Source organism: Oncorhynchus masou, chromosome 25 (genome assembly GCF_036934945.1).
Source record: "Oncorhynchus masou masou isolate Uvic2021 chromosome 25, UVic_Omas_1.1, whole genome shotgun sequence".
NCBI classification, from domain to species: Eukaryota; Metazoa; Chordata; class Actinopteri; order Salmoniformes; family Salmonidae; genus Oncorhynchus; species Oncorhynchus masou.
Genome location: NC_088236.1, coordinates 8,882,495 through 9,026,673, shown reverse-complemented (window position 1 = coordinate 9,026,673; position 144,179 = coordinate 8,882,495). Strand labels below are relative to the sequence as shown.

The window sequence follows — 144,179 nt, the reverse complement described above, 5'->3', positions numbered from 1 at the left end:
GGACAGAGTTTTTAGAGCATAGTTTTCACTGTTAACTTCAGCTTGTTTGCATAGAGCACAATATTGAGTGTTTAGCCTGTAGTTTGTATAGTGCACAGTATTAGCTTTAGCCTGTAGTTTGTATAGAGCTCAGTGTTCAGTGTTAGCTTTAGCCTGTAGTTTGTATAGAGCTCAGTGTTCTGTGTTAGCTTTAGCCTGTAGTTTGTATAGAGCTCAGTGTTCTGTGTTAGCTTCAGCCTGTAGTTTGTATAGAGCTCAGTGTTCAGTGTTAGCTTTAGCCTGTAGTTTGTATAGAGCTCAGTGTTCTGTGTTAGCTTTAGCCTGTAGTTTGTATAGAGCTCAGTGTTCAGTGTTAGCTTTAGCCTGTAGTTTGTATAGAGCTCAGTGTTCTGTGTTAGCTTTAGCCTGTAGTTTGTATAGAGCTCAGTGTTCTGTGTTAGCTTCAGCCTGTAGTTTGTATAGAGCTCAGTGTTCTGTGTTAGCTTTAGCCTGTAGTTTGTATAGAGAACAGTGTTCTGGGTTAGCTTTAGCCTGTAGTTTGTATAGAGAACAGTGTTCAGTGTTAGCTTTAGCCTGTCGTTTATATAGAGCTCAGTGTTCAGTGTTAGCATTAGCCTGTAGTTTGTATAAAGCACAGTGTTAGCTTTAGCCTGCAGTTTGTATAGAGTTCAGTGTTCTGTGTTAGCTTTAGCCTGTAGTTTGTATAGAGCTCAGTGTTCAGTGTTAGCTTTAGCCTGTAGTTTGTATAGAGCTCAGTGTTCTGTGTTAGCATTAGCCTGTAGTTTGTATAGAGCTCAGTGTTCAGTGTTAGCATTAGCCTGTAGTTTGTATAGAGCTCAGTGTTCAGTGTTAGCATTAGCCTGTAGTTTGTATAGAGCTCAGTGTTAGCATTAGCCTGTAGTTTGTATAGAGCTCAGTGTTCTGTGTTAGCATTAGCCTGTAGTTTGTATAGAGCTCAGTGTTCTGTGTTAGCATTAGCCTGTAGTTTGTATAGAGCTCAGTGTTCTGTGTTAGCCTGCCGTTTTTTTTACCGTGATCAGAGTTTACCCACCTATTTTATTTACCACTACATCACTGGTCAGATTGTCAACAATCCCCTCCCCTACAGATACATATTAAACCTTCTTCTTTTTATTTTCATTATTTCTGGGATTTTCGTTTGGCTGCTAGTCGGAGGTAAGAGGAGATACTGGACTTAACTGGACTGCTTGATCTAATAGTGTTGTATAACTTGGTCACTGATACCAGAGTTAAACTGACAGTTGTCTAGTTGGTATCAATAGGGTTAAGGTATATATGTACAGTGGGGCAAAAAAGTATTTAGTCAGCCACCAATTGTGCAAGTTCTCCCACTTAAAAGGATGAGAGAGGCCTGTAATTTTCATCATAGGTCTACTTCAACTATGACAGACAAAATTAGAATGTTTTTCTCCAGAAAATCACATTGTAGGATTTTTAATGAATTTATTTGCAAATTATGGTGGCAAATAAGTATTTCTGTAAGTCTTCACAAGGTTTTCACACACTTGCTGGTATTTTGGCCCATTCCTCCATGCAGATCTCCTCTAGAGCAATGATGTTTTGGGGATGTTGCTGGGCAACACGGACTTTCAACTCCAAAGATTTTCAATGGGGTTGAGATCTGGAGCCTGGCTAGGCCACTCCAGGACCTTGAAATGCTTCTTACGAAGCCACTCCTTCTTTTCCCGGGCGGTGTGTTTGGGATCATTGTCATGCTGAAAGACCCAGCCACGTTTCATCTTCAATGCCCTTGCTGATGGAAGGAGGTTTTCACTCAAAATCTCACGATACATGGCCCCATTCATTCTTTCCTTTACACGGATCAGTCGTCCTGGTCTCTTTGCAGAAAAACAGCCCCAAAGCATGATGTTTCCACCCCCATGCTTCACAGTAGGTATGGTGTTCTTTGGATCCAACTCAGCATTCTTTGTCCTCCAAACACGACGAGTTGATATTTTAACAAAATGTTCTATTTTGGTTTCATCTGACCATATGACATTCTCCCAATCTTCTTCTGGATCATCCAAATGCTCTCTAGCAAACTTCAGACGGGCCTGGACATGTACTGGCTTAAGCAGGGGGACACGTCTGGCACTGCAGGATTTGAGTCTCTGGCGGCGTAGTGTGTTACTGATGGTAGGCTTTGTTACTTTGGTCACAGCTCTCTGCAGGTCATTCACTAGGTCCCCCCATGTGGTTCTGGGATTTTTGCTGACCGTTCTTGTGATCATTTTGACCCCACGGTGTGAGATCTTGCGTGGAGCCCCAGATCGAGGGAGATTATCAGTGGTCTTGTATGTCTTCCATTTCCTAATAATTGCTCCCACAGTTGATTTCTTCAAACCAAGCTGCTTACCTATTGCAGATAGTCTTTGTCTTCCCAGCCTGGTGCAGGTCTACAATTTTGTTTCTGGTGTCCTTTGACAGCTCTTTGGTCTTGGCCATAGTGGAGTTTGGAGTGTGACTGTTTGAGGTTGTGGACAGGTGTCTTTTATACTGATAACAAGTTCAAACAGGTGCCATTAATACAGGTAACGAGTGGCGGACAGAGGAGCCTCTTAAAGAAGAAGTTACAGGTCTGTGAGAGCCAGAAATCTTGCTTGTTTGTAGGTGACCAAATACTTATTTTCCACCATAATTTGCAAATAAATTCATAAAAAAATCCTACAATGTGATTTTCTGGATTTTTTTTCTCATTTTGTCTGTCATAGTTGAAGTGTACCTATGATGAACATTACAGGCCTCTCTCATCTTTTTACGTGGGAGAACTTGCCCAATTGGTGGCTGACTAAATACTTTTTTCCCCCACTGTATATACATACTGTATGTATAAAATAATCCTGAGCAACCTGCAATATAACCTAGACTTGACCTCATACTCACATTGCTGTTGTAAACTCTTTACATACAGAAGAAAAATACTTTGTTGGTTTAAGGCAGGAAATCAACATCTCATTATGGGTCATGGGGGTAAGGTCTTTTTCACCTCTTTGTCTCCTTTTCCTTGTCTCAGTCTGGTTGCTCGGACTCGGACGCTGGCTCAGAGGTGAGGGGGGTTCTAGGGGAAAGATGGCTGTGTATACCGATCCCTTTAAACCCTTCTGTCTCCATGTAAACACTCAAAATGTTGCTCGTCGTCTTGTGGTAGTCGTTAGCAGTCGAATGGCCACTCTCACAGCTTCTCACAGCCTCACTTAGCTCCACGAAGCCATTTAAGAGATTTACAACTTCTCCTCAGCATGGCGTCTTCCCTTCCTCCTCTAGAGTGCGATGTTAATAGACTAGTGACTAGCAGGGAGCCAGCAGATAATTGAATGTGTTATGTCTCTCCACATGGGAGGTGGGCTGGTAAAATGGGTTGCTCTTATTTCCTCGCTGGGGGACGATTCCAACTTCTAAAAACTTTATTCAGATTCAAGAAAAGGGAAAGAAAAATGGTTGGATAATGGAAGATATTAGCATTGGAGATAACAGTGTGGGATAGCTGGATGCTAGTTGGATAATGGTAGATATTAGCATTGGAGATAACAGTGTGGGATAGCTGGATGCTAGTGGGATAATGGCAGATATTAGCATTGGAGATAACAGTGTGGGATAGCTGGATGCTAGTGGGATAATGGTAGATATTAGCATTGGAAATAACAGTGTGGGATAGTTGGATGCTAGTGGGATAATGGTAGATATTAGCATTGGAGAGAACAGGGAGGGATAGCATCATAGCAGCAATGCTAACAGAAGGGGTTAGCAGGATGCTGGTGTGATAATGTTAGATATCTAACATTCAACATATCTACCATTATCATACCTGCTCTGAGAGGTTGAAAAGGTAATGGCCATAGACTGACTACTTGAGGCTCAAACAAATTAAAAAGTTTGTCAATTACTGTTTGGTTGATGCTAGATAGGTCTGTTTGTAAATGGTTACTCCCAACCTGCCCTGGGTGTGTTATGTGTTCCTCTGCCCTACTCCTTGGTACTTTGTTTGTGTGTGTGTGTGTGTGAGAGAGAAAGAGTGTGTGTGCTTATGGGTCTGGGGGGGGGGGGCTGGCACTTTAAGCATCTGAGGACAGTATCTCTCTCTCTTTCTCTCTCGCTCTCGTCTTCTCCTCTTCAGATTGACAACAAGGATAAGGAGCAAAGAAAGGTTTGTTGGCTCGGGACAAAAAGGACAATGGTTCTGGACGGTATTAAACAACTTCCAGTGTCCAATATAGACTGTGTATGTGGTGTGTTGTTTCAGTGTATTTGTACTAGTCTCAGCTGATATATCCATCTCCTCATTGGTGTATAACCAACCAGTTTGAAGATGATGTTGTAGATTTGCATTTTAAAATCTAAAATATTAGAAGTTAAGTGTATTGGAGCTGCATTTTCAGTCGTGCTGAAGTTGTTCAGGTTATGGTATAGGTTGTGTGTAGGTTATATGTAGGTTGTGCCTAGTCTTGAATGTGGTTGTCTCCCTTGGCCTCCTGTAGGGTGATGACAGTGATGTGGACAGTGAGAAAGACAAGGTTTGGTTGTGTTGAGATTATTTATGTATATCACTCCTCTGTCCATTCATGTTGTGAAATGGTTGGCTCTAAGATCAAGTGTGTGTGTTTTTGAGCTTATATCACATCCTCACTCCCCTCCAACCTCTCCCGTCTCACTCCCCTCCAACCTCTCCTGTCTCACTCCCCTCCAACCTCTCCTGTCTCACTCCCCTCCAACCACCCCTGTCTCACTCCCCTCCAACCTCTACCGTCTCACTCCCCTCCAACCTCTACCGTCTCACTCCCCTCCAACCTCTCCCGTCTCACTCCCCTCCCACCTCTCCCATCTCACTCCCCTCCAACCTCTACCGTCTCACTCCCCTCCAACCTCTCCCGTCTCACTCCCCTCCAACCTCTACCGTCTCACTCCCCTCCAACCTCTCCCGTCTCACTCCCCTCCCACCTCTCCCATCTCACTCCCCTCCAACCTCTCCCGTCTCACTCCCCTCCAACCTCTACCGTCTCACTCCCCTCCAACCTTTACCGTCTCACTCCCCTCCAACCTCTCCCGTCTCACTCCCCTCCCACCTCTCCCATCTCACTCCCCTCCAACCTCTCCCGTCTCACTCCCCTCCAACCTCTACCGTCTCACTCCCCTCCAACCTCTCCCGTCTCACTCCCCTCCAACCTCTCCCGTCTCACTCCCCTCCAACCTCTCCCGTCTCACTCCCCTCCAACCTCTCCCGTCTCACTCCCCTCCAACCTCTCCCGTCTCACTCCCCTCCAACCTCTACCGTCTCACTCCCCTCCAACCTCTCCCGTCTCACTCCCCTCCAACCTCTACCGTCTCACTCCCCTCCAACCTCTACCGTCTCACTCCCCTCCAACCTCTCCCATCTCACTCTTCTTGATTTGATTTAGTAGTTATGTTGTTCTGTCATCTCTCGTCATCATGTTTACCTCATTTGTTTTATTTTTCCTAAAGTTTGACAAGAAGAAGGAAAAGGTGTGTCCCTCTGGTGTGTGTGTGTGTGTGTGTGTGTGTGTGTGTGTGTGTGTGTGTGTGTGTGTGTGTGTGTGTGTGTGTGTGTGTGTGTGTGTGTGTGTGTGTGTGTGTGTGTGTGTGTGTGTGTGTGTGTGTGACAGAGAGCAACACGATTCTGTTAGCTCTCCTGATGACAGATGCCTCACAATGACATTGTCTGAGTTACATACGATGAGGTACAGCACAGTAGTGGCATATGGACGGTGTGTCTGTGTGTGTGTTCGAAGCATAACTCATTCCAATTGTATGTCTCCCTGGCTTCTATAGGCTGAGAAGAAAGACAAGGAGAAGCAGGTTGGTTTATCTGAGCTTTAAGTTCAACCTCCCTCTTCATCCCCTCTACACTCCTCTCATCCTCTTGTTCAATACAGTCATCCCTCCCTCTTCACTCCTCTCATCCTCTAGTTCAATACAGTCATCGTGTTTCCTATATCCTGTCTCCTATATCCTGTGTACTACTGTCCACTATATCCTGTCCCCTATATCCTGTCTCCTGTACCCTGTCTCCTACTGTCTCCTATATCCTGTCTCCTATATCCTGTCTCCTTCTTTCTCCTATACCCTCTCTTTTCCTGTCTCCTATACCCTCTCTCTTCCTGTCTCCTATCTCCTGTCTCCTCCCGTCTTCTTCCGTCTCCCGCTGTCTCTTCCTGTCTCCTGTATCCTGTCTCTTCCTGTCTCTTATATCCTCTCTGCTACTGTCTCCTCGATCCTGTCTCCTACTGTCTCCTCCTGTCTCCTATATCCTTTAACCAGCCTTCACACAAGCGTTAATCTTTTTTCTATAAATATGAGTTCATGTGCGTGTGTGTGAATTTATTTGCCTTTGGGAATGTGTGTGGAAGAAGGAAAAGGTGTGTGTGTGTGTGTGTGTGTGTGTGTGTGTGTGTGTGTGAGTGTGTGAGTGTGTGAGTGTGTGAGTGTGTGAGTGTGTGAGTGTGTGAGTGTGTGAGTGTGTGAGTGTGTGAGTGAGTGAGTGAGTGAGTGAGTGAGTGAGTGAGAGAGACCAGTCATGTACTTTTGTGTGAGACTAAAACTCTCTGTTACTTCTGTCCTCTGAAGGAGGACAACATCAGCAAAAAGGTGGGTGGTTTTTATCGCCACAATACTGTGATTTACATTTAGAAGTTAGTTAAGTTTGTGAGCAAGTGTGACATTGAGGATGAGTAGGAATGTACAGGCCTAAGCACAGCACTTGAGATCTGGAGGGTAAAGTATAATGCAGAATAGACAGAATTACCTGTTCCCAGTATGTACCTGCTCCCAGTATGTACCTGTTCACAGTATGTACCTGTTCCCAGTATGTACCTGTTCCCAGTATGTACCTGTTCACAGTATGTACCTGTTCACAGTATGTACCTGCTCCCAGTATGTACCCGTTCACAGTATGTACCTGCTCCCAGTATGTACCTGTTCCCAGTATGTACCTGTTCCCAGTATGTACCTGTTCCCAGTATGTACCTGTTCCCAGTATGTACCTGTTCCCAGTATGTACCTGTTCCCAGTATGTACCTGTTCCCAGTATGTACCTGTTCCCAGTATGTACCTGTTCACAGTATGTACCTGATCCCAGTATGTAACTGTTCCTAGTATGTACCTGTTCCCAGTATGTACCTGTTCCCAGTATGTACCTGCTCCCAGTATGTACCTGCTCCCAGTATGTACCTGTTCCCAGTATGTAACTGTTCACAGTATGTACCTGTTCACAGTATGTACCTGCTCCCAGTATGTACCTGTTCCCAGTATGTACCTGTTCACAGTATGTACCTGTTCACAGTATGTACCTGTTCCCAGTATGTACCTGTTCCCAGTATGTACCTGTTCCCAGTATGTACCTGCTCCCAGTATGTACCCGTTCACAGTATGTACCTGTTCCTAGTATGTACCTGTTCCCAGTATGTACCTGTTCCCAGTATGTACCTGTTCCTAGTATGTACCTGTTCACAGTATATACCTGTTCCCAGTATGTACCTGTTCCCAGTATGTACCTGTTCCCAGTATGTACCTGTTCCCAGTATGTACCTGTTCACAGTATATACCTGTTCCTAGTATATACCTGCTCCCAGTATGTACCTGTTCCCAGTATGTAACTGTTCACAGTATGTACCTGTTCCCAGTATGTACCTGCTCCCAGTATGTACCCGTTCACAGTATGTACCTGCTCCCAGTATGTACCTGTTCCCAGTATGTACCTGTTCCCAGTATGTACCTGTTCACAGTATATACCTGTTCCTAGTATGTACCTGCTCCCAGTATGTACCTGTTCCCAGTATGTAACTGTTCACAGTATGTACCTGTTCCCAGTATGTACCTGTTCACAGTATGTACCTGTTCCCAGTATGTACCTGTTCCCAGTATGTACCTGTTCCCAGTATGTACCTGTTCCCAGTATGTACCTGTTCCCAGTATGAAGCTGAATCACCGTACACAGTACATAGACGGGAACCTAATGACCATTTCCATATGCACAGCCACGGTCCTAGGAAGCGAGGAAGTGAATGAATGTGCTACACACAACACAGATATGCGTTCCAAATGGCACCCTTGTCCCTATATAGTGCACTACTATTGACCAGAGCCTTATGAGCCCTGGTCAGTAGTGGTGTACTTTATAGGGAATAGGTTGTCATTTGGGACACAGCCAGGGAGTTTATCATTAGTTAGAGTGCGTCGCCTACTGCTGTTCTATAACTGCTGAGTGATTGGCCAGTGACTCAGCCATTTCCCAGAATCCTGTTCAGGATACAGTTCCCTTCCCGCTAGCTGAAACGTTCTCATTTGGAACCTGACCGTTTGAGCAAAACAATATTTAGTTTTCTCAGTTAACTGAGACATGAGTCTAGATTGTGTCAGGGGGACCGCATGCATTGTGACTAAGAATGCACTACATGGCCAAAAGAGATGCTCGTCGAACATCTCATTGCAAAACCATGGGCATTAATATGGAGTTGGTCCCCCTTTGCTGCTAAAACAGCCTCCACTCTTCTGGGAAGGATTTCCACTAGATGTTGGAACATTGCTGCGGGGACTTGCTTCCATTCAGCCACAAGAGCATTAGTGAGGTCGGGCACTGATGTTGGACAATTAGGTCTGGCTCGCAGTCAGTGCTCCAATTCATCCCAAAGGTGTTCGATGGGGTTGTGGTCAGGGCTCTTTGCAGGCCAGTCAATTTCTTACACTTCGATCTAGACAAACCTTTTTGTATGGACCTGGCTTTCTGCACTGGGGCACTGTCATGCTGAGACAGGAAAGGGCCTTTCCCAAACTGTTTCCACAAAGTTGGAAGCACAGAATCATCTAGAATGTCATTGTCTGCTGTAGCGTTAAGATTTCCCTTCACTGGAACTAAGGGGCACGAACCATGAAAAATAGCCCCGGGCCATTATTACTCCTCTACGAAACTTTACATTTACATTTACATTTAAGTCATTTGGCAGACGCTCTTATCAATTGACACTATGCATAGGGAAAGGAAGCATTCTCCTGGTATCCGCCAAACCCAGATTAGTCCGTTGAAGGGGTGTCCACATACAGTGCATTGCTTCGGGACAAGTTTCTGAATGTCCTTGAGGGGCCCAGCCAGAGCCCGGACTTGAACCCTATCGAACATCTCTGGAGAGACCTGAAAATAGCTGAGCAGCAACGCTCCCCTGATTAAGTATTCAGACCCCTTGACTTTTTCCACATTTTGTTACGTTACAGCCTTTTTCTAAAATCAATGAAATAAAAACATTTCCTAATCAGTCGACAGGCAATACCCCATGATGACGAAGTTAAGGTTATTTTTGGTTATTTTTGCAAATGTATTTATAAAATTACCAGATACCTTATTTACATAAGTATTCAGACCCTTTGTTATGATACTTGAAATTGAGCTCAGGTGCATCCTGTTTCCTTTGATCATCCTTGAGTTGTTTCTTCAACTTGATTAGAGTCCACCTCTGGTAAATTCAATTAATTGGACATGATTTGGAAAGGCACACACCTGTCTATATAAGGTCACAGTTCACAGTGCATGTCAGAGCTAAAACCAATCCATGACGTTGAAGGAATTGTCCGTAGAGCTCCGAGACAGGATTTTGTCGAGGCACAGATTTGGGGAAGGGTACAAAAGAATTCTGCAGCATTGAAGGTCCCCAAAAACACAGTGGCCTCCATCATTCTTAAATGGAAGAAGTTTGGAACCACCAAGACTCTTCCTAGAGCTGGCTGCCCGGCCAAACTGATCAATCGGGGGAGAAGGGCCTTGGTCAGTGAGGTGACCAAGAACCCGATGGTCACTCTGAAAGAGCTCCAGAGTTCCTCTGTGGAGATGGGAGAACCTTCCAGAAGGACAACCATCTCTGCAGCACTTTACCAATCAGGCCTTTATGGTAGAGTGGCCAGACGGAAACCACTCCTCAGTAAAAGGTGCATGACAGCCCACTTGGAGTTTGCCAAAAGGCACCTAAAGGCCTCATACCATGAGAAACAAGATTCTCTGGTCTGATGAAACCAAGATTGTACTCTTTGTCCTGAATGATAAGCGTCACATCTTGAGGAAACCTGGCACCATCCATACGGTGAAGCATGGTGGTGGCAGCATCATGCAGTGGAGGTGTTTTTCAGTGTCAGGGACTGGGAGACTAGTCAGGATCGAGAGGAAGATGAATGGCGCAATGTAGAAAGAGAGCCTTGATGAAAACCTGCTCCAGAGTGCTCAGGACCTCAGACGGTGGTGAAGGGTCACCTTCCAACAGGATAGTGACCCTAAACACACAGCCAAGACAACGCAGGAGTGGCTTCGGGACAAGTTTCTGAATGTCCTTGAGGGGCCCAGCCAGAGCCCGGAATTTAACCCAATCGAACATCTCTGGAGAGACCTGAAAATGGCTGTGCAGCGACGCTCCCCATTCAACCTGACAGAGCTTGAGAGGATCTGCAGAGAAGAATGGGAGAAAATCGCCAAATAAATATATTAATATGTATTTATAAAGCCCTTCTTACATCAGCTGATATCTCAAAGTGCTGTACAGAAACCCAGCCTAAAACCCCAAACAGCAAACAATGCAGGTGTAGAAGCACGGTGGCTCGGAAAAACGCCCTAGAAAGGCCAAAACCTAGGAAGAAACATAGAAAGGAACCAGGCTATGAGGGGTGGCCAGTCCTCTTCTGGCTGTGCCGGATGGAGATTATAACAGAACATGGCCAAGATGTTCAAATGGTCATAAATGACCAGCATGGTCAAATAATAATAATCACAGTAGTTGTCGAGGGTGCAACAGGTCAGCACCTCAGGAGTAAATGTCAGTTGGCTTTTCATAGCCAAACCAATAGAGGTGTGCCAAGCTTTTAGCGCCATACCCAAGAAGACTTCCGGCTGTAGTATTTTATACATTTGCAAAAATGTATAATTTTTTTAAGTGTGTCATTATACAGTATTGTGTGTAGATTGATGAGGGAAAACAACAATTTAATCCCTTTAAGAGTAAGGCTGTAACATAACAAAATGTAGAAAATCAAGGGGTATGAATACTTACCAAAGGCATTGTTCTTCTGGCCATGTAGTGCACTTCTAAAGTTATATTGAACCCTAGTATACTAGGGATCTGTTAAACACCCATCTATTCTATGTAAACTAGGAAATGACCATCATATTTGTGTCTCACTGTCATCTGTTTTAATCTGGTTTGTCCTTTTCTTTCCCCCACCCCCTCTCACACTCTAGTCAAAGAATGAAGTGAACAAGGTTTGTTTTCCCCATTCACACACCCCCCCAATACAATACTGTTTTCTACACCCTATTCACACCCCCACCAATACAATACTGTTTTCTAAACCCTATTCACCCCCCCCCCCAATACAATACTGTTTTCTACACCATATTCACCCCCACCCAATACAATACTGTATTCTACATCCTATTCACCCCCCCCATACAATACTGTATTCTACACCCTATTCACCCCCCAATACAATACTGTATTCTACATCCTATTCACCCCCCATACAATACTGTATTATACACCCTATTCACCCCCCAATACAATACTGCATTCTACACCCTATTCACCCCCCCCAATACAATACTGTATTCTACACCCTATTCACCCCCCAATACAATACTGTATTCTACACCCTATTCACCCCCCAATACAATACTGTATTATACACCCTATTCACCCCCCACCAATACAATACTGTATTCTACACCCTATTCACCCCCCCAATACAATACTGTATTCTACACCCTATTCACCCCCCAATACAATACTGTATTCTACACCCTATTCACCCCCCAATACAATACTGTATTCTACACCCCATTCACCCCCCACCAATACAATACTGTATTCTACACCCCATTCACCCCCCAATACAATACTGTATTCTACACCCTATTCACCCCCCAATACAATACTGTATTCTACACCCTATTCACCCCCCAATACAATACTGTATTCTACACCCTATTCACCCCCCACCAATACAATACTGTATTCTACACCCTATTCACCCCCAACACCAATACAATACTGTATTCTACACCCTATTCACCCCCCAATACAATACTGTATTCTACACCCTATTCACCCCCAATACAATACTGTATTCTACACCCTATTCACCCCCCCAATACAATACTGTATTCTACACCCTATTCACCCCCCAATACAATACTGTATTCTACACCCTATTCACCCCCCAATACAATACTGTATTCTACACCCTATTCACCCCCCAATACAATACTGTATTCTACACCCTATTCACCCCCCCCACCAATACAATACTGTATTCTTCACCCTATTCACCCCCCAACACCAATACAATACTGTATTCTACACCCTATTCACCCCCCACCAATACAATACTGTATTCTACACCCTATTCACCCCCCACCAATACAATACTGTATTCTTCACCCTATTCACCCCCAACACCAATACAATACTGTATTCTACACCCTATCCCCCCCCAACCAATACAATACTGTATTCTATACCCTATTCACCCCCCCTCCAATACAATACTGCATTCTACACCCTATTCACCCCCCTCCAATACAATACTGTATTCTACACCCTATTCACCCCCACACCAATATAATACTGTATTCTACAACCTATTCACCCCCCCCCACACACCAATACAATACTGTATTCTACACCCCATTCACCCCCCACCAATACAATACTGTATTCTACACCCTATTCACCCCCCAATACAATACTGTATTCTACACCCTATTCACCCCCCAATACAATACTGTATTCTACACCCCATTCACCCCCCACCAATACAATACTGTATTCTACACCCCATTCACCCCCCCAATACAATACTGTATTCTACACCCTATTCACCCCCCAATACAATACTGTATTCTACACCCTATTCACCCCCCAATACAATACTGTATTCTACACCCTATTCACCCCCACCAATACAATACTGTATTCTACACCCTATTCACCCCCCAATACAATACTGTATTCTACACCCTATTCACCCCCCCCCAATACAATACTGTATTCTACACCCTATTCACCCCCAATACAATACTGTATTCTACACCCTATTCACCCCCCAATACAATACTGTATTCTACACCCTATTCACCCCCCAATACAATACTGTATTCTACACCCTATTCACCCCCCCCCAATACAATACTGTATTCTACACCCTATTCACCCCCCAATACAATACTGTATTCTACACCCTATTCACCCCCCAATACAATACTGTATTCTACACCCCATTCACCCCCACCAATACAATACTGTATTCTACACCCCATTCACCCCCCCCCAATACAATACTGTATTCTACACCCTATTCACCCCCCCAATACAATACTGTATTCTACACCCTATTCACCCCCCCAATACAATACTGTATTCTACACCCTATTCACCCCCCACCAATACAATACTGTATTCTTCACCCTATTCACCCCCAACACCAATACAATACTGTATTCTACACCCTATCCCCCCAACCAATACAATACTGTATTCTACACCCCATTCACCCCCCACCAATACAATACTGTATTCTACACCCTATTCACCCCCCAATACAATACTGTATTCTACACCCCATTCACCCCCCACCAATACAATACTGTATTCTACACCCCATTCACCCCCCCCCCCCCCAATACAATACTGTATTCTACACCCTATTCACCCCCCAATACAATACTGTATTCTACACCCTATTCACCCCCCACCAATACAATACTGTATTCTACACCCCATTCACCCCCCCAATACAATACTGTATTCTACACCCTATTCACCCCCCAATACAATACTGTATTCTACACCCTATTCACCCCCCAATACAATACTGTATTCTACACCCTATTCACCCCCACCAATACAATACTGTATTCTTCACCCTATTCACCCCCAACACCAATACAATACTGTATTCTACACCCTATCCCCCCCCCAACCAATACAATACTGTATTCTATACCCTATTCACCCCCCTCCAATACAATACTGCATTCTACACCCTATTCACCCCCTCCAATACAATACTGTATTCTACACCCTATTCACCCCCCACACCAATATAATACTGTATTCTACAACCTATTCACCCCCCCACACACCAATACAATACTGTATTCTACACCCCATTCACCCCCCACCAATACAATACTGTATTCTACACCCTATTCACCCCCCAATACAATACTGTATTCTACACCCCATTCACCCCCACCAATACAATACTGTATTCTACACCCCATTCACCCCCCCAATACAATACTGTATTCTACACCCTATTCACCCCCCAATACAATATACAATACTGTATTCTACACCCTATTCACCCCCAATACAATACTGTATTCTACACCCTATTCACCCCCAATACAATACTGTATTCTACACCCCATTCACCCCCCAATACAATACTGTATTCTACACCCTATTCACCCCCCCCAATACAATACTGTATTCTACACCCTATTCACCCCCCCAATACAATACTGTATTCTACACCCTATTCACCCCCCAATACAATACTGTATTCTACACCCTATTCACCCCCCCCAATACAATACTGTATTCTACACCCTATTCACCCCCCAATACAATACTGTATTCTACACCCTATTCACCCCCACCAATACAATACTGTATTCTACACCCTATTCACCCCCCCAATACAATACTGTATTCTACACCCTATTCACCCCCCAATACAATACTGTATTCTACACCCCATTCACCCCCCCAATACAATACTGTATTCTACACCCTATTCACCCCCAATACAATACTGTATTCTACACCCTATTCACCCCCAATACCCCCCAATACAATACTGTATTCTACACCCTATTCACCCCCCCAATACAATACTGTATTCTACACCCTATTCACCCCCCAATACAATACTGTATTCTACACCCTATTCACCCCCCAACCAATACAATACTGTATTCTACACCCCATTCACCCCCCACCAATACAATACTGTATTCTACACCCTATTCACCCCCAACCAATACAATACTGTATTCTACACCCTATTCACCCCCAACCAATACAATACTGTATTCTACACCCCATTCACCCCCCACCAATACAATACTGTATTCTACACCCTATTCACCCCCCACCAATACAATACTGTATTCTATACCCTATTCACCCCACACCAATACAATACTGTATTCTACACCCTATTCACCCCCCCACCAATACAATACTGTATTCTACACCCTATTCACCCCCACCAATACAATACTGTATTCTACACCCTATTCACCCCCCCAATACAATACTGTATTCTACACCCCATTCACCCCCCACCAATACAATACTGTATTCTACACCCTATTCACCCCCACCAATATAATACTGTATTCTACACCCTATTCACCCCCCACCAATATAATACTGTATTCTACACCCCATTCACCCCCCCACCAATACAATACTGTATTCTACACCCCATTCACCCCCCCACCAATACAATACTGTATTCTACACCCTATTCACCCCCAACCAATACAATACTGTATTCTACACCCTATTCACCCCCCCAATACAATACTGTATTCTACACCCTATTCACCCCCCCACCAATACAATACTGTATTCTACACCCTATTCACCCCCCCACCAATATAATACTGTATTCTACACCCTATTCACCCCCCACACACCAATACAATACTGTATTCTACACCCTATTCACCCCCCAATACAATACTGTATTCTACACCCTATTCACCCCCCACCAATATAATACTGTATTCTACACCCTATTCACCCCCACCAATACAATACTGTATTCTACACCCCATTCACCCCCCCACCAATACAATACTGTATTCTACACCCTATTCACCCCCCACCAATATAATACTGTATTCTACAACCTATTCACCCCCACACACCAATACAATACTGTATTCTACACCCCATTCACCCCCACCAATACAATACTGTATTCTACACCCTATTCACCCCCAACCAATACAATACTGTATTCTACACCCCATTCACCCCCCCACCAATACAATACTGTATTCTACACCCTATTCACCCCCAACCAATACAATACTGTATTCTACACCCCATTCACCCCCCACCAATACAATACTGTATTCTACACCCTATTCACCCCACACACCAATACAATACTGTATTCTACACCCCATTCACCCCCCACCAATACAATACTGTATTCTACACCCTATTCACCCCCACCAATATAATACTGTATTCTACAAACTATTCACCCCCCACACACCAATACAATACTGTATTCTACACCCCATTCACCCCCCACCAATACAATACTGTATTCTACACCCTATTCACCCCCAACCAATACAATACTGTATTCTACACCCCATTCACCCCCCCACCAATACAATACTGTATTCTACACCCCATTCACCCCCCACCAATACAATACTGTATTCTACACCCCATTCACCCCCCACCAATACAATACTGTATTCTACACCCTATTCACCCCCCACCAATATAATACTGTATTCTACAACCTATTCACCCCCCCACACACCAATACAATACTGTATTCTACACCCCATTCACCCCCACCAATACAATACTGTATTCTACACCCTATTCACCCCCAACCAATACAATACTGTATTCTACACCCCATTCACCCCCACCAATACAATACTGTATTCTACACCCTATTCACCCCCCCACCAATATAATACTGTATTCTACAACCTATTCACCCCCACACACCAATACAATACTGTATTCTACACCCCATTCACCCCCCCCCCCAATACAATACTGTATTCTACACCCTATTCACCCCCCAACCAATACAATACTGTATTCTACACCCCATTCACCCCCCCACCAATACAATACTGTATTCTACACCCTATTCACCCCCCCACACACCAATACAATACTGTATTCTACACCCTATTCACCCCCCACCAATATAATACTGTATTCTACACCCTATTCACCCCCCACACACCAATACAATACTGTATTCTACACCCCATTCACCCCCACCAATACAATACTGTATTCTACACCCTATTCACCCCCACACACCAATACAATACTGTATTCTACACCCTATTCACCCCCCACCAATATAATACTGTATTCTACAACCTATTCACCCCCACACACCAATACAATACTGTATTCTACACCCCATTCACCCCCCCACCAATACAATACTGTATTCTACACCCTATTCACCCCCCACCAATATAATACTGTATTCTACAACCTATTCACCCCCCCACACACCAATACAATACTGTATTCTACACCCCATTCACCCCCCACCAATACAATACTGTATTCTACACCCTATTCACCCCCCACCAATATAATACTGTATTCTACACCCTATTCACCACCCCTCCAATATAATACTGTATTCTACACCCTATTCACCCCCCACACACCAATATAATACTGTATTCTACACCCCATTCACCCCCCACCAATACAATACTGTATTCTACACCCTATTCACCCCCACCAATATAATACTGTATTCTACAACCTATTCACCCCCCACACACCAATACAATACTGTATTCTACACCCCATTCACCCCCCACCAATACAATACTGTATTCTACACCCTATTCACCCCCCACCAATATAATACTGTATTCTACAACCTATTCACCCCCACCAATACAATACTGTATTCTACACCCTATCCCCCCCCAACCAATACAATACTGTATTCTACACCCTATTCACCCCCTCCAATATAATACTGTATTCTACAACCTATTCACCCCCCACACACCAATACAATACTGTATTCTACACCCCATTCACCCCCACCAATACAATACTGTATTCTACACCCTATTCACCCCCCCACCAATATAATACTGTATTCTACACCCTATTCACCCCCCTCCAATATAATACTGTATTCTACACCCTATTCACCCCCCCACCAATACAATACTGTATTCTACACCCTATTCACCCCCCCCCCCACCAATATAATACTGTATTCTACACCCTATTCACCCCCCACCAATACAATACTGTATTATACACCCTATTCACCCCCTCCACACCAATACAATACTGTATTCTACACCCTATTCACCCCCCCAACCAATACAATACTGTATTCTACACCCTATTCACCCCCCACACCAATACAGTACTGTATTCTACACCTCATTCACCCCCCCCCTCACCAATACAATACTGTATTCTACACCTCATTCACCCCCTCACCAATACAATACTGTAGTCTACGTAGTAACTGAAACCATTGGAAAAACATTGGATAGGGTTTTATGGTAAATTGCCTACAGCATAATAGTCAACATATGGTGTCTGCTAACATTATAAACCCACTCAACCTTTTATTTTCTCCTGTCCTTTTTTCTGTTTTCTCTCATTTTGCTATGTCCTTCTGGATAGATTGAAGCCACAGCGGGCATGAAGAAGGTAAGCTGAGGTAGAGACCAGGTCAGACAGGTTGAGAGGCAGTGAAGGTAAGCTGAGGTAGAGACCAGGTCAGACAGGTTGAGAGACAGTGAAGGTAAGCTGAGGTAGAGACCAGGTCAGACAGGTTGAGACAGTGAAGGTAGGCTGAGGTAGAGACCAGATCGGACAGGTTGTGACAGTGATGGTAAGCTGAGGTAGAGACCAGGTCAGACAGGTTGAGACAGTGAAGGTAGGCTGAGGTAGAGACCAGATCAGACAGGTTGAGACAGTGAAGGTAAGCTGAGGTAGAGACCAGGTCAGACAGGTTGAGACAGTGAAGGTAGGCTGAGGTAGAGACCAGATCAGACAGGTTGAGAAACAGTGATGGTAAGCTGAGGTAGAGACCAGATCAGAGAGGTTGAGAGACAGTGAAGAAGGTAAGCTGAGGTAGAGACCAGGTCAGACAGGTTGAGACAGTGAAGATAAACTGAGGTAGAGACCAGGTCAGACAGGTTGAGAGACAGTGAAGAAGGTAGGTTGAGGTAGAGACCAGATCAGAGAGGTTGAGAGACAGTGAAGGTAGGCTGAGGTAGAGACCAGATCAGACAGGTTGAGACAGTGAAGGTAAGCTGAGGTAGAGACCAGATCAGACAGGTTGAGACAGTGAAGGTAGGCTGAGGTAGAGACCAGATCGGACAGGTTGTGACAGTGATGGTAAGCTGAGGTAGAGACCAGATCAGAGAGGTTGAGAGACCGTGAAGGTAAGCTGAGGTAGAGACCGGATCAGACAGGTTGAGACAGTGAAGGTAGGCTGAAGTAGAGACCAGATGAGACAGGTTGAGAGACAGTGAAGGTAAGCTGAGGTAGAGACCAGATGAGACAGGTTGAGAGACAGTGAAGGTAAGCTCAGGTAGAGACCAGGTCAAACAGGTTGAATCTCTGTCTGTCTGTTGTAATGATGCAGAAACACACTTGAGTGTGTATTAGCACATTTTGTGTTGAATTTGAACAGTCTCCTTGAATGTTTTCTGCAGGGATATGTCTCACAACAGGGATATATTTAAAAAATCCAGAAGATCACATTGTAGGATTTTTAATGAATTTATTTGCAAATTATGGTGGAAAATAAGTATTTGCTCACCTACAAACAAGCAAGATTTCTGTCTCTCACAGACCTGTAACTTCTTCTTTAAGAGGCTCCTCTGTCCGCCACTCATTACCTGTATTAATGGCACCTGTTTGAACTTGTTATCAGTATAAAAGACACCTGTCCACAACCTCAAACAGTCACACACCAAACTCCACTATGGCCAAGACCAAAGAGCTGTCAAAGGACACCAGAAACAAAATTGTAGACCTGCACCAGGCTGGGAAGACTGAATCTGTAATAGGTAAGCAGCTTGGTTTGAAGAAATCATCTGTGGGAGCAATTATTAGGAAATGGAAGACATACAAGACCACTGATAATCTCCCTCGATCTGGGGCTCCACGCAAGATCTCACCCCGTGGGGTCAAAATGATCACAAGAACGGTCAGCAAAAATCCCAGAACCACATGGGGGGACCTAGTGAATGACCTGCAGAGAGCTGGGACCAACGTAACAAAGCCTACCATCAGTAACACACTACGCCGCCAGGGACTCAAATCCTGCAGTGCCAGACGTGTCCCCCTGCTTAAGCCAGTACATGTCCAAGCCCATCTGAAGTTTGCTAGAGAGCATTTGGATGATCCAGAAGAAGTTTGGGAGAATGTCATATGGTCAGATGAAACCAAAATAGAACTTTTTAGTAAAAACTCAACTTTCGTGTTTGGAGGACAAAGAATGCTGAGTAGCATCCAAAGAACACCATGCCTACTGTGAAGCATGGGGGTGGTAACATCTTGCTTTGGGGCTGTTTTTCTGCATAGGGACCAGGACGACTGATCCGTGTAAAGGAAAGAATAAATGGGGCCATGTATTGTGAGATTTTGAGTGAAAACCTCCTTCCATCAGCAAGGGCATTGAAGATGAAACATGGCTGGGTCTTTCAGCATGACAATGATCCCAAACACACCGCCCGGGCAACGAAGGAGTGGCTTCGTAAGAAGCATTTCAAGGTCCTGGAGTGGCCTAGCCAGTCTCCAAATCTCAACCTTGAAAGTCTGTGTTGCCCAGCAACATCCCCAAAACATCACTCCTCTAGAGGATATCTGCATGGAGGAATGGGCCAAAATACTAGCAACAGTGTGTGAAAACCTGGTGAAGACTTACAGAAAATGTTTGACTTCTGTCATTGCCAACAAAGGGTATATAACAAAGTATTGAGATAAACTTTTGTTATTGACCAAATACTTATTTTCCACCATAATTTGCAAATAAATTCATTAAAAATCCTACAATGTGATTTTCTGGATTTTGTTTCTCATTTTGTCTTTACAGGCCTCTCTAATCTTTTTAAGAGGGAGAACTTACACAATTGGTGGCTGACTAAAAACTTTTTTGCCCCACTGTATGTCTCACAACAGGGATATGTCTCACAACAGGGATATGTCTCACAACAGGGATATGTCTCACAACAGGGATATGTCTCACAACAGGGATATGTCTCACAACAGGGATATGTCTAACAACAGGGATATGTCTCACAGCAGGGATATGTCTAACAACAGGGATATGTCTCACAACAGGGATATGTCTCACAACAGGGATATGTCTCACAGCAGGGATATGTCTAACAACAGGGATATGTCTCACAATAGGGATATGTCTCACAACAGGGATATGTCTAACAACAGGGATATGTCTCACAGCAGGGATATGTCTAACAACAGGGATATGTCTCACAGCAGGGATATGTCTCACAACAGGGATATGTCTCACAATAGGGATATGTCTCACAACAGGGATATGTCTCACAACAGGGATATGTCTCACAACAGGGATATGTCTCACAACAGGGATATGTCTCACAGCAGGGATATGTCTAACAACAGGGATATGTCTCACAACAGGGATATGTCTAACAACAGGGATATGTCTAACAACAGGGATATGTCTCACAGCAGGGATATGTCTAACAACAGGGATATGTCTCACAACAGGGATATGTCTCACAACAGGGATATGTCTCACAGCAGGGATATGTCTAACAACAGGGATATGTCTCACAACAGGGATATGTCTATCAATAGGATACTGTATCTATAGTCGCCCCAGTACCTTGATCAGGAACCACATCAATATTCATCAGGATCCACATTAATATTCGATTGTACCTTTGAGTTAATTTATTATTGGTTGAGCCTTTCCTATTACTGTAATTCTCACTGCTGCTGTGACTAACACAGAGCTAGAACCTGAATGGCTGCTATCCGCTCTGTGACTAACACAGAGCTAGAACCTGAGTGGCTGCTATCCGCTGCTGTGACTAACACAGAGCTAGAACCTGAATGGCTGCTATCCGCTCTGTGACTAACACAGAGCTAGAACCTGAATGGCTGCTATCCGCTGCTGTGACTAACACAGAGCTAGAACCTGAATGGCTGCTATCCGCTGCTGTGACCAACACAGAGCTAGAACCTGAATGGCTGCTATCCGCTGCTGTGACTAACACAGAGCTAGAACCTGAATGGCTGCTATCCGCTGCTGTGACTAACACAGAGCTAGAACCTGAATGGCTGCTATCCGCTGCTGTGACTAACACAGAGCTAGAACCTGAATGGCTGCTATCCGCTGCTGTGACTAACACAGAGCTAGAACCTGAATGGCTGCTATCCGCTGCTGTGACTAACACAGAGCTAGAACCTGAATGGCTGCTATCCGCTGCTGTGACTAACACATATCTAGAACCTGCATGGCTGCTATCCGCTGCTGTGACTAACACAGAGGCAGAACCTGAATACCTAGAGCGGATGTGACTTCTAAAGAAAATGACTGTTACTGTATATTTATATATCCTTTAAAAAGCACAATGCCCCCAAGCCGCACTACCGATTATGGGCCTCTGTCATCAGCCACCACACCAGCAGGTGGCACTAGTCACATGGTGATTTTATAATATGGCGGTATTCTAGAGTCTACATCCTGTAAGCCACAGGGTCCCTTTCCACTCTCCTGATGCATTTTCAAGGTTTAGACAGATAAGAAATGACAAGGGGACACAGAGGTAGAGAGGGGAGAAAGTCGGAAGGGTCTTCTCTGAGATGGAACCCTGGTCTCCGGCATTGAGTCGCATAATGTGTTGAGAACATGCACAGCTCCTACCACAGCAGGGTTCCTTCAGGACAGTTGAAGGGCTGGAACAGTGAATGGACCTGTGAATGAACGAGGGTCAGGAGGGATATTGTTAATGTCAGGCCTGCAGTAAATTAACAAGGGTCAGGAGGGATGTTGTTAATGTCAGGCCTGCAGTAAATTAACGGGGTCAGGAGGGATATTGTTAATGTCAGGCCTGCAGTAAATGAACCAGAGGCAGGAGGGATATTGTTAATGTCAGGCCTGCAGTAAATTAACAAGGGTCAGGGGGGATATTGTTAATGTCAGGCCTGCAGTAAATGAACCAGAGGCAGGAGGGATATTGTTAATGTCAGGCCTGCAGTAAATTAACAAGGGTCAGGAGGGATATTGTTAATGTCAGGCCTGCAGTAAATTAACAAGGGTCAGGGGGGATATTGTTAATGTCAGGCCTGCAGTAAATTAACAAGGGTCAGGAGGGATGTTGTTAATGTCAGGGCTGCAGTAAATTAACAAGGGTCAGGAGGGATGTTGTTAATGTCAGGCCTGCAGTAAATGAACCAGAGGCAGGAGGGATATTGTTAATGTCAGGCCTGCAGTAAATTAACAAGGGTCAGGAGGGATGTTGTTAATGTCAGGCCTGCAGTAAATTAACCAGAGGCAGGAGGGATGTTGTTAATGTCAGGCCTGCAGTAAATTAACAAGGGTCAGGAGGGATGTTGTTAATGTCAGGGCTGCAGTAAATTAACAAGGGTCAGGAGGGATGTTGTTAATGTCAGGCCTGCAGTAAATGAACCAGAGGCAGGAGGGATATTGTTAATGTCAGGCCTGCAGTAAATTAACAAGGGTCAGGAGGGATATTGTTCATGTCAGGCCTGCAGTAAATGAACCAGAGGCAGGAGGGATATTGTTAATGTCAGGTCTGCAGTAAATTAACAAGGGTCAGGAGGGATGTTGTTAATGTCAGGCCTGCAGTAAATTAACAAGGGTCAGGAGGGATGTTGTTAATGTCAGGCCTGCAGTAAATTAACAAGGGTCAGGAGGGATGTTGTTAATGTCAGGCCTGCAGTAAATTAACAAGGGTCAGGAGGGATGTTGTTAATGTCAGGCCTGCAGTAAATTAACAAGGGTCAGGAGGGATGTTGTTAATGTCAGGCCTGCAGTAAATGAACCAGAGGCAGGAGGGATATTGTTAATGTCAGGCCTGCAGTAAATTAACAAGGGTCAGGAGGGATATTGTTAACTGAAGTTATTTCTGAGGTGTGTATTGTGCAGAGAGGTTTTAGTCCTTCTTTATGTAAGTGGGGAGGAGAATGTTCTACCCTAGAGTTTTGCTTTGTCTCCTCTTCAGTGACATTCTGGTGTAACTCAGAATAGGTCACTACTTGTGAGGTGGTGAGACAGTTACTGCGCAAGTATGAGATGTGAGTCGAGCCCTGATGACAACGGGAATACTTGACTAACCTGCCATTGTCTCTCTCTTTTACTCTCCTTCCCTCTCTATCTCTCTCTCTCTCTCTCCCATTCTCTCTCTCTCTCATTTTCTCTCTCATTTTTCTCTCTCTCTCTCTCTCTCATTTTCTCTCTCTCTCTCTCTCTCTCATTTTCTCTCTGTCTCTCTCTGTCTCTGTCTATCTCTCTCTCTCTCTCTCTCTCTCTCTCTGTCTCTCTCTCCTCTCTCTCTCTCTCTCTCTCTCTCTCTCTCTCTCTGTCTCTCTCTCCTCTCTCTCTCTCTGTCTCTCTCTCTGTCTCTCTCTTTCTCTCTCTCTCTGTCTCTCTCTCTCTTTCTCTCTCTCTGTCTCTCTCTCTCTGTCTCTGTCTCTCTCTGTCTGTCTCTGTCTGTCTCTCTCTCTCTCTCTCTGTCTCTCTGTCTGTAGCTGGATTCGGAAGCTGCGGACATCTTGAATGACCTGCAGGTCAAACTGGCCACCGTCCTGGACAACCTGAGCGCCATGTTCGGCAAGAGGTGAGCCAATCAGAAACACCCTACCCCAATTAGGGCCCCTAAAGGGCTAGAGCCGTCTCGGACTGCATGTGTGGGTATGGATGTGGGTATGCAGACCCGCGAGCCACTGCAGCCCCTCATGATGACTTCAGGTTTTTGTGTCCCCCAGACCCCAAATTGCCCATCCCAGGTCTACAGGGTGATAGGTAGCTCAGACCTCCTACTCTACTCCACAGGGTGATAGGTAGATTAGACCTCCTACTCTACACTACAGGGTGATAGGTAGCTTAGACCTCCTACTCTACTCTACAGGGTGATAGGTAGCTTAGACCTCCTACTCTACTCTACAGGGTGATAGGTAGATTAGACCTCCTACTCTACACTACAGGGTGATAGGTGGCTTAGACCTCCTACTCTACTCTACAGGGTGATAGGTAGATTAGACCTCCTACTCTACTCTACAGGGTGATAGGTAGCTTAGACCTCCTACTCTACTCTACAGGGTGATAGGTAGATTAGACCTCCTACTCTACTCTACAGGGTGATAGGTAGATTAGACCTCCTACTCTACTCTACAGGGTGATAGGTAGCTTAGACCTCCTACTCTACACTACAGGGTGATAGGTAGCTTAGACCTCCTACTCTAGTCCACAGGGTGATAGGTAGCTTAGACCTCCTACTCTAGTCCACAGGGTGATAGGTAGCTTAGACCTCCTACTCTACTCTACAGGGTGATAGGTAGCTTAGACCTCCTACTCTACTCTACAGGGTGATAGGTAGCTTAGACCTCCTACTCTAGTCCACAGGGTGATAGGTAGCTTAGACCTCCTACTCTACTCTACAGGGTGATAGGTAGCTTAGACCTCCTACTCTACACTACAGGGTGATAGCAATTTCTGAGGCTGGTAACTCTAATGGACTTATCCTCTGCAGCAGAGGTAATTCTGGGTCTTCCTTTCCTTTGGCGGTCCTCAAGAGAGCCAGTTTCGTCATAGTGCTCAATTGTTTTTGCGACCGCACTTGAAGAAACTTTAAAAGTTGAAATGTTCTGGATTGACTGACCTTCATGTCTTAAAGTAATGATGGACTGTCGTGTATATGTATATATATGTATATAACCATATATAACCAGCAGCTCTTCTGTTGCCAGCAGCTCTTCTGTTGCCATATATATATATATATATATATATATATATATATATATATATATATATTAGGTCTAGTCCCAGGGTTAGGCATGAAAAAGTGGGATCTGAACTGGCAACAGAAGAGCTGCTGGTTTCAGAGCATAACTACCATCCACTACTGTCGTTCCTTGAGAATCAAATCAAATCAAATTTTGTTTGTCACATACACATGGTTAGCAGATGTTAATGCGAGTGTAGCGAAATGCTTGTGCTTCTAGTTCCGACAATGCAGTAATAACCAACAAGTAATCTAACTAACAATTCCTAATCTACTGTCTTATACACAGTGTAAGGGGATAAAGAATATGTACATAAGGATATATGAATGAGTGATGGTACAGAGCAGCATAGGCAAGATACAGTAGATGGTATCGAGTACAGTATATACATGTGAGATGAGTATGTAAACAAAGTGGCATAGTTAAAGTGGCTAGTGATACATGTATTACATAAGGATGCAGTCGATGATATAGAGTACAGTATATACGTATGCATATGAGATGAATAATGTAGGGTAAGTAACATTATATAAGGTAGCATTGTTTAAAGTGGCTAGTGATATATTTACAACATTTCCCATCAATTCCCATTATTAAGGCACTATACTGCTACAGGGGAGATGAACTGTGGCTCACACTCCTTCCTGAATGTTTCTGTGTTGTCTGGGAGGGGTTGGGAGCTGATCAATTTCCAAGACGGATTGATTGACTGGGTCTTCTCTCGGTTATTAGTTTCCAGGCCCGTCTCACCGTCTGCATGCGTCAGATGGCAGAGATCCTGTACCAGATCAAAGGTCATCCCAACCGTCAGACAGCCGAGGCCGACGCTGACAACATGCTGAGGCCTCTCATGGAGTTCCTGGATGGAAAGTGAGTGGGGCTGACACACAGTCGGACGCCATTTTGGTTCAGCGATGGTTATGTACTGTATATGGATGCATATGCCATTTGGGCTGAAAAATGGTGCAGTTTCATATCCGTGTTTTTTGGGTTGGTAGACTTGTTTCACACACTGAGACCATGTTGGCTCAAGTAGTCTCTCGTTTGTCATGACAGAGCTACAGTGTCTTGCACACAAGAGATTTGGTTTTGGGGTCTGAGGTGATACAGACTGAAACATGCTAATGTCGGTGACTGGGTAAAATGGATGCAGTGGGCCTCAGTGTTTCTGTGTCCTCTCTTCTCCCTGTAACCCCAGTCTCAGTCTGTTTGCTGACACCTGTGAGAAGACGGTTCTGAAGAGAATACTGAAGGATCTGTGGAAGATCGTCCTCAGCAGCCTGGAGAAGACCATCATCTTACCACCGAGCAACGACGGCTTCGTAAGTCTATCTGCCTTCCTCACAATACTGTATATACCAACAGTCTACCAGCACCACTCTCTAGACCTCCTGTGTTCCATCAGACAGTCTACCAGCACCACCCTCTAGACCTCCTGTGTTCCATTAGACAGTCTACCAGCACCACTCTCTAGACCTCCTGTGTTCCATCAGACAGTCTACCAGCACCACCCTCTAGACCTCCTGTGTTCCATCAGACAGTCTACCAGCACCACCCTCTAGACCTCCTGTGTTCCATCAGACAGTCTACCAGCACCACCCTCTAGACCTCCTGTGTTCCATCAGACAGTCTACCAGCACCACCCTCTAGACCTCCTGTGTTCCATCAGACAGTCTACCAGCACCACCCTCTAGACCTCCTGTGTTCTATCAGAGTCTACCAGCACCACCCTCTAGACCTCCTGTGTTCTATCAGAGAGTCTACCAGCACCACCCTCTAGACCTCCTGTGTTCTATCAGAGTCTACCAGCACCACCCTCTAGACCTCCTGTGTTCTATCAGAGAGTCTACCAGCACCACCCTCTAGACCTCCTGTGTTCTATCAGAGAGTCTACCAGCACCACCCTCTAGACCTCCTGTGTTCCATCAGACAGTCTACCAGCACCACCCTCTAGACCTCCTGTGTTCCATTAGACAGTCTACCAGCACCACCCTCTAGACCTCCCGTGTTCTATCAGAGAGTCTACCAGCACCACCCTCTAGACCTCCTGTGTTCCATCAGACAGTCTACCAGCACCACCCTCTAGACCTCCTGTGTTCCATCAGACAGTCTACCAGCACCACCCTCTAGACCTCCTGTGTTCCATCAGACAGTCTACCAGCACCACCCTCTAGACCTCCTGTGTTCTATCAGAGAGTCTACCAGCACCACCCTCTAGACCTCCTGTGTTCCATCAGACAGTCTACCAGCACCACCCTCTAGACCTCCTGTGTTCCATCAGACAGTCTACCAGCACCACCCTCTAGACCTCCTGTGTTCCATCAGACAGTCTACCAGCACCACTCTCTAGACCTCCTGTGTTCCATCAGACAGTCTACCAGCACCACCCTCTAGACCTCCTGTGTTCTATCAGAGAGTCTACCAGCACCACCCTCTAGACCTCCTGTGTTCCATTAGACAGTCTACCAGCACCACCCTCTAGACCTCCTGTGTTCCATCAGACAGTCTACCAGCACCACCCTCTAGACCTCCTGTGTTCCATCAGACAGTCTACCAGCACCACTCTCTAGACCTCCTGTGTTCCATCAGACAGTCTACCAGCACCACCCTCTAGACCTCCTGTGTTCCATCAGACAGTCTACCAGCACCACCCTCTAGACCTCCTGTGTTCCATCAGACAGTCTACCATCACCACCCTCTAGACCTCCTGTGTTCTATCAGACAGTCTACCTGCACCACCCTCTAGACCTCCTGTGTTCTATCAGAGTCTACCAGCACCACCCTCTAGACCTCCTGTGTTCTATCAGAGTCTACCAGCACCACCCTCTAGACCTCCTGTGTTCCATTAGACAGTCTACCAGCACCACCCTCTAGACCTCCTGTGTTCCATTAGACAGTCTACCAGCACCACCCTCTAGACCTCCTGTGTTCTATCAGAGTCTACCAGCACCACCCTCTAGACCTCCTGTGTTCCATCAGACAGTCTACCAGCACCACCCTCTAGACCTCCTGTGTTCCATCAGACAGTCTACCAGCACCACCCTCTAGACCTCCCGTGTTCCATCAGACAGTCTACCAGCACCACCCTCTAGACCTCCTGTGTTCTTTCAGAGTCTACCAGCACCACCCTCTAGACCTCCTGTGTTCCATCAGACAGTCTACCAGCACCACCCTCTAGACCTCCCGTGTTCCATCAGACAGTCTACCAGCACCACCCTCTAGACCTCCTGCCTTACATCCGACTGGAATTAGGTTCCTTTTTAATATAAACCCATCTCAAGGGTATTCTGAACAGATAGAAACAGATGTAATCTAACTAAACTGACCCGGTTCTCCCTACCTCACTCCCTCTGCTTCTCTGATATTTGATGACATGCCTGATTATTTGTTTGATTTTTACAGGGAGCTCAGATACTGACTGCTGCAAAGGGACTGTCCAACCTGAAGGTACAGACCCGCTGTCAGTTACTTCTGCCTTACAATGGCTATGCTGTTTATTTGATTTATTTAACCTTTATTTAACTAGGCACGTCAGTTAAGAACAATTTCTAATTTTCAATGCCGGCCTAGGAACAGTATAAGCCCCTCTCCTGTGCCAGGGTATCCTGACAACGGGGCGTGGCTAATGTCTGTCTGTAACTCTGGTTGCTATAGGGAGGGGGCGAGGCCAAAAGCCTGACGCCCAAACAGTGTGTCATCATGGATGCTGCACTGGAAACTATCAAGGTGAATACACACGCACATGTGCACGAACACACTCACACACAGAAATAAGTGTGTACACACTAATGCATACATACTCTTAACTTTTTTTTCTTTCTCTTTCTCTCTCTTTCTCTCTCTCTCTTTCTCTCTCTCTTTCTCTCATTATTTCTCTTGCTCTCTCTTTCTCTCTCTCTCTTTCTCGCTCTCTCTCTTTCTCTCTCTCTTTCTCTCATTATTTCTCTTGCTTTCTCTTTCTCTCTCTTTCTCTCTCTCTTTCTCTCATTATTTCTCTTGCTCTCTCTTTCTCTCTCTCTCTTTCTCGCTCTCTCTCTTTCTCTCTCTCTTTCTCTCATTATTTCTCTTGCTTTCTCTTTCTCTCTCTTTCTCTCTCTCTTTCTCTCATTATTTCTCTTGCTCTCTCTCTCTCTCTCTCTCTTTCTCTCTCTCTCCCTCTCAGCAATACTTCCATGCAGGGGGAAATGGTCTGAAGAAGGCCTATGTGGAGAAGAGTCCTGAGTTATCTTCGCTGAAATATGCTCTGTCCCTCTACTCTCAGAGCACTGATGCACTGATCAAGATCTTTGTAACTACACAGCACGCACAGGGTAAGAAACACACACATACACACACACACACACACACACACACACACACACACACATACACACACTCAGAGAACCAACATATATTTTTGTTTACATGCACAGACAGTTTTACTCATGATCTGTATTGATGCATTTCCATTATCATGCCAATAGAGGTCAGCATAGAGTTGTCACTTTTTCACTCTCTCTTCTCTCGCTCTCTAGTTCATAATGGGATGGGCATCAGGATTACCCCCAGTGAGAAGGTTCGGCCAGACAGAGGTATGTTGTAGTGTTACAGATGGATTATAAGCTTTTGTAATGTGGTAATAATGTGTTAGATTTCCTTAAAATAATGTGTTATAGCTAATGAATTTACATATAATAGCTCAATGATAGAATGAAGTGAAGGAACGTGTTTGGTGCTTAGTAAATGGTAATAGTGGTGTGATAATTTGTTATGTACATTGACTCTCAGGTTCAGGAGTGGAGAAGCCCGTTGGTGAGGCCCAGATCCAGGTAGACATGGTGCCTCCAGGCAAAGACAAGATCCACAAGGTCAACATCAGAGGTGAGCCAGACAGACCACTACACCTGTCCTGTCCTGTCCACCTCAGATCAAACTGGACAGCACAAAACACACCTCATAACTCAAACATTTTCATCTCTCTGTCCTATTGTCAAACATTTCCATCTCTCATCTTTCCATCTCTCGTCTTTCCATCTCTCATCTCTCCCTCTCTCAATTTTCCATCTCTCATCTCTCCGTCTCTCATCTTTCCATCTCTCATCTTTCCATCTATCTTCCCTCCATCTCATCTTTCCATCTCTCACCTTTCCATCTCTCCATCTCATCTTTCCATCTCTCACCTTTCCATCTCTCATCTTTCCGTCTCTCATCTTTCGTCTCATCATCTCATCTCTCCATCTCTCATCTCTCCATCTCTCATCTCTATATCTCTCATCTTTCCCTCTCCTCTCTCAATCTCTCATCTCTCCGTCTCACATCTTTCCATCTCTCATCTCTCCATCTCTCGTCTTTCCATCTCTCATCTTTCCATCTCTCATCTCTCCCTCTCTCAATTTTCCATCTCTCATCTCTCCGTCTCTCATCTTTCCATCTCTCATCTTTCCATCTATCTTCTCTCCATCTCATCTTTCCATCTCTCACCTTTCCATCTCTCCATCTCATCTTTCCATCTCTCACCTTTCCATCTCTCATCTCTCACCTTTCCATCTCTCATCTTTCCATCTCTCATCTCTCACCTTTCCATCTCTCATCTTTCCGTCTCTCATCTCTCCATCTCTCATCTCTCCATCTCTCATCTCTACATCTCTCATCTTTCCCTCTCTCAATCTCTCATCTCTCCGTCTCACATCTTTCCATCTCTCATCTCTCCATCTCTCGTCTTTCCATCTCTCATCTTTCTGTCTCTCATCTTTCTGTCTCTCATCTTTCCATCTCATCATCTCATCTCTCCATCTCTCATCTCTCAAGCTCTCATCTCTCGATTCCATCTCTACATCTCTCATCTTTCCCTCTCATCTTTCCATCTCACAACCTCTCATCTTTCCCTCTCCTCTCTCAATCTCTCATCTCTCCATCTCTCGTCTTTCCATCTCTCATCTCTCCATCTCTCATCTTTCCATCTCATCTCTCATCTCATCGCTCCATCTCTCATCTTTCCATCTCATCTCTCCCCATCTCATCTTTCCATCTCTCATCTTTCCATCTCTCATCTCTCCATATCTCATCTTTCCATCTCTCATCTCTCCATCGCTCATCTTTCCATCTCATCTCCCATCTTTCCGTCTCTCATCTTTCCATCTCTCATATTTTCATCTCTCATCATTCCATCTCTCATCTTTCCATCTCTCATCTTTTCATCTCTCATCATTCCATCTCTCCATCTCCTTCTCCTTCCATCTACTGCTCTCACACCGATTGCTTTAATTTCTCACCTGTTGTCCCCTCACTCTTTCTCTCACTCTCCCCCCCTGTCTCTCTCTCCCTTACAGTGATAGCGGTGAATGACATGAGGTGGCAGACATCAGGGATGTTCCGTCCCTTCGTGGAGGTCAATATGATTGGTCCGCTCCTTGCAGCCCAGAAGAGGAAGTTCACCACCAAGTCAAAGAACAACAGCTGGACAGCCAAGTACAATGAGACCTTCCAATTGTGAGTTCTTAACCCACTGTGTTTCCACCCAACACCTGTAGGTCGCCCCTCACTTTAACTCCACTTTCAGGTGTTCACCACCTGACAGCTATTTTCTGCTGGCGCTACGGCAAGTGCCAAAACTAGAGGGTTTGGCTCGTGAGATTACTTTGAAGTAAATATTAATTACCAAAGCTTTATAAAAAGGTGAAGTACAACAACCGTCCATTCTCCACTGTTAGATGTAGATCCTACTGTACAACAACCGTCCATTCTCCACTGTTAGATGTAGATCCTACTGTATAACGCCGTCCTTTCTCCACTGTTAGATGCAGATCCTACTGTACAACAACCAGCCATTCTCCACTGTTAGATGTAGATCCTACTGTACAACAACCGTCCATTCTCCACTGTTAGATGCAGATCCTACTGTACAACAACCATCCATTCTCCACTGTTAGATGTACATCCTACTGTACAACAACCGTCCATTCTCCACTGTTAGATGTAGATCCTACTGTACAACAACCGTCCATTCTCCACTGTTAGATGCAGATCCTACTGTACAACAACCATCCATTCTCCACTGTTAGGTGTAGATCCTACTGTACAACAACCATCCATTCTCCACTGTTAGGTGTAGATCCTACTGTACAACAACCATCCATTCTCCACTCTTAGATGTAGATCCTACTGTACAACAAACGTCCATTCTCCACTGTTAGATGTAGATCCTACTGTACAACAACCATCCATTCTCCACTGTTAGATGCAGATCCTACTGTACAACAACCATCCATTCTCCACTGTTAGGTGTAGATCCTACTGTACAACAACCATCCATTCTCCACTGTTAGATGTAGATCCTACTGTACAACAACCATCCATTCTCCACTGTTAGATGTAGATCCTACTGTACAACAACCATCCATTCTCCACTGTTAGATGTAGATCCTACTGTACAACAACCATCCATTCTCCACTGTTAGATGTAGATCCTACTGTACAACAACCATCCATTCTCCACTGTTAGGTGTAGATCCTACTGTACAACAACCATCCATTCTCCACTGTTAGGTGTAGATCCTACTGTACAACAACCATCCATTCTCCACTGTTAGATGTAGATCCTACTGTACAACAACCATCCATTCTCCACTGTTAGATGTAGATCATACTGTACAACAACCATCCATTCTCCACTGTTAGATGTAGATCCTACTGTACAACAACCATCCATTCTCCACTGTTAGATGTAGATCCTACTGCACAACAACCATCCATTCTCCACTGTTAGGTGTAGATCCTACTGTACAACAACCATCCATTCTCCACTGTTAGGTGTAGATCCTACTGTACAACAACCATCCATTCTCCACTGTTAGATGTAGATCCTACTGCACAACAACCATCCATTCTCCACTGTTAGGTGTAGATCCTACTGTACAACAACCGTCCATTCTCCACTGTTAGGTGTAGATCCTACTGTACAACAACCGTCCATTCTCCACTGTTGGATTTCCAGTAATGTGCACAGATTTAAAGTTAGGACTCTACCATTAGTCTGTAGTGTACACTATACAACAATGTTGAACCACTTCTGCCTCTTCGCTCTCCCCCTCCAACAGTATCCTGGGTAAGGAGTCTCCAGACTGCTATGAGCTGCAGGTGACGGTGAAGGACTACTGTTTCGGCCGGGCCGACCGTGTTGTGGGCGTGGCCGTGGTCCAGCTCCGAGACGTAGCTGACAGGAAGTCGTGTGTGTGCTGGTGCCCGCTGGGCGGAACCATCCAGAAGGACGAGACGGGCGTAACAGTGATGCGTATCTTGTCTCAGCGTGCGGCCGACGAGGTGGCCAAGGACTTTGTCAAACTGAAGGCCGAGACACGCCCTGTAGAGGAGGGCAGATGATGAGGAGGTGTGGAGAGAGGATAGATAGAGGAGAAATGAGGTGGAGAGAGGATAGGTAGAGGAGAGGTGGGTAGAGGACAGGGAGGAGAGAGGACGGTGAGAGGAGAGGTGGGGAGAGGACAGGGAGGAGAGAGGACAGGGAGAGGAGAGGTGGGGAGAGGACAGGGAGGAGAGAGGACAGGGAGAGGAAAGGTGGGGAGAGGACAGGGAGGAGAGAGGATAGGGAGATGAGAGGTGGGTAGAGGACAGGGAGGAAAGAGGATAGTGGAGAGAGGATCCGTAGAGGAGAGGTGAGGAGAGGAGAGGGGAGAAGAGAGGACAGGGAGGAGAGCGGAGAAGAGAGAGGATAGGGAGAGGGGAGGAGAGGGGAGGAGAGAGGACAGGGAGAGGGGAGAGAGGATAGGGGGAGGAGAGAGGAGAGGGGAGGTAGAGAGAGGATAGGTAGAGGAGAGGGGAGGAGGAGGGAGGATAGGTAGATGAGAGCCTATCACAAGATGGAGTTGAAAGAGGAGACACGCTCCGTGGAAGAGTGGGAGATGAACATCAGGATAGAAGTTAATAAATGTTATGTTTCCTGGTCCTCTGGGCCAATGAGAGGGCCTGGAGCAGGCACATGACTGATGAGGGACCAATCGGAGACGTTCACTGTATGCATCAACGTAGTGGAGTGTGACACAACACCACATACCTTCACCGTTGCATTCATATCACACACACACACCCACAGACGCACAGACGCACACACACACACACACACACACACACACACACACACACACACACACACACACACACACACACACACACACACACACACACACACACACACACACACACATGAATGAATGTCTGCTTACTGTACCAGGGGCTATATCAGAACAACCCTTATAGGTACATCATTTTATATACTACTAGCTACTAGCATGAGACTGATACGCATAGCCCAACACCCAACACCCTAACCTGTGATGAAAACACGTGAGACTGAAGCCCAACACCCATCACCCTAACCTGTGATGAAAACACGTGAGACTGTTGCCCATAGCCCAACACCCAACACCCTAACCTGTGATGAAAACACGTGAGACTGTTGCCCATAGCCCAACACCCTAACCTGTGATGAAAACACATGAGACTGAAGCCCAACACCCATCACCCTAACCTGTGATGAAAACACATGAGACTGAAGCCCATCACCCATCACCCTAACCTGTGATGAAAACACATGAGACTGTTGCCCATAGCCCAACACCCTAACCTGTGATGAAAACACATGAGACTGTTGCCCATAGCCCAACACCCTAACCTGTGATGAAAACACATGAGACTGTTGCCCATAGCCCAACACCCTAACCTGTGATGAAAACACGTGAGACTGTTGCCCATAGCCCAACACCCTAACCTGTGATGAAAACACATGTGGATGGATCTGATCTGACCTGTCTCCAGGGTCACTACAGTACCATCCCTGTGGTTTACATAGCCTTAAAATCACAGCGCTAACCCCCATCCCTCCTCAGACCATCACAGCTACAGGGGTACCTGAACTGGGAAGAAAATGGCTGCCTATCGGCCCCTGGTTGAAATGATTTCACTTGATAGTGATAGATGAACATACGCAGACCATAAAAACAGGTGAGGTTCGTGATGTACTAGAGTTAGTCTGTTAGTTGACAGGGTGTAGTCCAGACTAGGATGTGGGGTGTTTTACTGTCAGACGGCTGTGTGAACAGAACAGAGCTGTGTGAGCTTAATGGTTACAGCATCGACCCACTTCAGCCTGGGGAGGGGGGGGGCTGTATGCTCCAATACAGTACACTATACTCATGACATAACCTTTAACCTCTTCTCTAGATTTTGTATTTGTTAATGTATTTATTTTGCCAACTTAAGTTTCTCTTTTCAACTGTTACTGCAGATACTGTTTACCTGTAAGTCTACATGGAATGGAAATAGCCAAAGATTGACTAGTTTGTTTATTTTGTTGGGGGGGGGGGGGCAGTTATTTAGACTTTTTTAAAATCTCATGTCCAGATACACACCTCTTGATGAACAAATGTTAAGAGTATGTTAACTACCTCCCCTTTCTTCCCAGGTAATGTTTAGAAGTGTCTGTCCCGCCCCTATTATTATTAATGACCACGTCATACTTGACCTCTGTCAGCTGTCAATCAATCATCCTCTTACTGAGACCTGACTCTCATGTTAGCCCCACCCCCAAAAAAGTTCCACCATTGCTCATTGGTGGAGTTAGTTTTGCATGGCCACGGTGCCTTGTGTGGGTGGAGATTTCACTTAAGGACCAATGTAATGGACTAAAAATGAGCAAACCCAAACCCACCGGACCATGCAAAATGAACACGACCAGTCATCAGGCGTTCTGTGAATGTCACAAATATTACCTGCCTGCCATTGGCTGCAAGAGAAAATTGAAAGGTGGGCCATCCAATAATATCACATAGATGGAGAAGGGGGTGGGTGGAGTATGCACCACGTGCCAAGTAATGCAGTGTTCACTTTCTACTTTTCTTGATTTGTTCCTGTCTTTCATTTAGTTTCCTTTGGTTTTTTGTTTTTGTTTTTTGACAAGTGAACTCTGACACTCAAACTGTTTTAATCTTTCTGTAAGTTAGAAAACCATAACAGCAGTTTGTAAAGAAAATCCTAACACCAGAGCATGTATTTACAGTACAATCAAAATAAACTATACCTTGAGTTGTGCATTTTTATGTATGAAAAGATTAATATACGTAAAGTATGTATCATTAATATTATAATGCTGCGAAAATGTTGAATATACTTGTACTAATATTAGACTTTTGTATATAAAGTATTAATGAATAATCTCTTTGGCTTTTGGAGTGTTTTTGGGTTAGATGGACGTGAGACTGGGATGAGACTAGATGATTTGAAAGAGTTTTACATGTTTTTGTACATTGCATTCCATTGGTTATCAAACACCACATACACCTGTGTTTATTTCACCACACCTCTCCCCTCCTCTCCCTCTCCCCTCTCTCTCTCTCTCTCCCCTCCCCCTCTCTCTCCCCTCCTCTCTTTCTCCCCTCCTCACATCTCCCCTCCTCACATCTCCCCTCCTCCCTCTCCCCTCCTCCCTCTCCCCTCCTCCCCTCTCCCCTCCTCACATCTCCCCTCCTCCCCTCTCGCCTCCTCACATCTCCCCTCCTCACATCTCCCCTCCTCCCCTCTCCCCTCCTCACATCTCCCCTCCTCACATCTTCCCTCCTCCCCTCTCCCCTCCTCACATCTCCCCTCCCTCTCCCCTCCCTCCCCTCTCCCCTCCCTCTCTCTCTCCCCCTCCTCACATCTCCCCTCCTCTCCCTCTCCCCTCCTCACATCTCCCCTCCTCTCTCTCTCCTCCTCTCCCTCTCTCCTCCTCCCCTCTCCTCTCTCTCTCTCCCCTCCTCTCCCTCTCCCCTCCCCTCCTCACATTTTCCCTCCTCTCCCTCTCCCCTCCTCCCCTCTCCCCTCCTCTCTCTCTCCCCTCCTCTCCCCTCCCCTCCTCTCCCTCTCCCATCCCCCCATCCTCTCCCCTCCTACCCCTCTCCCCTCCAGTATTACTCATTGTCTCTCTCTCAGTATGATAGCATTCTTTGTACATCATGATTCATTTCCTGTTGTACAGACTGAGCTGATCATTAATCACACTGCGTATTGGTCCTCCGATCCTTCTCGCTTCTCCTCGTCAGATGAGGAGGACGAAGACAGCCATGACACATAACATTAAAACAGACCAGAGGATCCAGTGTGTCCACCATCTGATCTCTACTGGATCACTTTGTATGGCTAAAGAGACAGGGGGATCTGCCAAATGTGTGGTCTGACAGAGGTAAGGGCATCTGGCAGAGGTAAGGGCATCTGGCAGAGAGCTAAGGGCATCTGGCAGAGAGTTAAGGGCATCTGGCAGAGAGCAAAGGGCATCTGGCAGAGTTAAGGGCATCTGGCAGAGTTAAGGGCATCTGGCAGAGAGCTAAGGGCATCTGACAGAGCTAAGGGCATCTGACAGAGCTAAGGGCATCTGGCAGAGCTAAGGGCATCTGGCAGAGGTAAGGGCATCTGACAGAGGTAAGGGCATCTGACAGAGAGTTAAGGGCATCTGGCGGAGAGTTAAGGGCATCTGACAGAGGTAAGGGCATCTGGCAGAGTTAAGGGCATCTGGAAGAGGTAAGGGAATCTGGCAGAGAGCTAAGGGGATCTGGCAATGGTAAGGGCATCTGGCAGAGAGTTAAGGGCATCTGGCAGAGTTAAGGGCATCTGACAGAGTGAAGGGCATCTGACAGAGGTAAGGGAATCTGGCAGAGAGCGAAAGGCATCTGGCAGAGTTAAGGGCATCTGACAGAGGTAAGGGCATCTGGCAGAGTTAAGGGCATCTGGCAGAGAGCTAAGGGCATCTGGCAGAGTTAAGGGCATCGGGCAGAGGTAAGGGCATCTGGCAGAGCTAAGGGCATCTGGCAGAGAGCTAAGGGCATCTGGCAGAGAGCTAAGGGCATCTGGCAGAGAGTTAAGGGCATCTGGCAGAGAGTTAAAGGCATCTGGCGGAGAGTTAAGGGCATCTGACAGAGGTAAGGGCATCTGGCAGAGTTAAGGGCATCTGGCAGAGAGCTAAGGGCATCTGACAGAGCTAAGGGCATCTGGCAGAGAGCTAAGGGCATCTGACAGAGTTAAGGGCATCTGACAGAGGTAAGGGCATCTGACAGAGGTAAGGGCATCTGACAGAGGTAAGGGCATCTGGCAGAGTTAAGGGCATCTGGCAGAGAGCTAAGGGAATCTGGCAGAGTTAAGGGCATCTGGCAGATTTAAGGGCATCTGGCAGAGGTAAGGACATCTGACAGAGTTAAGGGCATCTGACAGAGAGCTAAGGGCATCTGACAGAGGTAAGGGCATCTGGCAGAGAGCTAAGGGCATCTGACAGAGCTAAGGGCATCTGGCAGAGGTAAGGGCATCTGGCAGAGGTAAGGACATCTGGCAGAGAGCTATGGGCATCTGGCAGAGAGCTAAGGGCATCTGACAGAGGTAAGGGCATCTGACAGATAGTTAATGGCATCTGGCGGAGAGTTAAGGGCATCTGACAGAGTTAAGGGCATCTGACAGAGCTAAGGGCATCTGGCAGAGAGCTAAGAGCATCTGGCAGAGGTAAGGGCATCTGGCAGAGAGTTAAGGGCATCTGGCAGAGTTAAGGGCATTTGACAGAGGTAAGGGCATTTGACAGAGGTAAGGGCATCTGGCAGAGTTAAGGGCATCTGACAGAGTTAAGGGCATCTGACAGAGTTAAGGGCATCTGGCAGAGCTAAGGGAATCTGGCAGAGTTAAGGGCACCTGACAGAGTTAAGGGCATCTGACAGAGCTAAGGTCATCTGGCAGAGGTAAGAACATCTGGCAGAGGTAAGGGCATCTGGCAGAGAGCTAAGAGCATCTGGCAGAGGTAAGGGCATCTGGCAGAGAGTTAAGGGCATCTGGCAGAGTTAAGGGCATTTGACAGAGGTAAGGGCATTTGATAGAGGTAAGGGCATCTGGCAGAGTTAAGGGCATCTGACAGAGTTAAGGGCATCTGACAGAGTTAAGGGCATCTGGCAGAGCTAAGGGAATCTGGCAGAGTTAAGAGCATCTGACAGAGTTAAGGGCATCTGACAGAGGTAAGGGCATCTGGCAGAGTTATGGGCATATGGCAGAGAGTTACGTGCATCTGGCAGAGCTAAGGGCATCTGGCAGAAGGCTAAGGGCATCTGGCAGAGTTAAGGGCATCTGACAGAGGTAAGGGCATCTGACAGAGGTAAGGGCATCTGGCAGAGTTAAGGGCATCTGGCAGAGAGCTAAGGGAATCTGGCAGAGTTAAGGGCATCTGGCAGATTTAAGGGCATCTGGCAGAGATTTAAGGGCATTTGGCAGAGGTAAGGGCATCTGACAGAGTTAAGGGCATCTGACAGAGAGCAAAGGGCATCTGACAGAGGTAAGGGCATCTGGCAGAGTTAAGGGCATCTAGCAGAGAGTTAAGGGCATCTGGCAGAGGTAAGGGCATCTGACAGAGTTAAGGGCATCTGACAGAGAGCTAAGGGCATCTGACAGAGGTAAGGGCATCTGGCAGAGTTATCGGCATCTGGCAGAGGTAAGGGCATCTGGCAGAGGTAAGGGCATCTGGCAGAGTTATGGGCATCTGGCAGAGAGCTAAGGGCATCTGGCAGAGAGCTAAGGGCATCTGACAGAGTTAAGGGCATCTGGCAGAGTTAAGGGCATCTGGCAGAGAGTTTAGGGCATCGGGCAGAGAGCCTTTATACTCATACATACACACCTTTACACTCATACATACACACCTTTATACTCATACATACACACCTTTACACTCATACACACACACACTGACAGTTAGGTGAGAGTCCTATAGAGTCAGAGCCCGCCAACAACCCAGTCTCAGGAGAGCATTCGTCCTCAAAGTAAACAGTGAAAAAAATGCATGGTCACGTGATGTTACGCCCCCCGACACAGAAGACCATATAATCCCTTACAGACAATCAAACCTCAGGGTGTGATTTACAGTATGGCTGCTGTAGTGTAATAGTCAGAATTAGAAGTGTGTGTGTGTGTGTGTGTGTGTGTGTGTGTGTGTGTGTGTGTGTGTGTGTGTGTGTGTGTGTGTGTGTGTGTGTGTGTGTGTGTGTGTGTGTGTGTGTGCGTTTGTGTGCGTTTGTGTGTGCGTTTGTGTGTGTGTGTGTTAAGGATGTGACAAAAGCAAAACAATTCTTGAATTTGCAATATACAGAATTTGCTCTTCAGTTAATGTGACAAAACAAGCAATTAGTACCATCTAAAGCCACTGTGAAATATATTTTCAATAAACCCAAAATATTTGTATTTTTTTTAGCTGTTTGAAGCTGGTGTACAAAACCGAAAGTGAAAAGAACGGAACAACAAAACTTAAGAACAGGAAGCATATAAATAGCGCACAGATCTTAGACTTGCTTTCGATGAGAAGGACAGATCTATAACGCACGTTTCTTTGTGAATGTGGTCGGATCGGCCTCAAAAACATACATGTTACTGCATTAACATTGAAACAGCAATTTTTTTGTATCGTTTAAACGACATGATGAACACCTGCTCGTCCCATCACTTAAACTGTCCAGGTGAATCCAGCTGAAAGCTATGATCCCTTACTGATGTCACTAGTTAAATCCACTTCAATCAGTGTAGATGAAGGGGAGGAGACGGGTTAAAGAAGGATATTTATACCTTGAGACAATTGATACATGGATTGTGTGTGTGTGCCGTTCATTCGGAGGGTGAATGGGCAACACAAAAGATTTAAGGGTCTTTGAACGGGATCTGGTTGTAGGCGCCAGGCACACCCGGTTTGTGTCAAGAACTGCAATGCTGCTGGGTTTTTCACGCTCAACAGTGTCCCGTGTGTATAACGAATGGTCCACCGCCCAGAGGACATCCAGCTAACTTGACACAACTGTGGGAAGCATTGGAGTCAAAATGGGCCAACATCCCTGTGGAACTCTTTTTAACACCTTATAGAGTCCCATCCTCAACAAAATGACATGGTCCTTGCCTATAACTGCTAGGGGTCAATGCAGTTTCCTCTACCACAGTCATGGCTACCAGACGATGCTTACTGCCCCCGCCCACTCATCAACCAAGGTATTTAATGACGTTTTTTTTAGGTTATCTGCTGTGTGCTTCTCCTCCATGTTCTCAGTTGTCAGTACGTACTTCATGTCCCACTTCTGATCAGTGTGAAGCTCTTTGCTGTACTGTATAAGACAGCGTGTTCATAGACGTCCAACGATCTGTGGTTTATGCCACGTACGCTGTCGGAGAGCTTTGGCAGAGCAGCCCGTGTCCATGTGGCATGTTGTAGTCTGTTTCTATATACTGTACGCCGACAGGGCACCGAAGCCCACATCCTCCACCATTTACAATGGCTACATATTAACTGACTGTACGCCGACAGGGCACCGAAGCCCAAATCCTCCACCATTTACAATGGCTACATATCAACTGACTGTACGCCGACAGGGCACCGAAGCCCACATCCTCCACCATTTACAATGGCTACATATTAACTGACTGTACGCCGACAGGGCACCGAAGCCCAAATCCTCCACCATTTACAATGGCTACATATCAACTGACTGTACACCGACAGGGCACCGAAGCCCACATCCTCCACCATTTACAATGGCTACATATCAACTGACTGTACGCCGACAGGGCACCGAAGCCCACATCCTCCACCATTTACAATGGCTACATATCAACTGACTGTACGCCGACAGGGCACCGAAGCCCACATCCTCCACCATTTACAATGGCTACATATCAACTGACTGTACGCCGACAGGGCACCGAAGCCCACATCCTCCACCATTTACAATGGCTACATATCAACTGACTGTACGCCGACAGGGCACCGAAGCCCACATCCTCCACCATTTACAATGGCTACATATCAACTGACTGTACGCCGACAGGGCACCGAAGCCCACATCCTCCACCATTTACAATGGCTACATATCAACTGACTGTACGCCGACAGGGCACCGAAGCCCACATCCTCCACCATTTACAATGGCTACATATCACCTGACTGTACGCCGACAGGGCCTCGAAGCCCACATCCTCCACCATTTACAATGGCTACATATCAACTGACTGTACGCCGACAGGGCACCGAAGCCCACATCCTCCACCATTTACAATGGCTACATATCAACTGACTGTACGCCGACAGGGCCTCGAAGCCCACATCCTCCACCATTTACAATGGCTACATATCAACTGACTGTACGCCGACAGGGCACCGAAGCCCACATCCTCCACCATTTACAATGGCTACATATCAACTGACTGTACGCCGACAGGGCCTCGAAGCCCACATCCTCCACCATTTACAATGGCTACATATCAACTGACTGTACGCCGACAGGGCACCGAAGCCCACATTCTCCACCATTTACAATGGCTACATATCAACTGACTGTACGCCGACAGGGCATCGAAGCCCACATCCTCCACCATTTACAATGGCTACATATCAACTGACTGTACGCCGACAGGGCATCGAAGCCCACATCCTCCACCATTTACAATGGCTACATATCAACTGACTATACGCCGACAGGGCACCGAAGCCCACATTCTCTACCAATCTCCGCTTTGATCATTTCTGTAATCGCTAAAGTGCACACCGAAAAAAAGGAAATGTCTTTCTTTAGTGTGTGTTTATATATGTGTGTGTGTGTGTGTGTGTGTGTGTGTGTGTGTGTGTGTGTGTGTGTGTGTGCTGGTCAGTTTGGTTTTGAGTGGTGTTGTTTACGCACAGAGACGATGAAAAAAGAGAAAAGAAAGTGGTTTCCTAGTGCTTGCAGGAAACTGCTACTTTAGCGAGCGAGAAAGAGACCTGCATTCACTGTGTGTGTGTGTGTGTAGTCCCACCCTGTGTTCTGTGTGTGTGTGTGTGTGTGTGTGTGTGTGTGTGTGTGTGTAGTCCCACCCTGTGTGTGTGTGTTCTGTGTGTGTGTGTCTGACTCCCCTCTAGATTCCAAGCCCACCTCCCTTTCACCAGCCAGATGTGAGAACAGACAAGAGCAGAGAGGAGTGTGAGAGAGGGAGGGAGGGAGGGAGGGAGGGAGGGAGGGAGGGAGGGAGGGAGGGAGGGAGGGAGGGAGGGAGGGAGGGAGGGAGGGAGGGGGAGGGAGGGAGAGAGGGAGGGAGGGAGAGAGAGACAGAGAGAGACAGATAGATAGAGAGAGAGAGAAAGACAGACGAGAGAGGAGTGGGAGGGAGGGAGAGAGAGAGAACATGAGACAGACGAGAGAGGAGTGTGAGGGAGGGAGAGAGAGAGAGAACATGAGACAGACGAGAGAGGAGTGTGAGGGAGGGAGGGAGGGAGAGAGAGAGAGAGAGAGAGAGAGAACATGAGGCAGACGAGAGAGGAGTTTGAGGGAGGGAGAGAGAGAATATGAGACAGACGAGAGGAGTGTGAGGGAGGGAGGAGAGAGAGAGAGAGAGAGAGAGAGAGAGAGAGAAACATGAGACAGACGAGAGAGGAGTGTGAGGGAGGGAGGGAGGGAGAGAGAGAGAGAGAACATGAGACAGGAGTGTGAGGGAGGGAGAGAGAGTGAGAGAGAACATGAGACCGAAGAGAGAGGAGAAGAAAAATAGAGAAAAATCTGAGGACTTTTTGAAACTGTGAATGATTGAGTGAGGGAGGGAGGAGTTGAGAGACACCGAGAGAGTAAAGGAGAGTGTCAGAAAACCAGAGGAGGGAGGAGTTGAGACAGAGAGAGTAAAGGAGAGTGTCAGAAAACCAGAGGAGGGAGGAGTTGAGACAGAGAGAGTAAAGGAGAGTGTCAGAAAACCAGAGGAGGGAGGCGTTGAGAAAGAGAGGAGAGAGTAAAGGAGAGTGTCAGAAAGCCAGAGGAGGGAGGAGTTGAGACAGAGAGAGTAAAGGAGAGTGTCAGAAAGCCAGAGGAGGGAGGAGTTGAGAGAGACAGAGAGAGTAGGGCAGTGTCAGAAAGCCAGAGCAGGGAGCGGATACAGAGAATGAGGGAGGGGTAGAGGAGGAGGAGCAGTTAGTGTGTGAACGATGAAGGGATAGCCTTGATGAAATCAACAGCTTGTTCACTGGTCGGACTTTCCCAAGACTGCATGGTGGTCAGCACGTCTCACACACTCCCCGCTGGACACACGCACGGCTGTAGCCGGGACTAACGGTAAGAGCGATGGCAAGCCTCTTGACCTCAGGATCAGGGTTAGGGTGTGGGAGGGGTGGGCAAACATACAGGAAGTAGTGGTGAACGAAAGTGAGTGTTCACTCACTCCATCTTCTCTCTTTTCTTTTCTGGGGACTCCTGAAGTGAAAGCAGTGGAAAGAATGAGTGAAGGAAGGAGTTGGTTTCTAGGAATGACGATCCAGGAGTGAATAGTTTGGGAAAGAGAGGGGGGGGGGCGAGAGAACGAGAAAGGGAAAGAGAGAGGGGGCGAGAGAACGAGAAAGGGAAAGAGAGAGGGGGCGAGAGAACGAGAAAGGGATAGAGAGAACGAGAAAGGGAAAGAGAGAGGGGGTGAGAGAACGAGAAAGGGAAAGAGAGAGGGGGTGAGAGAACGAGAAAGGGAAAGAGAGAGGGGGCGAGAGAACGAGAAAGGGATAGAGAGAAAGGGAAAGAGAGAGGGGGTGAGAACAAGAAAGGGAAAGAGAGAGGGGGTGAGAGAACGAGAAAGGGAAAGAGAGAGGGAGTGAGAGAACGAGAAAAGGAAAGAGAGAGGGGGTGAGAGAACAAGAAAGGGAAAGAGAGAGGGGGTGAGAGAACAAGAAAGGGAAAGAGAGAAAAAGCCATAACTTTGGAATACTTTTTGTGACTTTTTTTTCTCCAATCTTTACAACATCACTTCAATGCCTTCTAACCTTTAAACAACCAGCTCAATGCCTTCTAATCTTTAAACAACCAGCTCAATGCCTTCTAACCTTTAAACAACCAGCTCAATGCTTTCTAACCTTTAAACAACCAGCTCAATGCTTTCTTTGTCTGTACAAGGTAGTTTGTTACATATTAGACATGAATGTTTATTGCTGATTGTTTCTCTACCTACAGTCTGGTCTATTTCTCTAGTAAACAAGGTTTGACATTTTTCTGTTGGAGAGGATGTCAGAATGGGAAATACTCTTCAGAACTAAGAAGTCATTCTGGGATTGATCTTGATGAGGAGGAGGAGGAAGATTATGATGGTAGTTTAACATAATGCCATGTGTATACTTGTGTTTTGATCTAGCTGTTTGACCAGGTGTTGTGTTAGTGTGTCATTACCCACAGATGGGCTATTCTCCAGAGTTACTGCTGTGTTACACTGGGGCACTACCTTGACATAGATCTGTTGTCGCACCGCAGTGTCCCTCTCAGGCCACTGTAACTTTCATCAGGTGAGCTCACAGTCCCCTGCAGCCAAACTAATGACCGAAGGGGTCCAATCATCTGGTCAGATCATTGAAACGACTACGGTCAAAGGAACGAGTCAAAACTGTTTTATAACGACAAATAAATATTAGAACTATTAGACTTAAAGGGTCAATGAAAGCGTTGTGTTGTTATCTGGTAAACTGAGAGGGGACACTCACACCTGGCGTTGTGGACTGAGAGGTCAGGTGAATTATTCAGCAGTTGAGAGTTTTTGTGTTCTCTGTGCTCCGGTCTAAAAGAGTTGTACTGTTCAAGACTGTCACTGTCGTGTAGACTGATCCTTCTCACTTCTCTCCCCTCAAACACCACAACTTGACATTGACGTCAGTGCATCAGACAGTACGTGGTCAGGTGAATTCCACTGCTTTACTGGAAGGGTTACTCATCTACACACTGTATCCACCCAAGGTGCTTCCGTATCTCTCCTAACCACTGATTTCTGATCAGTTCCCCTCAGCCCGGGTCAAACCTAGATGGATCAGAACCTAAATATTACATCTGTTCCTGGATCAGTGGTTTAAAAGTCATAATGATAACTCTCCCAACACATGATGTTACTCCAGTCGATGATGTCATCTGAACAGTAAGTGACTCAACCAGGAAGTGTTTGAGTCTGAAATGGCTCCCTGTTCCCTTTTTTTTTAGTTCAGTACTTTTGACCAGGGTCCAAAGTAGTGTACTATCTAGGAATTAGGGTGCCATTGAAGATGCACCCAAGTTCACTCCATCCTGAAAGTAGTTCCCAGGGTTGAGGAGTAACGGATTACCGAAACCCCCCAAAATGGTAACCGTAATCCGTTACGTTAACAGCAAAAAAATATTGTAATCAGATTACAGATACTTTAGAAAGAAAATAGAGGATTACATGCCTCATGGGTCAACTGTCACACTCCATTAGAACCCCAAATATAAACTTGTTTTTCCTCTAATGTTTGTAAACATTGTAAATGTAAACAAACCGCTGTATAGCCTCATAAGATGGTTAAAACGATCATTGTGATATCATGGATGGTCAGTCCTTGCCTCCGTAGCTCTGTCTATTAATCTGAGAGTGGTTACATTTCTCCAGGCCCATTCCTCAGCTTTTTTTACCAGAACAGAGGCGATGGGACCGTTTAGTTAATGTTTCATCTGTGGATTTGCCCTTTATTAAACAGCTGCATATTATCAAGATGCCAAAGTGTCACTAACAACAAGGTAAACAATAGGCCTATAACAAGTGCAGCATATGGAATTCATTTTTCACAAGTAAATAGCACTTTTCAGTAGTTCTCAAAGCCATTCCATGAGCACAGCCTTTCATTCTTCAACTAGAATCAACGACCCAATCAGTCCTCCGTGACAACACATTGATAAACAACACAGTAGGGATGGCTAATAAGTCCTTAGCTCAGGTCAAAACAAAAAGATTGGGCTAATCTATAATTCCATATTTTCCATGTCCGATTCTTGAAGATCAACGGATCACATTTATTGGGATGACTAGAATTCTGATGACTTTGGTTTTTAATGTAGATATATAATTGAATCAGAAGGTGAATTCACCAATTTGTAAGTCGCTCTGGATAAGAGCATCTGCTAAATGACTTAAATGTATGTAAATGAATCATATTATTATTCGTAACAGAAGCAATGGGTTAGAAGAAGCCCACATAACCAACCCATACAGTAAAATGTAACATCCATATAAGGCCAGCTATGTAAACTTTAACATGGATTTATCCTGCAATAGATCGTCGTTCAATTGGTAACATACATTTTATCTTCTTCTAATGCCTCAACCCATTTAATCCCAATTTTTTTTTCCCAGACATGAAAATATCCAAATCAAATGTCATTAGTAACCCTCTGAAGTAATCAATCATTATTTTTCAAATTTTTAATGGAAAAGTAGGTGAAAAAGTGTGTTTTATGGTCGTTCACAATTGTGACTGGTGGGATAATGTTACGTATAATGAATTAACATATTTCTACTATGCAGTTATCAAAGTTCTTATAAATCCCAGCCCAGTTATGAGCACATTTAAAACTGTCACTAGCAGTCCCCAGCCCAGTTATGAGCACATTTAAAACTGTCACTAGCAGTCCCCAGCCCAGTTATGAGCACATGTAAAACTGTCACTAGCAGTCCCCAGCCCAGTTATGAGCACATTTAAAACTGTCACTAGCAGTCCCCAGCCCAGTTATGAGCACATTTAAAACTGTCACTAGCTATCCCCAGCCCAGTTATGAGCACATTTAAAACTGTCACTAGCAGTCCCCAGCCCAGTTATGAGCACATTTAAAACTGTCACTAGCAGTCCCCAGCCCAGTTATGAGCACATTTAAAACTGTCACTAGCAGTCCCCAGCCCAGTTATGAGCACATGTAAAACTGTCACTAGCTATCCCCAGCCCAGCTATGGGCACATTTAAAACTGTCCCTAGCAGTCCCCAGCCCAGTTATGAGCACATTTAAAACTGTCCCTAGCAGTCCCCAGCCCAGTTATGAGCACATTTAAAACTGTCCCTAGCAGTCCCCAGCATGGCCCTTGTCACATTCCAGCGTGACTATTTTACACATCAAAAACCCTTATACAACACCGATATGAATACTGAGAGCAAAGACAACAAGACAACAACCATCAACGTATTTCAACATTGTTACTTAAGTGCAACATATATTGAAACATTAATATTGTAACTTTATTGTAACATATATTGAAACATTAATATTGTAACTTTATTGTAACAGTTGAACTTGTACTTTAGTGCAATATTCATTGTAACATTGTCATTGTGACATTTTAGTGCAACATTCACTAACAACTGTATAGCAGTCGTGTGATTCATTCCCACTAAACATAAAGGTAACATTTAGGATATAGAGAGCCTGTAGAATATGCATTCAAGTAGAGGCCTACACTGAACATAAAGGTAACATTTAGGATAGAGATAGCCTGTAGAATATGCAAGCAAGTAGAGGCCTACACTAAACATAAAGGTAACATTTAGGATAGAGGTAGCCTGTAGAATATGCATCCAAGTAGAGGCCTACACTGAACATAAAGGTAACATTTAGGATAGAGGTAGCCTGTAGAACATGCATTCAAGTAGAGGCCTACACTGAACATAAAGGTAACATTTAGGATAGAGGTAGCCTGTAGAATATGCATCCAAGTAGAGGCCTACACTGAACATAAAGGTAACATTTAGGATAGAGGTAGCCTGTAGAATATGCATTCAAGTAGAGGCCTACACTGAACATAAAGGTAACATTTAGGATAGAGGTAGCCTGTAGAATATGCATCCAAGTAGAGGCCTACACTGAACATAAAGGTAACATTTAGGATAGAGGTAGCCTGTAGAATATGCATTCAAGTAGAGGCCTACACTGAACATAAAGGTAACATTTAGGATAGAGGTAGCCTGTAGAACATGCATTCAAGTAGAGGCCTACACTGAACATATATAAAAAGCTCCACTGCACAATGAGTGCATATATATATATATATATATGTGTGTGTGTATATTATATATATAGTGTCTGGTTGGTCAGTAGTACTGTAGTATTGTCATAGTGTCTGGTTGGTCAGTAATACTGTAGTATTGTCATAGTGTCTGGTCGGTCAGTAATAATGTAGTATTGACATAGTGTCTGGTTGGTCAGTAATACTGTAGTATTGTCATAGTGTCTGGTTGGTCAGTAATACTGTAGTATTGTCATAGTGTCTGGTTGGTCAGTAATACTGTAGTATTGTCATAGTGTCTGGTTGGTCAGTAATACTGTAGTATTGTCATAGTGTCTGGTTGGTCAGTAATACTGTAGTATTGTCATAGTGTCTGGTTGGTCAGTAATACTGTAGTATTGTCATAGTGTCTGGTTGGTCAGTAATACTGTAGTATTGTCATAGTGTCTGGTTGGTCAGTAATACTGTAGTATTGTCATAGTGTCTGGTTGGTCAGTAATACTGTAGTATTGTCATAGTGTCTGGTTGGTCAGTAATACTGTAGTATTGTCATAGTGTCTGGTTGGTCAGTAATACTGTAGTATTGTCATAGTGTCTGGTTGGTCAGTAATACTGTAGTATTGTCATAGTGTCTGGTTGGTCAGTAATACTGTAGTATTGTCATAGTGTCTGGTTGGTCAGTAATACTGTAGTATTGTCATAGTGTCTGGTTGGTCAGTAATACTGTAGTATTGTCATAGTGTCTGGTTGGTCAGTAATACTGTAGTATTGTCCTGGTGTCTGGTTGGTCAGTAATACTGTAGTATTAACATAGTGTCTGGTTGGTCAGTAATACTGTAGTATTGTCATAGTGTCTTGTTGGTCAGTAATACTGTAGTATTGACATAGTGTCTGGTTGGTCAGTAATACTGTAGTATTGTCATAGTGTCTGGTTGGTCAGTAATACTGTAGTATTGTCATAGTGTCTGGTTGGTCAGTAATACTGTAGTATTGTCATAGTGTCTGGTTGGTCAGTAATACTGTAGTATTGACATAGTGTCTGGTTGGTCAGTAATACTGTAGTATTGTCATAGTGTCTGGTTGGTCAGTAATACTGTAGTATTAACATAGTGTCTGGTTGGTCAGTAATACTGTAGTATTGTCATAGTGTCTGGTTGGTCAGTAATACTGTAGTATTGTCATAGTGTCTTGTTGGTCAGTAATACTGTAGTATTGTCATAGTGTCTGGTTGGTCAGTAATACTGTAGTATTGACATAGTGTCTGGTTGGTCAGTAATACTGTAGTATTGTCATAGTGTCTGGTTGGTCAGTAATACTGTAGTATTGTCATAGTGTCTGGTTGGTCAGTAATACTGTAGTATTGTCATAGTGTCTTGTTGGTCAGTAATACTGTAGTATTGTCATAGTGTCTGGTTGGTCAGTAATACTGTAGTATTGACATAGTGTCTGGTTGGTCAGTAATACTGTAGTATTGTCATAGTGTCTGGTTGGTCAGTAATACTGTAGTATTGTCATAGTGTCTTGTTGGTCAGTAATACTGTAGTATTGTCATAGTGTCTGGTTGGTCAGTAATACTGTAGTATTGACATAGTGTCTGGTTGGTCAGTAATACTGTAGTATTGTCATAGTGTCTGGTTGGTCAGTAATACTGTAGTATTAACATAGTGTCTGGTTGGTCAGTAATACTGTAGTATTGTCATAGTGTCTGGTTGGTCAGTAATACTGTAGTATTGTCATAGTGTCTGGTTGGTCAGTAATACTGTAGTATTGTCATAGTGTCTTGTTGGTCAGTAATACTGTAGTATTGTCATAGTGTCTGGTTGGTCAGTAATACTGTAGTATTGTCATAGTGTCTGGTTGGTCAGTAATACTGTAGTATTGACATAGTGTCTTGTTGGTCAGTAATACTGTAGTATTGTCATAGTGTCTGGTTGGTCAGTAATACTGTAGTATTGACATAGTGTCTGGTTGGTCAGTAATACTGTAGTATTGTCATAGTGTCTGGTTGGTCAGTAATACTGTAGTATTGACATAGTGTCTGGTTGGTCAGTAATACTGTAGTATTGTCATAGTGTCTGGTTGGTCAGTAATACTGTAGTATTGTCATAGTGTCTGGTTGGTCAGTAATACTGTAGTATTGTCATAGTGTCTGGTTGGTCAGTAATACTGTAGTATTGTCATAGTGTCTTGTTGGTCAGTAATACTGTAGTATTGTCATAGTGTCTGGTTGGTCAGTAATACTGTAGTATTGACATAGTGTCTGGTTGGTCAGTAATACTGTAGTATTGTCATAGTGTCTGGTTGGTCAGTAATACTGTAGTATTGTCATAGTGTCTTGTTGGTCAGTAATACTGTAGTATTGTCATAGTGTCTGGTTGGTCAGTAATACTGTAGTATTGACATAGTGTCTGGTTGGTCAGTAATACTGTAGTATTGTCATAGTGTCTGGTTGGTCAGTAATACTGTAGTATTAACATAGTGTCTGGTTGGTCAGTAATACTGTAGTATTGTCATAGTGTCTGGTTGGTCAGTAATACTGTAGTATTGTCATAGTGTCTGGTTGGTCAGTAATACTGTAGTATTGTCATAGTGTCTTGTTGGTCAGTAATACTGTAGTATTGTCATAGTGTCTGGTTGGTCAGTAATACTGTAGTATTGACATAGTGTCTGGTTGGTCAGTAATACTGTAGTATTGTCATAGTGTCTGGTTGGTCAGTAATACTGTAGTATTGTCATAGTGTCTGGTTGGTCAGTAATACTGTAGTATTAACATAGTGTCTGGTTGGTCAGTAATACTCTGTCAGTCCTTCAGTGGGAGCTGTTCTTCTCCCATCTAGTCTGGTCTGTTCTATTCTGTTCTATTCTGTTCCAGTCTGTTCTGGAACGGTCTGTTCTATTCTGTTCTATTCTGTTCCAGTCTGTTCTGGAACGGCCTGTTCTATTCTGTTCTATTCTGTTCCAGTCTGTTCTGGAATGGTCTGTTCTATTCTGTTCTATTCTGTTCCAGTCTGTTCTGGAACGGTCTGTTCTATTCTGTTCTATTCTGTTCCAGTCTGTTCTGGAACGGTCTGTTCTATTCTGTTCTATTCTGTTCCAGTCTGTTCTGGAACGGTCTGTTCTATTCTGTTCTATTCTGGTCCAGACTGTTCTGGAACGGTCTGTTCTATTCTGTTCTATTCTGTTCCAGTCTGTTCTGGAACGGTCTGTTCTATTCTGTTCTATTCTGGTCCAGACTGTTCTGGAATGGTCTGTTCTATTCTGGTCCAGTCTGTTCTGGAACGGTCTGTTCTATTCTGTTTTATTCTGTTCCAGTCTGTTCTGGAACGGTCTGTTCTATTCTGTTCTATTCTGGTCCAGACTGTTCTGGTCTGGTGCGGTCTGGTCTGTCATCAAGGCTTCCTTCTATTGTGCTCTACTATCAGCAGATAATCAAGGCTTTCTGTCGGCTACAGGTCTTATCTATGTATTATCATACTTCCTAAAAGTACTTTAGAGAGAAGGAGATTGTGTCACACTTTGTGTGTCAGTTAGTGTGTAAATGGGTCAGCAGTGTAGATACTGTGTGTACCTCTAACGTGTAACTGGAGCTCAAGAGGTGTGACACCTTATGCAGCCGTTGTGAATATTGTAAAGGAGTCTTCTGACACACACACACACACACACACACACACACACACACACACACACACACAAACATGGGGAGGCCACCCTTAGCAATCTCCACTCCACTTCCTCTGCTCTCCTTCAAGCAGCTCTAACTCAAACGGCATTTTTGCACTCAGGCCAGCTTCAGTGCAGCATACATACAAACAGTACATTAACAGAGACGTCCAACTATAACCAGGTAGCTGATAACAGCAGAGAGGTGTTATCTGTTGACAGAACTAAGATCAACTGAACGTCTCAGAATGACAAGACATTTGCTGTGGTCCAGAGCCCTCAGGACTCTGGAAAGAGCTTTTAATAATCAGACTGTTACTTTATAGTGGGATGGTTAAAGAATGGATGGGCCTTTTCTCATAGAAACACATTTTCAGTGCACTTGACGACAATGTGCCGTTGATTGAATCCCTGACTTTGGTCCAGTCCAGTGAAAGACTGGGAGACAAGGACAAGACTGATACCAGAGATAGTGTGCTCTTCTGTGAGGATAAGACTGACACCAGAGATAGTGTGCTCTTCTGTGGGGATAAGACTGACACCAGAGATAGTGTGCTCTTCTGTGAGGATAAGACTGACACCAGAGATAGTGTGCTCTTCTGTGAGGACAAGACTGACACCAGAGATAGTGTGCTCTTCTGTGAGGATAAGACTGACACCAGAGATGGTGTGCTCTTCTGTGAGGATAAGACTGACACCAGAGATGGTGTGCTCTTCTGTGAGGATAAGACTGACACCAGAGATAGTGTGCTCTTCTGTGAGGATAAGACTGACACCAGAGATAGTGTGCTCTTCTGTGAGGATAAGACTGACACCAGAGATAGTGTGCTCTTCTGTGAGGATAAGACTGACACCAGAGATAGTGTGCTCTTCTGTGAGGATAAGACTGACACCAGAGATAGTGTGGCATTATTTGAAGAAGTATACACAAACACCGCTGTCTCTCTCTCTCTCCAGCACACACACACACACACACACACACACACACACACACACACACACACACACACACACACACACACACACTCCTAGCAGCCTTGCCTCTCTGTGGTCTTGCGGTGTGTGTGTAGGCTGTCAAGGCTGGAAAGAGAGATTTTTTGCCAAAAACACAAGCTTTAATATTCTCAACATTTTAAAAGTTTAACCTTTAACCTTTAGAATTAATACCCAATCTGACTTTGGGAAGGATGTGATGACACAGTATGATCACTCTGGAGGGGATATCACATACCTGTTGACATTCTCTTCCAGCTCATTTACAACGCTACATCGGTTATGGTTGGTTAATAACATCAGCTTCTCCTCATTGCTTTAATGATGTGCCCTGTTTGGCAACCTACCCCATAGTGGGATGGAAAATGTACTGTGAAGTGTTTTTGAGCGGGCTGTATAGCCATCTGGTAGGATTGAATGTGACACTGGAAGGTGTGTGTGTGTGTGTGTGTGTGTGTGTGTGTGTGTGTGTGTGTGTGTGTGTGTGTGTGTGTGTGTGTGTGTGTGTGTGTATTTTAGCAGACTGGGGTCTCTCTGTTTTAAGATACTTATTCTTAAACACACACGTGTGTTTTAAATAGATCCAGAGCTGAGGTCACCATGGCAGCCAGTCCTGAGGGGCTGGATCCTAAAATGTCTGTTTCCTGTCTCGGAATACTGAACAGCACCCCCCCCCCCCCCTTACACACACAGACATGCAGACAGACAGTCCATTGTTGGGACAACAGTCCATTGTGGTAATAACAGTCCATTGTTGTGATAACAGTCCATTGTGGTAATACCAGTCCATTGTAGTGATAACAGTCCATTGTGGTAATAACAGTCCATTGTAGTGATAACAGTCCATTGTGGTAATAACAGTCCATTGTGGTAATAACAGTCCATTGTGGTAATAACAGTCAATTGTGGTAATAACAGTCCATTGTAGTGATAACAGTCCATTGTGGTGATAACAGTCCATTGTGGTAATAACAGTCCATTGTGGTAATAACAGTCCATTGTGGTAATAACAGTCCATTGTGGTAATACTAGTCCATTGTGGTAATACTAGTCCATTGTGGTAATACTAGTCCATTGTGGTAATACTAGTCCATTGTGGTAATAACAGTCCATTGTGGTAATAACAGTCCATTGTGGTAATAACAGTCCATTGTGGTAATAACAGTCCATTGTGGTAATAACAGTCCATTGTAGTGATAACAGTCCATTGTGGTGATAACAGTCCATTGTGGTGATAACAGTCCATTGTGGTAATAACAGTCCATTGTGGTAATAACAGTCCATTGTGGTAATAACAGTCCATTGTGGTGATAACAGTCCATTGTTGTGATAACAGTCCATTGTGGTAATAACAGTCCATTGTGGTGATAACAGTCCATTGTGGTAATACTAGTCCATTGTTGTGATAACAGTCCATTGTGGTAATAACAGTCCATTGTAGTGGTAACAGTCCATCGTGGTAATAACAGTCCATTGTGGTAATAACAGTCCATTGTTGTGATAACAGTCCATTGTGGTAATAACAGTCCATTGTGGTGATAACAGTCCATTGTGGTGATAACAGTCCATTGTGGTAATAACAGCTCTACCTTTAATACATGTGAAAATATGGTTCCACATGTGAAATTTTAACTCAACATGTGAAAATACACACTCATGCCATTGCAGTAGATATGGAGTGTGTTTAGACCATGGGGAGGGTGTCTGGCCATTTTAAGGGACACCTCCCTTTGACTCACCACCATATGAGGGAGAGAGAGAGAGAGAGAGAGAGAGAGAGAGAGAGAGAGAGAGAGAGAGAGAGAGAGAGAGAGAGAGAGAGAGAGACAGAGACAGAGACAGTTAGAGAGAGAGGTCACGATCAGATGAGCTCCTGCATTTTTCAGCATTTTCTTTAAAAAAGATAGATTAGGAGTTAGATAAACTTGGATTTTTTGTCAGGAACACATACTGGATTCTACCCTCTACAATATAACCACCACTTCAAATCAAAACTTAAAACCTACAACCTGATTTTGAACGGAATTATGGAATCACCTGGAAGGTTCACAACTTCCAAGATTTATTTCTCTATACAGCAAATTCTCTGGAAAACAACAGAAACCTGAAAACCCCATCCAACCTGGAACGGAGTGAGTAATGCTTAGTCTGAAACTATATTTTAAAAGCCAAAAGCCAAGAAGAAAAATACACAACATTACTTTATAAGGACTGAATTCTAACATAATTCTGCCAAGCTTGATACAGCTTCAACTAGCACTGACGTGTCAAGTGAGAGGTGTCAAAGCCCATTAGCCCAACAATGGCAGGAGAGTCACACAGGTAATTAAAATACAGTACCCTTTGCATGTAAAGAATGATAAGTCAAGAAAAGATTACAAAATGAAGCTCCTTATGGAAAATCAAGAGACACTTTTTGCTGACTATTACAAAAATGGGAACATCAGCAACCTTATCTTCCACACAAACCATCCCCTGGCATGGCACAGTGCTATATTAGCACACTACCCCTTTGTTAAGAGAGGGGGGTTAACGAGGGTGGAAACTCAGAATACTTGATAACGAGGACTCTGAGTCAAGTAATATAAATATCTATAAGTCCGGAACAGTAATTGTACAAAGTAACCCCAAACAGTTTCAGCTGGACTTTCACCTAATCAAAGAATTAGCCCAGCAGGAGAAGCTCTCCCTTGATAAAGATACCCCCACACCGAGCGGGTCAGACCAGACCTCTTCACTATGTAACCCCACAGACGAGCAACCCCCAGTGGAGAGTCAACCTCCCAGCACAGATTACCACTCCCTCATTGAAATGAAGGACAAATTCACCCAGCTGGAGATAAGGCAGGTGGAGCTGGAACAGCAGGTGATTACACTTCAGTCAGCACAGACCCAGACAACAGCACAGCACAACAACAGCCCCTTAACCAGACCAGGAGAGCTGGAGGTGGACAGAGACATATCTGCACTTTGGACAGTGGTGAGACAAATACAACAGGAGAAAGAGGAGCAGAACAGAGCACTAGAGGAGAGTATCAGACTGCTGGTGGAGGAGAGATTGAGGGGGATGGAGGAGAGGTTGAGGGGGACCGCGTGTGATAGAGAACAACCCACTAGAGAGGTGGCCACCCCCACAGAGAAGCCAGCAGAACAGCCCACCTCAGCACCCAACAAAAGTCTCGACACCACAGCAGAACAGTCCACACCAGAACCTGACCATAGAGTCGACATCACAGCAGAACAGACAAATGAAGAACCCCAAGCCCAGCGGCTCTCACCCCCTCTGAGCACCCCCCTGTCAGCCACCCTGATAGCCCTTCTGACAACCCCCCCACACCCACTGAGGATGAACACAAGACACAGATTGTACTACTTATGGACTCAAATGGGAAATATATAGATAAAAAAAAACTTTTTTCCCAAACACAGTGTCTAAACTCTGGTGTCCAAACACCCAGAGCGCCATAGACCTTCTGTCTGAGGCCAAACTAGGCTCACCCAGCCACATAATAATACACACAGGCACAAACAACCTGAGGGCACAGCAGGAAAGAGTGGCCACAGCACTGAAGGGAGTGATTGAAAAGGCTTCTTCTACTTTCCCCAACGCACAAGTGGTTATCTCCACCCTGCTACCACGAAAAGACTTCCACCCTGCCTCAATACAACAGGTAAACGCAAGTATTTCCCGTGACTGTGCCTCAAAACCAAACGTTTTCCTGGCCCACCACTCCACCCTGGACTTGAACAGCCTCTATGACCAGGTCCACCTCTACAAGGCAGCAGTGCCCATCTTTGCCCGAACTCTAAAGGACATCGCTCTCAAACGTATCCCCAACACTTCACACAGGAGCAACAGATGAATAGACACCCCACCCAGACCAGCGAGACACCCTCCCAGACCTGCAGGACCCCCCCCTGGACCTACACATAGAGGACCCACGCCAAGAGGAATTACATCCAGACCACCGCACACCCAGACACATCCACACCCCTACCCCAACCAATCAACACCCCCCCACGTCAACCATGCCCACACCCCATTTAGACCCCCTCAGATCAGACCTATGCCACTCCTGCCCACCCCATGCACCCCACCCCCGCAAAGAGGGCCTCAACATGGAAGCCACACAAACAGTCCCAATCCCCACTCTCACACTCGCCCAAGCCAATGGCATGTACCAGATGCTCAGCAGGCTCTGCTAACACTTACTGGCCTGAGGCCAAACCAACAACATTGGACACTTTATGGAACAAAAAACCTTTACTATTTCATCCTGGAATATCCAAGGCCTATACTGACTATATTGGCTATACTAAAACTCTTTAACATCATCCTTAGCTCTGGCATCTTCCCCAATATTTGGAACCAAGGACTGATCACCCCAATCCACAAAAATGGAGACAAATTCGACCCCAATAACTACCGTGGAATATGCGTCAACAGTAACCTTGGGAAAATCCTCTGCATTATCATTAACAGCAGACTCGTACACTTCCTCAATGAAAACAATGTACTGAGCAAATGTCAAATTGGCTTTTTACCAAATTATCGTACAACAGACCATGTATTCACCCTGCACACCCTAATTGACAACCAAACAAACCAAAACAAAGGCAAAGTCTTCTCATGCTTTGTTGATTTCAAAAAAGCCTTAGACTCAATTTGGCATGAGGGTCTGCTATACAAACTGATGGAAAGTGGTGTTGGGGGTAAAACATACGACATCATAAAATCCATGTACACAAACAACAAGTGTGCGGTTAAAATAGGCAAAAAACACACACATTTCTTCACACAGGGTCGTGGGGTTAGACAGGGATGCAGCTTAAGCCCCACCCTCTTCAACATATATATCAAAGAACTGGCGCGGGCACTAGAAAAGTCTGCAGCACCCGGCCTCACCCTACTAGAATCTGAAGTCAAATGTCTGCTGTTTGCTGATGATCTGGTGCTTCTGTCACCAACCAAGGAGGGCCTACAGCAGCACCTAGATCTTCTGCACAGATTCTGTCAGACCTGGGCCCTGACAGTAAATCTCAGTAAGACCAAAATAATGGTGTTCCAAAAAAGGTCCAGTCGCCAGGACCACAAATACAAATTCCATCTAGACACTGTTGCCCTAGAGCACACAAAAAACTATACATACCTTGGCCTAAACATCAGCGCCACAGGTAACTTCCACAAAGCTGTGAACGATCTGAGAGACAAGGCAAGAAGGGCATTCTATGCCATCAAAAGGAACATAAATCTCAACATACCAATTAGGATTTGGCTAAAAATACTTGAATCAGTCATAGAGCCCATTGCCCTTTATGGTTGTGAGGTCTGGGGTCCGCTCACCAACCAAGACTTCACAAAATGGGACAAACACCAAATTGAGACTCTGCACGCAGAATTCTGCAAAAATATCCTCTGTGTACAACGTAGAACACCAAATAATGCATGCAGAGCAGAATTAGGCCGATACCCACTAATGATCAAAATCCAGAAAAGAGCTGTTAAATTCTATAACCACCTAAAAGGAAGCGATTCCCAAACCTTCCACAACAAAGCCATAACCTACAGAGAGATGAACCTGGAGAAGAGTCCCCTAAGCAAGCTGGTCCTGGGGCTCTGTTCACAAACACACCCCACAGAGCCCCATGACAGCAGCACAATTAGACCCAACCAAATCATGAGAAAACAAAAAGATAATTACTTGACACATTGGAAAGAATTAACAAAAAAACAGAGCAAACTAGAATGCTATTTGGCCCTACACAGAGAGTACACAGCGGCAGAATACCTGACCACTGTGACTGACCCAAAATTAAGGAAAGCTTTGACTATGTACAGACTCAGCGAGCATAGCCTTGCTATTGAGAAAGGCCGCCGTAGGCAGACATGGCTCTCAAGAGAAGACAGGCTATGTGCTCACTGCCCACAAAATGAGGTGGAAACTGAGCTGCACTTCCTAACCTCCTGCCCAATGTATGACCATATTAGAGAGACATATTTCCCTCAGATTACACAGATCCACAAAGAATTCGAAAACAAATCCAATTTTGAAAAACTCCCATATCTACTGGGTGAAATTCCACAGTGTGCCATCAGAGCAGCAAGATTTGTGACCTGTTGCCGCGAGAAAAGGGCAACCAGTGAAGAACACGCACCATTGTAAATACAACACATATCTATGCTTATTTATTTTATCTTGTGTCCTTTACCATTTGCATATTGTAAAAACACTGTATATATATATAATATGACATTTGTAATGTCTTTATTGTTTTGAAACTTCTGTATGTGTGATGTCTACTGTTAATTTTTATTGTTTATTTCACTTTATATATTATATACCTTACTTGCTTTGGCAATGTTAACACATGTTTCCCATGCCAATAAAGCCCCTTGAATTGAATTGAATTGACAGAGAAAGACAGCGAGAGAGAGAGAGAGAGAGAGAGAGACGGAGAGAGAGAGAGAGAGAGAGAGAGAGAGAGAGAGAGAGACAGAGAGGGAGAGAGAGAGAGAGAGAGAGAGAGAGAGACAGAGAGACAGAGAGGGAGAGAGAGAGAGAGAGAGAGAGAGAGAGAGAGAGAGAGAGAGAGAGAGAGGGGGAGAGAGAGAGAGAGAGACAGAGAGAGAGAGAGAGAGAGAGACAGAGAGAGAGAGAGACAGAGAGAGAGAGAGACAGAGAGACAGAGAGAGAGACAGAGAGAGAGACAGAGAGAGACAGAGAGAGACAGAGAGAGAGAGAGAGAGAGAGACAGAGAGAGAGAGAGAGACAGAGAGAGAGAGAGAGAGAGAGAGAGAGAGAGAGAGAGAGAGATGGGGTTGGTTTGGGTTGGGTCCGGGAACACCTCATAGAGCACTTTATGGAAAATGATTTAATAGCAATGAAATGGCAGCATGGTCCAGCCCTGTTACACAAAACACCCTGCACTGAACTGTGTGGCTGTCGGGGAGAATTCAACCTCTCGTACGTAAGTTTGTCTACCAACTCAAAACCGCCTCTCCAGGAGAAGCAGAACCCATTTAGGTTCGACACCGTACCTTTAAAGATACACGTTTCACACTGTGACGGTAGTCGCAAAGATGGTTGTCACTTGTGTTATTGTGAGAATGGAATGGTACGTCAGTACACAACATATCCTCGTCCCTCTTTCACCAGACAAACACCACGGGTAGATGAAGAAGCAGAGAAGATGACGTTGTTTGGGCTGGACTGTGCCAAGAAGAAAGAGAGAGGTGAGGAGGCGACCAACCTCCCTGTTCTCATGATGTTTCGTAGTTAAAAATACAGAGAATGTCTACCCCGTCATCTGTCCTCTCCTTTTCTCTTGTCCTCTCCTCTTCTCTTGTCCTCTCCTCTTCTCTTGTCCTCTCCTTTTCTCTTGTCCTCTCCTTTTCTCGTGTCCTCTCCTCTTCTCTTGTCCTCTCCTCTTCTCTTGTCTTCTCCTTTTCTCTTGTCCTCTCCTTTTCTCTTGTCCTCTCCTTTTCTCTTGTCCTCTCCTCTTCTCTTGTCCTCTCCTTTTCTCTTGTCCTCTCCTTTTCTCTTGTCCTCTCCTTTTCTCTTGTCCTCTCCTCTTGTCCTCTCCTCTCCTCTTGTCCTCTCCTCTCCTCTTGTCCTCTCCTCTTCTCTTGTCCTCTCCTCTTCTCTTGTCCTCTCCTCTTCTCTTGTCCTCTCCTTTTCTCTTGTCCTCTCCTTTTCTCTTGTCCTCTCCTCTTCTCTTGTCCTCTCCTCTTCTCTTGTCTTCTCCTTTTCTCTTGTCCTCTCCTTTTCTCTTGTCCTCTCCTTTTCTCTTGTCCTCTCCTCTTCTCTTGTCCTCTCCTCTTCTCTTGTCCTCTCCTTTTCTCTTGTCCTCTCCTTTTCTCTTGTCCTCTCCTTTTCTCTTGTCCTCTCCTCTCCTCTTGTCCTCTCCTCTTCTCTTGTCCTCTCCTTTTCTCTTGTCCTCTCCTCTTCTCTTGTCCTCTCCTCTTCTCTTGTCCTCTCCTTTTCTCTTGTCCTCTCCTTTTCTCTTGTCCTCTCCTCTTCTCTTGTCCTCTCCTCTTCTCTTGTCCTCTCCTCTTCTCTTGTCCTCTCCTCTTCTCCTCTCCTCTTCTCTTGTCCTCTCCTCTTCTCTTGTCCTCTCCTTTTCTCTTGTCCTCTCCTCTTCTCTTGTCCTCTCCTCTCCTCTTGTCCTCTCCTCTTGTCCTCTCCTCTTGTCCTCTCCTCTTCTCTTGTCCTCTCCTCTTGTCCTCTCCTCTTCTCTTGTCCTCTCCTCTTCTCTTGTCCTCTCCTCTTCTCTTGTCCTCTCCTCTTCTCTTGTCCTCTCCTCTCCTCTTGTCCTCTCCTCTCCTCTTGTCCTCTCCTCTCCTCTTGTCCTCTCCTTTTCTCTTGTCCTCTCCTTTTCTCTTGTCCTCTTCTTTTGTCCTCTCCTTTTCTCTTGTCCTCTCCTTTTCTCTTGTCCTCTCCTTTTCTCTTGTCCTCTCCTCTTCTCTTGTCCTCACCTTTTCTCTTGTCCTCTCCCATCTCCCCATCTCAGACATTACTGCAAATTTACTCTTTATTACTGCAGTATTACCTGACTAAATTAATTACTACAGTATTCACTGTCAAGTAATTATCTTTTTGTTTTCTCATGATTTGGCTGGGTCTAATTGTGTTGCTCTCCTGGGTCTCTATCTCTCTCCCTCCCTCTCTATCTCTCTCTCTCTCTCCCTCTTTGTCTCTCTCACCCTCTTTGTCTCTCTGTCTTGTTCTCTCTCCCTCTCCCTCTCTCTCTCTTGCTGTGTCTTCTGTCCGGCTCTCTTTCTCCCCCTCTTTCTCCCCCTCTGTCTCCCCCTCTGTCTCCCCCTCTGTCTCCCCCTCTGTCTGTCTGTCTGTCTGGTTCGCTCAGAGTTGGAGAGGAAACTGAGGGCAAACGACAGAGAGCATAACCTCTCCTTCAGATATGCGGTGAGTTTACTTGAGTGTGTGTGTATGAGGGTGCCTATGTACATGGTATTCACAGGGGTAAAACGTATGTTTCACCATCCTGGTTTGTGTGTGTGTGTGTGTTTGGGTAGGCCTTTTGTACTGAGTATAGATCAGTCCCCTGGGACCAGACTATATATGTTACTGTACTGAGTATAGATCAGTCCCCTGGGACCAGACTATATATGTTACGGTATTGAGTATAGATCAGTCCCCTGGGACCAGACTATATATGTTACTGTACTGAGTATAGATCAGTCCCCTGGGACCAGACTATATATGTTACTGTACTGAGTATAGATCAGTCCCCTGGGACCAGACTATATATGTTACGGTATTGAGTATAGATCAGTCCTCTGGGACCAGACTATATATGTTACTGTACTGAGTATAGATCAGTCCCCTGGGACCAGACTATATATGTTACGGTATTGAGTATAGATCAGTCCCCTGGGACCAGACTATATATGTTACTGTACTGAGTATAGATCAGTCCCCTGGGACCAGACTATATATGTTACTGTATTGAGTATAGATCAGTCCCCTGGGACCAGACTATATATGTTACTGTATTGAGTATAGATCAGTCCCCTGGGACCAGACTATATATGTTACTGTACTGAGTATAGATCAGTCCCCTGGGACCAGACTATATATGTTACTGTACTGAGTATAGATCAGTCCCCTGGGACCAGACTATATATGTTACTGTACTGAGTATAGATCAGTCCCCTGGGACCAGACTATATATGTTACTGTACTGAGTATAGATCAGTCCCCTGGGACCAGACTATATATGTTACTGTATTGAGTATAGATCAGTCCCCTGGGACCAGACTATATATGTTACTGTACTGAGTATAGATCAGTCCCCTGGGACCAGACTATATATATTACTGTACTGAGTATAGATCAGTCCCCTGGGACCAGACTATATATATTACTGTACTGAGTATAGATCAGTCCTCTGGGACCAGACTATATATGTTACTGTACTGAGTATAGATCAGTCCTCTGGGACCAGACTATATATGTTACTGTACTGAGTATAGATCAGTCCCCTGGGACCAGACTATATATGTTACTGTACTGAGTATAGATCAGTCCCCTGGGACCAGACTATATATATTACTGTACTGAGTATAGATCAGTCCTCTGGGACCAGACTATATATGTTACTGTACTGAGTATAGATCAGTCCTCTGGGACCAGACTATATATGTTACTGTACTGAGTATAGATCAGTCCCCTGGGACCAGACTATATATGTTACTGTACTGAGTATAGATCAGTCCCCTGGGACCAGACTATATATATTACTGTACTGAGTATAGATCAGTCCCCTGGGACCAGACTATATATATTACTGTACTGAGTATAGATCAGTCCCCTGGGACCAGACTATATATGTTACGGTATTGAGTATAGATCAGTCCCCTGGGACCAGACTATATATGTTACTGTACTGAGTATAGATCAGTCCCCTGGGACCAGACTATATATGTTACTGTATTGTGTATAGATCAGTCCCCTGGGACCAGACTATATATGTTACTGTCTGGTTATTGTCATGAGGATGGCTCCCGGCCAGGGGTCATAGTGTCTGGTGGTCTGGTCTGGTTTAGTAGTTACACTATTATATTATACTATACTATTACTACAGGAGAGGGGAAACATTACATGGGAGTAATATAGGAAACAGCATGGGGACATGTCAAGCACTTCCTGTATTTCACATAGGTCATTACACAGGAAACAGCATGTTGAGTGGACCTCACGTAAAGATAGAAAAATATTTGAGTGGACGGGACATTGTTTCAGACATCTACTGAGGAGTTTCAGATTACATTCATATTATAAACACACTTTAGTTTACTACTGAGATCAACCCCCTACAGCTAGCTAGCTCTCTCTCTCTCTCTCTCTCTCTCTCTCTCTCTCTCTCTCTCTCTCTCTCTCTCTCTCTCTCTCTCTCTCTCTCTCTCTCTCTCTCTCTCTCTCTCTCTCTCTCTCTCTCTCTCTCTCTCTCTCTCTCTCTCTCTCTCTCTCTCCCTCTCTCTCCCTCTCCCCTCCCCCTCCCCTCCCCTCCCCTCCCCTCCCCCTCCCCTCTCCTCCCCTCTCCTCTTCCCAGGTTTTTATTCTCCAAGATCTAACTTTAGGGAACAACTCTTGAGTTTCGAGACCAGAGTAATGTAAACATCCAGTTCTTCTATGTTAGGCTTGTAGCCAGCACCACAAGTCCCTGACCTCTGAGAAGTTAGCTTCTAATGGAATGGAACTAAATGCTGCCTGTAGGAAAGTACACTTTTCCCAAATAGGAGAACCCTTTTGGTTCCATGTAGAACCATTTGGATTTACATGGAACTCAAAAAGGTTCTACCTGGAACCAAAAAGTGTTCTCCGAAGGGTTCTCCTATGGGGACAGCCAAAGAACTCTTTTAGAAGTCACCTTTTTTTTCCTAAGAGTGCAGCGATCCAAAAGTCGTCAACCGTTTAAACCAAACTGAAGTAAAGGAGGCTCACTCTCTTACACACACACACACACACACACACATCATCTTGTCTTGTCTTGCACATTGCTCGGTTGGAAAACATGTTGGTTTCATTTCCTCCTATCTCAGTGTAGAAATGTGTCCCTTATTTACCCTTGATTGAGTTAGGCTAATTCAGCAGCACTGATCTGCCATCAGGCCAGGCAGAGACAGAGCTATGGGGAAGTTCACTCAGAGAACATGTTTGTATGGGTTCTCATTGGCTTCTCAATGTATAGGTTTTCATTGGCTTCTCAATGTATGGGTTTTCATTGGCTTCTCAATGTATGGGTTTTCATTGGCTTCTCAATGTATGGGTTTTCATTGGCTTCTCAATGTATGGGTTTTCATTGGCTTCTCAATGTCTGGTGTTCTCTAAAATCTCTAAAGTTATTTTTTTACTCACACACTTTCTCTCTTTTCCTATGTCCCTCCTTCCCCCCGCCCCCTTCCTGCCGTCCCTCCCTCCCTCCTTACCCTCCCTATTCTCCCCCCCCCCCTCCTCCCTACCCACCCTCCCACCCTCCCTACCTACCCTCCCTCCCCCAGACCAATGCCATTAAGACGTCCAAATACAACGCGTTCACCTTCCTGCCCCTCAACCTCTTCGAACAGTTCCAGAGAATAGCCAACGCTTACTTCCTCATTCTGCTGCTACTCCAAGTGAGTGGAACAGACGCACACATATGCACATACAGTGGGGAGAACAAGTATTTGATACACTTCTGATTTTGCAGGTTTTCCTACTTACAAAGCATGTAGAGGTCTGTAATTTGTATCATAGTGTCACGCCTTGGTCTTAGTATTTTGTGTTTTAGTTAATTAGTTGGTCAGGCCAGGGTGTGACATGGGTTTATGTTACTGTATTGTCGTATTGGGGTTTTTGTAGGCATTGGGATTGTGGTTGATTAGGGGTGTGTTTAGTTTAGGTTTGGCTGCCTGAGGCAGTTCTCAATCAGAGTCAGGTGATTCTTGTTGTCTCTGATGGGGAACCGTATTTAGGTAGCCTGGGTTTCACTGTGTATTTCGTGGGTGATTGTTCCTGTCTCTGTGTTAGTGTTCACCAGACAGGCTGTATAGGTTTTTTCACGTTCCGTTTGTTGTTTTTGTATTTATAAGTTATTTCATGTATCGTCATTTGTTTCATTAAAAACATGAGTAACCAACACGCTGCATTTCGGTCCGACTCTCTTTCGACAAACGAAGAACGCCGTTACACATAGGAACACTTCAACTGTGAGAGGCAGAATCTAAAGGAAAAATCCAGAAAATCACATTGTATGATTTTTAAGTAAATAATTTGCATTTTATTGCATGACATAAGTATTTGATCACCTACCAACCAGGAAGAATTCCGGCTCTCACAGACCTGTTAGTTTTTCTTTAAGAATCCCTCTTGTTCTCCACTCATTACCTGTATTAACTGCACATGTTTGAACTCAATACCTGTATAAAAGACACCTGTCCACACACTCAATCAAACAGACTCCAACCTCTCTACAATGGCCAAGACCAGAGAGCTGTGTAAGGACATCAGGGATAAAATTGTAGACCTGCACAAGGCTGGGATGGGCTACAGGACAATAGGCAAGCAGCTTGGTGAGAAGGCAACAACTGTTGGCGCAATTATTATGTTATGTTAACCACTGTTGATTGTGCAGTTGGTTAGTACACACTAGCTAGTACCTAGTTTCTAGAATGGCGCTGGAGGGAATAGCAGCAGTTGTACAGGCTCATGACCAATTGTGCTATTTTCTGTATTTTCTTTTGCGCTGATATTAACTTTTTTCAAGCATAACGTTTCCCCCATTGTTTCCTATGACCGGAAAGAGATTTTGGACATCATCATCAAAATAATAATAATAATGATAATAACTATCACTAACCTCGGTTTGGACGAGGACTTCTACTTCAATGCTTCGGACGCAAAAGTCAGACTCAAATCCCCGACACTGGAAGAAGGAGGAGATGGTGTTATAGAGACCGGCGGGATACTTGACGAGACGACGTCGGAGAGTGGATAAACCGCCTCTACCATCCGTTCTACTGGTGAACGTGCAACCACTGGAGAATAAACTGGATGATCTCCATCCTATCGACGTGATCTGAAGAACTGTTATATCCTATATTTCTCCAAGTCGTGGCTGAACAAGGACATGGTAAATAGAAATCGAACTGGTCTTTCTATACATCGGCAGGACAGAACAGCAATGTCGGGGAAGCTCACAAGAGGAGGCGTGTGTCTCTTTGTTAACAACAGCTGGTGCGCAATCTCTAATATTAAGGAAGGAAGTCCGGAGATCCTGCTCTCCTGAGTTAGAAAACCTCATGATAAGCTGTTGACCATACTATTTACCAAGAGACCACGGACCAAGAGCACTAAGACCACACTCAACAAGCTGTAGAGGGCCATAACCAAACAAGAAAATGCTCATCCCAAGGCAGCACTCCTAGTGGCCGGGGACTTTAATCCAGGAAATTTGAAATCCGTTTTTACATAATTTCTACCAGTAAATCACCTGTGCAGAGGCAAAGCTCTCCCTCGCTCCCCATTTGGCAAATATGACCATAACTCTATCCTCCTGATTCCTGCTTACAAGCAAAAACTCAAACAGGAAGTACCGGGGACGCGCTCAATACAGAAGTGGTCCGATGAATCAAATGCTAAGCTACAGGACTGTTTTGCTGTCACAGACTGGAATATGTTCACGGGATTCATCTGATGGCATTGAGGAGTACACCACATCAGTCACTGGCTTCATAAATAATTGCATCGACGCCGTCATCCCCACATTGACCATACATACATATCCCAACCAGAAGCCATGGATTACAGGCAACATCTGAACTGAGCTAAAGGCTAGAGGTGCCTCATTCAAAGAGCGGGACACTAATCCTGACGCTTATAAGAAATCCCGCTACACCCTCCGACGAACCATCAAACAGGGAAAGCGTCAATACAGGATCAAAATCGAATCCTACTACATCGGCTCTGACACTCGTTGGATGTGGCAGGGCTTGCAAACTATAACGGACGACATTGGGAAACTCAGCCACGAGCTGTCCAGGGATGCGAGCCTATCAGGTGAGCTAAATACTTTCTATGCTCTCATCAAGGCTAGCAACACTGAACCATTCATGAGTGCACCATCTGTTCCGAATGACTGGACCCACTTCAATTCGCATACCGCCCCAACAGATCCACAGATGACACAATCTCTATTGCACTGCCCTTTCCCACATGAACAAAAGGAATGCCTATGCAAGAAGGCTGTTCATTGACTATAGCTCAGCATTCAACACCATAGTGCCTTCCAAGTTCTTCACTAAGCTCAGAACCCTGGGACTGCAACTGGATCCTGGACTTCCTGACGGGCCGCCTCCAGGTGGTGAGAGTGGCAACAACACATCTGTCACGCTGATCCTCAACATGGGGGCCCTTCAGGGGTGTGTGCTTAGTCCCCTCCTGTACTCTCTGTTCACCCACGACTGTGTGGCCTCACTCGACTCTAACACAATCATTAAGTTTGCTGACGACAGAACAGTGGTAGGCCTGATCACCGACAACGATGAGACAGCCTACAGGGAGGAGTTCATAGACCTGGCTGTGTGGTTCCAGGACAACAACTTCTACCTCAATGTTAGCAAGACAAAAGAGCTGATCGTGGACAACAGGAAATGGAGGGCCAAGCATGCTCACATCCACATCGATGGGGCAATAGTGTAGCAGGTCCAGAGCTTCAAGTTCCTTGGTGTCCACATCACTAAGGAATTGCCATGGTCCACACACTTCAACACATTCGTGAAGAGAGCACGACAACACCTCTTCCCCCTCAAGAGCCTGAAAATATTTGTCATGGGCCCTCAGATCCTCAAAACCTTCAACAGCTGCACCACTGAGAGCATCTTGACTGGCTGCATCACCGCTTGATTTGGCAACTGGTTGGCATCTGACCACAAAGTGCTACAAAGGGTAGTGCGTACGGCCCAGTATGCACTACCATCACTGGGGCCAAGCTCCCTGCCATCCAGGACCTCTATACCAAGGTGGTGTCAGAGGAAGGCCCCACACGGCAAGGGATACCGATTCACCAAGTCTGGAACCAATAGGAGTAACTCTTGAATCATCCCATTATCTGCTGTTAATGTATATTATCTGTTGCCTAGTCATTTTATCCCTACCTAAATGTACATATCTACCTCAATGACCTCATACCCCTACACATCTGCTCGGTACTGGTACCCTGTGTATACAGCCTAGTTATAGTTACTCAGTACTGGTACTCTGTGTATACAGCCTAGTTATAGTTACTCTACTGGTACACTGTGTATACAGCCTAGTTATAGTTACTCAGTACTGGTACCCTGTGTATACAGCCTAGTTATTGTTACTCAGTACTGGTACTCTGTGTATACAGTCTAGTTATTGTTACTCAGTACTGGTACCCTGTGTATACAGCCTAGTTATTGTTACTCAGTACTGGTACTCTGTGTATACAGCCTAGTTATAGTTACTCAGTACTGGTACTCTGTGTATACAGTCTAGTTATAGTTACTCAGTACTGGTACCCTGTGTATACAGCCTAGTTATAGTTACTCAGTACTGGTACCCTGTGTATACAGCCTAGTTATTGTTACTCAGTACTGGTACCCTGTGTATACAGTCTAGTTATAGTTACTCAGTACTGGTACCCTGTGTATACAGCCTAGTTATAGTTACTCAGTACTGGTACCCTGTGTATATAGCCTAGTTATAGTTACTCAGTACTGGTACCCTGTGTATACAGCCTAGTTATAGTTACTCAGTACTGGTACCCTGTGTATATAGCCTAGTTATAGTTACTCAGTACTGGTACCCTGTGTATACAGTCTAGTTATAGTTACTCAGTACTGGTACTCTGTGTATACAGTCTAGTTATAGTTACTCAGTACTGGTACCCTGTGTATACAGCCTAGTTATAGTTACTCAGTACTGGTACCCTGTGTATACAGTCTAGTTATAGTTACTCAGTACTGGTACCCTGTGTATACAGCCTAGTTATAGTTACTCAGTACTGGTACTCTGTGTATACAGTCTAGTTATAGTTACTCAGTACTGGTACCCTGTATATACAGTCTAGTTATAGTTACTCAGTACTGGTACCCTGTGTATACAGCCTAGTTATAGTTACTCAGTACTGGTACCCTGTGTATACAGCCTAGTTATAGTTACTCAGTACTGGTACCCTGTGTATAGAGCCTAGTTATAGTTACTCAGTACTGGTACCCTGTGTATACAGTCTAGTTATAGTTACTCAGTACTGGTACCCTGTGTATAGAGCCTAGTTATAGTTACTCAGTACTGGTACCCTGTGTATAGAGCCTAGTTATAGTTACTCAGTACTGGTACCCTGTGTATATAGCCTAGTTATAGTTACTCAGTACTGGTAACCTGTGTATAGAGCCTAGTTATAGTTACTCAGTACTGGTACCCTGTGTATAGAGCCTAGTTATAGTTACTCAGTACTGGTACCCTGTGTATAGAGCCTAGTTATAGTTACTCAGTACTGGTACCCTGTGTATATAGCCTAGTTATAGTTACTCAGTACTGGTACCCTGTGTATAGAGCCTAGTTATAGTTACTCAGTACTGGTACCCTGTGTATAGAGCCTAGTTATAGTTACTCAGTACTGGTACCCTGTGTATAGAGCCTAGTTATAGTTACTCAGTACTGGTACCCTGTGTATAGAGCCTAGTTATAGTTACTCAGTACTGGTACCCTGTGTATATAGCCTAGTTATAGTTACTCAGTACTGGTACCCTGTGTATACAGCCTAGTTATCGTTACTCAGTACTGGTACCCTGTGTATACAGTCTAGTTATAGTTACTCAGTACTGGTACCCTGTGTATACAGTCTAGTTATAGTTACTCAGTACTGGTACCCTGTGTATAGAGCCTAGTTATAGTTACTCAGTACTGGTACCCTGTGTATAGAGCCTAGTTATAGTTACTCAGTACTGGTACCCTGTGTATATAGCCTAGTTATAGTTACTCAGTACTGGTACCCTGAGTATAGAGCCTAGTTATAGTTACTCAGTACTGGTACCCTGTGTATAGAGCCTAGTTATAGTTACTCAGTACTGGTACCCTGTGTATAGAGCCTAGTTATAGTTACTCAGTACTGGTACCCTGTGTATATAGCCTAGTTATAGTTACTCAGTACTGGTACCCTGTGTATAGAGCCTAGTTATAGTTACTCAGTACTGGTACCCTGTGTATAGAGCCTAGTTATAGTTACTCAGTACTGGTACCCTGTGTATAGAGCCTAGTTATAGTTACTCAGTACTGGTACCCTGTGTATAGAGCCTAGTTATAGTTACTCAGTACTGGTACCCTGTGTATAGAGCCTAGTTATAGTTACTCAGTACTGGTACCCTGTGTATAGAGCCTAGTTATAGTTACTCAGTACTGGTACCCTGTGTATATAGCCTAGTTATAGTTACTCAGTACTGGTACCCTGTGTATACAGCCTAGTTATCGTTACTCAGTACTGGTACCCTGTGTATACAGTCTAGTTATAGTTACTCAGTACTGGTACCCTGTGTATACAGTCTAGTTATAGTTACTCAGTACTGGTACCCTGTGTATAGAGCCTAGTTATAGTTACTCAGTACTGGTACCCTGTGTATAGAGCCTAGTTATAGTTACTCAGTACTGGTACCCTGTGTATATAGCCTAGTTATAGTTACTCAGTACTGGTACCCTGTGTATAGAGCCTAGTTATAGTTACTCAGTACTGGTACCCTGTGTATAGAGCCTAGTTATAGTTACTCAGTACTGGTACCCTGTGTATAGAGCCTAGTTATAGTTACTCAGTACTGGTACCCTGTGTATATAGCCTAGTTATAGTTACTCAGTACTGGTACCCTGTGTATAGAGCCTAGTTATAGTTACTCAGTACTGGTACCCTGTGTATAGAGCCTAGTTATAGTTACTCAGTACTGGTACCCTGTGTATAGAGCCTAGTTATAGTTACTCAGTACTGGTACCCTGTGTATAGAGCCTAGTTATAGTTACTCAGTACTGGTACCCTGTGTATATAGCCTAGTTATAGTTACTCAGTACTGGTACCCTGTGTATACAGCCTAGTTATCGTTACTCAGTACTGGTACCCTGTGTATACAGTCTAGTTATAGTTACTCAGTACTGGTACCCTGTGTATACAGTCTAGTTATAGTTACTCAGTACTGGTACCCTGTGTATACAGCCTAGTTATAGTTACTCAGTACTGGTACCCTGTGTATACAGCCTAGTTATTGTTACTCAGTACTGGTACCCTGTGTATACAGCCTAGTTATAGTTACTCAGTACTGGTACCCTGTGTATACAGCCTAGTTATAGTTACTCTACTGGTACCCCGTGTATACAGCCTAGTTATAGTTACTCTACTGGTACCCCGTGTATACAGCCTAGTTATAGTTACTCAGTACTGGTACCCTGTGTATACAGCCTAGTTATAGTTACTCAGTACTGGTACCCTGTGTATACAGCCTAGTTATCGTTACTCAGTACTGGTACCCTGTGTATACAGCCTAGTTATAGTTACTCTACTGGTACCCCGTGTATACAGTCTAGTTATAGTTACTCAGTACTGGTACCCTGTGTATACAGCCTAGTTATTGTTACTCTACTGGTACCCTGTGTATACAGCCTAGTTATCGTTACTCAGTACTGGTACCCTGTGTATACAGCCTAGTTATTGTTACTCTACTGGTACCCTGTGTATAGAGCCTAGTTATAGTTACTCAGTACTGGTACACTGTGTATACAGCCTAGTTATAGTTACTCAGTACTGGTACTCTGTGTATACAGCCTAGTTATAGTTACTCAGTACTGGTACCCTGTGTATACAGCCTAGTTATAGTTACTCAGTACTGGTACCCTGTGTATACAGCCTAGTTATAGTTACTCAGTACTGGTACTCTGTGTATACAGCCTAGTTATAGTTAGTCAGTACTGGTACCCTGTGTATATAGCCTAGTTATAGTTACTCAGTACTGGTACTCTGTGTATACAGCCTAGTTATAGTTACTCTACTGGTACCCTGTGTATACAGCCTAGTTATTGTTACTCAGTACTGGTACCCTGTGTATACAGTCTAGTTATAGTTACTCAGTACTGGTACCCTGTGTATACAGCCTAGTTATAGTTACTCAGTACTGGTACCCTGTGTATATAGCCTAGTTATAGTTACTCAGTACTGGTACCCTGTGTATACAGCCTAGTTATAGTTACTCAGTACTGGTACCCTGTGTATATAGCCTAGTTATAGTTACTCAGTACTGGTACCCTGTGTATACAGTCTAGTTATAGTTACTCAGTACTGGTACTCTGTGTATACAGTCTAGTTATAGTTACTCAGTACTGGTACCCTGTGTATAGAGCCTAGTTATAGTTACTCAGTACTGGTACCCTGTGTATACAGTCTAGTTATAGTTACTCAGTACTGGTACCCTGTGTATAGAGCCTAGTTATAGTTACTCAGTACTGGTACCCTGTGTATAGAGCCTAGTTATAGTTACTCAGTACTGGTACCCTGTGTATATAGCCTAGTTATAGTTACTCAGTACTGGTAACCTGTGTATAGAGCCTAGTTATAGTTACTCAGTACTGGTACCCTGTGTATAGAGCCTAGTTATAGTTACTCAGTACTGGTACCCTGTGTATAGAGCCTAGTTATAGTTACTCAGTACTGGTACCCTGTGTATAGAGCCTAGTTATAGTTACTCAGTACTGGTACCCTGTGTATATAGCCTAGTTATAGTTACTCAGTACTGGTACCCTGTGTATAGAGCCTAGTTATAGTTACTCAGTACTGGTACCCTGTGTATAGAGCCTAGTTATAGTTACTCAGTACTGGTACCCTGTGTATAGAGCCTAGTTATAGTTACTCAGTACTGGTACCCTGTGTATAGAGCCTAGTTATAGTTACTCAGTACTGGTACCCTGTGTATATAGCCTAGTTATAGTTACTCAGTACTGGTACCCTGTGTATACAGCCTAGTTATCGTTACTCAGTACTGGTACCCTGTGTATACAGTCTAGTTATAGTTACTCAGTACTGGTACCCTGTGTATACAGTCTAGTTATAGTTACTCAGTACTGGTACCCTGTGTATAGAGCCTAGTTATAGTTACTCAGTACTGGTACCCTGTGTATAGAGCCTAGTTATAGTTACTCAGTACTGGTACCCTGTGTATATAGCCTAGTTATAGTTACTCAGTACTGGTACCCTGTGTATAGAGCCTAGTTATAGTTACTCAGTACTGGTACCCTGTGTATAGAGCCAAGTTATAGTTACTCAGTACTGGTACCCTGTGTATAGAGCCTAGTTATAGTTACTCAGTACTGGTACCCTGTGTATATAGCCTAGTTATAGTTACTCAGTACTGGTACCCTGTGTATAGAGCCTAGTTATAGTTACTCAGTACTGGTACCCTGTGTATAGAGCCTAGTTATAGTTACTCAGTACTGGTACCCTGTGTATAGAGCCTAGTTATAGTTACTCAGTACTGGTACCCTGTGTATACAGCCTAGTTATCGTTACTCAGTACTGGTACCCTGTGTATAGAGCCTAGTTATAGTTACTCAGTACTGGTACCCTGTGTATAGAGCCTAGTTATAGTTACTCAGTACTGGTACCCTGTGTATATAGCCTAGTTATAGTTACTCAGTACTGGTACCCTGTGTATAGAGCCTAGTTATAGTTACTCAGTACTGGTACCCTGTGTATAGAGCCTAGTTATAGTTACTCAGTACTGGTACCCTGTGTATAGAGCCTAGTTATAGTTACTCAGTACTGGTACCCTGTGTATATAGCCTAGTTATAGTTACTCAGTACTGGTACCCTGTGTATAGAGCCTAGTTATAGTTACTCAGTACTGGTACCCTGTGTATAGAGCCTAGTTATCGTTACTCAGTACTGGTACCCTGTGTATACAGTCTAGTTATAGTTACTCAGTACTGGTACCCTGTGTATACAGTCTAGTTATAGTTACTCAGTACTGGTACCCTGTGTATACAGCCTAGTTATAGTTACTCAGTACTGGTACCCTGTGTATAGAGCCTAGTTATTGTTACTCAGTACTGGTACCCTGTGTATAGAGCCTAGTTATAGTTACTCAGTACTGGTACCCTGTGTATACAGCCTAGTTATTGTTACTCAGTACTGGTACCCTGTGTATACAGCCTAGTTATTGTTACTCTACTGGTACCCTGTGTATAGAGCCTAGTTATAGTTACTCAGTACTGGTACCCTGTGTATACAGCCTAGTTATCGTTACTCAGTACTGGTACCCTGTGTATACAGCCTAGTTATTGTTACTCTACTGGTACCCTGTGTATAGAGCCTAGTTATAGTTACTCAGTACTGGTACCCTGTGTATAGAGCCTAGTTATAGTTACTCAGTACTGGTACCCTGTGTATAGAGCCTAGTTATAGTTACTCAGTACTGGTACCCTGTGTATAGAGCCTAGTTATAGTTACTCAGTACTGGTACCCTGTGTATATAGCCTAGTTATAGTTACTCAGTACTGGTACCCTGTGTATACAGCCTAGTTATCGTTACTCAGTACTGGTACCCTGTGTATACAGTCTAGTTATAGTTACTCAGTACTGGTACCCTGTGTATACAGTCTAGTTATAGTTACTCAGTACTGGTACCCTGTGTATACAGCCTAGTTATAGTTACTCAGTACTGGTACCCTGTGTATACAGTCTAGTTATTGTTACTCTACTGGTACCCTGTGTATACAGCCTAGTTATTGTTACTCAGTACTGGTACCCTGTGTATACAGCCTAGTTATTGTTACTCTACTGGTACCCTGTGTATAGAGCCTAGTTATAGTTACTCAGTACTGGTACCCTGTGTATAGAGCCTAGTTATAGTTACTCAGTACTGGTACCCTGTGTATACAGCCTAGTTATAGTTACTCAGTACTGGTACTCTGTGTATACAGCCTAGTTATAGTTACTCAGTACTGGTACCCTGTGTATATAGCCTAGTTATAGTTACTCAGTACTGGTACCCTGTGTATACAGCCTAGTTATAGTTACTCAGTACTGGTACTCTGTGTATACAGCCTAGTTATAGTTACTCAGTACTGGTACCCTGTGTATACAGCCTAGTTATAGTTACTCAGTACTGGTACTCTGTGTATACAGTCTAGTTATAGTTACTCAGTACTGGTACCCTGTGTATACAGTCTAGTTATAGTTACTCAGTACTGGTACCCTGTGTATACAGTCTAGTTATTGTTACTCAGTACTGGTACCCTGTGTATACAGCCTAGTTATAGTTACTCAGTACTGGTACCCTGTGTATACAGCCTAGTTATAGTTACTCAGTACTGGTACTCTGTGTATACAGGCTAGTTATAGTTACTCAGTACTGGTACTCTGTGTTTACAGTCTAGTTATTGTTACTCTACTGGTACCCTGTGTATACAGTCTAGTTATTGTTACTCTACTGGTACCCTGTGTATACAGTCTAGTTATTGTTACTCTACTGGTACCCTGTGTATACAGTCTAGTTATTGTTACTCTACTGGTACCCTGTGTATACAGTCTAGTTATTGTTACTCTACTGGTACTCTGTGTATACAGCCTAGTTATAGTTACTCAGTACTGGTACTCTGTGTATACAGGCTAGTTATAGTTACTCAGTACTGGTACTCTGTGTATACAGTCTAGTTATAGTTACTCAGTACTGGTACTCTGTGTTTACAGTCTAGTTATTGTTACTCTACTGGTACCCTGTGTATACAGTCTAGTTATTGTTACTCTACTGGTACCCTGTGTATACAGTCTAGTTATTGTTACTCTACTGGTACCCTGTGTATACAGTCTAGTTATTGTTACTCTACTGGTACCCTGTGTATACAGTCTAGTTATTGTTACTCTACTGGTACCCTGTGTATACAGTCTAGTTATTGTTACTCTACTGGTACCCTGTGTATACAGTCTAGTTATTGTTACTCTACTGGTACCCTGTGTATACAGTCTAGTTATTGTTACTCTACTGGTACCCTGTGTATACAGTCTAGTTATTGTTACTCTACTGGTACTCTGTGTATACAGTCTAGTTATTGTTACTCTACTGGTACTCTGTGTATACAGCCTAGTTATAGTTACTCAGTACTGGTACCCTGTGTATACAGCCTAGTTATAGTTACTCTACTGGTACCCTGTGTATACAGTCTAGTTATAGTTACTCTACTGGTACTCTGTGTATACAGCCTAGTTATAGTTACTCAGTACTGGTACCCTGTGTATACAGTCTAGTTATTGTTACTCTACTGGTACCCTGTGTATACAGTCTAGTTATTGTTACTCAGTACTGGTACTCTGTGTATACAGCCTAGTTATAGTTACTCAGTACTGGTACCCTGTGTATATAGCCTAGTTATTGTTACTCAGTACTGGTACTCTGTGTATACAGCCTAGTTATAGTTACTCAGTACTGGTACTCTGTGTATACAGTCTAGTTATAGTTACTCAGTACTGGTACCCTGTGTATACAGTCTAGTTATAGTTACTCAGTACTGGTACTCTGTGTATACAGCCTAGTTATTGTTACTCAGTACTGGTACCCTGTGTATACAGTCTAGTTATTGTTACTCAGTACTGGTACCCTGTGTATACAGCCTAGTTATAGTTACTCAGTACTGGTACCCTGTGTATACAGTCTAGTTATAGTTACTCAGTACTGGTACTCTGTGTATACAGCCTAGTTATTGTTACTCAGTACTGGTACCCTGTGTATACAGCCTAGTTATAGTTACTCAGTACTGGTACCCTGTGTATACAGTCTAGTTATTGTTACTCAGTACTGGTACCCTGTGTATACAGCCTAGTTATAGTTACTCAGTACTGGTACCCTGTGTATACAGTCTAGTTATAGTTACTCAGTACTGGTACTCTGTGTATACAGCCTAGTTATTGTTACTCAGTACTGGTACCCTGTGTATACAGTCTAGTTATAGTTACTCAGTACTGGTACCCCATGTATACAGTCTAGTTATAGTTACTCAGTACTGGTACCCTGTGTATACATTCTAGTTATAGTTACTCAGTACTGGTACCCTGTGTATACAGCCTAGTTATTGTTACTCGTTGTGGATTTCTTCCTTGTGTTATTATTCTTCTATTTTCCTATAATTTCTCTATTTTTCTCTCTACATTGTTGGGACCGTCAGTAGTAGGCATTTCACTGTTAGTCTATAGCTGTGGTTTATGAAGTGTAAGATAAACGATGTTTGATGTGAATAATTCTACATGTCATTTCACCACCCTGCTGTTGGTTGGCAGTAACACTACATCCTCTCGGACACCATTAGACCTGTCTGTCCTCTTATGTCTCACAGAGTCTGTGTCTTGAGAAGGTACACTTATCTGCTGGAGACAGACCTTGTTGGAGGAGATGGCTATGATTTCCACAGTAAAGCTACAATCAGTCCAATAAGAAAACAGGATATGAAGTGCAGTGACTGAGGAAGTGAGGAAGAGAGAGAGGAAGTTGACTCTTTGCAACTTAGCTCATTGTTGTATAGAGGTTTACAAACAACACAAAACATACCAGGCTCCTGAGTGGCGCAGTGGTCTAAGGCACTGCATCTCAGTGTTAGACGCGTCATGACAGACCCTGGTTCGATTCCAGGCTGTATCACAACTGGCTGTGATTGGAAGTCCCATAAGCCCAGCGTCGTCTGGGTTTGGCCGGAGTAGGCTGTCATTGTAAATAAGAATTTGTTCTTAACTGACTTGCCAAGTTAAATAAAGGTTAAATAAAAAATACCTGACATAGAGAGATCTCATCACAGCATACAGTATGTACAGTAGAAACAACTATGGAGACCAGTAGAGAGATGTCATCACAGCGTACAGTAGAAACAGCTATGGAGACCAGTAGAGAGATCTCATCACAGCGTACAGTATGTACAGTAGAAACAGCTATGGAGACCAGTAGAGAGATCTCATCACAGCGTACAGTAGAAACAGCTATGGAGACCAGTAGAGAGATCTCATCACAGCATACAGTAGAAACAGCTATGGAGACCAGCAGAGAGATCTCATCACAGCGTACAATATGTACAGTAGAAACAGCTATGGAGACCAGTAGAGAGATCTCATCACAGCGTACAGTAGAAACAGCTATGGAGACCAGTAGAGAGATCTCATCACAGCATACAGTAGAAACAGCTATGGAGACCAGCAGAGAGATCTCATCACAGCGTACAATATGTACAGTAGAAACAGCTATGGAGACCAGTAGAGAGATCTCATCACCGCGTACAGTAGAAACAGCTATGGAGACCAGAAGAGAGATCTCATCACAGCATACAGTATGTACAGTAGAAACAGCTATGGAGACCAGTAGAGAGATCTCATCACAGCGTACAGTATGTACAGTAGAAACAGCTATGGAGACCAGTAGAGATCTCATCACAGCGTACAGTATGTACAGTAGAAACAGCTATGGAGACCAGTAGAGAGATCTCATCACAGCGTACAGTATGTACAGTAGAAACAGCTATGGAGACCAGTAGAGAGATCTCATCACAGCGTACAGTAGAAACAGCTATGGAGACCAGCAGAGAGATCTCATCACAGCATACAGTATGTACAGTAGAAACAGCTATGGAGACCAGTAGAGAGATCTCATCACAGCGTACAGTAGAAACAGCTATGGAGACCAGTAGAGAGATCTCATCACAGCGTACAGTAGAAACAGCTATGGAGACCAGTAGAGAGATCTCATCACATCATACAGTAGAAACAGCTATGGAGACCAGCAGAGAGATCTCATCACAGCGTACAATATGTACAGTAGAAACAGCTATGGAGACCAGTAGAGAGATCTCATCACAGCGTACAGTAGAAACAGCTATGGAGACCAGTAGAGAGATCTCATCACAGCATACAGTATGTACAGTAGAAACAGCTATGGAGACCAGTAGAGAGATCTCATCACAGCGTACAGTATGTACAGTAGAAACAGCTATGGAGACCAGTAGAGATCTCATCACAGCGTACAGTATGTACAGTAGAAACAGCTATGGAGACCAGTAGAGAGATCTCATCACAGCGTACAGTATGTACAGTAGAAACAGCTATGGAGACCAGTAGAGATCTCATCACAGCGTACAGTATGTACAGTAGAAACAGCTATGGAGACCAGTAGAGAGATCTCATCACAGCGTACAGTAGAAACAGCTATGGAGACCAGTAGAGAGATCTCATCACAGCATACAGTAGAAACAGCTATGGAGACCAGCAGAGAGATCTCATCACAGCGTACAATATGTACAGTAGAAACAGCTATGGAGACCAGTAGAGAGATCTCATCACAGCGTACAGTAGAAACAGCTATGGAGACCAGTAGAGAGATCTCATCACAGCATACAGTAGAAACAGCTATGGAGACCAGCAGAGAGATCTCATCACAGCGTACAATATGTACAGTAGAAACAGCTATGGAGACCAGTAGAGAGATCTCATCACCGCGTACAGTAGAAACAGCTATGGAGACCAGAAGAGAGATCTCATCACAGCATACAGTATGTACAGTAGAAACAGCTATGGAGACCAGTAGAGAGATCTCATCACAGCGTACAGTATGTACAGTAGAAACAGCTATGGAGACCAGTAGAGATCTCATCACAGCGTACAGTATGTACAGTAGAAACAGCTATGGAGACCAGTAGAGAGATCTCATCACAGCGTACAGTATGTACAGTAGAAACAGCTATGGAGACCAGTAGAGAGATCTCATCACAGCGTACAGTAGAAACAGCTATGGAGACCAGCAGAGAGATCTCATCACAGCATACAGTATGTACAGTAGAAACAGCTATGGAGACCAGTAGAGAGATCTCATCACAGCGTACAGTAGAAACAGCTATGGAGACCAGTAGAGAGATCTCATCACAGCGTACAGTAGAAACAGCTATGGAGACCAGTAGAGAGATCTCATCACATCATACAGTAGAAACAGCTATGGAGACCAGCAGAGAGATCTCATCACAGCGTACAATATGTACAGTAGAAACAGCTATGGAGACCAGTAGAGAGATCTCATCACAGCGTACAGTAGAAACAGCTATGGAGACCAGTAGAGAGATCTCATCACAGCATACAGTATGTACAGTAGAAACAGCTATGGAGACCAGTAGAGAGATCTCATCACAGCGTACAGTATGTACAGTAGAAACAGCTATGGAGACCAGTAGAGATCTCATCACAGCGTACAGTATGTACAGTAGAAACAGCTATGGAGACCAGTAGAGAGATCTCATCACAGCGTACAGTATGTACAGTAGAAACAGCTATGGAGACCAGTAGAGAGATCTCATCACAGCGTACAGTATGTACAGTAGAAACAGCTATGGAGACCAGTAGAGAGATCTCATCACAGCGTACAGTAGAAACAGCTATGGAGACCAGTAGAGACATCTCATCACAGCGTACAGTAGAAACAGCTATGGAGACCAGTAGAGACATCTCATCACAGCATACAGTATGTACAGTAGAAACAGCTATGGAGACCAGTAGAGAGCAGAGCCTCTATGCTGCTCTGACATTAGATGTATGTGTATTGGTTTAATATGTTGTGAAATTGTTAGATATTACTGCACTGCCGGAGTTAGAAACATTTACATTACATTTACATACATTTAAGTCATTTAGCAGACGCTCTTATCCAGAGCGACTTACAAATTGGTGAATTCACCTTCTGACATCAGTGGAACAGCCACTTTACAATAGTGCATCTAAATCATTTAAGGGGGGGGGTGAGAAGGATTGCTTTATCCTATCCTAGGTATTCCTTGAAGAGGTGGGGTTTCAGGTGTCTCCGGAAGGTGGTGATTGACTCCGCTGTCCTGGCGTCGTGAGGGAGTTTGTTCCACCATTGGGGGGCCAGAGCAGCGAACAGTTTTGACTGGGCTGAGCGGGAACTGTACTTCCTCAGTGGTAGGGAGGCGAGCAGGCCAGAGGTGGATGAACGCAGTGCCCTTGTTTGGGTGTAGGGCCTGATCAGAGCCTGGAGGTACTGCGGTGCCGTTCCCCTCACAGCTCCGTAGGCAAGCACCATGGTCTTGTAGCGGATGCGAGCTTCAACTGGAAGCCAGTGGAGAGAGCGGAGGAGCGGGGTGACATGAGAGAACTTGGGAAGGTTGAACACCAGATGGGCTGCGGCGTTCTGGATGAGTTGTAGGGGTTTAATGGCACAGGCAGGGAGCCCAGCCAACAGCGAGTTGCAGTAATCCAGACGGGAGATGACAAGTGCCTGGATTAGGACCTGCGCCGCTTCCTGTGTGAGGCAGGGGCGTACTCTGCGGATGTTGTAGAGCATGAACCTACAGGAACGGGCCACCGCCTTGATGTTAGTTGAGAACGACAGGGTGTTGTCCAGGATCGCGCCAAGGTTCTTAGCGCTCTGGGAGGAGGAAACAATGGAGTTGTCAACCGTGATGGCGAGATCATGGAACGGGCAGTCCTTCCCCGGGAGGAAGAGCAGCTCCGTCTTGCCGAGGTTCAGCTTGAGGTGGTGATCCGTCATCCACACTGATATGTCTGCCAGACATGCAGAGATGCGATTTGCCACCTGGTCATCAGAAGGGGGAAAGGAGAAGATTAATTGTGTGTCGTCTGCATAGCAATGATAGGAGAGACCATGTGAGGTTATGACAGAGCCAAGTGACTTGGTGTATAGCGAGAATAGGAGAGGGCCTAGAACAGAGCCCTGGGGGACACCAGTGGTGAGAGCGCGTGGCGAGGAGACAGATTCTCGCCACGCCACCTGGTAGGAGCGACCTGTCAGGTAGGACGCAATCCAAGCGTGGGCTGCACCGGAGATGCCCAACTCGGAGAGGGTGGAGAGGAGGATCTGATGGTTCACAGTGTCGAAGGCAGCCGATAGGTCTAGAAGGATGAGAGCAGAGGAGAGAGAGTTAGCTTTAGCAGTGCGGAGCGCCTCCGTGATACAGAGAAGAGCAGTCTCAGTTGAATGACTAGTCTTGAAACCTGACTGATTTGGATCAAGAAGGTCATTCTGCGAGAGATAGCGGGAGAGCTGGCCAAGGACGGCACGTTCAAGAGTTTTGGAGAGAAAAGAAAGAAGGGATACTGGTCTGTAGTTGTTGACATCGGAGGGATTGAGTGTAGGTTTTTTCAGAAGGGGTGCAACTCTCGCTCTCTTGAAGACGGAAGGGACGTAGCCAGCGGTCAGGGATGAGTTGATGAGCGAGGTGAGGTAAGGGAGAAGGTCTCCGGAAATGGTCTGGAGAAGAGAGGAGGGGATAGGGTCAAGCGGGCAGGTTGTTGGGCGGCCGGCCGTCACAAGAAGCGAGATTTTATCTGGAGAGAGAGGGGAGAAAGAGGTCAGAGCACAGGGTAGGGCAGTGTGAGCAGAACCAGCGGTGTCGTTTGACTTAGCAAACGAGGATCGGATGTCGTCGACCTTCTTTTCAAAATGGTTGACGAAGTCATCTGCAGAGAGGGAGGGGGGGGGGAGGATTCAGGAGGGAGGAGAAGGTGGCAAAGAGCTTCCTAGGGTTAGAGGCAGATGCTTGGAATTTAGAGTGGAAGAAAGTGGCTTTAGCAGCAGAGACAGAGGAGGAAAATGTAGAGAGGAGGGAGTGAAAGGATGCCAGGTCCGCAGGGAGGCGAGTTTTCCTCCATTTCCGCTCGGCTGCCCGGAGCACTGTTCTGTGAGCTCGCAGTGAGTCGTCGAGCCACGGAGCGGGAGGGGAGGACCGAGCCGGCCTGGAGGATAGGGGACATAGAGAGTCAAAGGATGCAGAAAGGGAAGAGAGGAGGGTTGAGGAGGCAGAATCAGGAGATAGGTTGGAGAAGGTATGAGCAGAGGGAAGAGATGATAGGATGGAAGAGGAGAGAGTAGCGGGGGAGAGAGAGCGAAGGTTGGGACGGCGCGATACCATCCGAGTAGGGGCAGTGTGGGAAGTGTTGGATGAGAGCGAGAGGGAAAAGGATACAAGGTAGTGGTCGGAGACTTGGAGGGAGTTGCAATGAGGTTAGTGGAAGAACAGCATCTAGTAAAGATGAGGTCGAGCGTATTGCCTGCCTTGTGAGTAGGGGGGGAAGGTGAGAGGGTGAGGTCAAAGGAGGAGAGGAGTGGAAAGAAGGAGGCAGAGAGGAATGAGTCAAAGGTAGACGTGGGGAGGTTAAAGTCGCCCAGGACTGTGAGAGGTGAGCCGTCCTCAGGAAAGGAGCTTATCAAGGCATCAAGCTCATTGATGAACTCTCCGAGGGAACCTGGAGGGCGATAAATGATAAGGATGTTAAGCTTGAAAGGGCTGGTAACTGTGACAGCATGGAATTCAAAGGAGGCGATAGACAGATGGGTAAGGGGAGAAAGAGAGAATGACCACTTGGGAGAGATGAGGATCCCGGTGCCACCACCCCGCTGACCAGAAGCTCTCGGGGTGTGCGAGAACACGTGGGCGGACGAAGAGAGAGCAGTAGGAGTAGCAGTGTTGTCTGTGGTGATCCATGTTTCCGTCAGTGCCAAGAAGTCGAGGGACTGGAGGGAGGCATAGGCTGAGATGAACTCTGCCTTGTTGGCCGCAGATCGGCAGTTCCAGAGGCTACCGGAGACCTGGAACTCCACGTGGGTCGTGCGCGCTGGGACCACCAGATTAGGGTGGCCACGGCCACGCATTTTGCTCCACCTGCAATACCATCTGCTTACCACGTGTGTGTGTGACCACAAAAAATGGATTTGATTTGAAGTTCCAGAATGCGATGGAAATGTCAGCCATGTTGGTCAGGGAGAAATCCAAACCACTCTAATTGGAACGAATGGAGGCAGGATCCTGATTTGACTTGTGCAGGAAAATAAAAGTTGTGATATCAGATATTGTTTATTAGATGTATTGTCAGCTTAAAATTTTGCCGTATAATTATAAATGCAGTTTAAGCAGGTTTTATACAAAAGTTATGTATAAATAGCCTCTAGAATATATTTAATCAGACGATAGATGTCACATGTTGTGTTTTCTTGGAAATCTATGAGTGGTATTATATGATACGATATCAGTACTTGTTGCATTACAACGTATCTAAGTCCTATCATGGTGTCAGCCAGTGTCTGGCTGTGGATTGGCTACATTGTTTGAATGGAATGTTGGAATATTGGCAGTTAATTTGAACAATAATGGAATCATTCCTCTAAAACTGTCTGGCTAGCTAGCTAACAAACATACAGGGAAGATAAATTCTTCAAATTCATTATTTTACACAATATCTTATCAAGGCATTGGAAAACCATGGTTGACCAACTTCCTGACCAAAATGGCTGACCTTAATTTTACCTTTATTTAACTCGGCAAGTCAGTTAAGAACAAATTCTTATTTTCAATGACGGCCTAGGAACAGTGGGTTAACTGCCTGTTCAGGTGCAGAATGACAGATTTGTACCTTGTCAGCTCGGGGATCCGATCTTGCAAACTTTTCGGTTACTCGTCCAACACTCTAACCACTAGGCTACCCTGCAGCCCCTTTATACCATCATTAGAAGGTTCATGATCATTCTAATATTCTAATTCCTAATTGTATGACCACCATCTCCTCCCTATCTTGGGAGTGTCTGTTTATATTAACGTGAAATGTTGTGTAGATGTTGTATAAATGTTACCTGAGTGTTTGTTGAACGTTGTGTTGCGGTAGGTGATTCCTGCCATCTCCTCTCTGTCCTGGTTCACGACCGTGGTCCCTCTGGTCCTGGTCTTGTCTGTGACGGCTGGTAAAGATGCTACCGACGACATAGTGAGTATAGATATAGGAGGATCCTGCATATGGGCCACTCTCCTTACCTTTCACAGCTTACCGCTGCTCAGCCCTTCGCCATTCCAAGCAGATATCTTCTTAGCTTTTTCTTTTCATCTTTCTCTCTCTCTCTCTCTTGTCGTGATTTGATCACCTTTGACCCTGTGACCTTTAACCTGCTCACCGTACCTGACTATTGTATAGTGGTGGTGTACTTGGCTGTACCCTTTCTGATTTCGTTTTCATGGGCTTGTTCTTTCACTACTTCCTGAATCAAGCAGGAATTTAGTTTCAATACCAAAACAATAAAAAAGGAAAATGACTTTTAGTTCCAGCTGTCATGTTAAACACTATTGCTACTTTACTGGCTGTGGAGTGAATTTGGCAACCTGATACTGAACCGGTCTGGGAAATGTGATCTCACCTGGTTACACGTTAACCTCCGTAGCAAAACAAGGATCTGTTTGTTAGGTCAGGTGGAGACACAGGCCAGGTCCCAAATGGCACCCTATTCCCTATGTAGTGCACTACTTTAGACCAGGACCAATAGAGCCGTAGTGCACTACTTTAGACCAGGACCAATAGAGCTGTAGTGCACTACTTTAGACCAATAGGGCTGTAGTGCACTACTTTAGACCAGGACCAATAGAGCTGTAGTGCACTACTTTAGACCAGGACCAATAGAGCTGTAGTACACTATTTTAGACCAATAGGGCTGTAGTGCACTACTTTAGACCAGGACCAATAGGGCTGTAGTGCACTACTTTAGACCAGGACCAATAGGGCTGTAGTGCACTACTTTAGACCAGGACCAATAGAGCTGTAGTACACTATTTTAGACCAATAGGGCTGTAGTGCACTACTTTAGACCAGGACCAATAGGGCTGTAGTGCACTACTTTAGACCAGGACCAATAGGGCTGTAGTACACTACTTTAGACCAGGACCAATAGGGCTGTAGTACACTACTTTAGACCAGGACCAATAGGGCTGTAGTACACTACTTTAGACCAGGACCAATAGGGCTGTAGTACACTACTTTAGACCAGGACCAATAGGGCTGTAGTGCACTACTTTAGACCAATAGGGCTGTAGTGCACTACTTTAGACCAGGACCAATAGGGCTGTAGTGCACTACTTTAGACCAATAGGGCTGTAGTGCACTACTTTAGACCAGGACCAATAGGGCTGTAGTACACTACTTTAGACCAGGACCAATAGGGCTGTAGTGCACTACTTTAGACCAATAGGGCTGTAGTGCACTACTTTAGACCAGGACCAATAGGGCTGTAGTGCACTACTTTAGACCAGGACCAATAGGGCTGTAGTGCACTACTTTAGACCAGGACCAATAGGGCTGTAGTACACTACTTTAGACCAATAGGGCTGTAGTACACTACTTTAGACCAATAGGGCTGTAGTGCACTACTTTAGACCAGGACCAATAGAGCTGTAGTGCACTACTTTAGACCAATAGGGCTGTAGTACACTACTTTAGACCAATAGGGCTGTAGTGCACTACTTTAGACCAGGACCAATAGAGCTGTAGTACACTACTTTAGACCAATAGGGCTGTAGTACACTACTTTAGACCAGGACCAATAGAGCTGTAGTGCACTACTTTAGACCAATAGGGCTGTAGTGCACTACTTTAGACCAGGACCAATAGGGCTGTAGTGCACTACTTTAGACCAGGACCAATAGGGCTGTAGTGCACTACTTTAGACCAATAGGGCTGTAGTGCACTACTTTAGACCAGGACCAATAGGGCTGTAGTGCACTACTTTAGACCAGGACCAATAGGGCTGTAGTGCACTACTTTAGACCAATAGGGCTGTAGTGCACTACTTTAGACCAGGACCAATAGGGCTGTAGTACACTACTTTAGACCAGGACCAATAGGGCTGTAGTACACTACTTTAGACCAGGACCAATAGGGCTGTAGTGCACTACTTTAGACCAGGACCAATAGGGCTGTAGTGCACTACTTTAGACCAATAGGGCTGTAGTGCACTACTTTAGACCAATAGGGCTGTAGTGCACTACTTTAGACCAGGACCAATAGGGCTGTAGTGCACTACTTTAGACCAGGACCAATAGGGCTGTAGTACACTACTTTAGACCAGGACCAATAGGGCTGTAGTACACTACTTTAGACCAGTACCCATAGACTCTGTTCAAAAAGGTAGTGCACTATATAAGGAATAATGTGCCATTTGGGACGTAGAAACAGACCTTTCTGCCTTCACGGTCCATTGACAGCTTTAGTGAGGTCATCGTATTTGGCTTATCATGATTGGCTCTTGGTGAGGAGATGGTGGCCATCTTTGGCGACGCAGTGGCGGGATGTCTTTTGGGTGGTCTGGTGAGACTCCAGACCGAAACCAAACATTTACACAACCTCTGACCTGAAGAACTTTTAACGATTAACTCCATTCACCAGTCCCATTTAAACAGGATTTAACCAGGAAACGAACCTTGAGGTTAGAAACTAATGTCTAATGAATTTTATAATCCTCTCTGTTGTACCAGAACCGCCACAGGAGTGACAACCAGGTGAACAACAGGAAGGTCACAGTGCTCATGGATGGAGAGTAAGTTCATCAGATCTACTATTGGTGTCATTATCAACACAAAGTATAATGGGCCACGGGTGGGTGTGTGTGTGTGTGTGTGTGTGTGTGTGTGTGTGTGTGTGTGTGTGTGTGTGTGTGTGTGTGTGTGTGTGTGTGTGTGTGGTCGGTCAGATATTGTCTGGCCCTCCCCGTCCCCATCCTATTCTCGCCACTGTCCTCCACACAAATCCATTCCCACAACAAATGTGTGTTCGTAAGGCAGGGACAGTAAGGCACCGTGTCCTCTTTTCTCGGGGGCAATAGGAAGCAGCTGCAGGACAACAGGAAGTGCTTGTTTTCTTCCTGTTGATGTGACTACTGACTCGAGGACACTAACAGACAGAGTGGTTCAAAGGAAAATACAGTCTACAGTCTGACACTTGGTTATGTTTCGTCTTATTTCCTCCTGACTGTCCCCAAACAACAGGGAATCCCGAATGTCTACTCACAATTCTACCTCCCTCTCTCCCTCTCTCCCTCTCCCTCTCTCCCTCTCTCTCTCCCCCTCTCTCCCTCTCTCTCCACCAACACACACTCTCCCTCTCTCCCTCTCTCTCTCCCCCCCTCTCTCTCTCCACCAACACTCTCCTCTCTCTCTCTCTCTCCCTCTCTCTCCCTCTCTCTCTCTCTCTCTCCCCCTCTCTCCCTACCCCCACTCCACCTCTCCTTCTCCATATTTGTCTCTCTAGACTACGGAGTGAGAAATGGATGGCCGTTCAGGTGGGCGACATCATCAAACTGGAAAACAACCAGTTTGTTACGGTGAGAACAGAAAAGTGTCAGTTCCTTAAAGCATACAGATTCAGCCCTGATAGTCAGTGAATCTGATTCTGTGAATCTCTGTGTGATTTCAGGCAGACCTGTTGCTGCTCTCTAGTAGTGAACCACTCAACCTGGTCTACATAGAGACTGCTGAACTGGATGGGTCTGTGTCTGTGTGTGTGTGTGTGTTTCATTTTACTTGTCCATCTACTGTACAAAGCTTGTCTATAGTACTCACTCCTCATACCTTATCTCCCTCCCTGCTCCTTCTCCTCTTCCTCTTCTCCCCTTCTCCTCATCCTCTGCCCATCTTCTCCTCCTTCTCCTTCTCTTCTTTCTCCTCTTTCTCCTCCTCTCACCTCCACCTCTCAGAGAGACCAATCTAAAAGTGAAGCAGGCTCTGACAGTAACAGGAGACATGGGAGACAAGATCCACAGCCTGGCTGCCTTCAATGGTAAGTTACACTCAGACGGTTAGTTAGACACTTTCGACGTAGTATCTCTGGGTAGAAGTTTCCCTTAGATACAGATCCAGGATCAGCCAAATCCTAATATTAACCATTAAGGGGGAAATGCATAAACTGACCTTTGATCAGAATCTGGGGAAAAAGTCATACTGCTCCTGCTTTGTAGCCACGCCATAATGATCATAAAAGCATAAAGCCAAATGCCAGAGAAAAACAGTTTCAGCAGCATATTTAAATCAGGTGTGGGTTCAGTGCTCTAGTAAATGAACGATGTTTTAAACATATGAATACCCACTCTTCTCTTCTCCTAACCCCGTGTCTCATCCTCTCCTCCTAACCCTGTGTCTCATCCTCTCCTCTTAACCCTGTCTCATCCTCTCCTCCTAACCCCGTGTCTCAACCTCTCCTCCTAACCCCGTGTCTCATCCTCTCCTCCTAACCCCGTGTCTCAACCTCTCCTCCTAACCCCGTGTCTCATCATCTCCTTCTAACCCTGTGTCTCATCCTCTCCTCCTAACCCTGTGTCTCCTCCTCTTCTCCTAACCCTGTGTCTCATCCTCTCCTTCTAACCCCGTGTCTCATCCTCTCCTCCTAACCCCGTGTCTCATCCTCTCCTCCTAACCCTGTGTCTCATCCTCTCCTTCTAACCCTGTGTCTCATCCTCTCCTCCTAACCCTGTGTCTCACCCGCTCCTCCTAACCCTGTGTCTCATCCTCTCCTTCTAACCCTGTGTCTCATCCTCTCCTTCTAACCCTGTGTCTCATCCTCTCCTTCTAACCCTGTGTCTCAACCTCTCCTCCTAACCCTGTGTCTCATCCTCTTCTCCTAACCCCGTGTCTCATCCTCTTCTCCTAACCCTGTGTCTCATCCTCTCCTCCTAACCCTGTGTCTCATCCTCTCCTTCTAACCCTGTGTCTCATCCTCTTCTCCTAACCCTGTGTCTCATCCTCTCCTCCTAACCCCGTGTCTCATCCTCTTCTCCTAACGCTGTGTCTCATCCTCTTCTCCTAACCCTGTGTCTCATCCTCTTCTCCTAACCCTGTGTCTCATCCTCTCCTTCTAACCCTGTGTCTCATCCTCTTCTCCTAACCCTGTGTCTCATCCTCTTCTCCTAACCCTGTGTCTCATCCTCTTCTCCTAACCCTGTGTCTCATCCTCTTCTCCTAACCCTGTGTCTCATCCTCTTCTCCTAACCCTGTGTCTCATCCTCTTCTCCTAACCCTGTGTCTCATCCTCTCCTTCTAACCCTGTGTCTCATCCTCTTCTCCTAACCCTGTGTCTCACCCTCTCCTCCTAACCCTGTGTCTCATCCTCTTCTCCTAACCCCGTGTCTCATCCTCTTCTCCTAACCCTGTGTCTCATCCTCTTCTCCTAACCCCGTGTCTCATCCTCTTCTCCTAACCCTGTGTCTCATCCTCTCCTTCTAACCCTGTGTCTCATCCTCTCCTCCTAACCCCGTGTCTCATCCTCTCCTCCTAACCCCGTGTCTCACCCTCTCCTCCTAACCCCGTGTCTCACCCTCTCCTCCTAACCCCGTGTCTCACCCTCTCCTCCTAACCCCGTGTCTCATCCTCTCCTCCTAACCCCGTGTCTCACCCTCTCCTCCTAACCCCGTGTCTCATCCTCTCCTCCTAATCCCGTGTCTCACCCTCTCCTCCTAACCCCGTGTCTCACCCTATCCTCCTAACCCCGTGTCTCACCCTCTCCTCCTAACCCCGTGTCTCATCCTCTTCTCCTAACCCCGTGTCTCACCCTCTCCTCCTAACCCCGTGTCTCACCCTCTCCTCCTAACCCCGTGTCTCACCCTCTCCTCCTAACCCTGTGTCTCATCCTCTTCTCCTAACCCCGTGTCTCATCCTCTCCTCCTAACCCTGTGTCTCACCCTCTCCTCCTAACCCTGTGTCTCATCCTCTTCTCCTAACCCCGTGTCTCATCCTCTTCTCCTAACCCCGTGTCTCACCCTCTCCTCCTAACCCTGTGTCTCATCCTCTTCTCCTAACCCCGTGTCTCATTCTCTCCTTCTAACCCCGTGTCTCATTCTCTCCTTCTAACCCCGTGTCTCACCCTCTCCTCCTAACCCCGTGTCTCACCCTCTCCTCCTAACCCTGTGTCTCATCCTCTTCTCCTAACCCCGTGTCTCATCCTCTCCTCCTAACCCCGTGTCTCACCCTCTCCTCCTAACCCCGTGTCTCATCCTCTCCTCCTAATCCCGTGTCTCACCCTCTCCTCCTAACCCCGTGTCTCACCCTATCCTCCTAACCCCGTGTCTCACCCTCTCCTCCTAACCCCGTGTCTCATCCTCTTCTCCTAACCCCGTGTCTCATCCTCTTCTCCTAACCCCGTGTCTCACCCTCTCCTCCTAACCCCGTGTCTCACCCTCTCCTCCTAACCCTGTGTCTCATCCTCTTCTCCTAACCCCGTGTCTCATCCTCTCCTCCTAACCCTGTGTCTCACCCTCTCCTCCTAACCCTGTGTCTCATCCTCTTCTCCTAACCCCGTGTCTCATCCTCTTCTCCTAACCCCGTGTCTCACCCTCTCCTCCTAACCCCGTGTCTCATCCTCTTCTCCTAACCCCGTGTCTCATTCTCTCCTTCTAACCCCGTGTCTCATTCTCTCCTTCTAACCCCGTGTCTCACCCTCTTCTCCTAACCCCGTGTCTCACCCTCTCCTTCTAACCCCGTGTCTCATCCTCTCCTCCTAACCCTGTGTCTCATCCTCTCCTCCTAACTCCGTGTCTCATCCTCTCCTCCTAACCCTGTGTCTCATCCTCTCCTCCTAACCCCGTGTCTCACCCTATCCTCCTAACCCCGTGTCTCATCCTCTCCTCCTAACCCCGTGTCTCATCCTCTCCTCCTAACCCCGTGTCTCACCCTCTCCTCCTAACCCTGTGTCTCATCCTCTCCTCCTAACCCCGTGTCTCACCCTCTCCTCCTAACCCCGTGTCTCACCCTCTCCTCCTAACCCCGTGTCTCATCCTCTCCTCCTAACCCCGTGTCTCATCCTCTCCTCCTAACCCCGTGTCTCATCCTCTCCTTCTAACCCCGTGTCTCATCCTCTCCTCCTAACCCCGTGTCTCATCCTCTCCTCCTAACCCCGTGTCTCATCCTCTTCTCCTAACCCTGTCCAGGGGAGGTGCGCTGTGAGCCACCCAACAACCGGCTGGACCGTTTCACAGGAACATTGACAAACGCTGGTCAGAAATACTCTCTGGACAACAGCAAGATCCTGCTGAGGGGCTGCACCCTCAGGAACACAGAGTGGTGCTTCGGACTGGTGCTGTTCGGAGGTGAGAGGTTAAAGGTCAGGACTGGTGCTGTTCGGATGTTAGAGGTCAGGACTGGTGCTGTTCGGAGATGAAAGGTTAGAGGTCAGGACTGGTACTGTTTGGAGGGTGAGAGGATAAGGGTCAAATCCAATAAACTTGTATTTGTCAGGTGTAGACTTTACAGTGAAATGCTTGCAGAGGTAAGGGCAAGTGCTGGCTCACAGGTTAGTTAACACCGCCCTCTGCTGGCCAGTATAGATAATGAACCTCAACTGGGAATACATGACACTAACTGACCAAATAGACATTTTGCTTCTAACCTTTATTAAAAGCTATTCTTCAATACATTGAGGTTGTGTCAATTATCAGCTGTTTAGGTGTCTTCTAAATTCTTATTTAATACCCTGTGGTCCGGTTGTGTTCCAGGTCCAGAGACTAAACTGATGCAGAACTGTGGGAAGACCACGTTCAAGAGGACCAGCATCGACCGCCTGATGAACGTGCTCGTCCTTTGTGTGAGTCCAGCTGTTAGACTGTTGTTGGTTTCATTAAGATCTTCATTAAGATCTTCATTTTAACATTCACTGAGCATCTCTCATTTCCAATATGGTGTTTTATCTATTACACTGGGTTCAGTTTAATTATCTATAGTTTCTGTCAGCCTTCACATCTCTCTTCTCACCTGTTGACCTCTTGACCTATTGACCCCTCTTTCCCCCGTCAGATCTTTGGCTTCCTGGCGTTCATGTGCATGATCCTGGCCATCGGCAACCGGATCTGGGAGCAACGCTGGGGGTCAGAGTTCACGGCCTTCCTGCCCAGACAGGATGGAGTCGACACTCCCTTCTCCTCCTTCCTCACCTTCTGGTCCTACGTTATCATCCTCAACACCGTCGTACCCATCTCCCTCTACGTCAGGTGTGTGTGAGAGAGTCTATTTCTGTATTTCTGCCTATTCGAGATACTGTACCTTGCAGATACATGCCTGTGCTTTGGTTCTACTGTATGTAATGTAATGAATTATTCCTGTATGTGTGTTGCAGTGTGGAGGTCATCCGTCTGGGCAACAGTTTCTACATCGACTGGGACAGGAAGATGTACCATGCCCATAGTGACACCCCGGCCAAGGCCCGGACCACCACGCTGAACGAGGAGCTGGGTCAGATCAAATACATCTTCTCGGACAAGACCGGAACACTCACTCAGAACATCATGATCTTCAACAAGTGTTCTATCAACGGGAAGTGCTACGGTGAGGATCAGATGGTAACTAGGAAGAGCTACGGTGAGGATCAGATGGTAACTAGGAAGGGCTACGGTGAGGATCAGATGGTAACTAGGAAGAGCTACGGTGAGGATCAGATGGTAACTAGGAAGAGCTACGGTGAGGATCAGATGGTAACTAGGAAGAGCTACGGTGAGGATCAGATGGTAACTAGGAAGAGCTACGGTGAGGATCAGATGGTAACTAGGAAGGGCTACGGTGAGGATCAGATGGTAACTAGGAAGGGCTACGGTGAGGATCAGATGGTAACTAGGAAGGGCTACGGTGAGGATCAGATGGTAACTAGGAAGGGCTACGGTGAGGTTCAGATGGTAACTAGGAAGAGCTACGGTGAGGTTCAGATGGTAACTAGGAAGAGCTACGGTGAGGATCAGATGGTAACTAGGAAGAGCTACGGTGAGGTTCAGATGGTAACTAGGAAGGGCTACGGTGAGGTTCAGATGGTAACTAGGAAGAGCTACGGTGAGGTTCAGATGGTAACCAGGAAGGGCTACGGTGAGGATCAGATGGTAACTAGGAAGAGCTACGGTGAGGATCAGATGGTAACCAGGAAGGGCTACGGTGAGGATCAGATGGTAACTAGGAAGAGCTACGGTGAGGATCAGATGTTAACCAGGAAGGGCTACGGTGAGGATCAGATGGTAACTAGGAAGGGCTACGGTGAGGTTCAGATGGTAACTAGGAAGAGCTACGGTGAGGTTCAGATGGTAACCAGGAAGGGCTACGGTGAGGATCAGATGGTAACTAGGAAGAGCTACGGTGAGGATCAGATGGTAACTAGGAAGGGCTACGGTGAGGATCAGATGGTAACTAGGAAGGGCTACGGTGAGGATCAGATGGTAACTAGGAAGAGCTACGGTGAGGTTCAGATGGTAACTAGGAAGGGCTACGGTGAGGATCAGATGGTAACTAGGAAGGGCTACGGTGAGGATCAGATGGTAACTAGGAAGAGCTACGGAGAGGATCAGATGGTAACTAGGAAGGGCTACGGAGAGGATCAGATGGTAACTAGGAAGGGCTACGGAGAGGATCAGATGGTAACCAGGAAGGGCTACGGTGAGGATCAGATGGTAACTAGGAAGGGCTACGGTGAGGATCAGATGGTAACTAGGAAGAGCTACGGTGAGGTTCAGATGGTAACTAGGAAGGGCTACGGTGAGGATCAGATGGTAACTCGGAAGAGCTACGGTGAGGTTCAGATGGTAACTAGGAAGGGCTACGGTGAGGATCAGATGGTAACTAGGAAGGGCTACGGTGAGGTTCAGATGGTAACTAGGAAGAGCTACGGTGAGGTTCAGATGGTAACTAGGAAGAGCTACGGTCAGGATCAGATGGTAACTAGGAAGGGCTACGGTGAGGTTCAGATGGTAACTAGGAAGAGCTACGGTGAGGTTCAGATGGTCACTAGGAAGGGCTACGGTGAGGTTCAGATGGTAACTAGGAAGAGCTACGGGGAGGTTCAGATGGTAACTAGGAAGAGCTACGGTGTGGTTCATCTCCATTGTGAGGAACCCCATATGAACTCATCAAGTCTCTATTCTGTTCTCCAGGAGATGTATTTGACTACACTGGCCAGAGATTGGAGATCAACGAGCACACAGAGACAGTGGACTGGTCCTTCAACCCTCTTGCTGACCATCAATTCTCCTTCCATGACCACTCCCTGGTGGAGGCTGTAAAGCTGGAGAATGTGGAGGTCCACTCCTTCTTCAGAACACTGGCCCTCTGTCACACTGTTATGGCTGAGGAGAAGACAGAGGGTGAGAAGATGGAGGAGAGGGGAGGGAGGGAGCGAGAGGGGAGGGAGGGAGGGAGGGGAGAGAAGGGGAGAGACAGGGAGAGAGCAAGGGGGAGGAGAGGGGGAGGGAGGGGAGAGGGTGAGGAGGGAGGGAGGGAGGGAGGGAGGGAGGGAGGGAGGGAGGGAGGGAGGGAGGGAGGGAGGGAGGGAGGGAGGGAGGGAGGGAGGGAGGGAGGGAGGGAGGGAGGGAGGGAGGGAGGGAGGGAGGGAGTGTTTTTGAAAGTGAGGAGCATGTTTGTTTTTGCTTGTTGAGATTATGAAATTGTGTCAGAAAGGGAAGACTGCATGTTTATCCATATCCATGTATGTAGGCAACAAAAAGAGAGAACAATAGCCATGACCACTTCCTCTAACAACAGGAAATGACCTCACTACCTCTGTACAGGTGAGTTGCTGTACCAGGCCCAGTCACCTGACGAAGGTGCTTTGGTAACCGCAGCGCGAAACTTTGGCTTCGTGTTCCGCTCGCGCACGCCAGAGAGCGTCACTATCGTAGAGATGGGAAAACAACGCAGCTACGAGCTGCTCGCCATCCTCGACTTCAACAACGTCCGCAAGAGGATGTCCGTTATCGGTGAACACAAAACATGATTTAGCTTCTTTCTCACTGTACTATGTCTGCAAGGGATGTTGCCTAACTGTGTGTGTGTGTGTGTGTGTCTGGGGGGGGGGCGCTGTGCGTGTCTGGGGGGGCGCTGTGTGTGTGTGTGTGCACTACAGTGCGGAGTCCAGAGGGGAAGCTGTGTCTGTATTGTAAAGGAGCAGACACCATGGTCTATGAGAGGCTGCACCAGTCCTGTACCAAGCTGATGGACGTCACCACTGAACACCTCAACGTAAGCGAGTGTGTGTGTGTGTGTGTGTGTTTTTGTGTGTGTGTGTGTGTGTGTGTGTTGTGTGTGTGTGTTGTGTGTGTGTTTTGTGTGTGAGACAGAGTGAGAGAGAGTCAGGAGAAAACAAAAAGATAATTACTTGACACGTCGGAAAGATTTAACAAAAAAAAACTGAGCAAACTAGAATGCTATTTGGCCCTAAACAGAGAGTACACAGTGGCAGAATACCTGACCACTGTGACTGACACAAAATTAGGGAAATATTTGACTATGTACAGACTCAGTGGGCATAGCCTTGCTATTGAGAAAGGCTGCTGTAGGCAGACCTGGCTCTCAAGAGAAGACAGGCTATGTGCTCACTGCCCACAAAATGAGGTGGAAACTGAGCTGCGTATTTCCCTCCAGATTACACAGACCCACAAATAATTTGAAACAAATACAATTTTGATATTCTCCCATATCTACTGGGTGAAATACCACAGTGTGCCATCACAGCAGCAAGATGTGTGACCATTGTAAATATATACCCATATTTATTTTTATTTATTTTTCCCTTTTGTACTTGAACTGTTTGCACATCATTACAACACTGTATATATTATAGTATATATATATATACTTAATTCTAATATAACATTTGAAATGGACCTTCTGTGATTGTAATGTTTACTGTACAGTCGTGGCCAAAAGTTTTGAGAATGACACAAATATTCATTTCCACAAAGTTTGCTGCTTCAGTGTCTTTAGATATTTTTGTCAGATGTTTCTATGGAATACTGAAGTATAATTACAAGCCTTTTGTAAGTGTCAAAGGCTTTTATTGACAATTACATGGAGTTGATGAATTGAGTGAATATTTGCAGTGTTGACCCCTCTTTTTCAAGACCTCTGCAATCCACCCTGGCATGCTGTCAATTAACTTCTGGGCCACATCCTGACTGATGGCAGCCCATTCTTGCATAATCAATGCTTGGAGTTTGTCAGAATTTGTGGGTTTTTGTTTGTCCACCTGCCTATTGAGGATTGACCACAAATTCTCAATGGGATTAAGATCTGGGAAGATTCCTGGCTGTGGACCCAAAATATCGATGTTTTTGTTCCCTGAGCCACTTAGTTATCATTTTCTCCTTATGGCAAGGTGCTCTATAATGCTGGAAAAGCCATTGTTCGTGACCAAACTGTTCCTGGATGGTTGGGAGAAGTTGCTCTCGGAGGATGTGTTGGTACCATTCTTTATACATGGCTGTGTTCTTAGGCAAAATTGTGAGTGAGCCCACTCCCTTGGCTGAGAAGCAACTCCACACATGAATGGTCTCAGGATGCTTCACTGTTGGCATGACACAGGACTGATGGTAGCGCTCACCTTGTCTTCTCCGGACAAGCTTTTTTGTGGATGCCCCAAACAATGGGAAAGGGGATTCATCAGAGAACATGACTTTACCCCAGTCCTCAGCAGTCCAATCTCTGTACCTTTTGCACAATATCAGTCTGTCCCTGATGTTTTTCCTGGAGAGATGTGGCTTCTTTGCTGCCCTTCTTAACACCAGGCCATCCTCCAAAAGTCTTCGCCTCACTGTGCGTGCAGATGCACTCACACCTGCCTGCTGCCATTCCTGAGCAAGCTCTGTACTGGTGGTGCCCCGATCCCGCAGCTGAATCAACTTTAGGCTATGGTCCTGGCGCTTGCTGGACTTTCTTTGGCGCCCTGAAGCCTTCTTCACAAGAATTGAATTGCTCTCCTTGAAGTTCTTAATGATCCGATAAATGGTTGATTTAAGTGCAATCTTACTGGCAGCAATATCCTTGCCTGTGAAGCCCTTTTTGTGCAAAGCAATGATGACGGAACGTGTTTCCTTGCAGGTAACCATGATTGACAGAGGAAGAACAATGATTTCAAGCACCACCCTCCTTTTGAAGCTTCCAGTCTGTTATTCAAACTCAATCAGCTTGACAGAGTGATCTCCAGCCTTGTCATCGGCAACGAGAGAATCACTGACATGATGTCAGCAGGTCCTTTTGTGGCAGGGCTGAAAGGCAGTGGAAATGTTTTTTGGGGGATTTAGTTCATTTGCATGGCAAAAAGGGACTTTGCAATTAATTGCAATTAGTCTGATCACTCTTCATACCATTCTGGAGTATATACAAATTACCATCATACAAACTGAGGCAGCAGACTTTGTCAAAATTAATATTTGTGTCATTCTCAATACTTTTGGCCACGAATGTTATTTTTCAAAATTGTTTATTTCACTTTAGTTTATGATCTATTTCACTTGATTCAGCAATGTAAACATATGGGTGGTGGTGGGGTTTAAGGTTAGGGGTGGGGGTGGGGGGAGTTAAGGTTAGGGGTGGGGGTAGGGGGGGGTTAAGGTTAGGGGTGGGGGGGGGTGGGGGGTTAAGGTTAGGGGTGGGGGTTTGATGGGTTAAGGTTAAGGTGGGGGTGGGGGGTTTAAGGTTAGGGGTGGGGGTGGGGGGTTAAGGTTAGGGGTGGGGGTTTGGGGGTTAAGGTTAGGGGTGGGGGTGGGGGGAGTTAAGGTTAGGGGTGGGGGTGGGGGGGTTAAGGTTAGGGGTGGGGGTGGGGGGTTTAAGGTTAGGGGTGGGGGTGGGGGGTTAAGGTTAGGGGTGGGGGTGGGGGGTTTAAGGTTAGGGGTGGGGGTGGGGGGTTAAGGTTAGGGGTGGGGGTGGGGGGTTTAAGGTTAGGGGTGGGGGTGGGGGGAGTTAAGGTTAGGGGTGGGGGGAGTATTTATGTCTGTACATGTGTTAGGTATACAGACTGTCTCTCTCCCTCCCCATGCATCTGTCCTCTTTTCACCATCCTGATCTCCCAACATTCTGTTAAACGAAACGGGAGCACAGTGGTCAGGGTGGTGGATCACGTCAAACATAACACCGTAACGTAAAATACAGAAAAATGCAACGTGTGTGTGTCCTGTCCATGCAGGAGTATGCTGGTGAGGGCCTGCGGACCCTGGCTTTGGCCTATAAGGACTTGGATGAGGAGTATTTTAGCAGGTGGAAACAGCGCCACCATGAGGCCAGCACAGCCCTGGAGGACCGAGAGGACAAGCTAGACCTGCTCTATGAGGAGATAGAGAAAGACCTGGTGGTAGGAAAGATTTAACACTGAACCAGGAACAGATTTAGTTTTTACATTTTGATAAAGAGTAAGACCTGATGGTAGGAATTATTTAATTTCTCTCTGTGTGTGTGTGTGTGTGTGTGTGTGTGTGTAGTTGCTGGGAGCTACAGCCATAGAGGATAAGCTCCAGGATGGTGTGCCACAGACCATCGAGCAGCTCGCCAAAGCTGATATCAAGATCTGGGTGCTCACCGGCGACAAACAGGGTTAGTCAATCAATAAATCAATCAAAGATACAGGGTTAGTCAATCAATCAAAGATACAGGGTTAGCCAATCAATCAAAGATACAGGGTTAGTCAATCAATAAATCAATCAAAGATACAGGGTTAGTCAATCAATCAAAGATACAGGGTTAGCCAATCAATCAAAGATACAGGGTTAGTCAATCAATCAATCAATCAAAGATACAGGGTTAGTCAATCAATCAATCAATCAAAGATACAGGGTTAGTCCAATCAATCAAAGATACAGGGTTAGCCAATCAATCAATCAAAGATACAGGGTTAGCCAATCAATCAAAGATACAGGGTTAGTCAATCAAAGATACAGGGTTAGCCAATCAATCAAAGATACAGGGTTAGCCATTCAATCAATCAAAGATACAGGGTTAGCCAATCAATCAAAGATACAGGGTTAGCCAATCAATAAATTAATCAGTCAAAGAATCAGGGTTAGCCACCAAGCAACTTTTCTAACCTTATCTATCTAACCTTAACTGTCCAACATGACCTCTAACCCTGTCTAACATTACCTATCTAACCTTACCTCTAACATTTTCTAACATTATCGTTATCTAACCTTATCTCTATCATTATCTAACATTACCTCTAACATTGTATATCTAAAATTATCTAACATTATATATCTAGCCTTAACTGTCAAACATTATCTATCTAGCCTTACCTCTAACATTATACAGTGCCTTGCGAAAGTATTCGGCCCCCTTGAACTTTGCGACCTTTTGCCACATTTCAGGCTTCAAACATAAAGATATAAAACTGTATTTTTTTGTGAAGAATCAACAACAAGTGGGACACAATCATGAAGTGGAACGACATTTATTGGATATTTCAAACTTTTTAACAAATCAAAAACTGAAAAAGTTGGCGTGCAAAATTATTCAGCCCCCTTAAGTTAATACTTTGTAGCGCCACCTTTTGCTGCGATTACAGCTGTAAGTCGCTTGGGGTATGTCTCTATCAGTTTTGCACATCGAGAGACTGAAATTTTTTCCCATTCCTCCTTGCAAAACAGCTCGAGCTCAGTGAGGTTGGATGGAGAGCATTTGTGAACAGCAGTTTTCAGTTCTTTCCACAGATTCTCGATTGGAGTCAGGTCTGGACTTTGACTTGGCCATTCTAACACCTGGATATGTTTATTTTTGAACCATTCCATTGTAGATTTTGCTTTATGTTTTGGATCATTGTCTTGTTGGAAGACAAATCTCTGTCCCAGTCTCAGGTCTTTTGCAGACTCCATCAGGTTTTCTTCCAGAATGGTCATGTATTTGGCTCCATCCATCTTCCCATCAATTTTAACCATCTTCCCTGTCACTGCTGAAGAAAAGCAGGCCCAAACCATGATGCTGCCACCACCATGTTTGACAGTGGGTATGGTGGGTTCAGGGTGATGAGCTGTGTTGCTTTTACACCAAACATAACGTTTTGCATTGTTGCCAAAAAGTTCAATTTTGGTTTCATCTGACCAGAGCACCTTCTTCCACATGTTTGGTGTGTCTCCCAGGTGGCTTGTGGCAATCTTTAAATGACACTTTTTATGGATATCTTTAAGAAATGGCTTTCTTCTTGCCACTCTTCCATAAAGGCCAGATTTGTGCAATATACAACTGATTGTTGTCCTATGGACAGTCTCCCACCTCAGCTGTAGATCTCTGCAGTTCATCCAGAGTGATCATGGGCCTCTTGGCTGCATCTCTGATCAGTCTTCTCCTTGTATGAGCTGAAAGTTTAGAGGGACGGCCAGGTCTTGGTAGATTTGCAGTGGTCTGATACTCCTTCCATTTCAATATTATCGCTTGCACAGTGCTCCTTGGGATGTTTAAAGCTTGGGAAATCTTTTTGTATCCAAATCCAGCTTTAAACTTCTTCACAACAGTATCTTGGACCTGCCTGGTGTGTTCCTTGTTCTTCATGATGCTCTCTGCGCTTTTAATGGACCTCTGAGACTATCACAGTGCAGGTGCATTTATACGGAGACTTGATTACACACAGGTGGATTGTATTTATCATCATTAGTCATTTAGGTCAACATTGGATCATTCAGAGATCCTCAATGAACTTCTGGAGAGAGTTTGCTGCACTGAAAGTAAAGGGGCTGAATAATTTTGCACGCCCAATGTTTCAGTTTTTGATTTGTTAAAAACGTTTGAAATATCCAATAAATGTCGTTCCACTTCATGATTGTGTCCCACTTGTTGTTGATTCTTCACAAAAAAATACAGTTTTATAACCTTATGTTTGAAGCCTGAAATGTGGCAAAAGGTCGCAAAGTTCAAGGGGGCCGAATACATTCGCAAGGCACTGTATATCTAACCTTATCTCTATCATTATCTAACCTTACCTCTAACATTATCTAACATTACCTCTAACATTATCTAACCTTATCTATCTAAACTTACCTCTAATCTTAAATCTATCTCTAACCCTATTTTCTGGTCTAACCATGGTTGCGTTCCAGGACGACTACATTACAGTCACGCAATGTTAAACACCTATTCACGCAATGTGAGATCTGGCAGGCAACTGCAATGTAGTCAGCCTGGAACACGAACAATATACATGTAATTCTGTCTGTCTCCACCAATTACATTGTGTGTTGTTGTCATGTGACAGAGACGGCGGAGAACATTGGCTACTCGTGCAACATGCTGCGTGAGGAGATGAACGACATCTTCATCGTGTCGGCCAACAACCCGGATGATGTCAGACAGGAACTGAGGTCAGAGGAAGTGACATCATAACCACATCACCCTGCCCACACTGAACCCAATACTAACACCCTGTGGGCAGGATTTACTCCAACCCTGCACTAATACATCTTATTCAACTAATCATGACCTGGAAGACTGATTATTTGATTCAGGTGTGCTGTAGCTGAATTGAAACTAAACCTGTCATTAATGTAGCTCTCTATAACCAGAATCGCCCAACACATGTTGATAACGTAGACATGATGGAATAGTACGAGATGACAGGAATTGTTTTGGTGTTGAACCAGGAATGTATTGAGCACCATGAAACCAGGTGCAGAGGAGGAGGACATCTTCATGCCAGAGAGGACACTGGGTAACAAGCCGAAGGTGGTCAGGGACGAGGAGGTGAACGGGGAGTACGGCCTGGTCATCAACGGACACAGTCTGGTGAGACACAAAGACACAGTACTGTTTCTCCTAGTATTTACTGGGACACCTCTGTACGGTTCTGTTCCTCCTGGTATTTACTAAGACATGGTTTTACAGTACTGTTTCTCCTAGTATTTACTGGGACACCTCTGTACGGTTCTGTTTCTCCTGGTATTTACTGGGACACCTCTGTACGGTTCTGTGCCTCCTGGTATTTACTGGGACACCTCTGTACGGTTCTGTGCCTCCTGGTATTTACTGGGACAGTGGGTACTTTCTGGTGCTTCAACTAATCCACAAAATGTGTAACTTTATTTAGGACAGTTTTTCTCAATCAAGGTCCCAGACCACTGGCTTTCCTTCCTCCTTTACTATTCTATTTTATTATAGTCAGGCCTACCCTCAAACCTCCTCTCTCTCCCCGTCAGGCCTACCCTCAAACCTTCTCTCTCTCCCCATCACGCCTACCCTCTAACCTCCTCTCTCTCCCTCCCATCAGGCCTACCATCTAACCTCCTCTCTCTCCCTCCCATCAGGCCTACCATCTAGCCTCCTCTCTCTGCCTCCCATCAGGCCTACCCTCTAACCTCCTCTCTCTCCCCATCAGGCCTACCATCTAACCTCCTCTCTCTCCCCATCAGGCCTACCATCTAACCTCCTCTCTCTCCCTCCCATCAGGCCTACCATCTAACCTCCTCTCTCTCCCTCCCATCAGGCCTACCATCTAACCTCCTCTCTCTCCCCCCATCAGGCCTACCATCTAACCTCCTCTCTCTCCCCATCAGGCCTACCCTCTAAGCTCCTCTCTCTCCCCATCAGGCCTACCATCTAACCTCCTCTCTCTCCCTCCCATCAGGCCTACCATCTAACCTCCTCTCTCTCCCTCCCATCAGGCCTACCATCTAACCTCCTCTCTCTCCCTCCCATCAGGCCTACCATCTAAGCTCCTCTCTCTCCCCTCCCATCAGGCCTACCATCTAACCTCCCTCTCTCTCCCTCCCATCAGGCCTACCATCTAACCTCCTCTCTCTCCCTCCCATCAGGCCTACCATCTAACCTCCTCTCTCTCCCTCCCATCAGGCCTACCATCTAACCTCCTCTCTCCCTCCCATCAGGCCTACCATCTAACCTCCTCTCTCTCCCTCCCATCAGGCCTACCATCTAGCCTCCTCTCTCTGCCTCCCATCAGGCCTACCATCTAACCTCCTCTCTCTGCCTCCCATCAGGCCTACCATCTAGCCTCCTCTCTCTGCCTCCCATCAGGCCTACCATCTAGCCTCCTCTCTCTGCCTCCCATCAGGCCTACCATCTAACCTCCTTTCTCTCCCTCCCATCAGGCCTACCATCTAGCCTCCTCTCTCTGCCTCCCATCAGGCCTACCATCTAACCTCCTCTCTCTGCCTCCCATCAGGCCTATGCCCTGGAGCATAGCATGGAGCTGTTGTTCCTGCGTACAGCCTGTCTGTGTAAGACAGTGATCTGCTGTAGAGTGACACCCCTACAGAAAGCCCAGGTGGTTGAGCTGGTCAAGAAATACAAACAGGCTGTCACTCTGGCCATAGGAGACGGGGCCAATGACGTCAGCATGATTAAAGGTACAAAGAAATGTATAATTAAAATAATGTTATAAAAAGAAGATTGTGGAGCGGTACTGTTAGATTTCAGTGCAACCTTTGACATTATTGACCATAACCTGTTGTTGAGTAAACATATGTGTTTTAGCTTTTAAACATCTGCCATATTGTGGATTCAGAGCTATCTATCTAATAGAACTCAAAAAGCTTTCTTTAAGGGAAACTTCTCTAATGTCAAGTAAAGTGTGGTGTACCGCAAGGCAGCTCTCTAGGCCCTCTACAAATCACCTGCCACTGGCATTAAACAAAGCATGTGTGTCCATGCATGCTGATGATTCAACCATATACACATCAGCAACCACAGCTAATGAAGTCACTAAAACCCTTCACAAAGAGTTGCAGTCTGTTTTGGAATGGGTGGCCAGTAATAAACTGGTCCTGAACATCTCTAAAACTAAGAGCATTGTATATGGTACAAATCATTCCCTAAGTTCTAGACCTCAGCTGAATCTACTAATGAATGGTGTGGCTGTTGAACACATTGAGGAGACTAAATTCCTTGGTGTTACCTTAGATTGTAAACTGTCATGGTCAAAACATATAGATTTAATGGTTGTAAAGATGGGGAGAGGTCTGTCCGTAATAAAGAGATGGGGAGAGATCTGTCCATAATAAAGGGATGGGGAGAGGTCTGTCCGTAATAAAGAGATGGGGAGAGATCTGTCCGTCATAAAGAGATGGGGAGAGATCTGTCCGTCATAAAGAGATGGGGAGAGATCTGTCCGTCATAAAGAGATGGGGAGAGATCTGTCCGTCATAAAGAGATGGGGAGAGATCTGTCCGTCATAAAGAGATGGGGAGAGAGGTGTCCGTCATAAAGAGATGGGGAGAGAGGTGTCCGTCATAAAGAGATGGGGAGAGAGGTGTCCGTCATAAAGAGATGGGGAGAGAGGTGTCCGTCATAAAGAGATGGGGAGAGAGGTGTCCGTCATAAAGAGATGGGGAGAGAGGTGTCCGTCATAAAGAGATGGGGAGAGGTGTCCGTCATAAAGAGATGGGGAGAGATCTGTCCGTCATAAAGAGATGGGGAGAGATCTGTCCGTCATAAAGAGATGGAGAGAGGTGTCCGTCAAAGAGATGGGGAGAGATCTGTCCGTCACAAAGAGATGGGGAGAGATCTGTCCGTCATAAAGAGATGGGGAGAGATCTGTCCGTCATAAAGAGATGGGGAGAGATCTGTCCGTCATAAAGAGATGGGGAGAGAGGTGTCCATAATAAAGAGATGGGGAGAGAGGTGTCCATAATAAAGAGATGGGGAGAGAGGTGTCCGTCATAAAGAGATGGGGAGAGAGGTGTCCGTCATAAAGAGATGGGGAGAGAGGTGTCCGTCATAAAGAGATGGGGAGAGAGGTGTCCGTCATAAAGAGATGGGGAGAGATCTGTCCGTCATAAAGAGATGGGGAGAGATCTGTCCGTCATAAAGAGATGGAGAGAGGTGTCCGTCAAAGAGATGGGGAGAGATCTGTCCATCACAAAGAGATGGGGAGAGATCTGTCCGTCACAAAGAGATGGGGAGAGATCTGTCCGTCATAAAGAGATGGGGAGAGATCTGTCCGTCATAAAGAGATGGGGAGAGAGGTGTCCGTCATAAAGAGATGGGGAGAGATCTGTCCGTCATAAAGAGATGGAGAGAGGTGTCCGTCAAAGAGATGGGGAGAGATCTGTCCATCACAAAGAGATGGGGAGAGATCTGTCCGTCACAAAGAGATGGGGAGAGATCTGTCCGTCATAAAGAGATGGGGAGAGATCTGTCCGTCATAAAGAGATGGGGAGAGAGGTGTCCGTCATAAAGAGATGGGGAGAGAGGTGTCCGTCATAAAGAGATGGGGAGAGAGGTGTCCGTCATAAAGAGATGGGGAGAGAGGTGTCCGTCATAAAGAGATGGTGTTATGTACTTGAGTGAAGACCCAAAAGCGGTTTTAACAGAAACAGAGTTCTTTAATGAAAAAACAGGAATGGCATAGATCCTCTTCCGACGTTGTCAATGGAACAAAAGATAGTTAGTAGAGTGCAGGATGCACCTGCCAGGCAGACTCAGACAGGATAGGACTATGTGGAAGCAAACGAGACGATAGCTTGCTTCTGGCATGAGAAACACAAACGAGAATCTGACACCGAAAGTAGCAGGAACAGAGAGAGAAATAGAGACCTAATCAGAGGGAAAAAAGGGAACAGGTGGGGAATGGTGAATGAGCTAGTTAGAGGAGATGAGGAACAGCTGGAGAAGGAGAGAAAGAGAAGGTAACCTAATAAGACCAGCAGAGAGAGACAGAGTGAAGAGAAAGGACAGGAACAGACATAATAAGACATGACAGATGGGGAGAGAGGTGTCCGTCATAAAGAGATGGGGAGAGAGGTGTCCGTCATAAAGAGATGGGGAGAGAGGTGTCCGTCATAAAGAGATGGGGAGAGAGGTGTCCGTCATAAAGAGATGGGGAGAGGTGTCCGTCATAAAGAGATGGGGAGAGATCTGTCCGTCATAAAGAGATGGGGAGAGATCTGTCCGTCACAAAGAGATGGGGAGAGATCTGTCCGTCATAAAGAGATGGGGAGAGATCTGTCCGTCATAAAGAGATGGGGAGAGATCTGTCCGTCATAAAGAGATGGGGAGAGAGGTGTCCGTCATAAAGAGATGGGGAGAGAGGTGTCCGTCATAAAGAGATGGGGAGAGAGGTGTCCGTCATAAAGAGATGGGGAGAGGTGTCCGTCATAAAGAGATGGGGGAGAGGTGTCCGTCATAAAGAGATGGGGAGAGGTGGTCATAAAGAGATGGGGAGAGATCTGTCCGTCATAAAGAGATGGGGAGAGATCTGTCCGTCACAAAGAGATGGGGAGAGATCTGTCCGTCATAAAGAGATGGGGAGAGATCTGTCCGTCATAAAGAGATGGGGAGAGATCTGTCCGTCATAAATAGATGGGGAGAGAGGTGTCCGTCATAAAGAGATGGGGAGAGAGGTGTGCGTCATAAAGAGATGGGGAGAGAGGTGTCCGTCATAAAGAGATGGGGAGAGGTGTCCGTCATAAAGAGATGGGGAGAGATCTGTCCGTCATAAAGAGATGGGGAGAGAGGTGTCCGTCATAAAGAGATGGGGAGAGATCTGTCCGTCATAAAGAGATGGGGAGAGATCTGTCCGTCATAAAGAGATGGGGAGAGATCTGTCCGTCATAAAGAGATGGAGAGAGGTGTCCGTCAAAGAGATGGGGAGAGATCTGTCCGTCACAAAGAGATGGGGAGAGATCTGTCCGTCATAAAGAGATGGGGAGAGATCTGTCCGTCATAAAGAGATGGGGAGAGATCTGTCAGTCATAAAAAAATGGGGAGAGATCTGTCCGTCATAAAGAGATGGGGAGAGATCTGTCCGTCATAAAGAGATGGGGAGAGATCTGTCCGTCATAAAGAGTTGGGGAGAGAGGTGTCCGTCATAAAGAGTTGGGGAGAGAGGTGTCCGTCATAAAGAGATGGGGAGAGAGGTGTCCATAAGAAAGAGATGCTTTTTTTGACACCACACTCCACAAAGCAAGTTCTGCAGGTTCTAGGTTTATCTTATCTTGATTATTAGCCAGTCGTGGGTCCAGTGCTGCAAGGAAAGACCTAGTTAAGCTGCAGCAGGCCCAGAACAGAGCGGCACGTCTTGTTCTTCATTGTAATCAGAAGGCTGATATCAATACTATGCATGGCAGTCTCTCTTGAGGGGAGATTGACTGCATCACTTCTTGTTTTTTTTTAAGAAACATTAATGCGTTGAAAATTCCAAATGGTTTGCATAGTCAATTTACACACAGCTCTGACACCAGGGGTCTTTTCGCAGTCCGAAAATTCAGAACAAATTTTCGAAAGTGTACAGTATTATATAGAGCAAATATTGCATGGAACGCTGTTCCATCTCATATTGCTAAAATAAAAGGCAAACCTGGTTTCCGAAAACGGATAAAGCAACCCCTCTCCCCTATTTGAACTAGATAGTTTGTGTATATGCATTGATTTTTGTATATATTTTTTTGTCCTTGAGCTGTTCTTGTCTATTAATGCTCTATATTACGTCATGTTTCATGTTCTGTTTGGACCCCGGAAGAGTCCCAAACGGCACCCTATTTCAATACTTAAGACATAGCTGACTCTGACCTTTTCTCTTCCACCTCTATCCCTTTCTCTCTCTCCCTCCTGCTCTCCTCCCTCCCCTCTCTCCTGCTCTCCTCCCTCCCCTCTCTCCTGCTCTCCTCCCTCCCCTCTCTTTCTGCCACCCTCCCCTCTCTCTCTGCCTCCCTCCCCTCTCTCTCTGCCTCCCTCCCCTCTCTCTCTGCCTCCCTCCCTCTCTCTCTGCCTCCCTCCCCTCTCTCTCTGCCTCCCTCTCTCTCTCTCCCCCTCCACTGATCCTCCTCTCTCTCTCCCTCCTGCTCTCCTCCCTCCCCTCTCTCCTGCTCTCCTCCCTCCCCTCTCTCCTGCTCTCCTCCCTCCCCTCTCTCCTGCTCTCCTCCCTCCCCTCTCTCTCTGCCTCCCTCCCCTCTCTCTCTGCCTCCCTCTCTCTCTCTCTCTCCCTCCTCCCCCTCTCTCTCTCCCTCCTCCCCCTCCACTCCTCCTCCTCTCTCTCCCACTCCACTCCTCCTCCTCCTCTCTCTCCCCCTCTACTCCTCCTCCTCTCTCTCCCCCTCCTCTCTCTTCCCCCCCTCTCTCTCTCCAGCTGCTCATATAGGTGTAGGTATAAGCGGCCAGGAAGGGATGCAGGCGGTTCTGTCCTCAGACTATTCCTTCGCTCAGTTCCGCTTCCTCGAGGTAAGAGCGCCACACACCAGGGAGCTTTTACCTTATTTTATTCATCATTTTTATTATTTGTTATTTATTGTTTGAATTGAGATGTTTTACTGTAAAGTGTGGAGCCATTTAAAATGTTCTCTACAGCGCCTCCTCCTGGTCCACGGCCGCTGGTCCTACCTGAGGATGTGTAAATTCCTGCGCTACTTCTTCTACAAGAACTTCACCTTTACCTTCGTTCACTTCTGGTACGCCTTCTTCTGTGGCTTCTCAGCACAGGTAAGAGGGAGAGGGGAGAGAGAGACCCTCATGGTTTTGATTTCTGTAATTCTATCCAAACCTTCACCCAATTCAACTCCTGCAGTATATACATATTGACTGTACAGTCTATACCTATTTATTGTGCAGTATACACATATTTCCTTAAGAACTATTCAGTGTTTCAAAACATGTCTCATGTCTTCCAGACGGTCTATGATGAATGGTTCATCACTCTGTATAACCTGGTCTACACAGCACTTCCTGTACTGGGCATGAGTCTGTTTGACCAGGTAAGAGAACACAGCACTTCCTGTACTGGGCATGAGTCTGTTTGACCAGGTAAGAGAACACAGCACTTCCTGTACTGGGCATGAGTCTGTTTGACCAGGTAAGAGAACACAGCACTTCCTGTACTGGGCATGAGTCTGTTTGACCAGGTAAAAGAACACAACATTACCTATATTAACTCTACCTACACCGGTTAGTTGAGGTACATGCTACCTCAACTAACCGGTGCCCCCCCACATTGACTGTGTACCAGTACCCCCTGTATATAGCCTCCACATTGACTCTGTACCGGTACCCCCTGTATATAGCCTCCACATTGACTCTGTACCAGGACCCCCTGTACAAAGCCTCCACATTGACTCTGTACCTGTATCCCCTGCATATAGCCTCCACATTGACTCTGTACCTGTATCCCCTGCATATAGCCTCCACATTGACTCTGTACCGGTACCCCTTGTATATAGCCTTCACATTGACTCTGTACCGTAATACCCTGTATATAGCCTTCACATTGACTCTGTACTGTAATACCCTGTATATAGCCTTCACATTGACTCTGTACCGTAATACCCTGTATATAGCCTCCACATTGACTCTGTACCGTAATACCCTGTATATAGCCTTCACATTGACTCTGTACTGTAATACCTTGTATATAGCCTTCACATTGACTCTGTACCGTAGTACCCTGTATATAGCCTCCACATTGACTCTGTACCGTAATACCCTGTATATAGCCTCCACATTGACTCTGTACCGGCTCCCCCCTGTATATATTATTTTTTTCTGCTCCTTTTTAATTACTTGTTACTTTTATCTCTTATTCTTATCCGTATTTTTTTTAAACTGCACTGTCGGTTAAGGGCTCGTAAGTAAGCATTTCACTGTAAGGTCTACAGTGTCTACACCTGTTGTATTCGGCGCATAAGACTAATAAAATTCGATTTGACTAGGCATGAGTCTGTTTAACCAGGTAAGAGAACACAGCATTACCAATGTATCTATCTCTGTCTCCCTCTGGTGTCCAGGATGTGAATGACATGTGGAGTTTCCAGCACCCCAATCTGTACGTTCCAGGCCAGTTGAATCAGTACTTCAGTAAGACAGCCTTCTTTAAGTGTGCCCTCCACAGTGTCTACAGCTCAGTAGTGCTGTTCTTCATCCCCTACGCTGCCATGTACGACACGGTCCGAGACGACGGGCGAGACATTGCTGACTACCAGTCCTTCGCCCTGCTGGCCCAGACCTGTCTGGTCATCACCGTCTGTATGCAGGTACAGTACATCACAGTCAACGACTGGAAACATACATCAAGGTAGAATCTCTGAGTGTACAGTCTATACCAGATGAGCTAAATTACTTCTATGCTCGCTTCGAGGCAAGCAACCTTGAGAGCATCAGCTGTTCCGGACGACTGTGTGAGTTCATTTATGTAAACTGCCTGTACCTGGTCTGTCCATGGACAGTTGTTTGTCCGCCTCAGTTGTTTATTCGCCAGTTATATATTCTCATGTGTCTATTTCCTGTATCTTGCAAGAGGACGGTCCTAACCCCCCCCCCCCTCTCCCTGTAGCTGTGTCTGGACATGTCCTACTGGACAGCGGTCAACCAGTTCTTTGTGTGGGGGAGTTTGGCCATGTACTTTGTTGTCACCTTCAGCATGTACAGTAATGGCACGCATATCACCTTCCCTGCATCCTTCCCCTTCATCGGTGAGCCATCACAACTCTACACCACACTACACTACAACCCTACACAACCACACTACACTACACTACACTACACTACACTACACTACACTACACTACACAACCCTACTACGCTACACTACAACCCTACACAACCACACTACACAACCCTACCCTACTACACTACACAACCCTACCCTACTATGCTACACTACAACCCTACACAACCACACTACACTACCCTACTACACTACACAACCCTACTACACTACACTACACTACAACCCTACCCTACTACAATACTCTACAACCCTACCCTACTACACTACTCTACAACCCTACCCTACCACACTACACTACCCTACTACACTACACTACACAACCCTACTACACTACACTACACAACACTACACAACCCTACCCTACTACACTACACTACATAACACTACACAACCCTACCCTACACAACCACACTACACAACCCTACTACACTACACAACACTACACTACACAACCCTACTACACTACGCTACACTACAACCCTACACAACCACACTACACTACACAACCCTACTACACTACACTACACAACACTACACAACCCTACCCTACTACGCTACACTACAACCCTACACAACCACACTACACTACACAATCCTACCCTACTACACTACCCTACACACCACTACACAACCCTACCCTACTACACTACACTACAACCCTACACAACCACAACCACACTACACTACACAACCCTACTATACTACACTACACTACAACCCTACACAACCACACTACACTACAACCCTACACAACCACACTACACTACAACCCTACAAAACCACACTACACAACCCTACACAACCACACTACACTACACAACCCTACCCTACTACACTACACTACACAACCCTACTACACTACAACCCTACACAACCACGGTACACTACACAACCCTACCCTACTACACTACACAACCCTACCCTACTACACTACACTACAACACTACACAACCACACTACACTACACAACCCTACCCTACTACACTACACAACCCTACCCTACTACGCTACAACCCTACACAACCACACTACACTACACAACCCTACCCTACTACACTACACTACACAACCCTACTACACTACACTTCAACCCTACACAACCACACTACACTACACAACCCTACTACACTACACAACCTTACCCTACTACACTACACTACAACCCTACTACGCTACACTACAACCCTACACAACCACACTACACTACACAACCCTACCCTACTACACTACACAACCCTACCCTACTACACTACACTACAACCCTACTACACTACACTACAACCCTACCCTACACTACTACACTACTCTACAACCCTACACAACACTACACAACCCTACCCTACTACACTACACTACAACCCTACACTACTACACTACTCTACAACCCTACACAACACTACACAACCCTACCCTACTACACTACACTACAACCCTACCCTACACTACTACACTACTCTACAACACTACACAACCCTACCCTACTACACTACACTACAACCCTACCCTACACTACTACACTACTCTACAACCCTACATAACACTACAACCCTACACATTTTTTTTTTACATTTAACCTGTATTTAACTAGGCACGGCAGTTAAGAGCAAATTCTTACTTACAATGACAGAAAAAAATATAAGTCATTGTACACAACACTACACAACACTACTCGTCATGAAACACTATCTTGACCCGAGACCAATTCTAGCTCCTAAGCCCCTACCTCCTAGCCCCTATCTCCTACCTCCTAGCCCCTATCTCCTACCTCCTAGCCCATAGAGCTGAAGGAGAAAGATATGAGTAAGCAGTGTGGTTTACATTCATGTTAAAGGTGTGTGTCTCCCCTGCATCAGGCACAGCCAGGAACTCCCTGAACCAGCCCAACGTGTGGCTGACCATCCTGCTTACCTCCATCCTCTGTGTACTTCCTGTGGTTGCCTACCGCTTCCTGTTGATACAGCTCCGCCCCACCATCAACGACAAGGTGGGAACACTGACCAACCACATGCTGTTTTCTAGGAACCACTGACCAATCAGACTCTGGTTTTGGGGATTACTACATTTATTAAAAGTCAAAATATGTTGATGAAAGCAGATTAAATTATGAAAAATTACGGTTGCTTCTAAACTGATAAAGTTCGATCATAAAGTTACTGGTCCCCTCCCCTGTGTCAAACACTTGGATTCACGGGATAGGGTGACATCACCCTAACTCTTTAATTTGAATACACCAATGGTAACATGATATTCTCTTACCTCATTTAAATAAGTACCACCTTGTAACCAACACCGGAGAAGGTATGTTTGCAGAGAGGCGTGGTTTACATAGCTGGATAGCTACTCTACTGGTACCAACATTTGACTGTTAGGGTGTCAGCCAATATCATTAAAAGTTGACCCTATTCATCCATGGCAAAAAAAAAAGTTGCTGTATATGTTTCCCCTTTCATCTGTGTCTGGTGTTAGCTAGTTACTGCCTAGCTAGGTCTTCATCTCTGTCTGGTGTTCGCTAGTTACTGGCTAGCTAGGTCTTCATCTGTGTCTGGTGTTAGCTAGTTACTGGCTAGCTAGGTCTTCACCTGTGTCTGGTGTTAGCTAGTTACTGGCTAGCTAGGTCTTCATTTGTGTCTGGTGTTTGCTAGTTACTGGCTAGCTAGGTCTTCATCTGTGTCTGGTGTTAGCTAGTTACTGGCTAGCTAGGGCTTCACCTGTGTCTGGTGTTAGCTAGTTACTGGCTAGCTAGGTCTTCATCTGTGTTTGGTGTTCGCTAGTTACTGGCTAGCTAGGTCTTCACCTGTGTCTGGTGTTAGCTAGTTACTGGTTAGCTAGGGCTTCACCTGTGTCTGGTGTTAGCTAGTTACTGGCTAGCTAGGTCTTCATCTGTGTCTGGTGTTAGCTAGTTACTGGCTAGCTAGGTCTTCACCTTTGTCTGATGTTAGCTAGTTACTGCCTAGCTAGGTCTTCATCTGTGTTTGGTGTTCGCTAGTTACTGGCTAACTAGGGCTTCACCTGTGTCTGGTGTTAGCTAGTTACAGGCTAGCTAGGTCTTCATCTGTGTTTGGTGTTCGCTAGTTACTGGCATGGAACGAAAGAGGGGTACAGGTCATTCAAGTCAACACATCCGTCAGTGCTGCTGTGAATCGCATCACAAGAGACACATAAAACATGTCATCATTTATTTATTTTAGAGTTTAATGTCTCACTACTGGTGTCCTCCAGGGCTCTGTACTAGGTCCTCTTTAATGTCTCACTACTGGTGTCCCCTATGGCCCTGTACTAGGTCCTCTTTAATGTCCCACTACTGGTGTCCCCCAGGGCTCTGTACTTGGTTTATTTTTTAAATTTAACCTTTATTTAACTAGGCAAGTCAGTTAAGAACAAACTCTTATTTTCAATGACGGCCTAGGAACAGTGGGGTTAACTGCCTGTTCAGGGGCAGAACGACAGATTTGTACCTTGTCAGCTCGGGGATTTGAACTTGCAACCAATTGCCCAATTTCGGCTGCTAGTCCAACCCTCTAACCACTAGGCTACCCTGCCACCCCATTGCGATTTCAATGTTGTTTGAGTTGCTTTTGTGTATCACCACATTTTGCTTGAGATGTTTGTTTTTTACTGCAACACTGCTCACTGCATGAACGTAAACTCCCCGCCCACTTGTCCTGTCTTTTTCAAACTTCTTAGTATTTAGCATTTCTATCCCAAACAAATATTAGGGGGATATTTTAGTCACTCAAAAGGGTATTTTACATGGGAATCAGAAAGACATTTGGGGACCTTTTTAAGGGTTGTATTCCCTGGTATTGTTGTTTTTGTTCGCCTGTATTCCTTATTATTTTTACTTTGCCTTATTTTTAATAGAAAAAACAATCATTACTGACCTACAATACTTTCTAATCTTAAACTCTGCCCCCCTGTCCTACTCCCCTCCCTACCAGGTGATGTTCAAGGTGAGACAGGCCAAGGCCACGCCCCCTCTCCCAGCACGACGAGCCAGGATGCGGCGTACCAGCTCCCGCCGCTCCGGATACGCCTTCTCGCACGCACATGGCTACGGGGACCTGGTGACGTCCAACCATTTCCTGCGCCGTCCCGCCATCACGCGCTCCACCGCTTTCACCCCTCTGGGGCGCACCACGGGGTTCAGCCCCATGGGCCGCTCGGCAGGATACAGCCCCACTGGGAACGCTCTGAACTCCAGACCACAGGAGGTGGAGGTGACATCACTACAGATGTACCGGATGGTGCGAGACTCCGCCTTCTGAAGTACTGCACAGTGCGAGACCCCGCCTTCTGAAGAACTGCACAGTGCGAGACCCCGCCTTCTGAAGAACTGCACAGTGCGAGACCCCTCCTTCTGAGGGAAAAGAGGAAGAGGATGTGGAGGAGTTGTTGTTTACAGAGGACCAAATCAGTGGGTGTGATATGTAAAAAATATATATCCTAAACATTGACACATACTGTAACTGTACACACACAAATCTCTATGACGACTGACTTGTCGACGCGTTCCAAAGACAGCCCCTCGTATCTGATTGGTCACACTCTCCCCCCCCGCTTCATTGCCTCTCCTGTTCCAATCATTGGCCTTGTGTTCCATCAGGACTGTTGTCATGGGGAAACAAACCTCTCCTGTTCCAATCAATGGCCTTGTGTTCCATCAGGACTGTTGTCATGGGGAAACAAACCTCTCCTGTTCCAATCAATGGCCTTGTGTTCCATCAGGACTGTTGTCATGGGGAAACAAACCTCTCCTGTTCCAATCAATGGCCTTGTGTTCCATCAGGACTGTTGTCATGGGGAAACAAACCTCTCCTGTTCCAATCAATGGCCTTGTGTTCCATCAGGACTGTTGTCATGGGGAAACATACCTCTACAGGTCAACTGTATGCTATATTGTCTGTCAACTGAGGATAAACTATTACACTATACTACAGTTTGACTCAGTGCTGTGACCCCATAGGATCGTATACTACACTGTGACTCTGTCCTCAGTGCTGTGACACCATAGGATCGTATGACTCTGTACTCAGTGCTGTGACACCATAGGATCGTATGACTCTGTACTCAGTGCTGTGACACCATAGGATCATATGACTCTGTCCTCAGTGCTGTGACACCATAGGATCGTATGACTCCGTACTCAGTGCTGTGACACCATAGGATCGTATGACTCTGTACTCAGTGCTGTGACACCATAGGAACATTAAGACATTAAACATTAAGAACACCTTAAAAATATTGAGTCATATCCCCCCCCCCCCCCACAGCTTTTGCCCTTTCAGAACAGCCTCAATTAGTCAGAGTATGGGCTCTACAAGGAATCGAAAGCATTCCACAAGAATGCTGGTCCATGTTGACTCCATTGCTTCCCACAGTTGTGTCAAATTGGCTGGATGTCCTTTGGTTGGTGGACCATTCTTGATACACATGGGAAAATGTTGAGCATGAAAAACCCAGCAGCGTTGCATTTCTTGACACAAACATATGCACCTGGCACATACTACCATACCCTGTTCAAAGGCACTTAAATATGTTGTCTTGCCCAATCACCCTTTGAAGAACAGACATACACAATCCGTCTCAATTGTCTCAAGGCTTAAAAATCCTTCTTTAACCTATCTCTTCCCTTTCATCTACACTGATTGAAGTGGATTTAACAAGTGTCAATAAGGGATCATAGCTTTCACCTGGATTCACCTGGTCAGTCTGTGTCATGGAAATAGCAGGTGTTCTTAATGTTTTGTCCACGCAGTGTATACAGTAGTATACAGTATGACTTTGTACTGTGACGCCATAGGAACGCACTAAACCAAAGACCAGACCAAACCTCTGAGTCGTGGGCTTTATTCCTTCTTCTATCCTCACCAGCAACAAGCCCTCTCTTCTCCCACTGTGATAATACCAGTCTACAATCACACAGGTGTAGAGATGTACTGTACACTCCAACACTAATCTTGGAGGGAGTTGGTAGGATGTATACCTTTCCTGTCTCTGGTCCACACTCCATCCAGTTGGTGGCAGTAATGCACCTTAATGTTGGTTGCCAACCTTCATACAAAATCCACAGAAGAAGATTGTGGGAGTTGAGATGGAGGCTATCACCAGCAAAATCCTAATTGTATGGACAAGTGATTTTGCCCTTTAAACCATGGAATGTATTTTTTTGTATATATATATATAAACATTTAGCTTTTTATATAGGAAACAGAAGATCTATCTTCTGTTCAGTGTTGTTCATCCATGGGCTGAATAAGTTTTCATTCTGAATGAGGTAGTATCATGGTTAGCATGCTATCCGTTAGCCTGTGGACCACCTCATTCTGAATGAGGTAGTATCATGGTTAGCATGCTATCCGTTAGCCTGTGGACCACCTCATTCTGAATGAGGTAGTATCATGGTTAGCATGCTATCCGTTAGCCTGTGGACCACCTCATCCTGAATGAGATAGAATCATGGTTAGCATGCTATCCGTTAGCCTGTGGAGCAGCTATATCTCAATGGGATAGTGAAATGGTTAGCATGCTATCCGTTAGCCTGTGACCACCTCATTCTGAATGAGGTAGTATCATGGTTAGCATGCTATCCGTTAGCCTGTGGACCACCTCATCCTGAATGAGGTAGTATCATGGTTAGCATGCTATCCGTTAGCCTGTGGACCACCTCATTCTGAATGAGGTAGTATCATGGTTAGCATGCTATCCGTTAGCCTGTGGAGCAGCTATATCTCAATGGGATAGTGAAATGGTTAGCATGCTATCCGTTAGCCTGTGGACCACCTCATTCTGAATGAGGTAGTATCATGGTTAGCATGCTATCCGTTAGCCTGTGACCACCTCATCCTGAATGAGGTAGTATCATGGTTAGCATGCTATCCGTTAGCCTGTGGACCACCTCATTCTAAATGAGGTAGTATCATGGTTAGCACGCGAGCCGTTAGCCTGTGGACCACCTCATCCTGAATGAGATAGAATCATGGTTAGCATGCTATCCGTTAGCCTGTGGACCACCTCATTCTGAATGAGGTAGTATCATGGTTAGCATGCTATCCGTTAGCCTGTGGACCACCTCATTCTGAATGAGGTAGTATCATGGTTAGCATGCTATCCGTTAGCCTGTGACCACCTCATTCTGAATGAGGTAGTATCATGGTTAGCATGCTATCCGTTAGCCTGTGGACCACCTCATTCTGAATGAGGTAGTATCATGGTTAGCATGCTATCCGTTAGCCTGTGACCACCTCATTCTGAATGAGATAGAATCATGGTTAGCATGCTATCCGTTAGCCTGTGACCACCTCATTCTGAATGAGATAGAATCATGGTTAGCATGCTATCCGTTAGCCTGTGGACCACCTCATCCTGAATGAGGTAGTATCATGGTTAGCATGCTATCCGTTAGCCTGTGGACCACCTCATTCTGAATGAGGTAGTATCATGGTTAGCATGCTATCCGTTAGCCTGTGGAGCAGCTATATCTCAATGGGATAGTGAAATGGTTAGCATGCTATCCGTTAGCCTGTGGACCACCTCATTCTGAATGAGGTAGTATCATGGTTAGCATGCTATCCGTTAGCCTGTGACCACCTCATCCTGAATGAGGTAGTATCATGGTTAGCATGCTATCCGTTAGCCTGTGGACCACCTCATTCTAAATGAGGTAGTATCATGGTTAGCACGCGAGCCGTTAGCCTGTGGACCACCTCATCCTGAATGAGATAGAATCATGGTTAGCATGCTATCCGTTAGCCTGTGGACCACCTCATTCTGAATGAGGTAGTATCATGGTTAGCATGCTATCCGTTAGCCTGTGGACCACCTCATTCTGAATGAGGTAGTATCATGGTTAGCATGCTATCCGTTAGCCTGTGGACCACCTCATTCTGAATGAGGTAGTATCATGGTTGGCATGCTATCCGTTAGCCTGTGGAGCAGCTATATCTCAATGGGAGAGTGACATGGTTGGCATGCTAGCTGTTAGCCTGTGGACCACCTCATCCTGAATGAGATAGAATCATGGTTAGCATGCTAGCCGTTAGCCAGTGGAGCGGCTATATCTCAATGGGAGAGTGACATGGTTGGCATGCTAGCTGTTAGCCTGTGGACCACCTCATCCTGAATGAGATAGAATCATGGTTAGCATGCTAGCCGTTAGCCTGTGGAGCAGCTATATCTCAATGGGAGAGAGACATGGTTGGCATGCTAGCTGTTAGCCTGTGGAGCGGCTGTACTTGATGTTGGTGCTATAGTAAAGTGTTACGCCAGTGGGCATACACTGGTTGAATCAACATTGTGTCAATGTCATTTGTCAACATATTGTGACGTGGAATCTACGTATAAAACACATATTGGAGTGGATTTGGAATATGTCCCCAACTAGTACTGTTTTCATCTAATTTCAACCATTGAAATTAGGGTAATTTAAATACTATGATTTAACCTGACTAACAGGTTGTTTCCTTAATCTAATAATCATCATCACTTTATATTTAGAACTAGCGTAAAAAATTGCACGTAGATATGTAAAACATTTGTTATCCTATATATATATATTGGGTGGTTGAAATTGTTTCATTTCATAATTGATTAGACATATTTGACCTGGTTTCAATGTTGATAGTTAAATTGTATATTTGAATAAACATCATTGTTTTAATGCAATGCCATCAACCTAAATAAAGCGGTATATTGAAATAAAAAGTGAAGCCACAGTCCAACGATTCTTGCCTGAACAGTGACTCCTACTGGTATACGAGGGGTACTACACTTCAGTGAGGACAAGTCTAGCTTCCAGGTGACTACCTCTATGTACCCTGCTTCGTTTTGGAAACCAGCTGTGTTCGTTTCAACTGAGCTATCACGTCAACACATGTATACATTGATCAGCTTCCATACTCATTTGCGTAGACTACCTAAATAACATTGAAAAGTTGAAAGTAACTTTTTCTGACACAATCTGTATGTTTACAGCAGTGAGTGCACACATTTTTGTGCATGCACAGTGCATTCGGGAAAGTATTCAGACCCCTTGACTTTTTCCACATTTTGTTACGTTAAAGCCTTATTCTAAAATTGATTAAATCAATGTTTTTCCTCATCAATCTACACACAATACCACGTAATGACAAAGAGGCAATACATATTTTTAAATGTTTGCAAATGTATTAAAAATAAAGCTTTTGAAATGGTTTCATTGCTGTTATACTAGCTTGTGACCAGGTTGACACAGTACGAGAGATGGGACAGTGTACAGTTTGAGATGGGACAATGTACAGTTTAGCAGCATCCGTTGATCAAAGCACAGAACCCTTGAAGTTTTGATCTGATCATAGCTGATTGACAGTATGCTTGATCTGGCTATGTGGTGTAAAGGCACCGTATGGAAAGTGTGATGCAATTGCGGAGCATCCGAAGCATTGCAGAGGCCAAAATGAGCTCCGTCTTAGGGTCTGCGTGGTAAATCCGATTTTAGAAGTGACCTTACAGCATTTGCTGCGATGTGGCCTCTGCAGAAGCCAGAGCGTTCGTACTTCTTGAGCATCGAGGAGCTGTCGTACACATCCAATAAATTCATTGATTCGTCATAATATCCATAAAACCTAGTGGTCAAACAGGGAAATTAGTTCCAATCGTTTTTCCACCATTCATTTTTCCAATAGGGGATTTTAGAAACACTTAAAGGGCTGTGTGCCGTGTTGGCTTACCCTGGTGTGACGTACTGATAACCATGTAAATCTCTCTATCGCCCGTATTTACCCCACAAAAATTAACTGCTAATGTGGCTATCAAAAAGAACTACAGGATGATCAAGACAGGACGGCCAAATCAAGACAAAGGTAATAATCTCTGGATTTACTATCTAATGTTAGCTAAATGTAGTAATGAATACAGTTATTTTTCTGTAAACAGCCTAAAAGAAAAGCTTTTATTTCTCTGATCATTCAGCAAGTTTCTCCTACCAGCATCCAGCCAATATCATTGTAAATAGACTTAGTTGTCATTTCAAAGAGAGATAGACATCTGAAATAAAATGTTGATTAAATGCAACAATGAGGCAATTTTTTTCCCATTATGAGGCCAGTGTCTGAATTAATTTGTTGTGACAGAGAGGAGGAAGTAGAGCCCTTCAGGGATTTGAATGTTTCCAGAATTTAGCCGGGTTCCCATTACAATCTGAAAGAGTGATTACATAATAATCAGATTTAGCCTTTCTGCCCCACGATTGGCGCAGCGGTCTAAGGCACTGCATCGCAGTGCTTGAGGGATCATTACAGATCTGGGTTTGATCTCAGGCTGTGTTCAGAGGGCCGCGACCGGGAGACCCATGAGGTGGCGTACAATTGGCCCAGTGTTGTCTGGGTTAGGGGAGGGTTTTTTCGTCCTGCCGGTATTTCCTTGCCCCAACGCGCTCTAACAACTCCCTGTGACGGGCTGGGTGTAAGCACCCTGACTTCGGTCTCCATTTGGATGGTGTTTCCTCCCACACATTGGTGGGGCTGGCTGCCAGGTGAGGCGAGCAGTGTGGCTTGACAGGGTCGTGTTTCGTAGGACGCATGGCTCTCGACCTTCGCCTCTGCCGAGTCCGTACGGGAGTTGCAGCGATGGGACAAGACTGTAACTACCAATTGGATAACATGAAAAAGGAGGTAAAATGTAACAAAAAACAAACAAAAGATTTTGCCTTTTTGATTTGTTTCCTCAGTTGCTTATTAAAAGCTTGCCAGTCCTGGCCTAAGCCTGTGTTCCTGGCCTTGTCCCAAGCATAATCTCTTTTATGAATGACTTCTGATAATTCCGGAGTGTACCAGGCATTCGATATACCTTTAAACCTTCATTTGTTGAAGGGAGCGTGTAAAAGAGGCTCAAAGCCTAATCGGGTTCAGGGATAGCTGAAATACCGTCAAGGTCACTAAAATAAAGGTCATGTATAAAAGCCTGTTCACTGTTTTTAAAGTTTTTAAAGTTCCTCTTTGTGATGACACAAGGTTTAGATTTTTGTATTCTCACATCTCTAACACAAACAGCTGGGAAATGTCACTCATGTTTTTATTAATTATTACTAATGTATTTATTAAAATAAGATCAATTAGAGTTGACTTTGAAATATCTCTAGGGTTAGTCCATGTAGACTTAGTCACCAGCTGGGTTAGATTGTCTGAAGGCTTCATTTTCCAATCATTATTTAGGTCATCCAGGATAATAACTTCTGATTTAGTAAAAAGAAGACAAAGTAGTTAACTCCTCGAGTGCACACAGGTTAGCAGAGGGAGGATGGTAGACCCCTATAAAAGTTATGAATACATTTTCCCCGAACACAAAGGCTTAAAGATAGTAGCAAAAAATAATTGTCAAGGAAAATGGATTTCAGTAAAGAGAGAGAAATAATTGTAAATAAAAATTGCCCCTCCAACACCTCTACCCTGTCTGTCAGCTCTGAACACATGATAACCCTCAATATTAAGATCAGTCCAGAATGTCCTCAGAGATCCAAGTTCCAGTCAACACCAGAATGTCCAGATGTGTCTTTACAGACCAGATCTTGATGTAATCCAGTTGAGTAAGTATGTTCCTAATGTTCAGATGCATCAACCCAAGTCCTTTACGATTTTTAAAGTCACATTGAAACTCCAACTCAACCAAGCTACATTCAGGATGGAAGGTCTGGGTAAGATGGGCAGGGCGGGTGAGATGGGAGAGGTGACTTCACCAGGGAGGGGTCTCTGCAGGGCAGCCCTGGCCAGTCAGTCAGAGAGTGGCAAAACGGTGTTGAGGCAGTGGCACGAAGACCAGGCTGAGGAGTAGAAAAGGAAAAATGACCCCGGAACTATGCAAAATAGGTGCCGCACCTACCTGGAATGAAACTTTCACTATAGTCATTGAAGGTGGTAGCCGCCAATCTGGAAAACGTCAGTGTCCCCCGTATGACGGAGAGTGGTTGATGCCATATTGGAAAACGTCAGTGTCCCCCGTATGGCGGAGAGTGGTAGATGCCATATTGGAAAACGTCAGTGTCCCCCGTATGAAGGAGAGTGGTAGATGCCATATTGGAAAACGTCAGTGTCCCCCGTATGACGGAGAGTGGTAGATGCCATATTGGAAAACGTCAGTGTCCCAGTATGGAGGAGAGTGGTAGATGCCATATTGGAAAACGTCAGTGTCCCCCGTATGGAGGAGAGTGGTAGATGCCATATTGGAAAACGTCAGTGTCCCCCGTATGGAGGAGAGTGGTAGATGCCATATTGGAAAACGTCAGTGTCCCCCGTATGGCGGAGAGTGGTAGATGCCATATTGGAAAACGTCAGTGTCCCCCGTATGGAGGAGAGTGGTAGATGCCATATTGGAAAACGTCAGTGTCCCCCGTATGGAGGAGAGTGGTAGATGCCATATTGGAAAACGTCAGTGTCCACCGTATGACGGAGAGTGGTAGACGCCATATTGGAAAACGTCAGTGTCCCCCGTATGGCGGAGAGTGGTAGACGCCATATTGGAAAACGTCAGTGTCCCCCGTATGACGGAGAGTGGTAGATGCCATATTGGAAAACGTCAGTGTCCCCCGTATGACGGAGAGTGGTAGATGCCATATTGGAAAACGTCAGTGTCCCCCGTATGACGGAGAGTGGTAGATGCCATATTGGAAAACGTCAGTGTCCCCCGTATGGCGGAGAGTGGTAGATGCCATATTGGAAAACGTCAGTGTCCCCCGTATGACGGAGAGTGGTAGATGCCATATTGGAAAACATCAGTGTCCCCCGTATGGCGGAGAGTGGTAGATGCCATATTGGAAAACGTCAGTGTCCCCCGTATGGCGGAGAGTGGTAGATGCCATATTGGAAAACGTCAGTGTCCCCCGTATGGCGGAGAGTGGTAGATGCCATATTGGAAAACGTCAGTGTCCCCCGTATGGCGGAGAGTGGTAGATGCCATATTGGAAAACGTCAGTGTCCCCGTATGGAGGAGAGTGGTAGATGCCATATTGGAAAACGTCAGTGTCCCCCGTATGGAGGAGAGTGGTAGATGCCATATTGGAAAACGTCAGTGTCCCCCGTATGACGGAGAGTGGTAGACGCCATATTGGAAAACGTCAGTGTCCCCGTATGGAGGAGAGTGGTAGATGCCATATTGGAAAACGTCAGTGTCCCCCGTATGACGGAGAGTGGTAGATGCCATATTGGAAAACGTCAGTGTCCCCAGTATGGTGGAGAGTGGTAGATGCCATATTGGAAAACGTCAGTGTCCCCCGTATGGCGGAGAGTGGTAGATGCCATATTGGAAAACGTCAGTGTCCCCCGTATGGCGAAGAGTGGTAGACGCCATATTGGAAAACGTCAGTGTCCCCCGTATGGTGGAGAGTGGTAGATGCCATATTGGAAAACGTCAGTGTCCCCCGTATGGCGGAGAGTGGTAGATGCCATATTGGAAAACGTCAGTTTCCCCCGTATGGCGGAGAGTGGTAGATGCCATATTGGAAAACGTCAGTGTCCCCCGTATGGCGGAGAGTGGTAGATGCCATATTGGAAAACGTCAGTGTCCCCCGTATGGCGGAGAGTGGTAGATGCCATATTGGAAAACGTCAGTGTCCCCCGTATGGCGGAGAGTGGTAGACGCCATATTGGAAAACATCGGTTTCCCCGAATGGACGGAGTGGTTGACGAAGAGTGGTAGATGCCATTTTGGAAAACATCGGTTTCCCCGAATAGACGGAGAGTGGTAGATGCCATTTTGGGAAACATCGGTTTCCCCGAATGGACGGAGAGTGGTAGATGCCATTTTGGGAAACATCGGTTTCCCCGAATGGACGGAGAGTGGTAGATGCCATTTTGGGAAACATCGGTCTCCCCGAATGGACGGAGAGTGGTAGATGCCATTTTGGAAAACGTCAGTATCCCCTCATTTGTGTAGACTACCTAAATAATATTGAAAAGTTGGAAGTAACTCTTTCTGACACAATCTGTATGTTTACATTTCAGTAATTTAACAGACTCTTATCTAGAGCAACTAACAGCAGTGGGTGCACACATTTTTGTGCATGTACAGTGCATTCGAAAAATAACATTTCATTAATATTTTTTCCCACGTCAATCTACACACAATACCCTATAATGACATCACAATACCCCATAATGACAACACAAACATTGTGCTTAGTGGTAGGGATGATGCAAGGTTTCCTCCAGACGTGACGCTTGGCATTCAGTCCAACGAGTTCAATCTTGGTTTCATCAGACCAGGAAATCTTGTTTCTGAGGTAGCTTTTGGCAAACTCCAAGCGGGTTGTCATGTGCCTTTTACTGAGGAGTGGTTTCTGTCTGGCCACTCTACCATAAAGGCATGATTGGTGGATTGTTGCAGAGATGGTTGTCCTTCTGGAAGGTTATCCCATCTCCACAGAGGAACTCTCGAGCTGTGTCAGAGTGACCATTGGGTTCTTGCTCACCTCCCTAACCTAGGTCCTTCTCCCTCAATTACTCGGTTTGGCCAGGTGGCTCAAGGAAGAGGAGAGAAAGAGGAAGGGAAGTGCTGCTAAGTTACACAATAGTAGGTTTTGATGGACAGAAGGTGCTAAGTTACACAACAGTAGGTTTTGGTAGACAGAAGGTGATCAGGTACACAACAGTAGGTTTTGGTAGACAGAAGGTGCTAAGGTACACAATAGTAGGTTTTGGTAGACAGAAGGTGCTAAGGTACACAATAGTAGGTTTTGGTAGACAGAAGGTGCTAAGGTACACAATAGTAGGTCTTGATAGACAGAAGGTGATCAGGTACACAACAATAGGTTTTGGTAGACAGAAGGTGCTAAGGTACACAACAGTAGGTTTTGGTAGACAGAAGGTGCTAAGGTACACAATAGTAGGTCTTGATAGACAGAAGGTGATCAGGTACACAACAATAGGTTTTGGTAGACAGAAGGTGCTAAGGTACACAACAGTAGGTTTTGGTAGACAGAAGGTGCTAAGGTACACAATAGTAGGTCTTGATAGACAGAAGGTGATCAGGTACACAACAATAGGTTTTGGTAGACAGAAGGTGCTAAGGTACACAACAGTAGGTTTTGGTAGACAGAAGGTGCTAAGGTACACAACAGTAGGTTTTGGTAGACAGAAGGTGATCAGGTACACAACAGTAGGTTTTGGTAGACAGAAGGTGCTAAGGTACACAACAGTAGGTTTTGGTAGACAGAAGGTGCTAAGGTACACAACAGTAGGTTTTGGTAGACAGAAGGTGCTAAGGTACACAACAGTAGGTTTTGATAGACAGAAGGTGCTAAGGTACACAACAGTAGGTTTTGGTAGACAGAAGGTGCTAAGGTACACAATAGTAGGTCTTGATGGACAGAAGGTGCTAAGGTACACAACAGTAGGTTTTGGTAGACAGAAGGTGATCAGGTACACAACAGTAGGTTTTGGTAGACAGAAGGTGCTAAGGTACACAACAGTAGGTTTTGGTAGACAGAAGGTGCTAAGGTACACAACAGTAGGTTTTGGTAGACAGAAGGTGATCAGGTACACAACAGTAGGTTTTGGTAGACAGAAGGTGCTAAGGTACACAACAGTAGGTTTTGGTAGACAGAAGGTGCTAAGGTACACAACAGTAGGTTTTGGTAGACAGAAGGTGCTAAGGTACACAACAGTAGGTTTTGGTAGACAGAAGGTGATCAGGTACACAACAGTAGGTTTTGGTAGACAGAAGGTGCTAAGGTACACAACAGTAGGTTTTGGTAGACAGAAGGTGCTAAGGTACACAACAGTAGGTTTTGGTAGACAGAAGGTGATCAGGTACACAACAGTAGGTTTTGGTAGACAGAAGGTGCTAAGGTACACAACAGTAGGTTTTGGTAGACAGAAGGTGCTAAGGTACACAACAGTAGGTTTTGGTAGACAGAAGGTGATCAGGTACACAACAGTAGGTTTTGGTAGACAGAATGTGATCAGGTACACAACAATAGGTTTTGGTAGACAGAAGGTGCTAAGGTACACAACAGTAGGTTTTGGTAGACAGAAGGTGCTAAGGTACACAACAGTAGGTTTTGGTAGACAGAAGGTGCTAAGGTACACAACAGTAGGTTTTGGTAGACAGAAGGTGCTAAGGTACACAACAGTAGGTTTTGGTAGACAGAAGGTGCTAAGGTACACAACAGTAGGTTTTGGTAGACAGAAGGTGATCAGGTACACAACAGTAGGTTTTGGTAGACAGAAGGTGCTAAGGTACACAACAGTAGGTTTTGGTAGACAGAAGGTGATCAGGTACACAACAGTAGGTTTTGGTAGACAGAAGGTGCTAAGGTACACAACAGTAGGTTTTGGTAGACAGAAGGTGCTAAGGTACACAACAGTAGGTTTTGGTAGACAGAAGGTGCTAAGGTACACAACAGTAGGTTTTGGTAGACAGAAGGTGATCAGGTACACAACAATAGGTTTTGGTAGACAGAAGGTGCTAAGGTACACAACAGTAGGTTTTGGTAGACAGAAGGTGCTAAGGTACACAACAGTAGGTTTTGGTAGACAGAAGGTGCTAAGGTACACAACAGTAGGTTTTGGTAGACAGAAGGTGATCAGGTACACAACAATAGGTTTTGGTAGACAGAAGGTGCTAAGGTACACAACAGTAGGTTTTGGTAGACAGAAGGTGATCAGGTACACAACAGTAGGTTTTGGTAGACAGAAGGTGATCAGGTACACAACAGTAGGTTTTGGTAGACAGAAGGTGCTAAGGTACACAACAGTAGGTTTTGGTAGACAGAAGGTGATCAGGTACACAACAGTAGGTTTTGGTAGACAGAAGGTGCTAAGGTACACAACAGTAGGTTTTGGTAGACAGAAGGTGATCAGGTACACAACAATAGGTTTTGGTAGACAGAAGGTGCTAAGGTACACAACAATAGGTTTTGGTAGACAGAAGGTGCTAAGGTACACAACAGTAGGTTTTGGTAGACAGAAGGTGCTAAGGTACACAACAGTAGGTTTTGGTAGACAGAAGGTGCTAAGGTACACAACAGTAGGTTTTGGTAGACAGAAGGTGATCAGGTACACAACAATAGGTTTTGGTAGACAGAAGGTGCTAAGGTACACAACAGTAGGTTTTGGTAGACAGAAGGTGATCAGGTACACAACAGTAGGTTTTGGTAGACAGAAGGTGATCAGGTACACAACAGTAGGTTTTGGTAGACAGAAGGTGCTAAGGTACACAACAGTAGGTTTTGGTAGACAGAAGGTGATCAGGTACACAACAGTAGGTTTTGGTAGACAGAAGGTGCTAAGGTACACAACAGTAGGTTTTGGTAGACAGAAGGTGATCAGGTACACAACAATAGGTTTTGGTAGACAGAAGGTGCTAAGGTACACAACAGTAGGTTTTGGTAGACAGAAGGTGATCAGGTACACAACAATAGGTTTTGGTAGACAGAAGGTGCTAAGGTACACAACAGTAGGTTTTGGTAGACAGACGGGGCATGTTCAATGGAAACGTTTCGGCTGCACAGCCTTTGTCAGGGAGTACAAAGATATGATAATACAATGTCCTCTTCTGAACAGCTTTTTCTAATCAACCCTGACTTGAAGAGGGAGTGGTTACAGAACTAATTGGACAACAATTAGTAAACAATGCTATACACATTAACAAGTGAAATACCGTAGATGTGTTATCAAAATGCATCTCAAGGCTAGAAGCATCAGAAGCCCTAGAAAGGTTGTTGTAACCTTGAATATGATCGGGCAATTTGCTAAGAATAGGAGGTACATCTCTTTTATATAGTACACTAGATAACAGCTAACATAGACCACAATGGTCTAAACAAAGCTGAGGGCAATAGAGCAATATGTCCACAAAATGACAGCAATGGGACCTCTCACGACCCGACAGGAAAGGTGAGAAATCCATATCTTCTTTTAAACCAGGGTAGTTGGTGGCCTGTCGCTCGTAAATCCCAAAACTTTCTCTTTGGTTTCGCTGTTGAAGGCCTCTGCCTCTAATTGAGGCCGGAACATGATTGAGTACATGTATGGCTTGTGTTCCGCTAAGTGGTCTTGAAGGCGTCTCTTTGTCTGTCCAATTTAGAACACCTTGCACTGTGGACATTCCAATCTAGAGATGACATGAGTGGTTTTACAGTTAATGAAATGCTTGACGTGATACTCCATTATAGAAGCTGTGTCAACAAACATACAAAATACTTCTTCTGTGCAATATTTCTGAAATGGTTGTACTGGTTACATTTAAAAGAGCCCTTGGGTTTGTGGTCAAGCCAAGTGGTTTGAGAGTCAGCAGGAAGATAACTGTGGACAAATTTTTCCTTGAGAGTTGGACATCTCTTAAAGCTTATGACTGGTGGTTCTGGGAAGACTCGGCGTAGTAGCGTATCACGCAGTAGCTTATCACGCAGCAGCGTATCACATATCCCAAAGATTTTATATTGGGCATTAGGCAGGACATCACAATTAGCCATTTTTTTTTGTTATTAGTATTGCTAAAATGATTGCTCTTCATATCAAGAAGGGGATTTTTAAAGTTTTATTTAGTTATTAGTATTACTAAAATGATTGCTCTTCATATCAAGAAGGGGATTTTTTTTTAGGTATTTCAGCATTTGAATTTAAACTAAGTCAACTGGCTGGCTGATGATACTACCATATGTATTAGAGACAGGTAAGAGGTCTGTAAAGCACTTACCTGTATTGAAGAGTTTTCCTTGGTATCAGGTTTGAAAATTAGTATTAATAAGTCCGTCTTATTTCAACTCAAGGACTGTGTTTTACAGGAAGTACAGTTGAGTTTGGAAGTTTTCATACACCTTAAACAAATACATTTAAACTCAGTTTTTCACAATTTCTGACATTTAATCCTAGTAAAAATGCTATGTCTTAGTTCAGGTAGGATCATCACTTTATTTTAAGAATGTGAAATGTCAGAATAATAGTAGAGAGAATTATTAATTTCAGCTTTTTTCATCACATTCCCAGTGGGTCAAAAGTTTACATACACTCAATTAGTATTTGGTTGCATTGCCTTTAAATTGTTTAACTTGGGTCAAATGTTCCGGGTAGCCTTCCACAAGCTTCTCAAAATCATTTGGGTGAATTTTGGCCCATTCCTCCTGACAGAGCTGGTGTGACTGGTGTGATTTTGGTATGATTTTCAGATATTACATATTTCTAATTTTGACAGAAAAAGGTTTATTTCAAGTTAAAGTGTACTGTTAGCTAGCTAAACTTAGCTGGCTGGCCCGCTAGCTAACATTACATGTATGATCCCATTATACCTATCTCAGAGCCATTTACTTGACTAGTTAGCTGGCTAAAATTGAACCTGGTTGGTTAGCTACCTGCAGATTCATGCAGGGTAGTAACGTCATGATTTGGGATTTTGGTTCATAGTTTACCTAGCTAGCCACATGTCTTAACAAAAGACTCTCGTCTGAGTGTGTCAGAGTGCAGAATAACTGATGAATTTACAAATGCTCAACACCCGTTGAATATGGCCGGTGTCAGTAAATGCTGGCAAAAAAAAAGCGTAATACATTTTTTGCCAGTTAGCAACGCTCTGGATAACTCAAAAACAGCCTAACCAGCTCTGCTAGGGTGAGTGAAATATCTGGAAGTAGCTTTTTTTTAACCTTTATTTAACTAGGCAAGTCAGTTAAGAAAAATTCTTATTTTCAATGATGGCCTAGGATCAGTGGGTTAACTGTTCCTCGCCCACCCATTTTTACCTACCTCATCCCCATACTGTTTTTATTTACATTTCTGCTCTTTTGCACACCAATATCTCTACCTGTACATGACCATCTGATCATTTATCACTCCAGTGTTAATCTGCAAAATTGTAATTATTCGCCTACCTCCTCATGCCTTTTGCACACAATGTATATAGACTCTCTTTTTTTTCTACTGTGTTATTGACTTGTTAATTGTTTACTCCATGTGTAACTCTGGGTTCACACTGCTATGCTTTATCTTGGCCAGGTCGCAGTTGCAAATGAGAACTTGTTCTCAACTAGCCTACCTGGTTAAATAAAGGTGAAATAAAAAAATAAAAAAATAAAACTGCCTTGTTCAGGGGCAGAACAACATATTTTTACCATGTCAGCGCAGGGATTCGGTCTTGCAACCTTTCGCCTACAAGTCCAACGCTCTAACCACTAGTCTAATTGCCATGGTGAAGTCGGAACTTTTGGATCAACCCTACTCATCGGCCAGAGCGTCCAGTGTGCACTTTAATCGCTCCGAGAGCAAAACACTCTGAATTTATGAACGGACAATCTGACAGTACAGTTGCAGTCACCAACGCTCTGCATAACATAACAGCCTAACCAGCTCTGCTAGGGCGAGTAATGTTTAGTGATCTGTTCTTTCATTTGTGTCTGGAAGTAGCTATCAAGTTAGCTTGGGTACTTGACTGCTGTTGTTAGTATAGAATGCTTGGATAAACCCTTAAAGAGATGTGTGAGGCAAAAGCTTCAGAGCGTGTGAACGATGTTGAATGGTTGTAGACAAAGAAGGTCTCTCCAGTAGTAGTACCAAAACATTCAAAGGCATTTTCTCAAAAGTGAGATAACAACTTTAGCAACTTTCAAAGCAAAATTGACTTTCCCATTCCTCAACTGTAGTGTATGGTATATCATTTTGTAGCTTTGAGTCTCTACTCTTATCTAATGTAAAAACCCACAATGTCAAACTTTGCTACAGAAGACCGATTTGAGCCGGTCGGTTTCATATAACAATAGAAAATTCTCAAAGTAAGAAACAGCAGTTACATCTCCTGCAAATGTTGATACTGTTTGCAACTCAATATTCCGTTTGTCTACAAATCAATGATTGATATATTGGATTCATAACTCCATCTCAACATGTTGAAATGATGGTGTCCTTTGGGCAAAGAAGCTTCCATAAACCCAACTTCAGTCAGAATTTACTTTCACATACAGCTTGTGTAAGAAAAGTGAGTTACTTTCAACTTTTCAATGTTATTTAGGTTGTCGCAAATGAGTATGGAATCTTTGATTTGAAGCTGATCAATGTATAAATTTGTTGACATGTTAGCTCAGCTGAAACAAACACAGATTGTTTCCATAGCTAAGCAGATTCACAAAACTCTTCCATAAAAACTTAGGAAGCCTCTTAATAAAGAATAAAGCAGTTTATAAATCGTCTTAGGCTAGGCGTGCCGTCAGCGGGACACCTGCAGACATCTTCTGGTGAAATTGGAGGGCGCGCAATACAAATAAATAATCCAAAAATAAAAGAAGTTCATAAGAGAGTTCGTAAGTGCAATTTCTCAACAATACCTTAAGATTGAATGATTTTCTTACGAACTTCTCAAATATCTTCTTACAAATCTCGGGGTGGTAAAGTTTTGATTGTATCAAATTGTTCCCCACAAGCCCTTTATCAAATTGATATACGACACCTTCTCCAAAAAATTTGCGTATTTTTCACATCTTTTTTATATCTTGCATGAGAGTTGTCTATGCAAAATAATGTTTGCAGGCTGTAAAATAATGCTTAGACAAGTTGGAATGTTCACATGCTCATTGAAAAGTACTGTATCAAACAAGAATGGAACGTTCTATTGGGTGGATCTCATCTTAAAAATAATGGGATGTGGTTCATTTTAGTCATGAGACGGACTCCTCGTTTAATGTTTCAAATAGCAGAACTACATACTTGTTTTAGGGAAATAGGTCAGACTGGGAAGTCCAAGACATCCAAATCTGGTGGCTTATTGGTTTATAGTCAACTGTAATAGTCTGTTGTATAGCAATACTCTGCATGCAAAGATTAAAGGTGTGCTCTGTCATTTGTTGTTTTAACGGCCGTTGTTGGTGGAAGAAGGTGAGGACCAATGCGCAGCGTGTTAAGTGTCCATCTTTTTAGTAAAGTAAATGAACACGGAACAAAAACAACAAAGTGACCGAACGAACGAACAAACGAACTAATCCGAAACAGTTCTGTCTGGTGCAGATACAAACACTCAACAGAAAACAATCACCCACAACTCAAGGGGAAAAACAAGCTGCCTAAGTATGGTTCTCAATCAGGGACAATGATTGACAGCTGCTTCTGATTGAGAACCATACCTGGCCAAAGAAAGAAATATCAATCATAGAAAAACGAACATAGACAGCCCACCCAACTCACGCCCTGACCATACTAAAACAAAGACATAACAAAAGAACTAAGGTCAGAACGTGACAGTTGTGTTGTCCCTCCAAGATATCAAAAATATTTAGATAAACACAGATTATCTCTAAAAAGAAACATTGGTGATTATAATCTATTTTGCCCCTGACCATCATGATCTCTAACATTACAAGTTATTTAATTAAATACAGTGCAATCAGAAATTATTCACAGTCCTTCACTTTTTCCACATGTTGTTGTGTTACAGCCTGAATTTTAAATTGATCCCTGGCCTATACACAATACCCCATAATGTCAAAGTGGAATGATGCTATAGGTATTTTTTTTAACTAATAAAACATTATAAACTGAAATGTCTTGAGTCAATAAGTATTCAACCACATTGTTATGGCAAGCCTACATACAGTATGTTCAGGAAAAGCACATCACATAATAAACTGCATTGACTCACTCTGTGTGCAGTAATGCACAGAATAAAAATATTCCAAAACATGCATCCTGTTTGCAATCAGACATTAAAGTAATTCTACAACAAAAATGTGTAAAAGCAATAAACCTTTTGTCCTAAATACAAAGTGTTATGTTTGGGGCAAATCCAATACAACACATTACTCTGTACCACTCTCCATATTTTCAAGCATAGTAGTGGCTGCATCATGTTATGGGTATGCTTGTAATTGTTAAGGACCGGGGAGTTTGTTGGGATAAAAAATAAATGGAATGGAGCTCAGCGCAGGCAAAATCCTAGAGGAAAACTTGGTTCACTCTGCTTTCCACCAGACATTTGGAGATTAATTCACCTTCCAGCAAGACAATAACATAAAACACAAAGCCAAATCGACAATGGATTTGATTACCAGGAAGACAGTGAATGTTGCTGAGTTAGTTTTGACTTGAATCTGCTTGACAATCTATGGTAAGACTTGAAAAGGTTGTCTGGCAATGATCAACAACCAATTTAATAGAGCTTGAATAATTTTGAAAACGTCTCCTTAGCAGAGGGTAGGCAAGAAGAATTGATGGCTTTTGAGAAAGTGGACGGCTTTGGAGAACCAGTTGACCACTGCCAGGATAGCGGTGTTGACCTCCGATGGGGGAAGCCTCATGACGGAATCCAGGGCTATGTGAGACCAGGGAAGGTGAGGGACTGGCAGTGGGTGCAGAAGGCCAGCTGAAGCTTGCTAAGGAGTTTTGTTCTGGGCACAGACAGCAACAAACGAGATGACATCCTGAACCATGGTTACCAAAAGCGTTGTCGCACGAAGGCCAGGTTCCGCCAGGAGCCCGGGTGGCAGGCAAGCCTGGAGGAATGGGCCCACTCCAGGACTGCAGAGTGGACAGCATCGGGCACAAACATCCGGTTATCATGACTGGGCTGGGTTCCCTATGCCCCAGCTGAGTGCCGTCACCAGGCACGAGGTGGGATGGATGGTCTCGGGATCCGAGGTGGTAACCGCGGGGCTATAGCGGCAAGACGGGGCATCCAGCTTGACATTATTGGACCCTGGGCGGTACGATGGTACGAAAAGTTGAAACGTTGAAGCAGGTGAACAGCAGGGCACATTTCGGCTGCCTGGAGGTGCTTGGCGGTGCGGAGACACTCCAGGTTCTTGTGGTTGGTCCATATGATGAACGGTTGTTCCGGCCCTCCAGCCAGTGCCTACATTCCTCCAATGCCATCTTCACAGCAAGAGGGCTCTCAATTCCCCACATCTTAGTTCCTCTCCGTGTTGTTGAGACGGTGGGAAAAGGCAGCACAGGGATGCAGCTTCATTAAGCTCCAGGGCAGAACGTTGGGACAGGACATCCGAAGTATTGGCCTCCACCACAAACTGAACTGAACCAAAATAGGAGCAGTGGTGAAGCGGTATTTAAACCTCTAGTGACTCCCCTTCCCGCATGAGTAATCATCGACTGACACTAATTAGCATACGGACATAAATATTCCTAGAAAATATTCCTATTCATGAAAATCACAAGTGAAATATATTGAGACACAGCTTAGCCTTTTGTTAATCACCCTGTCATCTCAGATTTTCAAAATATGCTTTACAGCCAAAGCTAGACAAGCATTTGTGTAAGTTTATCGATAGCCTAGCATAGCATTTTGTCCAGCTAGCAGCAGGTAACTTGGTCACGGGAATCAGAAAAGCAAACAAATTAAATTGTTTACCTTTGATGAGCTTCGAATGTTTTCACTCACGAGACTCCCAGTTAGATAGCCAATGTTGGTTTTTTCCAAAAATATTATTTTTGTAGGCGAAATAGCTACGTTTGTTCTTCACGTTTGGCTGAGAAATCGCCCGGAAATTGCAGTCACGACAAAATAGTCCTGACAAAAATTACTACGGGAACGTTATTTTTCCAAAAATGAAAATACTGCCCCCTAGTCACAAAAGGTTTTAATGTCCCAGAAAACGGTCAGCGGCAGAGGACCACGTGAACGGAACCTTGGTAGAGGTGAGTGCAGACAGGAGGGAAGCCAGGGTGCTGTAACCCCGGATGAAACAGCGATAAAAGTTGGCAAACCCCAAGAAACGTTACAGCTGCACCCTGGACATAGGAAGAACCCTGTGCCGTTAGAAGAGGAAGAGGGACAGACAAACTCTGCATATAGGTCTCCATAGCCTTGGTCTCCGGTCCCGACAGAGTGTACAAATGTTCCCGGGGCAAAGTGGTGCCAGGGAGAAGTTCAATCCCACAGTCATAGGGTCATGCGGTGGAAGAGACTTGGCCCTGATACTCCGCGGAGGTCAGGGGGCACCTTCCGACCCCCCAGGAAGACGTCCCGGGGCGGGCTGCGCTGACGTCAGACAATAGACGTGACAGAACGGACTCCAGCCCATGATGGCACCCGTAGACCAGTTGATGAGAGGATTGTGACATTGGAGCTAGGAGAATCTCAAAATAACAGGACTCTGAGGAGACTTGTTGAGCAGGAACTGGATAGCCTCGCTGTGATTCCCTGACACACGTAGGTTGATTGCAATGGTGTTATGGGTGCCTCGGGCTATAGAGCGCCCGTCCAGCGCTCTAACGTCCATGTGAATGGAGAGGGGCTGAGTGGGAATGTTCAGCTCAGACGCCATGGTTGCGTCCAAAAATCTCTCGTCGGCCCCCCGAGTCATTGAGAACCTAGAGAGATTTGGACTGGTCTCCCCACAGCAGAGTGGCATGAAAAGGGGTGCGAGCAAGGGGAGCAGTGATGTTCTCCATATGGCCCACCAGAGTCCTTTGCTCCTACTGGTGAGCCTGGTCTTTTGAATGGACAAGAGTACACAGAATGACCAAGAGTCCCGCAATACAGACACCTCTTTGTGTCAATCCTGTATTGCCGTTCTGCTGATGACAGCCCAGCTCTGCCTAGTGGCATTGGCTCAGGAAGCGGTGACTCTACCGTCTATGATAGCTCTCGGGGCAGGTCGGGATGCCTCGAGTTCTCTTGGTAACGATACCATTGGGAGCTTCCTGGGATGACTCTGAGGCAAGGTGGGATCCTAGGTGCGCGAGCGAGCGAAATTCAATTTCCTCTCCCTCCACCGTTCCCATAATCGCCATCGATACAGATGGTCAAAGCGATGATGGTGTTGAGGTCCAGAGGTAACTCCTGAGTTGCAAGCTCGTCCTTGACCTCCTCTGAGATACCCATCTGCATATGGCCAGCTGTTGTTCCCACACGGCAGTAGCCCAGGTGAGAGCCCTCAAAGACAACAGCATGATGAGGTAGGCTATCTTGGAGCGATCCGAGGAAGGCTGAAGCTCGAAGACGAGGGCACAATAAGCTAGGAATGCCCGACAGGTGATCGGCTCTCCATTGAATCGTTCCCGTGGAGGTAAGCAAAGCTCCCGAGAAGGTGGAGTGACCATTGAAATGGCTCTACTAGCAGCTGAGTAACTGAGGGACTGTGGGCCTCCCAGACAACCCATGGAATTTCTCCAGCAAACTGTCCAACGCCGGAGTTCAGCCAACGTTTGTACCCCCTCCACAAGGCCATGAAGCAATTCCTCGTGCCTACCGAAGGTGGCTCCTTGGGTGGAGATGGTGTTGCACAGCTGGCCCGGGTCTGCTCGGTCAGTCATGGCCAGTCCGTACTATCAGAACCAAAATGGTGCCGGAGCAGAAAGCAGACTTTTTACTTGCCCCCAACCAATTGTATTTTTTTGTTCGTTTATCTGCATTGTTTGTAACTTATTTTTTTACTATATTTGTACATAATGTTGCCGCTACCGTCTCTTATGACCGAAAATAACTTATTACAAGTCCAGCTGCCTTCTGAGGAGTACGAGGCGATGAAATAAACCCCCACTAACCTCAAATCTGCTCGCAAACATGCAATCTTTGGACAATAAAATTAATGAGTTATTGGGAAGATTAAACTGCTTCACAGAGTCATGGCTGAACGACGACAATATCAACATACATCTGGCTGAATATACGATGTATGGCAGGATAGAACAGCGGCATATGGTTAGACATGGGGCAGCGGTCTATGTATTTTTGTAAGCAACAGCTGGTGCACGATATCTAAGGAAGTCTCGAGCCATTGCTCGCCTGAGTTAGAGTTTCTCATGATAAGCTGCAGACCACATTACCTACAGAGAGAGTTCTCATCTATATTCTTGGTAGCTGTTTACATACCACAACAGTCAGAGGCTGGCACTAAGATAGCTTTGAATGAGCTGTTTTCCGACATATGCAAACAAGAAAATGCTCACCCAGACAGGGCGCTCCTAGTAGCCGGGGACTTTAATGCAGGGAAACTTAAATTAGTTTTACCTAATTCCTATCAACATGTTAAATGTGCAACCAGAGGGAACATTTCTCTGGACCACCTATACTCCACACACATAAATGCATACAAAGCTCTCCCTCGCCCTCCATTTGGCAAATCTGACCATAATCCTGCTGATTCCTACTGACAAGCAAAAATCAAGGCAGGAAGCACCAGTGACTGGATCAATAAAAGAATTGGTCAGATGAAGCAGATACTAAGCTATAGGACTGTTTTGCTGACTGGAATATGTTCTGGGATTCCTTCAATGGCATTGAGGACTACAGCACATCAGTCATTGGCTTCATCAATAAGTGCATCGATAACGTCTTCCCAACAGGGATCATACGTATATACCCCAACAAGAAACCATGGATTAAAGGAAGCATCAGCACTGAGCTAAAGGCAAGAGCTGCCGGTTTCAAGGAGAGGGACTCTAACCCGGAAGCTTATAAGAAATCCCACTATGCCCTCCGACTAACAATCAAACAGGCAAGCGTCAATGCAGGACTAAGATTTGAGTCGTACTACATTGGCTCTGACGCTTGTCGGATGTTGCAGGGCCTGCAAACCATTACAGACGACAAAGGGAAGCACAGAGGAGATTTGCCCACTGACACAAGCCTACCAGATGAGCTAAACTACTTCTATGCTCGCTTCGAGGCAGCTAACTCTGAAACATGCTTGAGAGCACCAGCTGTACCGGAAGACTGCGTGATCACACTCTCCGCAGCCGATGTGGGTAAGACTTTTAGACAGGTCAAAATTCATAAGGCCGCAGGGCCAGATGGATTACTAGGACGTGTACTGCGAGCATGCGCTGACCAACTAGCAAGTGTCTTCACTGATATTTTCAACCTCTCCGGTCCGAGTCTGTAATACCAACATGTTATAAGCAGACCACCATAGCGCCTGTGCCCAAGAACACTAAGGTAAACTGCCAAAATTACTACCGACTCGTAACAATCACTTCTGTAGCCATGAAGTGCTTTGAAAGGCTGGTCATGGCTCACACTCAAACTTGCATACCGCCCCAACAGATCCACAGATGATGCCGTCTCTATTGCATTCCATACTGCCCTTTCCCACAAGGACAAAAGGAACAACTATGCGAGAATGCTATTCATTGACTACAGCTCAGCGTTAAACACCATAGTGTCCTCAAAGCTCATCAATAAGCTAATGACCCTGGGACTAAACACCTCCCTCTGACGGGCCACCCCCAGGTGGTAAAAGTAGGTAACAACACATCTGCCACGCTGATCCTCAACACAAGGACCCCTCGGGGGTGCGTGCTCAGCCCCCACCTGTACTCCCTGTTCACTCATGACTGCACGGCCTGGCACGACTCCAACACCATCATTAAATTTGCCGATGACAGAACAGTGGTAGGCCTGATCACCAACAACAACGAAACAGCCTATAGGGAAGCGGTCAGAGTCCTGGCTGTGTGGTGCCAGGACAACAATCTCTCCCTCGACGTGTCTAAGACAAAGGAGATGATTGTGGACTACAGGAAAAAGAGGGCCGAGCACATCCCCATTCTCATCGACGGAGCTGCAGTTGAGCAGGTTGACAGCTTGAAGTTCCTTGGTGCCCACATCACCAACAAACTAACATGGTCCAAGCACACCATAACAGTCGTGAAGAGGGCATGACAAAACCTATTCCCCCTCTGGAGACTGAAAAGATTTGGCATGGGTCCTCAGATCCTCAAAAGGTTCTACAGCTGCACCATCGAGAGTGACTCATAAAATTTGATTTGATTTGAAGGTAACACTCAGATGCAGACGGTCGAAGTAACAATGTTTATTGTAGCAACAGGGGCAGGCAAAGACAGGTCAAGGCAGGCAGGGGTCGATAATCCAGAGAAAGAGGGCAAAGGTACAGGATGGCAGGCAGGCTCAAGGGTAGGCAGAAGTCAGTAATCCAGAGGGGTGCAGAGGTACAGATCGGCAGGCTGGCTCAGGGTCCGGGACCGGCAGAGTGGTCAGGCAGGCTGGCTCAGAGTCAGGACAGGCACGGGTCAAAACCGGGAGAACACGAAAAGAGAGACTGGGAAAAAGCAGGAGCTGAGACAAAACGCTGGTTGACTCGAGCAGACAAGATGACCTGGCAACAAACAAACATAAATACATATATGTATAAATACATATGGGGAAGATGGGCGATACCTGGAGGGGGGTGGAGACAATCACAAATACAGGTGGAACAGATCAGGGTGTGACTGTACCCCCCCACTCCCTCTATGGGCGCCACCTGGTGTCCTACCTGGGCGCATACCTGGGGGTGGAAGTCAGCAATGAGGGCTGGTTCCAGGATGTCTCTAGCGGGGACCCAGCACCTCTCCTCAGGGTGTGACAGTAATAATATTCCCCATGAACTAGATGTGACTGGTTATCAACTGAAACATTGTAATAATATTCACCATGAACGAGATGTGATTGGTTATCAACTGAAACATTGTAATAATATTCACCATGAACGAGATGTGATTGGTTATCAACTGAAACATTGTAATAATATTCACCATGAACTAGATGTGACTGGTTATCAACTGAAACATTGTAATAATATTCACCATGAACGAGATGTGATTGGTTATCAACTGAAACATGGTAATAATATTCACCATGAACGAGATGTGATTGGTTATCAACTGAAACATTGTAATAATATTCACCATGAACGAGATGTGATTGGTTATCAACTGAAACATTGTAATAATATTCCTGGTTCCTTACTACACTGTATTAGTTTCATTTGATGACCTCAGACATTGTTTATTGAGCTAAACTGTTACATCAATGAAGCAAGAGCACTAACAGATCTGTGATCTGTGCTCATTGATGGGGACTGGTATATGTGCTGTAAAACAGCAATGCTTCCCTGCAGGGGAACACTGAAACCACACCATCCCAAGAGGAACTGGAAACTCTACTCGAAACTCCATTGGAGTACCTTTCATTATTTACTTGTTATTAAAGTGCCCAGAGTATTGAGGGGGGTGGAGACCGCAGTTTTGAACATATTTATGCTGTTCATTTTGAGAAGTCTCTCTGAAATGAAAGTGCAAGGTGTACTCTAACATTGGCATTGCTATATGTACCATCTTGTCAGACAAAACCACTGAATATGTGAAACAACAGGATGCCGCTGCAACTGAGGCGTGTTTAGCAGAGGTGTAGTAGACTAGTAGAGGTGTACCAGGAACTAACATCACCACTCTGTTCATCTGGGTAGAGGAAAGTAGACAGGAGGGTAGTCAGGAGACGCTGTAGAAACTCTGATACTGATAGGTGAGAATAAGGTGAAACATGGAGCACTTCAAGCCAGCATTTAACAGTCTGACCGACCAGCTGAGAAAAACAGCCAGTTTTACCGTGACCTTCTTCGCTCTTTTTCTTTACCAAGTTGTGTTGGATGAGCACTTAAAATGCTCATGTAAAGACGGTGTGAAACCAGAGGTTACAAACAACCAGTGTATCTTCTACATGTTGTTTCCAGCTCTGATCTTGGTTCTCTTGACTCTCTGGATGGATGGAGAGTTTCAACGAGTCTTGAGAATTATACGCATATGCAAATGTAATTTGTGGAGAAGATTTTTCGCAATGCTCTTTAAGGCGGTCGCTATAGGGTCGCTGTGGGTTGTGTCTGTGCTTTTTGATGGGGACTGGTACGTGTGCCTTAAAAGAGTGATGCTTCCCTGCAGGAACAACACCACACCCTTCCAAGAGGAACTAGAAAAGCAACTCGAAGCTCATTTCAAAACGGAGTCCATGGTGAGTACCTTTCATTATTTACTTGGTATTGGTTATCAAATTTCCCAGAATATTGAGGGGGGGGCCAGAGTACTGAGGGGGGGGGGGGGGGGGTGGAGACCAGTGGTGTGTTCAGTATGCTTGAACGTTTGCTACATTGCGGAACGGATTGTACTGAATATGATTCCCCACGTTTAGATTCTTGAACAGATCAGTCCAGACTTTAAGGAATGTTTTTTCCCTTTTGGTGGGTGTGGAGAGGAGTGGCTTGAAGCAATGAGAGACGTATTTAAAGGGCACTGGCCATGCTGACAGCGTTCCCCCAGACACAACACAATCCCTCCAAGTTTTTCAACTGCCCGTTCAGTACAATACTGTTTCCCTTCAATTGAATGTTTCAGAACATAAAAACATATTGGACGCCGCCCAGAGTTTTGAGGGGGGTGAAGACCAGAGTATTGAGGAAGGCGGGGGTGGGGATCAGAGTATTGAGGGGGTGTGGAGACCAAAATATTGAGGGGGGGGGACCAGAGTATTGGGAGGGAGGCTTTATGGACACCAGAATATTGGGTGGAGACAAGAGTATTGAGGCGGGTAGAAACCAGAGTATAGTTTGGTCTAAATATATTAGATTACCTTTAACATGAAAACACTTTTTGTTTCAGGTTATTGGATTGGTTCTGGTTCTGGGTCTGCTTGTTGTGACTTATATTCTGACTGCAGTACCTTGGAGGGATATCTGTTCTG

At 45.2% G+C, this 144,179-nt stretch overlaps 2 protein-coding genes and 1 long non-coding RNA gene across 4 annotated transcripts in view; all 3 read left to right on the top strand.

Annotated features, from left to right (window-relative positions):
* LOC135513741 (protein unc-13 homolog B-like) overlaps positions 1–34,997 on the top strand; it is a 147,410-nt gene extending 112,413 nt beyond the window's left edge. Inside the window, exons 25-34 of the mRNA XM_064936633.1 lie at positions 24,564–24,652; positions 26,550–26,687; positions 27,016–27,139; positions 29,220–29,264; positions 29,472–29,543; positions 29,980–30,127; positions 30,332–30,388; positions 30,585–30,677; positions 32,126–32,285; positions 33,893–34,997. Coding sequence (XP_064792705.1) covers positions 24,564–24,652; positions 26,550–26,687; positions 27,016–27,139; positions 29,220–29,264; positions 29,472–29,543; positions 29,980–30,127; positions 30,332–30,388; positions 30,585–30,677; positions 32,126–32,285; positions 33,893–34,175 — 1,209 coding nt within the window. The 3' untranslated portion in view covers positions 34,176–34,997. The remainder of the gene's footprint in view (positions 1–24,563; positions 24,653–26,549; positions 26,688–27,015; positions 27,140–29,219; positions 29,265–29,471; positions 29,544–29,979; positions 30,128–30,331; positions 30,389–30,584; positions 30,678–32,125; positions 32,286–33,892) is intronic.
* Positions 34,998–44,273: 9,276 nt separating this feature from the next.
* LOC135513740 (phospholipid-transporting ATPase ID-like) lies at positions 44,274–121,054 on the top strand. Of its 2 annotated transcripts, XM_064936631.1 has the most exons (28): positions 44,274–44,911; positions 61,412–61,488; positions 63,120–63,178; positions 66,277–66,390; positions 86,457–86,555; positions 89,087–89,148; positions 89,859–89,931; positions 90,024–90,094; positions 90,304–90,386; positions 93,526–93,684; positions 94,090–94,178; positions 94,388–94,581; positions 94,707–94,915; positions 96,499–96,708; positions 97,132–97,320; positions 97,467–97,582; positions 100,524–100,688; positions 100,816–100,927; positions 103,575–103,680; positions 103,960–104,101; positions 105,495–105,678; positions 110,397–110,488; positions 110,615–110,746; positions 110,935–111,018; positions 112,045–112,290; positions 112,590–112,728; positions 114,620–114,750; positions 116,705–121,054. In XM_064936631.1, exons 2-28 carry the CDS (start codon positions 61,446–61,448, stop codon positions 117,029–117,031), a joined length of 3,630 nt encoding a protein of 1,209 aa, XP_064792703.1. In that variant the 5' UTR covers positions 44,274–44,911; positions 61,412–61,445; the 3' UTR covers positions 117,032–121,054. The 2 variants fall into 2 exon arrangements, with proteins under 2 accessions (XP_064792703.1, XP_064792704.1); XM_064936632.1 differs by lacking the exons at positions 61,412–61,488; positions 63,120–63,178; positions 66,277–66,390.
* Positions 121,055–142,841: 21,787 nt separating this feature from the next.
* Positions 142,842–144,179, top strand: part of LOC135513487 (uncharacterized) — a 2,447-nt gene continuing 1,109 nt past the window's right edge. Inside the window, exons 1-2 of the long non-coding RNA XR_010451548.1 lie at positions 142,842–143,453; positions 144,098–144,179. The exon at positions 144,098–144,179 is cut by the window's right edge and continues 226 nt beyond it. This is a non-coding gene — a long non-coding RNA (uncharacterized LOC135513487). The remainder of the gene's footprint in view (positions 143,454–144,097) is intronic.

Coding starts and splice junctions, on each gene's coding strand:
- LOC135513740 (XM_064936631.1), top strand. CDS start 61,446: ATGACGTTGTTTGGGCTGGACTGTGCCAAGAAGAAAGAGAGAG. Junction 100,928..103,574: donor GCTCACCGGCGACAAACAGG/GTTAGTCAATCA, acceptor GTCATGTGACAG/AGACGGCGGAGAACATTGGC. Junction 110,747..110,934: donor TCTGTGGCTTCTCAGCACAG/GTAAGAGGGAGA, acceptor CATGTCTTCCAG/ACGGTCTATGATGAATGGTT.